The sequence below is a fragment of the Vitis riparia genome, chromosome 14 (genome assembly GCF_004353265.1).
Source record: "Vitis riparia cultivar Riparia Gloire de Montpellier isolate 1030 chromosome 14, EGFV_Vit.rip_1.0, whole genome shotgun sequence".
NCBI classification, from domain to species: Eukaryota; Viridiplantae; Streptophyta; class Magnoliopsida; order Vitales; family Vitaceae; genus Vitis; species Vitis riparia.
This window is the reverse complement of record NC_048444.1, coordinates 21,323,885-21,468,063: the sequence shown is the minus strand read 5'-3', so window position 1 is coordinate 21,468,063 and position 144,179 is coordinate 21,323,885. Positions and strand designations below refer to the sequence as shown.

General features: G+C 35.2%; 8 protein-coding genes across 16 annotated transcripts in view; 5 read left to right on the top strand and 3 right to left on the bottom strand.

Moving 5' to 3' along the window:
* Positions 1–21,149, top strand: part of LOC117930730 (multisubstrate pseudouridine synthase 7) — a 23,130-nt gene extending 1,981 nt beyond the window's left edge. The window contains exons 4-21 of one of the 6 annotated variants that reach the window (XR_004653940.1): positions 336–550; positions 5,388–5,460; positions 5,661–5,717; positions 9,216–9,295; positions 9,383–9,445; positions 9,569–9,656; positions 10,942–11,044; positions 11,186–11,289; positions 13,151–13,224; positions 14,642–14,706; positions 14,849–15,027; positions 17,094–17,161; positions 17,251–17,311; positions 19,043–19,080; positions 19,165–19,233; positions 19,322–19,673; positions 20,269–20,398; positions 20,860–21,149. Coding sequence is in view for 4 of the 6 variants with exons in the window: in XM_034851393.1 (XP_034707284.1) it covers positions 336–550; positions 5,388–5,460; positions 5,661–5,717; positions 9,216–9,295; positions 9,383–9,445; positions 9,569–9,656; positions 10,942–11,044; positions 11,186–11,289; positions 13,151–13,224; positions 14,642–14,706; positions 14,849–15,027; positions 17,094–17,161; positions 17,251–17,311; positions 19,043–19,080; positions 19,165–19,233; positions 19,322–19,673; positions 20,269–20,304 (1,725 nt within the window). In the remaining 2 variants the exon portion in view is untranslated. Of the gene's footprint in view, positions 1–335; positions 551–5,387; positions 5,461–5,660; positions 5,718–9,215; positions 9,296–9,382; positions 9,446–9,568; positions 9,657–10,941; positions 11,045–11,185; positions 11,290–13,150; positions 13,225–14,641; positions 14,707–14,848; positions 15,028–17,093; positions 17,162–17,250; positions 17,312–19,042; positions 19,081–19,164; positions 19,234–19,321; positions 19,674–20,268; positions 20,775–20,842 lie in introns of those variants that run through there. The other 5 variants (XR_004653939.1, XM_034851393.1, XM_034851395.1 and 2 more) reach the window with 5 other exon arrangements.
* A 3,047-nt stretch (positions 21,150–24,196) lies between these two features.
* Positions 24,197–26,791, top strand: LOC117931106 (trihelix transcription factor GTL2). Of its 2 annotated transcripts, none has more exons than XM_034851979.1 (2): positions 24,197–24,640; positions 25,131–26,791. In XM_034851979.1, the coding sequence occupies exons 1-2, from the start codon at positions 24,228–24,230 to the stop codon at positions 26,533–26,535; spliced, it is 1,818 nt and encodes a 605-aa protein (XP_034707870.1). In that variant the 5' UTR covers positions 24,197–24,227; the 3' UTR covers positions 26,536–26,791. The 2 variants fall into 2 exon arrangements, with proteins under 2 accessions (XP_034707870.1, XP_034707869.1); XM_034851978.1 differs by having other exon boundaries at positions 24,198–24,673.
* A 12,781-nt stretch (positions 26,792–39,572) lies between these two features.
* LOC117931411 (serine/threonine-protein kinase Nek2) lies at positions 39,573–53,568 on the top strand. Of its 2 annotated transcripts, none has more exons than XM_034852401.1 (15): positions 39,573–39,718; positions 40,685–40,822; positions 40,952–41,018; positions 41,169–41,234; positions 48,214–48,260; positions 48,374–48,419; positions 48,570–48,650; positions 48,750–48,792; positions 48,878–48,927; positions 49,022–49,103; positions 49,239–49,288; positions 50,556–50,629; positions 50,939–50,990; positions 51,711–52,157; positions 52,618–53,568. In XM_034852401.1, the coding sequence occupies exons 2-15, from the start codon at positions 40,737–40,739 to the stop codon at positions 53,293–53,295; spliced, it is 1,869 nt and encodes a 622-aa protein (XP_034708292.1). In that variant the 5' UTR covers positions 39,573–39,718; positions 40,685–40,736; the 3' UTR covers positions 53,296–53,568. The 2 variants fall into 2 exon arrangements, with proteins under 2 accessions (XP_034708292.1, XP_034708291.1); XM_034852400.1 differs by having other exon boundaries at positions 40,662–40,822.
* Positions 53,569–54,141: 573 nt separating this feature from the next.
* On the bottom strand, positions 54,142–56,380 carry LOC117930017 (protein IQ-DOMAIN 14-like). Its single transcript, XM_034850465.1, has 4 exons — positions 55,760–56,380; positions 55,354–55,593; positions 54,445–54,984; positions 54,142–54,368 (listed from the first exon to the last, which is right to left on the bottom strand). Exons 1-4 carry the CDS (start codon positions 56,132–56,134, stop codon positions 54,348–54,350), a joined length of 1,176 nt encoding a protein of 391 aa, XP_034706356.1. The 5' UTR covers positions 56,135–56,380; the 3' UTR covers positions 54,142–54,347.
* A 6,016-nt stretch (positions 56,381–62,396) lies between these two features.
* On the top strand, positions 62,397–64,371 carry LOC117930925 (slit homolog 2 protein-like). 2 transcript variants are annotated; one of them, XM_034851733.1, is made up of 6 exons: positions 62,397–62,576; positions 62,688–62,843; positions 62,940–63,014; positions 63,112–63,237; positions 63,328–63,396; positions 64,069–64,371. In XM_034851733.1, exons 1-6 carry the CDS (start codon positions 62,474–62,476, stop codon positions 64,143–64,145), a joined length of 606 nt encoding a protein of 201 aa, XP_034707624.1. In that variant the 5' UTR covers positions 62,397–62,473; the 3' UTR covers positions 64,146–64,371. The 2 variants fall into 2 exon arrangements, with proteins under 2 accessions (XP_034707624.1, XP_034707623.1); XM_034851732.1 differs by having other exon boundaries at positions 62,401–62,576; positions 63,328–63,411.
* A 3,507-nt stretch (positions 64,372–67,878) lies between these two features.
* On the bottom strand, positions 67,879–69,173 carry LOC117930924 (probable ribose-5-phosphate isomerase 3, chloroplastic). Its single transcript, XM_034851731.1, has one exon. The coding sequence runs from the start codon at positions 69,008–69,010 to the stop codon at positions 68,159–68,161; it is 852 nt and encodes a 283-aa protein (XP_034707622.1). The 5' UTR covers positions 69,011–69,173; the 3' UTR covers positions 67,879–68,158.
* Positions 69,174–77,575: 8,402 nt separating this feature from the next.
* LOC117930910 (PITH domain-containing protein At3g04780) lies at positions 77,576–87,293 on the top strand. Its single transcript, XM_034851697.1, has 8 exons — positions 77,576–77,699; positions 77,941–78,027; positions 78,746–78,869; positions 83,943–83,991; positions 84,104–84,161; positions 84,296–84,342; positions 84,428–84,505; positions 86,913–87,293. The coding sequence occupies exons 1-8, from the start codon at positions 77,661–77,663 to the stop codon at positions 86,959–86,961; spliced, it is 531 nt and encodes a 176-aa protein (XP_034707588.1). The 5' UTR covers positions 77,576–77,660; the 3' UTR covers positions 86,962–87,293.
* Positions 87,294–87,791: 498 nt separating this feature from the next.
* Positions 87,792–136,650, bottom strand: LOC117930909 (peptide-N(4)-(N-acetyl-beta-glucosaminyl)asparagine amidase). Its single transcript, XM_034851696.1, is given in 18 exon segments — positions 87,792–88,495; positions 88,578–88,712; positions 92,029–92,128; positions 96,873–96,933; positions 97,054–97,505; positions 97,508–97,814; positions 97,950–98,037; positions 98,168–98,227; positions 98,360–98,415; positions 101,976–102,062; positions 102,133–102,187; positions 104,749–104,862; positions 117,813–117,895; positions 135,297–135,383; positions 135,906–136,004; positions 136,094–136,270; positions 136,358–136,411; positions 136,488–136,650. Coding segments are annotated over 18 exon segments (2,178 nt in total). The 5' UTR covers positions 136,566–136,650; the 3' UTR covers positions 87,792–88,410.
* Between the last annotated feature and the right edge of the window lie 7,529 nt (positions 136,651–144,179).

The following is a 144,179-nucleotide window of genomic DNA, read 5'->3' as shown; positions in this document are numbered from 1 at the left end:
ATTCTCTTGTATGGTAAGGCACCATATTTGGGTGGGTTGGTGCCAGATGGTGTCAAATTGTTCTACAACGTAGCCCAACTTAGCCCTACTTAAAAAATAAGAACTAGAATTACTAATTTAGCTTGGAACTAGAAGTGGAGAACTAATCGATCGCATAGTTGGTTGTTTTGTTTGCTTTGTGTCTGTGCTTTGTTAGACTAAACTTGAGATGTTGTACCAAGTTTTGCCCCCTAATTTATGTCAATCATAAAAAAAGAGAGAAAAAAAGAAAAAGAAGTTTTTCTCTTAATATCTCTACAATTGATTATAAATTGTTTATTGTTCTATGCTTTCAGGCAGTGCATAATTTTTTCAAGGAGAATTTGAAATTCCTTGTTACCGATACAATAGATGGACCAGACACCTCATCAAAATGCATTCGTGTGAGGTTAAATTCGGGGGGGTCTCACAACAATGGTAGAAACTCCAGGAAACGGAAAGATAGACGTGATAAGCCCTTTGATAGTAGAGGTTCAGACAATTGGTCAGAGCATGTTGGCAAATTCCTTAGGTAAAAGATCAATCATGTTGCTATTGCATTCTTTGTATATGTACAAAAGTTATTTCTACAATATAGAAGGATAACCATTGAATTACAAGCTGAGAACTTGAGTTTCCTCATTAGTCCTCTCAGTTTTTGAAGAATTTGGATTCATATCAAATCGTTTGGAGTGGATTGCATGGAAAAACTATTAAAAAAATGAGGTATACAACTTAAATTATAATTATATCTCTTTTCTCTCCAAAATATGCACACTTCCATAGTACCATTTTTCAACTTGTATATATAGTAGATAGGTAAAACCTATAATTATAATCTTACAAAATATGAGAATCCATGATAATATTTTACCTCGTATGAAAATTTAATGGTTGATTTATACTTAGGCTAGGATTAAAACAAGCTTAATTTGAGAGACTGTTATTTTCTTAGTATTGGTTCCTTCCTCCCTATCTATGTCTTGGAATTTTAACTTTCATCTTAGAGCAAGAAATTAAGGAACTGGCTCTTCTTATGTTTGCTTAAGCCTATGTGTATCTATCTCCCACTTTTTATGAAGTGAGATTTTGGTCCCTGTCATCCTTAGGATTAATCTCATTTAGTTCCTTCTTTAGTGCTCTCTTTGCTTCAATTAACTCGGTTCCTTTTATTCATTCAAACTTCATTTGGAAATCCCAAACCTCACCAAAAGTAAAGGCATTTATATGGTTTGATGCAAATAAGAATGTCGATACTAATAACTTGTTTCAACATAAAGGACCCATATAAAGCTCTTTGCTCGGAATGGTTTGAGAGTAGGGGGGTAGTCTAGATCATGTATTTTTACATTGCCCCATAGCCTTGGCATTGTGGTGTAGATCAAACTTGCAAGGATTGATTAGGTTCCACCTATAGGGTGGAAGAGATAGTAATTATATCCTTTATAGGTTTTTGGGGTTGTCCTTAAGGTAAGACTCTTTGGTGCATTGCTAACCTCACTTTGATTTGGACTATTTAACAAGAAAGAAACACTATAATTTTTTAGGGTAAGTGAAAAGGTCTTTGGAAGCAGTTTGAGACTTGTTTTATTTCTCTACTTCTCTTTGGGATTCTTTTAATGAAGCTTTTGCAAGCATCCCTTTGAGTGTCATTATGCTGGATTGGAACCTAGTTTGCAAAACCACGAGGTTGAGTAAGAATAGTTTCTGAATGTCTAGTGGCTCTAATGGGTTTTGTTGAGCTAAATTTTGGTAGGTGTTCTCTGGCATAGCAGTAAAAGCATTCTCTAAGTTTGGAAGTTAGGTTTAATCATTGATGTAGAGATTCTAGCCATTTTGGAAGGGTTGATGTAGGCAAAAGCTTTAAGCCTCTATAATTTTTTAGATTTTGCAATTGTCATGTCATGGGCAACTAAGAAAGAAAAAGGACCATGGAAGTTAACGGGTGGTCGCGCCAAATATTGATATTTCTTTAGAGTTCAGATGTTCCTTCTCTTAGGCCCCTTGCTTAAACGATAATGTGGTAGATGCATTAACAAAGCATGGAACTAGATATTTGGTTTCGTTTATAGGAGATTTTATTCTGAATTATAGCTAGCATTGCCCTAATCATTTTGATGTGTACAGGAGGGAAAATATGATTTTTTGTATATTGAATAATCTGTACAAGGGGAATATATATTTATATATACCTGCAAATCAGGGGACAACCAAACTAATTACATAAAAATTAGGAAACTGCTTTAATTTATACAAAATCTCTATAGTTGTACATTGATTCCTGAAAGTCGGAGAATCACATGGAATCTCCAACACCCCCTCTCACTAGTGAATGGAAATTATCTATTCCTAGCTTGCTTATAATCTTTTTTTTTTTTTGATAGATTAGCTTGCTTATAATCTTTTGAAATGAAGATCTTACCAATCCCTTTGTTAAAATATTTGCCAATTGTCCATGTGTTGGGACATACGGTGTACATATCAACTTACTCTTAAGCTTCTCTTTGATGAAGTGTCTATCTACTTCAACATGTTTGGTTTGGTCATGTTGAGTTGGATTATGCGCAATGGTGATGGTCGACTTCTTGTCACAGTACAACTTCATTAGTTCTTGCCACTTAATTTTAAGATCATTAAGAATAATTTTAACCACAAAAGTTCATCGATACCATGAGCCATGGCTTTAAACTTTGCCTCAACACTTGACCTTGCCACCACAATTTGCTTCTTACTTCTCTAAGTTACTAAATTTCCTCCAAGTGGTGTGCAATACTTTGAGGTTGACTTTTTGTCCATAACTGACCTAGCCTAATTAGCATCTGTTTATGAGTCAAGGCTTAGCTTTGCACCTTTTTTAAACAAAATTCCTCTCCCTCGGGTACTCAAGATATCATAAAACTCTATAGGCTTCTTGAAAATGAACATCTTTTGGATTGTGCATGAATTGGCTTATCTCATTCATGACATCTGCTTATCTGGCCATAAGCATGAAAGGTAAACTAACTTACCAACCAAGTTCTGATATCTTCCTCAATCCACTAGTGTATCATCATTGGCCTCACTTAGCTTTTAATTTGGTTCAATAGGTGTATCAATAGGCTTGTTCCTATCATTCTAGCTTCCTTGTGGAGATCAAGTACTTACTTTTGTTGTAACACGAATATTCCTTCCTTTGATCAAGCTTCTTCAATTCCTAGGGAACATTTGAGCTTTCCAAGTTTTTTATTTCAAATTCCTTGGCCAATCGGTTTCTAAGTAGTTGCATTTCCATTTACCCATCAAAAAGAGTAGTTGCATTTCCATTAGATTATTACCCTTTACAATTATATTATCAATGCACACAATCAATGCTATAACTCTCCTTGAAGTTGAGTGTTCAATGAACAACGTGTGATCTCTTTGACTTTATGTGTACTTCTTGAACATCTCCTTTGCAAATCTTCCAAACCATGCTCTTGGATACTTCAACCCATACAAAGTTTTCTTCAAACTACACACTTTATTCTTGTCTAAACCCGACAATGCTTTCGTATACACATCTTCCAAAATCACGACATAAAAATGCATTTTTCACATCAAATTGTTGCAAACACAAGTCAAGGTTACTTGCCAAAGATAAGAGCACATGGATGGTATTCAATTCTTGCCACAAGTGCAAAAGTTTATTGATAATCAAATCCATAAGTTTGAGTATAGCCCTTGGATATCGATCTTGCTTTATATTTTTCTAAAGACCCATCAACTTTATATTTGATCGTAAACACTTAGTTACAACCTACAAGATTCTTTCCTTTTGGAAAGTCCACTATTTCCTAAGTTTGATTTTTATTTAATGTCTTCATTTCGTCATTCATGGCATTTTCCCAATTCTTATTCGTAAGTACCTCATAATGAGTTTGAGGAATTTGAACAAAACTCACTTGGGTGAAAATTTTTTTTGTGTTGAGGAGATAGTTTGTCTAAAGAAACAAAATGGGATATTGGATGTTGAGTGCAATTTCCAATTCCCTTCCTAAGTGTTTTGGGAACACTAGATTATTTATGGTAAGAGAAGTTGTTTCCATACCTTCTCACAAATTGGATTCTTGAACTTCCATAGGTAGAAGACATCTTTCTCCTAGAGTACACTTGGAGTGGCTGGAAACTTGCAGGAACGGAGGTTGGAATTTCTGTTTCAGGCTCTATTTCAGGCTGAATGTTGATTGAATTTTAGGAAATGGTAACTCGGGTGACATAGGAGAAGATAGTCGTTGCTAAGGTGAAGTAGAACCTAATGTACCTGATGGAAGAGGAAGATCAAACAGAAACAAATCCTTATCTTCCGTAGTGACTGTCTCTCCCTGAAGGTAAGGATTAAAGAAAAAAATATTGTCTTTCAACGAAGGTAACATCCATAGAGATAAAAAAAATTTCTTGAAGGTGGGTGGTAGCACTTACATATATATATATATATATATATATATATATATATATATTGGCAAAATAACCTACAAAGATGTACTTTAGGGCACATGGATCAAGTTTTCCCCGATTATGGAATGAATATCGATGAAGCTAACACACACAAAAACTTTAGAAGCAAGCTTGCAAGTGATGAGAATTTGGAAAATGGTTGGAAAAAGCACTCATAGGACTTTTGAACCCCAAAACCCTTGAGGGTGTTCAATTTATCAAGTGTACATTAGTCAACACGGCTTCTCCCTAAAGATTTAGGAACATGTGTTTGAAACAAAAGGGCTCATGTATCCTCAAGTAGGTGTCTATTTTTTTGTTTAGTGACTTCATTTTGTTGTGGAGTATCCACATAGGATGAATAATGAACAATATATTCTCTTTGAAGAAAATGTGATAAAGTTTGATTGAAAAAGTCCCTCACATTATCACTTCTTAAATTCTTGATGTAGACGTCAAATTGGTTTTTGATCATTTTGAAAAAACTTGGAAAAACTTCACTCATTTCGGATTTTTGTTTTAGATAAAAACCCTCGTACACTCATCAATAAATGAGACAAACCACTTTGCACCTGAAATATTAGGAATTTTAGATGTTCCCCAAGTGTTAGAGTGAATCAAGGAACATGGAGAAGATGACCTTGTATTACTCAAGGGAAAGAAAACATGATGATGTTTAGCAAATTCACAAATATCAAAATGTAAATTGTTAACATCAACATTTTTGAACAATAAAGGGAACATATCTTTGAGTAAACTAAATGGTGGATGTCCAAAACAAAAGTGTTGAATCCAGAATGGAAGAATAATTTGTCAGTGCTTCTGAAAACATTTTTTTTCAACTTCCATTGATCTTTCATTGCATCAACTTTGCACTTGAACACTATCTGATTAGTACAGTCAGTATAAATTTTCAGGTTTCATCTTTACAAGGAGAACAAGGATACCCAGGAGGCCATAGGATTGATTGGAAAGATGCTGGGCATCCAGGTAATTCATGGGAAATTATAGCCATTCGTTTCCAAATATTTGTGATCCTTTGTAGGTAATAATGGGGATGGCAGGTGGCTGTCTTAGTCATATAGCTGTTGTTGGATGTTCTATCATATTTTGAACAGTTTGTATCAGTTGTATATGTAGAAGTGTTAAATATCTTTTATTTACATTGATTGATGTTTCTGTTTTGACAGCCAAGATCATTTGGATTTGCAGGCACAAAAGACAAACGCTCTGTATCTACACAAAGGGTAAATCATTCTCAGCCTTTATGTAGTGGTTTTTTGCTTATTTGTTAATGATAGATTATTTTCTCAAACCTGGACCACACTTAACATCTTGGAGGTGAGTCATATGATTGTTGGTTTCCTCTTTATCACTACTTGTAGCCATGGAAAATGAGTGTATTTTCTGAATTGGATTAAAACCCAACGGTACAACAAATTATATTTCAACCACATACAGAGCATGACAAAATAAATATCAAACGATGCTTGTGAAGACTGATTTCCATAAATGGCCTTTTTCAACTGACATACTGCACGTGACTACATACCCAGGATCTTGCTCAATATACATGTCTCTTAAGTATCAGCATACAAAAATCCAATTTTTGGGTATCAAGTTTGAAGAGTGGCCAAGTTTTGTTAAACTATGAACATGGGGCTCGGAATTATGCCAGGCTACTAGGGAAGGAGTCCCAAAATAATCAGCCACTGAGGCTTTGGCTAAGGTGCTGAGGGGTTGGATGGGGAGATCCCAGGTTTGACATGCACCAAAAATAAATTAATAAATAAAATTACCTATGCTGAAAAAGAAAGGGTCTCAAAGTGATAATCCCCAATAGCTTGACCTTAATCGTTTTGTTCAGTAAATGAGCTTTCAACTGCTCAGTAGAGCCATCCAGTAGATGTTCAATGGCATAAGCCCCACACACTGGGCAGCTTGCGTTCTTTTTTTTTTTTTCTTTTCTTTTTTTGATGGGCAAAAGAACATTTTATTTAAAAAAATGTGAATACAAAAGGCGTGAAACCCAAGAACATAGGAGGTGTGCAAAGGGTGCTTTTTATTATTATGAAGAGAAACGCTACCTATAAAAAAAAAATTATTATGAAGAGAAAAACCAAAAGAGGACTCCAAAGTACACAAAAAGTATACAAAGAATGCCTAAAAACACAAAAAAAAAAAAAAAAAAAAAAAAAAATGGGTGAGGGACAACAAAAAGTAGCACCTCCTGTTCTCCAATTGTTTGGGGATGCTAGTTTTGGGCTTCAAAAAGGAAATCAACTCTCTTCTAAGAAAACTGGAAGCAAAGAAAGGTTGTGGGATTAAGGTGTTTGGGGGAAGGCGAAAATCCTTGTCCTCTTCGCAACTTGAGAAGGAAATCCAAAGGCTCGAGTGCTCAATCAATTATAATAGTGTTCCATTCACAGTAAAAAGAAAGGGGAGGGGGTGGGGAATTAGTGGCAGGGGTCTTTGCTGGCCACTGGTGGTTTTGCTAGGGGTTCTTTGTTCTTTCTAGGTAGGGTGTTTTTTTGTTTTTCTCTTTTTTGGTTTTACACTAGGGGGTTTCCAGCCCTTGTGGGAGTTGGGTGTTGGTGGGAAGGTGGGCTTTAATCTTTCTCTCATCTTTTCTTGCTTGCCTATGGGCCATATCTGTATACTCCGTGTGTACTTTGTTGTGCCTTTTTGCAAGCGCTTTTAATATATTCTGCTTATCTACCTATTAAAAAAAAAAACAAAAAACAGCACCCCCTCAACCAGAGCCTATCCAGTCACAAAATATACAATGAAGGTAATGGAGTTAATTTCCAGTTGTTGTTGGTAGTATTTCATACATCATGTTGCTAAGATGCCCAACGACCTAATCATAAAGCCTTTTTTCTTCTTTAATGGAATCATCATCTATTATTCTCAGTGTGATTATTGGTGCAACATTGCTAACCATGGTTCAAAGTATCAGCCAAGTTTGGTAAGACTCGGTCAAGTAGCATTCGCCTCGGCCCTTTCCGCGTCATGTTTGATACCTAGTACCATCTCAAAAATAGACTTAGTGGAGAATTGGTTAAACTCACTTGAATCGATCGAGATTCTGAGTTGACTTGGCTGAATTGTTCAAGTTACTGAAAGAAATCATTTTTTCCCTTTCAAGTCATAGCAAATAACAACAAATGGGATCCAAACCTAAGAAATCTCTGAAAAATCAAAGATTATCTTCAAAAGTAAAAGATTTTCAAGTATCAAGGCCCATGATCCATGATGAAGAGAAAGAAAGTGACATCAGTTAACCTATCACCAAGTCTTGGACTGTATCTGTGTACAAGAAGAGGAGGTTGAGGCATTTTATCACTAACTTCAGAATGATCATGGATGTGGAGCACCTCCGTGTTGGCAGTTTCGCTGTGGTCTCCTCTCTCTGCTTATGGTCTCTGTGGTGTGTGGGAATGCAGCAACAGTTACCCTTCTCTCTCTCTCTCGCTCTGTGGTTTGGGTGAGTAGGTGTGCACTGTATGTGAATTGGGGATTTGAAGAAAGGGTGGTCATATGTTATTTTATATAATTGCTGTTTATCATTTGATATGTTAATGTGTAATATGAATCATTAAATGTAGTATGAATTGCATATTACCAGATTTTATAATCTATTATTTTATATGATAATAGTTTATTATTCATATGTTAATAGGTTATTATTTTACATGTTAATAGTGTGATATAAATTGTATTAGTTAAGGTAATCTATTACTTTATATGATAATGGTAGCATATATGGTGTATTATTTGTAATTAACAATAATTGAAATCATTTAATTTATTATTATATTAACATATTAAAATAATTTAATTAACAATATATTTCACTTTGTTTGATAAATATATATTTTATATTTATATTTAATTATAAAGTGTTGTAATCATTTAATTAAAACTAAAAATGGAATTAATGATTGAATTGTATGTCTTTTAGTAAAAATATCATTGCATTTGAAATAAAATAATTTTTAGTTCTTAATATTATCATAAATTACTTTCTAAAGAGACTTTTATAACTATTGAAATAATGTTGAATGTAAAAAAATCTTATATAATTAGTTTTTTAAGCTTATTTAATCATATCTATTTTTTTTTTTTAGAATTTTCACAATATTTTTATGATTTTTTGAACTTTTTAATTATTTTATTTTGCGTATTGTCTGATGCCGAGCCAAGATGCTGAGAGTAATGTGCCTTGAGATCCTCCAAGTCAATGGCGATACCGTGACTTTGAACCATGTTGCTAACTGCTAAATATTTTTTATGAGTTGAATGTTAGACAATCTCAACTTTAATCAGCAGTACTTTAGAAATATACACCCCCCAAGAACATGCTCTCATCTGCTTAGATGCTTATATATATGTTCTTTCCCTCTGGATTTTACCCCTTGGGAAGAATGGTGGGCAAGCAAGTCTGTCCCTTTTTTGTAATTCTGATAACTTTTTAAAGAGTTCTGATTGTGGAAATGGACACAGATCATTGAGAAAACATACTATATCGTGGACAGGCAAATAAATTTGCAGTGATCCTGTCAGCTCTGTGAGAAGGAATTTCAAGTTTTTATGATGATGATTTGATTTTTAATATACTTTTAGACTGTGGAACTAGCATAAATGGTCGCTTGATGAAATTGTAAACTAGTTGATTAAGTTTAAATTCCTCAATTCAATTGGAAACAGATGTCTCAGTAGAGTATTTCTGTTTTTGCTTCTAGGTAACTGTTTTCAAGCAGTATGCAAATAGACTAGCTGCTCTAAATGAAAGGTTGATTGGTATCAAAGTTGGTGACTTTTGGTAAGATCAATGGGTTTCAAGTTCTTGGTTTTCCCGGTGATTCATTTAATGATACACACAGATGTTATACCTGCATTTTTTGTGCAGCCATGTCAGGGAAGGGCTTGTTCTTGGACAGCTCCTAGGTAATCGATTCACAATTACACTGCGGTAATAATACTTCCCTATGTACTAATTAACTTTTCATATCACATATTTCTTTATTAAATCATATGTCATGTTTTCTTTCATTTAATTTCTTGTGACACATACCACATGCATATATCTTCTCAGTGGAGTTGTTGCAGATTCTGAAGAGACCATAAAAGCATCTGCTGATGCATTGGGAAGGCTTGGATTTATTAACTACTTTGGTTTGCAAGTACGTTCTTATTCTTTTCTCTTTACTTCTTGAACTTCATTCTGCCAATTAGTTTCTCTATTTGCTATGATGAATACACAACCTAGAATTATTCCATGTAATGTGCAAATATATAGTGACAAGCACCTAATGAGTGTTGAGGCTACAAATTGGCATTTACCTATTTGTATCTCCTTTCAGAAGGAGAACGATGCCTTTAGTTCTCCAAATTGAAGGAGAAGATGTTTCATTTCAGCAATGCCTGCCTTGCAAGTTCTTCCAATTGTGAGAAGTCAAGGCTAGATTTTAAATTTTGTTTCAGGGTTGTGTCTATTGGCCTAGAAACTGAAACATTTTGGAAATGCAACAAAAAATTCATAAAAACTGTGAAACACCTGGAAACTTGAAACATTATCCATTCATGTCCAAGAATTAAGTCTTCTAAATAATTAGTTATGTTGGAGCCCTGTACTAGATTTTCTTACGCTTATATCCATTGGAATGGCTTTTCCGTCAAAACACAGTGCTACTCATTAGTATGCATTTCCTTGATAATTTCACTTCTATTGCTCCTTGTTGGCGTCTTGTACTAATGCCTTTAGAGGCGTTCCACTCAATGTTATTGAACTTAGTTGACATTTGGTTTGTAAATCAAATGGGTTGGATAATCATGAGAGGAGCTGAGTCCAGTTTTGAGGAGATCACCTTTGTTTATCCTTAAGTAGACTAAACCTTTGTGTAGATTTCTCCTTGTATAATGGAGTTTAGTCATACTTTGAACAGTTTCTTGTATTTTTTAGGGAGGACCCCTCATCCTTCTCATGTACTTTTTTCCCCCCATAGTTAATACATCTTTTGTTTCTGATAAAAATAACATCTTGAAATGGACTGCGCACTATGTGGCATGTTATTAAGAATCTCATTGCTTAAGGTGATACCTAAATTGCTGTTCTTGCTGTAAATAGGTTCTGAAAGTGCTGTTGACATTATTATTTGGACCAGGATATCTGGTTCATGATGATTAAGTTAGATTTTTTTTGCCTCTCGACAATTTTTAAGGAAGCAAATAGGCTAGCTGCTAATATTGCTCATCTTGACAGTAATATTGATGATATATATATTTCTTTGTTCCAATGAAGACGCTTATATGAAGACACTAGGAATCATACATTGATGTTTTAAATCTCATTATGTTAAGATATATGCTTTCTTCTGTTACCCATCCCACCAAAAAATAAATAATAAAAAAAGAAAGCTTCAAAGTTTATGATTACCAAATTTAACTCATTGGAACAAATTGCTGCAGCGTTTTGGAAGTGGTTCTGTGCCAACTCACCTTATTGGAGCTGCATTACTCAGAGGAGAGTGGGAAACTGCTGTGAGCTTGATTCTGGATCCAAGAGAAGGGGATATCCTTTTATTGTTTCCATATTTGTGAAGATAATCCTTTTCATCATTAAACACATTTTTGGCTCAAATAGTTTGTTGCATGCAGCTCTAGTGCAACATCAACATGATGAAAACTTGTTTTCTTAACATAGTTGACATACAAAGGGATGCGATAAGGAAGGCACGGGAATATTATAAGGAAAGTGATGATATTGAAGGGACCCTAAGGCAATTCCCTCGTCATCTGGTTGCTGAAAAAGCTATAGTAAGTCTCCAACTATGGGTAATGGTGCACAATTTTTTTCCCTTCTGAATTCCTTCTAAGGTTAATGCTTCCTTATATTGTTGGAAGGTAAATTTATAGTTCCCACATAATCATCAAAATGGTTTCTTTTATAAGGAGTTTTTTTTTTTTTTATCTCTGTGACTTCAGTTTTTTGGACTGGAGAGTGTTTTGTAGTCTCTTTTAGATGTACTACTTGTTTTGCTTTTATCTAGATCAATCTTGTTTTATTTCCTTTGGATCATGTTTTGTACATTTTGGAAGGATTCCTTATGCTAATGGAATATCCTTTTTTTTGGAAGTTATGGTCACAAAAATTTTGGTTTTTTTTTTTTTTTCCTTCTTTTTTGCCTTTGAACTTACCAATTTTTTTGTTGCACAGCTAAGGAGGAACAAGAAACTGAAACATACTTTGAGAAGCTTAGGGCCTGTGGGTATGGATTTTTAAAAAATGTTCTCATTTGAGAAATGAAAACAAAAGACATGTTCGCTTTTGGATTATTTTCAAATTTTGAAGTGCTTACATCTCTGAAAACACTAAAATAATATTTTGACCTTTTCTACAAAATGGCCTATTTTCAGAAATGTTTTTGAAACGATTCTTGAAAACATGCCACCCGCATTTTTTCATTAATATTTTCATTTTCTTTATTCTTGAATATGGACAAGAGTTCTCATTTCCATTAGCAAACAGACCCTTAGTATTTAATTAGCTACTGATTTTTTGCTTTCTTTTATATACTCCTTTAGTTTAATTAATGTGAGAGTGGATGACTTTTAACCAAGGATAAAAATATCATAAACTGACAGAACATCAGTGACTAGATTTTATGAAGAATTCAGGAAATATCAGACAGACAGAAATTTGGAAAACAATATTAGTCAGAGTGAAATTGATCAAAACTCGTAAAAGAAAGCAATAATACACATATTAAAGCTGTTCTAAAAAAAAAAAAAATTCTGTAACTTTGGACAATAAAATGCAATACTTGAAAACGCATTTATTACCAAAATGATGATCAATCTAGTTTGGATGTATTAATCACAAGTTTATGTTTCTCTTATATTCATCATTTTGTAGTTTGAACAATCAATTTATTGGAATTTGAAAATAAGATAATTAAAATTAATTAATTTATTAATGTTTAATTTTTATATTGATATAAAATTAATAATTTAGGTTTAAAAAGTTATGGTACATATATTTGTGTATAAATATTTCCTTGAAGGCCAACTTGACCTGATGGCAACAGGCCATCCTCTGCACCTGGAGGTCAGGGAAAGCCCAGCCTCCTCTCCATTTATCTTAAAATGGCTCATGGCATGTGGCTGGCGGTTGTGCAAAAGAAAATCGTAAATTCATGAGAAATCGATAAATTCGTGAAAAATCTCAAGAATTGTCAAACATCGGCTGGTCGATAATCTGTCAGTAATATCATTTTGACAGCCACCAAAATCCAATATTTTGGTCAGAATTTCGCTGATTTTTGGTGATTTTTTAACCCATGCTTTTAACATATGTATTAATAAAAAGAAGGGTGTTTGTTTTCCCTAATTTCCTGTGTGGCTGCATAAATATATTTTCTAGTCACTCCTAGAGGCAAATAGAACCTTTCCATGTGGTATGACCTTTTTGGCTGATTTGTTTCCTTGATAGAATTATCCAGATGTTGTATGGTAATTTAATGGTGAATAGAAATTTCTCCTTTATGTATGCAGTTGGGAAGATCCCCATATTTGTCCTGATGTTCTTTTTTTCCAGTTTAATACTTTAAAATTGAGATTGCTTCTGTTGTTTTTCATGTTTAAACAGTATTATAATTTTTCCCCTAATTTCATCCAGCTGCAGTGTTTGAAGAAATATCCTGGGAATTACTTGCAGGCCCTGAAGGCTATACCTAGGACTTTGAGAATGATGTAAGTGATTGATCCAGTAAATATTGTAATATAATTGCTTTTTCTCTGCTTGTTAGTTTGACATCCTTAAGGGATAAAATTAGTGGGGATGCTCTGATTTGTGTGTTCATATAAATTGCATCTTTGTTGCTTTTGGTATTTTCATTGTCACTGTATATTACTTACTTTAAACTTGCCTATCCCCCCAAAAAAAGAAGAAGAAGAAGCCAATGAATAGATTAACCCTTTTTGGCACCTGAAGTTTCCCTCACTTGGGAGACTTTTTAACATTCTCACAGGCATTAGAATATTATTTTTTATGCCACAAATCCTTGGGTTACTCAATGTAATCTTAAAATGAGATTGAATGTGTGTACAGTAAGATGTTAGAAATAAAATCTTCTGCCAAATGCATGCACCCACTGGTCTATTAAATTTTGAGAGAAAATAAACTACCTAAGAAATATGGGGGGATACTTAACAAAATTCTAAAGCATACCCCACTGGGACTAGAACTTTTTACACTGATGTCAACATAAACTACTCCTCTGGGCTTTGGGCTTCTCAGATCAACCACTTTCTTTACACATGGCTAGATGCTGGTGTGATGATAGCCTATCAAAAGTTCTGATGCATATGTCAATTCACAGAAAATAAAGGAAAAAGTAAAGAAGGGGTGAAGAAAATGCCTCTCCTTGAAGTGAGAAAACTTCTCTTTGTTTGTATGAAAATAAGAACCTGCTTATATTTTGATCTGGAGTATTTCTACTTTCGTTTACATGGAGTACAAGTGTCAATTTCCTTCTGCCAAGGATACAGCATTTTGCATTTGGCTGGAGTATTGTTGGGCTGTGACTCTGTGGGGCTGCCATGTAGCTTCCATGCTGAGGCTAGTTTATTTGGCAAACCTCGTTTGTTAGGTAAGGGGCTCTAATATACTCTCAATGAGGTGTCCCTAAGAGCTTAGGGTTTTTTAAGGTGCAGGACTCTTATCCTTGTGGTACATCTAAATGCATCTAAACAGGTTTATGGAAGAACTAAATGAGCTCTAACTGGTATTCATTGTTCTGAACGAGTTCAGGAAAGAGGATACAATAGTTCAGGGTAAACATTTAGAGCTGTACAGCCCATTTGGTTTTAGAGCTCTGAGCTACCTAGAGGGTGTCATCAATGGGTTTCAAGTTCAGGTCACTAGGTGGAGCTGAGTTAGATTAGCAATGATATGTCTCAGGCCTGGATTTGCCATCATGATCTCTCTCCCCTATTAATCTATATTCTTCCTTTCTCTTATTGTCTGCCACATACACGGACACATTCATTGACACACACAAATATGAGAGAAATGAGAGATGAATACTTCTTTTCAACTCCTGTGGACATGAAACTTTTTGATTTTAGATTTCCAATTTGACCATTTTATTCTGGTTCTACTTTTCAGGTATGTACATAGTTACCAAAGCTATCTGTGGAACCATGCAGCTAGTATGAGAGTGCAAAAATATGGTATGACGTCATTTCAGTTACTGTTAGTACAAGATATATGATAGGTATATTACTGTTGTGGTCTAGTCCAAACTTGATCCCTGCTATTTGAGAATAACCATGTGTGATTTTTCTGTTGTTCAACACTTCAACCCCATGGCAGGAACTAAACAAGTTGTATTGGGAGACTTGGTGTATTGTAAAGGAGATAATGCTGAAAAAGAGACAAGAGTTGTTAATTCTGAATTTGATGATGATGGCTGTAGTGATGCGTTTGATTCTAGCCATTTCGATGAAATCTCTGAAACAGACCTTCCTGAAGAAAGGAAAGATCCAGTGAAGGTCAGTTGCCTCATTATTTCCCACTCCTGAGGATTTCTAATACACAATTTATTCCAATAGTGTCTACCTTCAATGCTAACTCTTCTGGATTAGGTTGTTTTTTCCATGCCTCCTCTTCCCTTCCCATCCTATGCTACATTTTAGTTAGTAAGTCCTCGATAAATAAATTGTTAGATGTTTCTGCTACTTAAAGAGATATTATGTTACATTCACATGAAAAAAATTGGCTCATGTAATATCTTTTTGAAAAACTTAAGCATGTATTTGACAATGTTTCATTTATATCGTACAAGAAAACTAGTTGCTAATCCATTATTGGAAAATAAATGCATTCATATGCTGACATGGTAGTGGGTACTTTTGTTCCCCACAGGTAGCCTCAACTGGCTGGCACTGTTACTCAAGAATGGGAGTTCCTAGGTTTAGCCTACCTGATGCATGAATCTTGAGGGGTTTCATGTGTTTGTGGTTTTCCCCATCCTCTAAGTGGGGCTAGTAGGTTTTCCCATTATTAAAAAAGAAAAAAAGAAAAAAGACATGGTTAGTGGTTACTGGTTAGTTTATTCCTTAGAAGAATAATGAGTGTCAAGTACTTTCATGTGTACTCCCTTGAGCCTCTTTATGCTATATTGGAACCTTGTTTATGGGTCCAAGATGTTTGCTGGAAAAATGCCTTGGTGTGGATTCCACCTTCAGAGGGTGTTCTTGAGGGATGCTTCTTATTATGTTTAACTTTGCTTAGATTTCATTATGTAGTTCATTCATTATGTTTACCATTGCTTAGATTTCTTCTCATCTCTCTTGTTTCAGTTTGGGGTCTTTACTTTTCACTATGTATTCTCTCTTTCTTTGGGAATACCTTATCTTCTTATGCACTCATTCTCCTTTATTAATACAACTTCTTGTTTCTCATTAAAAGAAAAAAAAGGAAAGAAGAAAGAAAGAAAAAATTAAAGGAATTTCTGCACACTCCTTGTCACAGATGTTTGTAAAGACTGCCAACTCCATAGAGATCTCTATCCTAAAAAGTCCTAGTGTCCATTCTGAACTGATTCAGTGTTGGTTGAATTAGGATGCTTGGGTTAGAGCTGTATGTTGTGGATCAAGATAATCAAGCATTAGTTTCTCACTTTTGTGTGGAATTTTCTGGATTGAGAACCTGAGTGGTGGAAGAGCCTCAGACATTTTTTCTGGGGCCATTGGGGCTTGGGACAGTGATGACTGTTAGACAGAAGCTCACCACACCAGGACAGGAGGTTCTCAGGGAAACAACTTTTTCAGGTGCAGCTTGCATGAAAGAAATAAGGAATGAGTCCATCATGTCATCTGTTCTCCAGTGGCCCCTCTCTGCTTAGTGTGGCACCTTTAGGAGAAGCACAGCAGTAGTTTCTTCAGGAAGAATAACACACGATCCTGAGCTAAAGAATATCCTGCATAATTTCTTATCCCTCTGGGCTTTGACCTTACTAACAACTCAAGATGTACCTTCATGGATTTTATTCCTGCTTGAGTTGTGGGTTGGTTTAATCTAGAAGTATTTGATGTTTACTAGATTCCTTGTATTTCCTCTTCCTTTTTCATATATTTTTTTCCTTTTTGTCTTTCTTGAGGATTTCCATGTATTCTTGTTTTTTATGTTTCTAATATGTTTTTCTTGCTTTATAGAGGATTGCTGGGGTTGGGGGTGGTGATGGGTAATTTGATCAACAAAATGGGGCCTATCAGATAGGGGTTTGATCTTCTTCATCATGCTTGGCTGCATGATTTTATTGGGACTTTCATATGCAAATTTAATGTTCTAAGACCCATTTATTACTAGGTTGAACAGAATTTGGAATTTGTCTTAACGGAAATGATCCCTGTATAGCCTGATGTGGTTCTGATTAATATACATGCCTAGTTATCACCTCTCCTTTACTCTACTAAGCAGAAAGTTTGAAAAGATATGTCTGCTGGTAATGCCTCATACTATTCACCTACTGTATATTCCATTGAGAAAAAGGTGGGAAACCCCTGGTCTTTGTCTAATGTCAAGAATCTTGTGATAGCTTCCTTCCTTCTGGCAGGCTCTGGATGCAGAAGATTTACTTACTGGGAATTATACAATTGATGATGTTGTCCTTCCTTTGCCTGGGTAAGGATGACCTACAAAATTTAGTTGCTTTTATTCCATTAAGACCATTTTTTGCTTTTCTCTCTCTTCTAACACTGTTATTTTGACAGTTCAAGAGCAATTTATCCGACAAATGATATTGCCCAAGTTTATCATGATTTCGCAAAAAAGGTTCATTGTTTCTTACTATATCATCAAGCTTTTTTAATCCTGCCATTTGTCTGCTTCTTTTTCTCTTCCTTGACACTTGTTAATAGGAGTAATATCTGCATGACTGGCCAGGCATAATCTCAAACAGATTAAGATTCATCTTTTGGCATGAGCCTTGCTATTTTGCAGTTAGGGTTTACAAGGAAGCCCTGGCTGGGACTTATAATCATATAAATGTTCCAAGCTGCCAGCCTGTCTTTTCTAAAACTAAAGGTCAAAATTAGATAATTTTATTACTTTAGGCAGCTAGAATCTAAATTCTCCAAGATGTTAATGTAACTTTACCTGTTTGGCTGGATTCTTTGGCCCATCTGTTGCTGTAGTTAACATGTGTTCAACATGGGAAACATAAATTATGATTTCTGTATTGACTCTAAGGCCAAGCCAGTCTTAAATAGGTCTTAAGTTTTCAAGTTATTGTCCAGTCTGTTATTGTGCCTGAATTTAGGCTTGGTTCTGCCTGTCATTATGGGCTCGTCCAAACTAGGATTGAACCTTAATAGAAACTAGAGAAACCATGTAGGACATACATACCATGTGTTTGCTAGAAAGGGCTTTGCAAAAAACCACCTTCAAAGGAGCTGAAATTACTGTACTGCTGAATTGATAAACTATATAACAGTTACAACTTGTGGGGCCCATATAAGAGTGCCCTTTGCCTATCCTTTTTCACACTTTGTTTCTCTGTAAATACTCCTATAGTACAACTTTTCAAGAAAATCCATGAAAAATAAAGCTTGGAGCATTTGCTAGCCCACATCCTTGTGTAAGCTTCAGTTGAATACTTGTCTGCCAATTTTTATTCAATTGGTCATACTTTAATTTCTAAATTTGATAACTGAAACAAAAAATAAATTGTTTGTTCATAAAAGAATGATTGAAATGGAGGACATATTACAGTGTTCAGATAAATTAAGGTGCTGCCCTGTTTCCTGGAGGAAAGGCAAATTACATTATTTGCCATGTTTTCTAGATGAAACAATGGCTTCAACCATCTGTCAGGATGATGCAAACTTTAACTTTCTGAGATGCTTAAACAAATGTGATGGAGAAGTCAACAGCATTGCTAATGTGGTCACTAAACATAGCCTGATATTTATGGACTTATGGTTGAAGATGCTCATGGTGTACGGTCTCCAATTGTATTTGTGACACTGGGAACTCCAAAGAATGAATATTAATATTCCCAAGAAAAGAAAGATAGAAAGCCGAAAAAGCTTACTTCTAGTAGTTAGGTAACGTTGGGGTCCTGGCAAGGGGCAATGGTTTGAACCTAACTGCATAAGTCATTTATTGGGAGTTTAGAGACCCTAGTTATTTCAATTATTTCTTAACCAGTGAAAGAAAAATGACAAATCAGCCCACTTTGTTCTTAAGTTTTCACAAACTGGGAGAAGGGAGAAAAATGACACTTTGGGGTTGACCTGGTTTGTCGTCTGGACTGCTGCCTTATGTCACTGCTTTCAAGTTTCACCCAGCTTGTTCACCAAAGTTGAATATGGATCATTTTCCTGTTATTTGATGTTTGTTGGAAAGAAAAAATGAGCGAATGAATGAGCAAGAGAGCCTAGTAAAAATAGCGGCAAGTTTGATCAGTAAACAAAATAGACACTCTTAAAGTATGTTTATTTTCCCTATAATTTTATTCTAACTTCATTTTTGTTTTCCTGGTGGGTGGTTGACATTAATCAGGATGCTATCAGCTTGACAGAGAGTGTACATAGTGTCAAGTATATTACTCAACTTTTCCTCAAAATCCTACGTCACTCCCCCGTCCTGTTCACTATAGTTTTTCATATGACTGTTTTTCTTAGGGAATTCTCAATAACCAACATGACTGGAGGTTTTAGGAGGGTTTTCCAAAAGCCAATCGACTTTGAATGGTATTGCATTCCTTTATGTTGGCAACTTTTATGTCAGAGATATTCATATAATATTGTTGACTAATTATTTTGTTTTCTATTATTGCAGGGAACTACTCACATATACTGAGGGAAACATACCATTGGCAGAAACAGATTGGGACAAAATCACCAAATCAAAACCATTGAACATAATTGGAGGAGAGGATTTGAGGAATGGAAATGAAAAAGAAAATTCTTTTCAATGCATGAAGCAATCTGAAAGCTTTGAACATAATGTGAATCTTTCAACGGATAACAATGAGCCAAATGGTGTGACTGAAATAGGCCTGCCACAAGTTGAACCTCAGTTCGAGTCTGGTGCTCCAGAAGCCCAGAGGGCTCTAAAATTAAGCTTTACACTCCCAGCTTCCTGCTATGCAACAATGGCAATTAGGGAGCTTCTGAAAACATCAACCTCGGTATGTACTAAGGTTAAAAATGAAAGTTCTCATCTGTCAATCCACTAGCTGAAAAGTAATATCTTACTGCTTACAGTGAAGGTTAATCTGGCCTACTAGTGGGCTTGAAATTAGGAATTAAAATTCAAGCTGATCCAAACCCACATATATGCCTGTATCAAACTCACCCCAAAATGGGCAGGGCAGGGACGGTTACTCCAGAAAAGATTTTTATTATATATGCATAAAGTAGATGGTAAAAGAACATGCATATATTGCCCTTGAGGTCTGGCTCAAGTGGTAAAAGGTTGGGAAAGGTTTGTGAGAGGTCTCAAGTTCAAGTCCCAATTGGGATGGAAATTTACCGATCAAAAAAGGAAAAAAGAAACAAGAACATGCATATTCAAAACTTCATTTGCAGAATAGGGTGCTCTGACCAGAAAATGATTTGAAATCCTAAACTTGTCCATTGGGGTGGGTCCGGTTAAATGATGCATTTAACTAACCTGATTATCATACCCTAGCTGTTATTCTACAAGTGAATTGTCAGAAATTGAGCTTTATTATAAGACCATGTATAGGTATTCATCTATTTATTATTTCCTTGCATGTGCAGGTTGCATTTCAGAAAACCTTAAACACATTGAGCTAATTTCTAGACGTAGAGATATGCGAAACCTGTGACATGCCAACAGTTTTCTTTGAGGAAGTCCTGAAAATCATCAAGAAATACATGAGCAAATGAGGTAGAGTCTTCTCCCCTGCATTGAGGAACTTAATGTATCTGCAATTGATTGGATGATTTTTTAGCTTTGTCGATACAAATTGACGCTTATATTTAAACGTTCATGGCCCTGTTCTACATTCCCCACTTTTTAGTTGATGATTTAATCTAACCACCGAGCTAATCCAGTCAACTGTATCCTGGACCAGCTTTAGATCTGGGGACCAACATGCAAGCCTACTTGAACCTTGATTAGACATAACCTCCAATCTGGAATGGGCCTTTTAGGGATGGTTACTTAATCAAATTGGTGTATTTTTAATTTTACCTGTGTATGACTAATATGTTAGTCAGAGAATATGTTTATACATAAACGATCCAGAAGAGTTTCTAACCCAGGCCATTACCGATCCAAAACTATTAAATCTCAAACCTGCTACACAATTTTTTTCTCATGAACTTTCAGATTTCATGCATATGCAGCTCGTTACTAAAGTGCTACTTGTAGCAATTTACTGACTATGGGGTATGCTGCTTTTGGGAGGAAGATGTTGTACGGATAAAGACATACAGTTTGAGTGATTGAGGTTCCCTCTTGTATACTATACATTTAGAACTTTACCGTATTCAAATATATAAGCAAACAGGAGCAGAAGATGGAGGTAAGCTATCATATTTCTGACTCAGTACAATATTTTTTACTTGTTGAGAAAGATCAACTTTGGCCATTTTGATGTTTTTAATGCAAGAAAATGTAAGGAAAGTTGTCTGTGTACCTGGATTTGAAATTTTTTGCTTGCATTTGGATGATGGTAGGAAGCTAGATATCATGAGGAGCACCAAATTTTCACCTTAAGAACTTAAATGCTTGAGTAATGAATTTTAAGAGTTTTTGGGGAATTAATAGGCCATCAGGGTGTTAAAGGTGTTCAGTTGGTTAGGATGAATACTAAGATATGTGGAAGAAGCACATGGTCCTAGGTTTGATTTCTGCCGCTGATTTAGAGTTCCTTAACTTACCTGGTGTTGGTTGCCATAGGCACAGACAATATCCTGAGGTTTGGTCTTTGGTCCCTATGGAGAGTCCAAAGGGTTCGGTCATGGAAGGTTTCTCGGTTATATATATATAAGAGTGTATATTTAGAGAAACATTAGATGGATTGCACAATTCTTTATCAGAGGTAGGAGATGAGATGGGTATGGAGTCCGCTTGGCACATTTCAAGAACCAGAGTGCAGCTGGGAAGAGGAATTTCCTTTACAATAGTTATAGCATATTGGGTTTGCGTCCTAGTTGGAGATGATTATTTTCTAGGCAGTGTTTGGGTGTTTGGAGATTTAAAAACAGAGACAAATTTAAGCTAATATGAGGCTCTCTAGGATATGATATTTTTCTTAAATGAAGGGAATTTAGGTTTGTTTGATGAGGTTTTAAAAAACAATCCTTGAAAAAAAAAACAAAAAAAAAGTTTTGAGAAATTTTCTTTTATTTTTTTAAGGAAATTTACGTATAAAAATTGACTATTTTCGACTTGTTTTTTGTAAAAACATATTCTTACTTACCATGCAAAGACTTTGGACCTATTCTTCAAAAAAATTTAAATTTTTTAATACTTCAAATTTTTTTTGAATAGTTTTTAGAATTATAAAATTTTTAATATAATTTTTTAAGAGTTCTTATATTTTATATAAAAGTTAATTCTATTTTTTATTTTAAAAATAGAAAAAAAAAAAAAAGAATTGCATCCAATCAGAGACTTAGTGGGGGCTTAGTAAACCAATTTAATAATTTAAAGTGATTTAATAACTTAATTTAAGTTAGTGGATAAATTGAGTTTGTTTGGTAAAATAATTTAATGATATTATTTAAAGTAATAAATAATTGTAAGTAATAAGTAAAAATAATTAATCTATTCTTAAGCTCATATTTTTATTTTTACTTTTTTACACTTATTTGTGTTAGCTATTGGTATTATTATTTTTTTATTACTCCATAATTTTCATTATTATTTGCATTTTTTATCTTAATTATAATTTATAAGGATAAATATGTCAATTTGATGATTTAAAATAAATTTTAATTTAATTTTATCAAATAATTTTAATATTTAATGTAAAAATTAAGCAATAAATTTTAAGTTAATAAGTCAATTTAAATCATTAAGTAATAAGTATTAAATTTTACTAAACACTTTAATATAACGTTTCGAATTTGTATGATTTTTTACTTATATGTTCAAAGAAAAAAGATATTACATAATCATATGCTCGACATTATTTTGATAACCCAATTTTTACCCTAACACCCAAACTCATAAATTTGTATCAAGAGTAGTCTTCCATGAAAGACACCATGTAGGTTATGGACAACAAACGGGTTGGGCCTGTTGGGCCTCCAACTCAAGCCCAACTCACAGTCGACCCCATCTACTGAATTGCAAACCTAATTTGGTGTATCATGTATGTACCCACTGCATACGTAAAGAGTGCACACATGAAACACAACGCTAAATTTTTCAAACTTGTAATTTAAAACGTTTTATAAAAAGACATGATACACATCCCTTCATCTTTCTTCCAATCCAACTCCATCTTGAAAGTTGTAGGGAGGAGGGTGTACGTTGCCGTGTCCAAATTATCATCTCTTAAATCACTATTTTTCTCTGTTTTGTACCGCCAAACACGGTGGCAAGTGACCCCAAGCATTAAAACCCTCAAAATATAATATTCCAAAAGATCTCCTTACATTATTGAAATATACTATTTTTGAAATTTATTGAAAAATACACCATTAATTCAATAATGTCATATCCACGACTCGGGTTGCTAATATCATATATGAGATTTCATTTGCTTGTATCTTGATTTTTGTTATGTTTACTGGAAATTGTTATATATCTTCGATGATCCGAATTCGAAGTTTGAAAATGAATTGATTTGAGTCTTGAAATTTTTCGTAAAATGTTAATGGTTGAAATTTGAAGTCGGAGTAGTATCGATTTGGTACGTGAATATTTTCTTATTCCAAAAACATTGAGGCATTGAAAAACAAGCTCAAATCTCAAAAATTCCTGACAAAACCTGAGGATGATAGAGAGAGAGAGCACAAAATCTGGAAAGAAGAGGGGGCAGAATACAAATACCAGAAAATAGCCACCAAAAGAGAAAGATGATAGGCAAAGGCTCAAAGGGAAATATTCCCTTTGTTGAGAAAGTGGCGTGGGGCCAGAGAGGATTTCAAATTTACAATTGACTTTGAGTGTGATGAAAAATGAAAAATGATCCGAAAATGGAAGGGCCCCCATTGGGGTGGAGGAAAAGGGGGAAACCAACTCGGGGGTGGTATGGGAAAGTTGCCATCGCAATCCCTTAAATAATTGGTCCCCAGTGTCTGCATGTTTTCACGTGTCCTGCTATCTGTTGCCGTTAATTGCACCATCATGAGCAGCAGCTACTGCATAGGATTCTAAGGACCATGATACCATAAATATAAAACTTCTTTTTTATTTTTATTTTTTTCTTTGATCAGTATCATTTTCTTGTGTCCAATCCTGGATGCAAGACAATTTGGGCACGTGCAACTCACGGCCCAATGAAGAGAGGAACAGTACCCTTCACTTGTCTGTTTGGCTGGAGGGTACCCTACACTCCCTCACTTCCTTTTCAGGTTTGAAAAGGGTCATTGCTAGAATACAAAATCCTTGATGAATGAGAGAGAGAGAAGCTGTTATTTTTATTTATTTTTTGGGTTTTTTTAATTCTTTTTTTTTTTGCCATTTTACAGTGAACTAACTAAGGGAGGAAAGAGAGAGGGGGTAAAGAAAATTAAGAGAAAGAAAGACACAAACAAAGATGTTTGATGGAGGAGTCCCCTCAGACCAGTTCCACCAATTCGTAGCTGCAGCAGCAGCAGCTGCGGCTTCTTCAACAACTTCACAGTTGCAGCCTCCTCCTCCTTCTCTCTCTTTTCCTCTCCATGTATCCTCCTCCACCTTCCCTAGCTTTGATCTTTACCCTTCCTGTAGTGGTGGTGGTGGTGGTGGTGCTGCGGCTGCTCACCAACCCCTCCAAGTCCCCCACCTTCTTCATCCATTGCACCACCACTCTTCTGCACCCCACAAAGATGATCAAGACAAGGAAGAAAACGCCTTGGTTTCTATAAATTTGGAGCCGCAGAGGGAGAGATCCATGCTTGACCTCATCAATCCCTGGTCCAATGATGAAGTGCTGGCGCTGTTGAGGATCAGATCTAGCATGGAGAATTGGTATACAGACTTCACTTGGGAACATGTGTCAAGGTCACTTCACTCTATATTCCATTCCGCGTTTCACTATATCTATATACATATGTATACATACACCTTCCATATATCAGGAGCTCCCTCTTTCTCTCTTGTTATCAATTGAACATGAGGTGAAAGCTGTAGCTAGGGTTTTTGCATCCCTATCTATCTATCTCTCTATATATTAGTGTGTTTCAAATACATATGTGGGAGCTCTAAATCTTGGAGGTCTGAGATGCATATGATTGAGGAGGAGTTTCTGTTTGATTAATTAATGGATCTTCAGCAATAGTTTCTTCATGAGCTTAACCCCAGCTTCCTTTGTAGGCCAGCAGGATCTTCAATTATATTTGTTTACTCTCTCTCTCTTTCTTCTCCTCTCACTGTATATTTTATTTGTGTAGAGTAAAATGGAAGCCGATAATGAGGTGGAGTTGGTTTTTTTTTGTTTGTTTGTTTATGGTGGGAACAGGAAGCTAGCAGAGCAAGGGTTCAAAAGGAGTGCTGAGAAGTGCAAGGAGAAATTTGAACAAGAAAGTAGGTACTTCAACACTACTATGAATTACAGTAAGAACTACAGGTTTTTCAGTGAGCTTGAAGAACTGTATCATGGTGAGAGCCCTCATCAGCAGGATGTGGCTGAAAAGAATCAGAAGGTGGTCGAGAAACCAAATGAAGAAGACAGGAGTTTGGAAGAGGATTCAAGAAATGAAACAGTGGTGGGAAACCCATGTTTGGAAACTGAGAAAGTGGAGGATAAATCCAAGGGCAAGAAGAGAAAAAGGCACACCCAGAACAAGTCGTTTGAAATGTTCAAGGGCTTTTGTGAGGCTGTTGTGAGCAAGATGATGGCCCAACAAGAGGAAATGCACAACAAGCTTCTTGAAGATATGGTGAAGAGAGATGAAGAGAAGACGGCGAGAGAAGAAGCTTGGAAGAAGCAAGAGATGGATAGGATTAACAAAGAGATTGAGATTAGGGAGCATGAACAAGCCATTGCAGGTGATAGGCAGGCTACAATCATTGGATTCTTGAAGAAATTCACATCGAGTAATCCTGTGGAAACCCCATGCTTTGGCAATAATGAAGGTGAACTTTCTAAGGTACCAAGCAGGTCCAACCCACCATCTTCACCTTCCTCAATTCTCCCACAAAACCCTAATCCCACATCCCATCTCAGTCCCCAAAACAAACAGCTGGAAGCACCTACTTCATCCAGGAAGGTTATAGTACCCCATCAAAACCCTTGCTCTTTGACCACCCCAACCAACCCAAATGCTCCCATTGATGAAGCCCAACCATCCCAAAACCCTACTTCCATGGTCCTAGAGTCCCAAAACCCCAATTCCCTCAACACCCAAAAGAGCCCATCAGCACCCACTTCATTTCCATCCATTACTGATCACAGAGATCAAGAACTTGGGAAGAGATGGCCAAGAGACGAAGTGCTGGCACTGATAAACCTAAGATGCAGTCTAAATGTAGAAGACAAGGAAGGCGCAAAGGGGCCTCTATGGGAGAGAATATCACAAGGGATGCTAGCTCTGGGGTACAAGAGGAGTGCAAAGAGATGCAAAGAAAAATGGGAGAACATAAACAAGTACTTCAGGAAAACCAAAGATGTTAGCAAGAAGAGATCACTCGACTCTAGGACATGTCCCTACTTTCACCAATTAAGCACTTTGTACAGCCAAGGAACCCTGGTAGTACCCTCCTCCGAAGCCCCAGCCCCGGAAAACTGCTTGAATTCATCGGAAAACCACTCAGCATTACCGGAAAACCAAGTGGGGGGATCATCCAGTAATACCAATATGCATGCTGCAGATGAAGGTGAGGAGAATGCGGCTCAACTACCAGCTTATGATTTCAAATTTTAGTGTTGGTTTTGGTGTGTTATGCTTCCTTATAAGTTCATATAAGCAACTTTTTTTTCTTCTTCTTTTTGGGTTAAAAACATTGAGCACTAGAACCCTATATTTGCCATTATTTTCCTCTACATATATTTCACGGAAGACATAAATACATACATGGGCATATAATTGAATTTGTCCTGGTGCACCGACAAGTATGTATGAGAAATAGAACCAGCAATAATAAGAGGCATGGTTGGCACATATACCATTGTTATTTTTACTCTTATTTGTGCTACTTCAGGAGAAATTGTTTGCCATATATGGAAGAGACACTATTTGGAACTCTTCACTGTTCTTTACCATATAAAATAAAACAATGTGGGGAGATGATCCTCTTTCAGCTAAAACAAAAACTTAAAGAAAAAGGGGGGTTTGTACTCTAGCTACCACCATACACCTGCTTGGAATTTATATAAAAATATTGCTTCTCACAAAATTTCTTTTTTCAAATCAAATCTTCACTACCCATAAGACAAAAAAAAAAAAAAAAAGAATTATATAAACCCCATTAATGGGGATTCAAATCAAACCCTAATCATGTTTTATTATTTAATTTTTTTTTTCACTAGAGATGGCTAGATATTTTGAGGGCGGTTTTAATTTTCACAAAATAATAATACTTTCAATTGGTGTTTATTTTTTAGTTGAATAGAAAAAATTAAATATTTTAATTTTTTTCATTCAAGTAAAAGTAACGTGTTAATATCAAATAAGATAATAAAATGAACTTGTTATCAATAGATTCGATTTAGTTGTATTAATTGATATCTAACATATTACATTTAAGTAAATAAAAAAAACTAAATATTTTAATTTTTTCTATGTCAGTCAAAAAGTAGTATGAAAAAATTAATGAAAAATGAATCCAAATTTGGATATAAACGGATTTTAACTAGTTTTAATGGGAATAAGTATTTATATTTATTCTCTTTTTTTTTTTATAAGTAATTTAAACAATAATTAGAATAATAAATAAAAAAAGATAAATATTTCATTGTTATTTTTATTCAAGTATTTCAAACATGCCCTAAAAGTTAAACACCCCCAATCACCCCAACCATGTCTAGTTTAAAAAATAATATACCTCAATCTTAAAAAGTGTGATATGGTTGTATATATTTTTATTTCTTTTTTTTTTTAACTAAATATAAAATAAATAAATATTTACTATGCATGCATGTTTGTTAAATAATAATATTGTAATATAAAATTGGGATATCGTAGGGCCTTCATAGATTCCTAAAGATTAAAAAGTACAAGAGACAAACATAGTTAAGAGAGAAAGCAAGAAAGAAGGGTTTTTAGTTTTTAGTTATAATTAATGTGGCATGGTAAGTTTAAGTGATTAATTATTGAATTATGTCAAGGAGAAAAATGTAAATGAAATAAAGAAAAAGTAAAAAAAAAAAATATATATATCCACCGAATTAATGCCTTTGGCCATGATTCATGAGGGGGAAGAGGTGAAAAGGGGAAGTGGAAATAGCAAATTAAGAAGAAAAAGAAACTAAATAAATAAATAAAATAAAATAAAATAAATGAGGATGGGGTAAGAAGGGACCCACTCACATGAGGGAGGGTGCATGGGGGAGATGAATGACTCCAAAACTGGGAAAGGGCGTTATCTGAGGAGGTGGGGGTGGGACCCCCACATGGCTAGCAGATTCACATTGATAGACTGCCACACATCAACGTCACATGCGATGGCCCATTGCCTCTCTCACTTATTCCTCTCTCTCTCTCTCTCTCTCTCTCTCTCTCTCTCTCTCTCTCCCTCTCTCTCTCTCTCTCTCTCTCTCCCCCTCTCTCTCTCTCTCTCCTTTCTAATTCATCTTCCTTTTGGTTTTCACTTCACGCCCCCACTCCTCAATATTCACTCACCCATCAACTTATCACCCATCATGTCCTTTTGATTTTCCCATTTTAAATTGGGTCCCGCTAATGTAGGAGGTTCCTCTTGATCTCTCTCCCCTTTCTAATTCATCTCCTTTCAGTTTTCACTTCACGCCCCCATTCCACAAGATTCAATCATCCATCAACTTATCACCCATCATTTCCTCTTGATTTGCCATTTGTAATTGGGTCCCGCTAATGTTGGTTCCCATTGAAAATAAACACCTATCCTATATATACTATATTATCAAATGTATACCTTTAGACTTTATTGTTTCATATTTTATATCTTTATCCTACTCTTTTGTTATTTAATTTCGTACCTTCTTTCATTCTTTTATACTTCTATCTTATTATTTTTATCTTTATTCAACTTTTTACGTACCTTTGATAGTGAAATTAAGAATTCGATCTAAGTGACAATTATAAGTAATAATAAAAATAATGGAGGAAGGAAGGGAGAATATAAACATCGATTTCAGTGATTGTACTTAATCTCGATCTACATCTACTCTGCTCAAACTTTAATTAGAAGTCGAGGTTCCACTTATTAAGACTTCAAATCAAATCCTTTGATTTTGTATACTTTCATTATTAGTTCTAAGACTTTAAAAAATCCTTAAAAAATGTCACATTCTTAAGTTCCTCAATTAATACCTCTCTCGTAACAAAACCTCAAGTAACGCCTTACACTTGAATTTTTCCCTTGTACGATACTTCACACTTAAAGCTTACCTTCACAAGGTTCAGAAGATTAAGTTTACAAAAATAAAAATTTATGGTTTACAATTTTTTTCAATGGATATGACATAAATTAAGTGGGTATTTGATAAAACTTAATCTTATTGTTTGATGACTCAATTTGACGTTAAGTTAAATTGTTCTCGAGTTGTTGACTTAAAATTCATTATTTCTATTTAATTTTAAGTATTAATGTTGTTTGATAAAATTTATTCTAAATTATTAAATTGATATATTCACTATCATTAATTTTAATTAATATTTATACTTTCACTAATATTAAAATATAAACTTATTTTTTAAACATTCAAATGTTACAGATATATAAAATAGTTACAAAAATATTAACTATAAAAGATGAGTTGTGAATGCCGGTTATAATTGTAAAATATACTCTCACTAAACATGAGTACATGAAAAAAAAATTAATTATTTTAACTTAATACTTAAAGTTATTTTTCTACTTTAAATTATAATATTAAATTATTTTATCGAATATACTTAATATACGTAATGACTTAAATTAAGTTATTAAATTAATTTACCAGAAATGAAAATTTGAGCTCAATGGATAATTCAACAATGTTCTCTATATGTACAATACATAAAGTATAGAACTTTCATATAAGAACAAGGATGTCAAATCATCCATTAGACACAAATAAGTTTGATTAGTTAACCTTTTGATTGAACAGACTCACTAGTCATTAGGCGATAGAAGGCACACAGCACAAGAGGTGACCGTGAGTCACTGAGCTTGACCAATTGAGTCACCAGTTCTATTGATGGAGTTAATAATTCAACCTATGATCATTGATGAAGGATTTTGGCAAACCACCCCAACCAATTGACCAGGCAGTTGACTGGCCTCCCCCTTTGTTTTTGATATCTTCAAAAATATGTAAGTTTTAGTGCAAAAAGAAAAAAAAAAATTAAGAACAAACTTGTTTTGAAAAAGCTTAGGTTTTTTCTATAAAAAAAAAAGATCAAAATTGTAAAAGTATAAAACCATAAATTTAATTATACAATTCATCTTTCACTTTTCAAGTCGACATTTTTCTCTACGTTATTTGATTAAAAGAGCTTAAATAATTCATAATTTGTAAATCTAGAGCTCTAATTTTTTTTTTAACCTATAAAATATTCATTTTTGACAAAAAATATCTTCTTCTTTTTTTGTAAAAAAAAATATTTTCCTTTAAATTTTACATGTAAATAATCAAAATATTGAAGGACGTTTTTATTTACTTGTTTTAATGGAATAATTTTTGAAAAAGTCTCATTCAAATAATTAAACTATTTCATAATGTATAATTAGATGCTTGTATAGAATAGATCATATGATGAGAAATATTATAAAATATAAATATATAAGGTTAATTACATTTTACCCCCTCAAATTTTTATGGGTTTTATATTTTGTCACCTCATATCCAAAACTTAACACTTTGCTCTTCAAATTTATTAAAATACAGTACTTTGCCCCCTAAAATTATTAAAAAAATCAATAAATAGTTTGTTATGTAAAGAAAATATGCTAAAATGTAAAGAAAAATGGTTGAAATACAAAAAAAGAAAAAGAAAAAAAAGACATTTATTACCTAATTTTCTAAGCTGTCATAAAATCACAAATAGTCATGTGAACATATCTTTGAAATAAAAAAATAAAATTGATAATTATTATATTTTGAACGCATTTAAGAAATTTTACTTCATGGCTATTAATTCAAAGTTGCTTTTGCTCAATTTCAAAATAGTGTTGGAATCAAATTAAGAAAAAAAAGATCAATCACTTTTATAATTTTATGAAGTGTTTATAATTTAGGGTAAAGTGTTAGTATTTAATAAGTTTAGATGACAAAATATCGGTTTCAAATGTGAACGGATAAATCGTAAAACATACTAAAATTGAGGAGTAAAGTATACTTAACCCAATATATATTAAATAATAATCTCTTAATTGAAAATTTCTTTTCAAATTGGACACACCCGTGATCCACAAAAGAAAATAATATAAAGTCAAAACCTTGATTTGATTAAGACACCAATCATATTCAAAGTCTGGAAGAAAATTCAAAATTTTTTAGTCAAAGTACAAACTCTCTAACTTTGAAGATGATGCAAGTGATAAAGAGATAAAAGCAGGAATTCAAAATTTTAATCAATTTTAGTCTTAATGAAGGTGGATGATGATAAGATCAATGGAAAATGTAACATCAAAAGCTTTGAAATAGCAATGGAAACTTTGACAAATAAGACATTTAAAGAAAAATAATAATAATTGAGGAGAGATGTTATCAAACTACTTTCTAAGGGTTTGGAATATTTTGATATATTTTCTCAAGATTTTTCAAAATGTTTTGTTTTGGGTGCTTTTTCTAAAAGGGCTTCTTTCTTTAAGCAATTTTATTAATAGCTTTTATATCAAAAATATTTTTATAAGGAATAAGTGTAAAAAAGGAAAAATTGTCAAAGATGTCCTATAACAAAAAAGAATTTAAAAATAAATATTTACGCCTACCAGTTGTGACTAAAAACATCACTTCAATTCTCTAAATTTGTGAAAAACAATTTTTAAAATTTCTAATTCTATATGTTTGGAAGACACTTCTTTTTCTCTAAGTATGAAAGTTATTACAAATTTTAAAAAGACAAGTATTTTTCATTCAAAGTGAATTTTGGAAATAACTAAAAGTAAGGGTATATTTAGCAATTATTTTCGAAAACTATTTTCTATTCTCTTAAAAAAAATCAGTTTTAAAATCAAAATTTATTTTTTTAGGGTGTTTTTAAAGGACATTTTTTATATTATTTTTTGTTGTTTTCATTTGTTTTCTTAGGGCTATTTTAGAAAATAATTATATATATATATATATATATATAGAAGGATTAAAAATAAAGTACTAAATATTAAATTTATTTTTAAAAATATAAAAAAACAAGTTAAAAATATTTTATATTCTCAAATAGACTTTCATTTTATAAAATATTATAGAACAGTTTTTAAAAACCATTACCAAATAGGGTTTAAGGCTTTCGGATTACCTTTTAAAATTTTCAAAAATCTCCATTAGTTGTTTTTTTCTCACTTCAAATTATAAATAAAACTATGAATATGTGCACCATTCTATTTTTATAGTACAAACGTTTTGACCTTCGTTTTTACGAAGAAAAAAAAGGAACAAAGATATAAGAAATAACTTTATTCTAAAATAAAAAACCATGTTCTTTATGATTGTTTTAGAAAGAAATAGAAACTAGAAATATATTCTTTTTATTATTATTATTATTTACCTTTTTTTAGGAGAGAAATGCTCATAAAGAGAAAATGAATTCTCAAAAAGAGATTTTTTTTTTTAATTTTAATAGTAGCAATTTTTGGGTAATTTTAAAACTCTTAAAAATTATTTCCCTATTTTCTCATGTATTTGGTCGGATTAGCTCACTTGATCACCCAAACCTGACCTAGCTTGTATAATTTCTCACGCAAGAATTGGGGCGAAAGAAAAGAAAAAGAGAAGGACAGAAGGGCAAAAATAATACATTTTTCTGTCTTTTGTCTTGGAGCAAAAATGTTCAATGATTTTACTTTGGATAAGGATAAATTTACAACTTCTATGATTCTATCATTAAATATAAAAAATAGAATCCATATCCATAATGGGTTGGTTCAATTATTAAACAATAATTGAACCAAACAGGGCTTGATGGTGCTCCATAGTGGGCTGGGCCAACCTTTGGCCAACCCAGACCCAGACCCAGTCCAAGAAGTTGAGAAAACGCTTTCCATTGAAACTAAAATTGTAAAAACACAATGACAAGACTTTCCATTTCGAAGAAAAACACTGTGACCAAACCTTTGACAACTCTCCCAAATTCAACGACACTAAAAAGTAAGAATAGACCACAGCATTTTCCATTCTTCTCACTTCATTTTCATTGTGGCCCCCACCTTCCTTACAAAATTTTGGTCCGGGCTTAGGCCCAATTTGAGTCCAACGAAAATGGGCAAGCCCAAACCCAGCCCATATTGGGAATAGTGGGTTGGGGCCCAGCTTGAGTTAGTGTAGCACTGTGAAGTCATAAGTGTGAAGTTTAAGCCAAACTCAACTTCAAACCTTAAAAAGGTTGGGCCCAAACCCAGGCTGGCCCAGTAACATTAATTTGGTAGGCCTGAAAATTGACAATTTGACACTCACTCCTCCCACTTCTCTTAATTGAAGTTAATTCTTTGAGGACATGTACCCACAAAGCCATCACTAGGCTTTGAGTGCTTACTATCACTTTCATCTCCAATTTGAAAAAGGTGGCACTCCCTTTTATGTCTATAGGTTTAATATTTGCCCAAATTTGGGTCTAAAATCTCACTAAACTTAGACAATGAAGATTTTTCAATGAAAAAAGTATCCATTTTGAAAGGTATTATATAGTAACAAAGCAATAAATTTGTTGAACAATTTGTCCACTTGTGAAGGGGTAAAATTTATGTTCATTATCATTTAAGCGAGCTTTTATAGTATAAATCATCTATTTGCATGTGCCCGTTAGCATCTTATATTTGTTTCTCAATTATTTTGGCAATATCTTGAGTTAATAATGTGATGGTTCAACCATGATATCGAGATCGTTGATATAGGTCATATCTAGCATCTCCAATTCTAGGATGTAGTCTTTTTATCCTTTTAGGGAAAGTTGTAACTTTTAACCATAATTTACTCTACTCAAAGATGACTTATACATCTACATGGTTCATGAGTGATGATGACGATGTTCTTTTGTTGATAGAGATTGACTTTGTGCTCTTTGTGCAATTGTGCAAAGATTGAATAAGGGCTCGGGGGATGTATTTGATTTTTCTTTATCATTTTGTTGAGTACTTTAACCTTTTTCTATCATTACAATGTGTAGCTGTACTAAATGAGGTGCTTTTCGGCTCTATATACTAATGACCAATAATGATAATTTACTCAATACGATTGTACATCGATTTAAAACTTACGCATAGAACTAGCAAGCAAAACTCTTATGAGAACTTGGGTGTAAATATGTAAACATCAAGAAATGGTCAGATGTTAAGGTGCGATGTTTGTTTATGAATTTTCCTATTTTGAATATATCGATGATATGTTGTATGAAAGACAACTCTCAAATTATTACGCTAATAGTATATGTTATATAAATTTTCACAAAATTTAAAATATTTATATATTATACTTATTAATTAGCACAATTTAATAAAATCTAAATAAGTCATAATCTAAGGAATTTAACCTCATGATCATTAGTTATACAAATAATAATTATCCAACCAAGAATGTATATGGGATATGCCTCTTGGGATGTTCCAATCATCATGTGCCCAAAAAGGTAAATAGACAAAGTAGCCCCACCCCACAATCATGTGCTCTTTATCATCAAGGAAACACTTCTTCTCAAAAGTAGCCCATTATTTCTTGTCTTCTAGTTCCCTTGTGTCAAACCATACCAAAATTGACACCTACCTTTATAGGAAATAAATAATTATATGGCTTCTATGCTTTCCACAATAAATAAATAAATAAATAAAATTCAAACTCAAGCTATGCCATTTTAGATTAATTTTAAGGCATGTTTGGCTTTTGAGAATTAAATTTCTTTTTTTCACTTTAAATTTTTTTTATTAAAAGAGCTTTTTATTTAACAAAAAGTCATGAAAGACAGGCATATCTTATTATATATTAAAATTTTAAATAATTATTTTAAGTTTTTGGATGTTTTTATAATGGCTTGAAATTTGGATTTTTTTTTTGTTTTTTTATTAAATTTTAAATAAATATTTTAAAAAATGACATGCACCTCACCTAGTTTAAGTGGACTCCCTCAATTGTTTGTGCTTAATAGTGTATTTAATAATATTTTTATTTGAATTGTTTTTAAAAAAATAGTCCATCAAGTGTTTTTCCTTTTTCGAAACAACACTAGTAATTTTTTAATATAACAAATAATTTTTCAAAATTTTAAAAGTATTTCTTAAATTTTGTCAAATACTTAGAATTCGTTTGACTATATTTTCTGAAACTTGTTTTTAAAAACTATTTTAATTTCTCATGTTTTCTTTTTATTTTTAAAAACCAATTAAACCAATTTCTATTTGTTCTTTAAAAATTGTTTTTTATTTTACTTTATTTAAAAAAAATATTTTCAGATGACAACAACCAAAGAATATAAGAAATTTTTTAAAAATAAGTTTTAAATCACACGATCAAATAGACTCTTAAGACGCATTTGGTAGTGATTCTAAAAAGTATTTTTTGATTTTTTTAACACTTAAAATTTTTTTATCTTTCAAGTATTATAAATTTTAGAAATACTTCTTAAAATAACCGACAAACACATTTTTAAATATTTTAAAAAATATATTTTTTAAGTTAAAAACGTTTCCAATAATCATTGTCAAAGAGACTCTAATAAGTCTTATAAGGTGTAAAACATTGTAACACTTTTATATCTTTACATGCATATATATATATATAAACATATTACCTTTATCCTATATTTGATTATTAAAATTTTGAAAAAAAATAGCAAGAAAAGTTAATAAATTATTTTTATATATTTTTTCAAATTTATTTCACTCATTTTTTTATTTCTTTATATAAAAAATTAAATAATTTTAAAATAAATACATTTCCAATTAATATTAATTATATTTAATTTTTTTATGATAAATTAAGCATGAGAAAATTCTTCTTCCTTTTTAACATTTTCTTTTTCCTTTTTCAACTTGGACTTTTTTATTTCCCAAAAAATCCTTGTCCTTGAGCACAACAAAAAAATCATCAAAATTATTGGATTATGCAAATGTCGATAAACAAAAAGTGGGAATCCCTATGATTTTTTTTGGATTATGAGTTGAAACTTGTTGCCTTCTCTTCTTAGACTTTAGTGTCTATGCACGAGCATGGATATTCGGAACACGTTCACATTTTTTAGAAAAATATTATTAAAATAAATTATTTAAAAAATAAATATAAAATACAATGATTTTAAAATACAAAAATACAGAAAGTAAATACAAAAATATAATACTATTGGCTCACTCTTTTTATGCCAAACTTGTATTTTAAAAAATGAGAGTTTAGCTTTATTTCATAAATATAAATTTTTTGGGAAATTCAACTGGACATAAATTAAGATATTATTAGAATTATTTTTGATAGAATGGTTTTTTAAAAAAAAAATAATAATTAAAGATTTGTTTGATAAATGTTTTCCTAAATAGTTTTTTAATTATTTATAACAAAAAATTAGGAAAATACTTTTTACATCAAGAAAATAGAAAATTAAAGTTTGTTTAATAACTATTTTCGATAATAATTTTCTGTTTTTCAAAAATTATTTTTTAGTTATTTTAAGTTGTTTTCATTTGTTTTTTGAGAACCGTTTTCAGGTGTTCAAATAGACTTTTATTTTACAAAATATTAAAAAACAATATTCAAAAACGGTTTTCAAAAACTATTTTTCAGAATTAAAAAACAATTATCAAATATAGTATTATTTTTTATTCTTGAAAACAAAAAATATGATATTTTCACAAAACAGTTTTTTAAAAAATTATTTTCACTTTTTTTTAAGAGTGTTTTAAAAAATAATAGTACAAATATATAGAATGATTGAAAATAAAATATTACTTATAAAAATTATTTTTAAAAACATAAAATAAATAAATAAATAAAAACATTTCAAGTATCCAAATAAATATTTATTCAATAAAATATATAAACAACACGTCTAAAACACTACTGAAATCAATTACCAAACATGTTTAAATTGTTGTACTAGTCCAAAAGGGGCCTATATTAGTGGGTTGAATGAACAGTGACCCACCAAACCTAAACCAATTTGTTTATTAATCCTTTTGCCCTAAAATTTCGGTGGATGTCTTAACTAAAATTTAATAATTTGACATCAATTTCATCATAACACCCTAACAACTTTTATCTGACTACCCCCGCCTTTAAGAACCACAACGTTGTGTTACAAATATTTTCAAATCCATTTCATTGATCGGAAAATGGTACTACTGGTGTCACCTGTCTCAAAATGAATGCATAATTCCTGTTTGGAATTGGGAGAACCACCTTAGTTGGTGTATGTAATAATAATATGACTTAACTTGTATACTTTTTTAAGACCTATTATTTGGGTGATCCATCATCGGGTTTAAAAAACGACATTGTTGCACTCCATCAATCCCTTCCCCAATACGAGGCTCTCACAAATTGAATCTATGATATTGACTTTAATATCAATTCTTAGATCGAACTTTAATCATCTTATCAAAAAATCAATTGGTGATCAATAAAAATAAACTAAACCTTTTATGACATTCGATATCACACTTTACGGGCTTATTCTAAGAATTATCATTTAAGTGATTCATTATTGAACTTAAAAGTGTTAAGTCTCAAAAAATTTGTCTTTGCAAAATTTGCAAAACTTTAATGAAAATTACCAAAATTATTTACCACCAATTTAACTTGTAGCTTTTTTTTTATTATTATTTAATGATTATTTTTAAAAGTAAATTTTTAAAGCTTTAGCAAAAATTAATTCATAAAATTTTCAAATGTCACATTTAATTTTTTATTTTAAAATAAATAAATAAATGGAGGCAAAGTTCAACTTGACCTGTCAAATACATCTCTAGGACATGCTAGTTGCTATCAAGTCTATAATAAAATTATATATCCAAAATAATAAACAAATAAATGAAAAAGTTAATAATAATTATTATAATTAATAAAAAAAGATATAGGGATGGAAGATGAAATGTAGACCAACCAAAGCGCGTCCACAAGACTCTGTCCGGTCAAACTTCTTTATTTCTTTCTTTATTCATCACTATTAAAAGAATAATAGAGGGCATTTTAGTCATTAAAATAATGAGTACGCTCGTGAAACAGTAGTCCGTTGCAGACGGCGTGGGATCCACGATGCTTCTTTTGGTCGGCCCCTCTCATTCGTCGCTGCCACATTCATCCCATTATTACGAAAAGGACCCTCTAAAGCCGCCTTATTTACCTCCCCCCGCTCCCTCCTTTTGTCTTTTGCAGTCTTTTTCACTGCCGTTCTCTTTTTCCTCCTCTCACAAGACTCTCAACACAAAGTAGATATCATCCTTTAATAACCCCATCAATCTCTCCTTTTCTCACAGGACTTTCAAGGTGGGCTTCATAAATATTTTTCTTTATTCTCATTTATTTACATATCCAAAATTTGGTGGGTTGCCTTTAATTATTAATTAATTAATTATTATAAATTTATTTAAATATAAAAATTATTTATCGATCTTTAAAAGTAATTATCATTTATATTTTCTTCATTAATTCTTTTAATGACTCGCCATAAAAATGGATTTTGACATTCTTTTTTATGTTAATTTTTTCTTTGGACCACAAGATTACCTGACAAAATGAAACTTAATTGTATCTTTAAAACTTTATTAAGAGTTTATTTAATAGTAATTTTTGGAAGCGGGTTTCTAATTTTTCTAATATTTAAAAGTATAAAAAATATCGAAAGTGCTTTCAAAAATCATTGTCAAATACGCTTTAAATTTGTTATTCATTTTTTTCTCAAATATTTTCATAATTTTTTTAAATGTATAATTTTATTTTCAATTTTAACATTTTTTTCTTTTAATTTTTGTTTTTTTTTTCAAAATGATCATATGTTTCTTAAATATTGATATTGATTTAGAACATTTTTTTTAATTTTTTTATAAATAAATGCATTTAGAAATTTTTGAACTGGATGATTTTATTATTTTATTGTAAAAAGGTTACCAAAAAATTTAAGGTAAAATGCAAAGAAAAAAATGTAAAAAACAAATAAAAAGAAAGGGTGAAAAAAATAAAAAATAAGTTTTAAATTTAATAAATTATTTAATGCATTTCTTTAAATTCACTTTACTTATTATTATAACAAAATTAAATAATTTAAAAATATATAAATTTTAAATTAATTTTAATTATATTTTATTTTATTTTATATAGTAAAATTAAACCTGAGAAAATATTTTTTTTTTAACATTTTTTTTATCTTAATACTTTTCAAAACTAGACATTGTTATAGTATTACCTTGTATATATTTACAAATACGATAAATCACATCATATCTTTTATATGGACTTATTATTTATGCAAGGTCTGAGTTTTTTTTAAATTTAAATTTTATCATATATTTTTAATTATTTGTAGGGATTATTTCTAATTTATATATAAATAAATAAATATATATATTTTTTAAATAAGAAGGAAAAAGGGAAATTGGTAATGGTAATTATGAATAGGAGTAGAAATGGACAGCGGGTGTTGGAGTATCTCTCACATGTCAGAACTGAGAGGAACAGGAGATGCATCTCCATCTTCCACTTCTACTACTTCTGCTTCTGCTACCTCTTCCTTCTTCACTTTCTCTGCAAATGTAGTCGTCTCTCTCTCCCTCTCCTCTTTCTCCTTCTGCATTCAGGTACTTTCTTTTTCTCTTCTTCTATTTTCTTGCATTTTCCTTCTCAATCCCGCATTTCCCCCCTCTTCATTCACTCCAGTTTCGCACTACTTTTCAAGCCATTTTACTTCAAATAAAACGGAATTACGTGTTTTTTTGGAGAAGGCACTTTAACTGGAGCCAAACAGTTCTCCCTCTGAGGCTCCCGTGAGTGACGCTTTCGTTTTCTCATGTCCTGAACAGTGAAATTTTTTTGAGATTGAAGATTTCCTTTCGTTTTCTCGGCATCCAAACGGAGCATTGCTTTTTTTATGGAGTTTGAGGGTGCATTTGCCGTTTTCAGTGTCTATTCAGTGATTTACTTCTCTATTATCTTTTTTCCTTTTCCTTTTTCTAATTTTTCTCTTGTTAGAAGTGATGAATCTGCGTCTCGGTTGGGTTGTTTGTGATACATGTTGTGGATTTTCTCTGTGATTTCATTTTACACAAACGCTCGATTTGAATATGAGAAATCTGTAGTCTGAAACGGCTTCATTAGTTTGACATCTTTTGCTTATGCTGTTTTCTATTTGCTGAGAGAATGTGGGATAAGAAAGAAAAATGATGACTTGGAAGATTGGATTTTTTCTTTTCTACTTTGCTCTGTTTCCCGGGCATGAAACTTATCCATTTCTTTCATTCTTTTGTTAAAATTTGTGTTTATGTATACAATGTGGCATCATAGACTTGTACTTTTGTTTGATATTTGGGGAACTTTTATATCCTTATGCCATATAGATTCCATTTTCAGTTGTTTTGTTTGCATTTAATAGTTTTTAATGAAATATATTCCAATTTATTCTACTGTGAATATGCATTTCTTGGGTAGCTTCATTTATGATTCGCTTGCTTTCTTTTTCGTTGTTCCTCTCAAAATTTTCTCATGTTTATACACATTTGAGTATTTTCCTTTTTGGTATAACAGATGATTTTGTGAATGTGTGATAGGACTAGATCCTTTTGGTCTATATCTGAGAAAGGGGAAGTAATCATACACCACATGGAGCAATACGAAATACTTGAGCAAATTGGGAAAGGGGCTTTTGGTTCTGCTCTTCTTGTGAGGCATAAGCATGAGAAGAAGAAGTGAGGATGAAACTAACACATTCTTATTTTTTCTATTTTTGTATATTTGCTTGATGTTACTGAGTGATGGTAACATTAAATCATATTTGCAATTGGTTTATTATGTTTTACTTCTTTTTTAATTTTAAGGTATGTCCTGAAGAAGATTCGTCTTGCTCGCCAGACTGATAGGACCCGCAGATCTGCGCATCAGGAGGTTCTTAGTCTTTAAATTGATTCCTCTTAATGAACTAATTAGATTAATATGTGCCAGTTAAGTTTTGAAAATTGAACACCAGACCCTGTACCAGTTCTTGAACCTCTGAGGTGGTATTTTATAGACTAACCTTTTTCCTGCTCTCTGTAGATGGAGCTTATTTCTAAAATGCGGAATCCATTCATTGTTGAGTACAAAGATTCCTGGGTGGAAAAGGTCAGAAAATATTATGTATTCTTCTCTCCTATTCTGGACTGTGTTCATCTAATACCGGTTTCTGTTTCCATCCTTTTCTTTCTTTATTTATTTTTTTTTCATTTGTTTTTTAAATGATCTGCATGCACATCTGTTTCTGGTCGTGCTTTTGGTTCTTCTTCCTTTTTGTATTCTTTCCTTGAAGTGCTGATGGTTACTGTAAGTCTTCCTTGTTTACCCTAGTTAAGTTGTTGCTCTTGACATAATGAAACTGAATGGAATATTGTTAACTACATTGATAAGATATATATATATTTTGATTATAATACTGTTGAACTAATCTCTCCCCCCAACCTAGTTCTTTTCAAAGCTTAGCAAACTAATCAACCTCCAATAGGCTAAGAACGCACCTCTTTTTTCACAATTTTTTTCATTGTAGGAGTACAAAGCTTAAAGGTATTCTTTTTCTAAATTGTCCATGTAACGGGGGTCCATCGATGACTCCCAACCAATCAAGGCTTAGGGCATCAAGCTTTAAGGATCTTTCAACCACTAGCTCCTCGGATTTTACCCCGGACTTTTGAGAATGAATTTTAATACCCAAGCACCTACAGTATGTTAAACTCCACCTATCCACCCTTGTAACGAGCATTGAGGTCGGTGACTCCCAACCAATGAAGGTTTAGGGCACCAGGTTTTAAAGATTTTCACCATATACCCCTCAGACCTTGCTCGGGTTTCAAGGCAAGTAAACATTTTTCTTTCTTTCTTTCTTTCTTTTTCAAAGGCTCATTGGCCTTTTATAAGGTGTCCCAACACTATTAAATGAGGTCAAAGGTACCAAGTCTAAAATTTTCCTAAGTCAAGAGGGAAATAGTTTTTCATCTTATAATCGGAACCTAGTGTGCACAGTGTGTGATAAGCTTAAAGTGGAAGAAATAAGGTTGAAATCAATAGGAGTTTCAACAATTCATCAACTTTAGTAAGCATAATACAAACTCTAAGTCAAGTAAAAAGACAAAAATTCAATTTTTCCCTTTTCATTTTGAAAATTTTTCCTTAATAACCATGGAGAGTAGAATAAAAAACTTAAAAATTTTAAAAATTAAGCAAAAAACAACTAAATTACCAAAATAACTTAGCATTAATAGCAATACTTACTTCCTCAACTCTCCCCCCAACCAAGCTGAACATTGTCCTCAATGTGACAAAAGCGATTAAAAAATAAGGAGGAAGTGGTACCTCCTGAGTGACATGAAGTTTGAGTCGTATAGGAGAAACCACATGTTTCAAAGAAAACATAAGAGTTAGTGAGTAGAGGAAATAGAAAAATGCCAAGCTTAAACAAAAAATGATGTCTATGTATGATTCTGAGAAAGTAAAACATAAGATATGATCAATGGATACCTCCAATCCCAGAATATAAAGCATCATAACATGGAGCTATGTATACTAATATAATATGTAAAGACATAAATAAAGAGATGATCAAGTAATGGAAGGGTCCTGTGGAGCTGATGCATCTGTGGTGGCCTCTTGAGTGGATTGGATCAGGACTTTGGCCTCTGTTCTGGTAGACTCCTTAGATGGCATAGTCTCCTCAACTGGAGCTCTCAGTTGGCAGCTATGGGATTTGATGGTTTAAGGAGGTAAGAAATGGAATGAGAGGCTTCATGTGTGATCTCAGGGTGCGCGGGGCTTTCCTCTAGTCTTGGTCATGGCTGAAATGGAGAAAGGTGGCTGTTCATGAGTTCCAGAGGGTACTCAGCTGGTGCGTGGGGCTCTGTTGGCATTTTAGCAATTTCCTTTAGCTTTGCAAGGTGTTTTTGCAAACCTCCCTCCATTTTGCAAGTCAATTTCACAATTTGAAGGCCATTTCGAAGCTTTGAGATGATTTGGCAGCCATTTCGAAGCTTGGAGATCATTTCATAACCATTTCGAAGCTTGGAGGTGATTTTGCAGCCCAAAAGTGCCCTGCAAAATGGAGCTTTGGCTGCGAAATTGGGAGTTTTTATGCTTCGCAGTCATTTTGCAGCTGCAGAACACCCTGCGAAATTGGGACTTGGCTGCGAAATTGGGAGTTTTTATGCTTCACAGCCGTTTCGCAGCTGTGAAATAAGGGTCACCGTACTGCAAAAATGGCACTCGTGTGCCAAAAGTTGGTTTTGCAGATTTGAAATCCTCTGCGAAATGGAGCTTTCCCTGCGGAAATGAGATATTTCATGCTTTGGTGGTTCGCAGCCGTTTCGCAGCTGCGAAATTGGGGTCACTGTACCGCGGAATGGCACTCGTGTGCCAAAAGTTGGTTTCGCAGCTGCGAAACACCCCGCGGAATGGAGAAATCGCTGAGGAATCGCTGCGGAATTGGGGCTTTTTACGCCTTAGTGGTTCGCAGAGCACTTCGCAGCTGCGAAATTGGGATTCCTGTGCTGCGAAGTGGCACTCGTGTGCCAAACACCGGTTTCGCAGTTGCGAAACACCCTTCCAAATGAAGCTTTCCCTGCGAAATGGAGGATTTCATGCTTTGGAGCTTCGCAGCCGCTTTCGCAGCTGCGAAATGGGGGCTCCTGTGCTGCGAGTGGCACTCGTGTGCCAAACATCGGTTTCGCAGCTGCGAAATCGTTCGCAGAGGGCTTAAAAGTATTGCGAACTGATTTCGCAACAAAAGGCCGTTTTCGCAGAGGCTGCGAAATCTCGCAGACCCCTGTTTTTCCCCTGTTTTTGCTCTGTTTTCGCTCCGATTTCTTCCCGATTTCTTCCTTTGCATTTCCTCTTGATTTTGATCATCCAAAAACCTATATTACAACAAAACAAACTAGAATTAAAGCATTAAAATCAAAATTAAAGCATTGAAATCAAAATTAAAACATTGAAATCAAAATTAAAACAAGTAATAAATAAAACAAAAAGCTATGGACTAGTTAGTCTTAAGAAAGACTAAGTCCATCAAAAAATTTGATCCTGATTCAGCTTGCCCGGATCCCATATGAAGTTTGCATCTCTCACTAGAGATTTGCTATGTATGATGGCAATGGAAACAATTCCCTTTCTCTTTCCTTTAATTTCCTCCCTCTTCTTTTTCTCTGTTTCATTCTCTGTTTCATGCTCTAGCTTGAATGTGGCCATATCAACCTCTTTACCACTCAAAGTGATAACCATTTTAACTTCCTTCACCATTGAAAATTCTCTCTTTTGAGCCTCCATTTCATGGATACTCATGGAATTTTGATAAGGTTGAGAAGGAAAGTTTTCTTTCTCTTGCACTTTGTTGAGGTTGGCAAACCTTGAGATTGAATCTTGGAGATTATCTATCTTCTGAGATAGATCATTTTGCACTTCATCCATCTTTTTCTCTACACAGTCATTTCTTTGACTGAGCTGAGCATTGATGGATTTGTTAGCTTCAACAAAGTCTTTCATGACCTTGTTAAGATTCATCATAGCTTGTTCAAGGTTTGAGGCTTGCTGTGGTGCTTGAGCAGGTTGCTGATACTGAGGTGGCTGTGATTTCCAAGAGAAATTTAGATGGTCCCTCCAATTGGAATTGTAGGTGTTGCAATCACCAAACATTTCCCTCTCCGTTGGAATGATAGGACACTCTTCCACCAAATGCTCATAAGATAGACAAATGGCACAAGGCATAGCTTGCAATGGTGTCTGAGAGATGGCTTGCACTTCTTGCATGTTCTTCATTTCTAGCACATCCAATCTCCTTTCCATAGCTGCAATCTCTGCCTTCATGTCCATGCCATCATTCAAAATATACATCTCACCCTTAGCTTTAGGTTGAGACATCATTCTTCCCATATTTCTAGCATTTGGTTCACCCCATTCTCTTGAAAATTCAGCCACATAACTGATGAAGTTCATGGCTTCCTCTGCTATGGTATTCAATATGGCATGCACAACTAGCAATTTGTGAATTAAGAACAGAGAACACAAAAGAAAACAAAAGAAAAACAATTCTAAGAAAAAGATTAAGGTAAACTAAAAACTAAATAAAAAGTATACTAACATATGAACAAAGAAAGAAACAAAAACAAATAAAAAGAGTTAGTAAAAAGAAAAGAAAAGTCACCAAACTTGTGATGAAGATCACAAGTGTTCTCAAAAGATCATATCACTGCAAAGTGGCACCATCCCCGGCAACGGCGCCATTTGATTCATGCCTAATTGGTGTCTCAGCTGATTCGTGTCCAGCTGGTGCTCCTTGATTGAGGGATTAATCAACAAAATTTATAACCTATTACACCATATACTAGGGTAGCAAAGACAAAGCTACTATAGCATAGTGGCTCTAGGATCGTTCACTGGGATGGGTTTTCACTTCACAAATGATATCAATTGAAAGCTGAATTGGTGTCTTTTCATTTCAAGATTAGCTTAAGAAATAAAACACAAACTTTGGTTTGAAAAAGGTATGGACTTAGTTTAACAACACAACAAGTGATGAAAATTACTTAAGAAGAAAAACATTCCTTGGAGATTCAGGTATACAGGGGAGGTTTCTCATGCAAAAGCATAGCTCCGGTCACTTGTTTCTTTTCCTCGCATTAGAGAATTAACATATAGTTCCTTCTCCAACCGGTGTTGTACAGATGCTTCCCATTAATGGGTTCAAACACTAAATCCCTCTCACTGATGCAACTTGCAATGGCTCGTGCCTCTCACCTAGCACTTGCCATTCAAGGTGATCTTTAACCTTGGATTTCCCTTCACAAGCTCGCAAGAGATAACTAATGGATGTCTCCTTGGAGTCCAAAAGCTTACCAAGTGTTGGCAATTCTAGAAAATCCTACCTTCAAGCCACCTCCTAAAGGCTCACAAGGGGTAAACTAGTGCATCTCCATGGATGGAGATCACTTGCCTTACCAAGTGTTGGCCCAGGTGATTAAAAGGAGTTTTAAGTTAACTAAAAAGATAAAAACCATTAACAGGTCACACTTTCTCTTCATTACAAACTAAAACAACAAAACTTCCAATTTATGCATGAGGAAACTCACCCGGTTACCTTAGCTCCAAGAGACAAAGAGCCTAGCCTCTCATCCTCTGAGAAAACATCTCAGAGAATGTTTGGCTAGCAAGAAAATGAAAATGAAAGAGAAGACAAGAATATATAGGAAAAACAGAGCAAGTGCTCTGTATTTTTCTTCCTTCCCAAAACTGTACAAAGGATCCCCTCTAACCCAAAACTCTAACACTCCCCTGAACAGGCTCCTCGGGCTCCCTTAATACCACAATTACACTTACAGCTATTACATAGATATTTTGCCAAATTCCTAACTTAAAAACTAAGGAATTCTATCACTGGTGGCTTACAAGGAGAATTTGGGCATTTAGACAACAAAAATCTAATCAAAAAAATATCTCCAAGTGTCGGTTACAAATATCAGGAAGCACTCAGGACCACTTCGCAAGTGAAGAGTGAGGTCTGCGAAATTTCGCAGGTGCACAAGAGGAGCTGCGAAATTTCTTCATAGCAGGCAGCTGCTTCAACACCCTAGCAAAGTGGACTTCCATCATGTGGTGTTTGGCTTCCATCGCAGCGTGAAGCTTCAGGGGAACTCCATAGCACTGTGCAAAAGTGTTGCGAAACCATTCCGCAACAAAAGGCTGATTCCGCAGCACTTTTCTGAAGCCTTCCTTCAGCTTGGAGCAGTTGTCTTCCAAAGGCTGTAACTTCCTCATTTCAGCTCCAAATCGTACACGGTTTGAAGCATTGGATTCTTGACTTCCTGAGCTTTGAAATGATATATAGCATGTAGAAAATGGACTTCGGGAAGTGCTCCAAAAATGCGAAGGAAGACTGCAGCTGTTGTCCTCTATTTTCTTCACTCTGTTTTCCTCTTTGCTTTTCTCCTCTTTGCTTCTCTCTTTGCATTCCGGATTTGATTATGGCAAAGGACTTCAAAGCTTTGGTTCTTCATGTTTCTGAGCTCTTCATTGCTTTGCCATGGATTCCGAATAAAACTCTCCTCAATCTCATATTGCTTTGGTGATCAAAATACTAACAAAAACACCAAAACTTACACAATTTGATTAGAATTGATTGAAAGGGGCCTTAACATGCTAATTGGGTTAAAAGGCACTAACTACTACTCAAAAGTGTTTAAAAGGATTAATTACAAGCTATCAAATAGCACTTTTTGAGTAGTAATCAAATACATATAAAGAAATTATAGAAAGAGCTAACTAAGCCACACCAGAGTACACAGATGGTTTACAAAGGACATCAAGCAGAAAGATTAGAAAAAAAAAAAAAAAAATTAGAACAAGTAGGGCACGAAACCTTCTCACTCCTGTCTTGAACCTAACCAATCAATAAATTCCGTCATAGACATAGATATCTGTTCTATACAATGCATAACACATTCCAAAAAATTATGCATGAAAAAAGAATTTGATAGATTGTTCCAAATTTTCCAAATTTTTAAATGCCCTCTGAATTTTTTCAGGCCAAATTGTCCAAAAAAGACACAAGGAGCCATCAGCCATGCTCTTTTTCACCCCTTCCTGACATAGAACCCATTCGAACTTGCAACATTGGTCTCACTGAAAAGTGGATCACCGATTTATCCCAAACATAGGGAAAACCAACTACCACAAAATTCTTGTTGATGTGCAATGTAAAAACATGTGATCAACGGATTCTTCTTCCTTGTGTACCCCTGTGTTGTTAAGATATATGCCCAAATTCTTTGGGTTAGATTATTTTCCTTTTTGTTATTCTTCTCAATTCTCTTATGGGAAAGATATTTGGGTATTCGATACCATCTTTTTGAAGATGAGAGAGTTCAGTGGTAATCCATGATAACCATAGGACCTTTGATGGATTACCCAAAATATGCTAAATGTTTTATTATCATTCTATTGCAGGATTTGCGTTTTGACTTTGTGTTTAATGCCAGTTTTGGGCTTTATTAGTTATGACACTAAAGAATTTCATATGGCAAATTATTGTTTGGATTTGCATATGATGACATAAATCTTTTCCGTTCAGGGTTGCTATGTGTGCATTATTATAGGTTATTGTGAAGGAGGAGACATGTAAGTTCCCTTTCTTGCTGAAATTAATATTTATGGAATGGTGGATTCATCTGCTTTAACTTAAAGCCTGTTGGAACCTCAGCCATTTTTGTCAATTCTTTCATGTCATACAGGGCTGAAGCTATAAAGAAAGCCAATGGCGTTCTTTTCTCTGAAGAGGTTTCTATATCTTGTCTTTTCATTTTCCCTTCTGTAGCAACGTTGATTTTATTTTTCACCCTTTTTGCACAGTTTTTGCTTTTATGCATTACACACCTATTAACCTGCTAGTCCTTTACACCTGATTCTTAAACATTGAACTGTATGTAGAAACTCTGTAAGTGGCTTGTTCAACTTTTAATGGCACTTGAGTATTTGCACATGAATCATATCCTTCATCGCGATGTTAAGGTTAGCAACATCTTTGTGTGTACTTGGTGGAGATATTAATTATCACTGTCCAAAATCTCTGGAGCTCTTTGTACTGATAGTGTTTCATGATTCCTCCAGTGTTCAAACATATTCTTGACAAAAGATCAAAATATTCGTCTTGGTAAATGATACTGTCCTCCTTTTTTCTGATTCTCTTCTAGCATATAAAAACTTTTACTAAACATGAGTGGTCAATGCTGGTGCAGGTGATTTTGGACTTGCCAAAATGTTGAGCTCGGATGATCTTGCCTCCTCTGTAAGTAATGTGGTTGAAAAATTTAATTTGTTTTCCAAGTTCCAGGCTTTGTATAATCTGTCTCATCAGCAAGGAGTATTGTCTTTTTGTCCAGATTGTGGGAACACCCAGCTATATGTGCCCTGAGCTTCTTGCTGATATACCTTATGGCTCAAAGTCAGATATTTGGTCATTAGGTAAATATGCATAATTATGTAGACATAGTGCATATATGTTGTGTGATTATGTGTTTTAGTTATTTGGCTTTGATTTATTTTGTAATTCCTTATCTGAATATGAAAATTTACAGATCCTAAAAATCTGTGTTCCAGGATGTTGTATATACGAAATGACTTCTCATAAGCCTGCATTTAAAGCATTTGTAAGTTCCCAACCTGAATTTCTGTAGGCATTAAGTAATATATTGCTTTATAATGACTGTTCTTCACTATCTTCTGATGCACTAATCTGTTACTATCTATATGATGGTGACACTGCTATTTTCCTAATTTTCCATATTTCACTTTCATATTGGTGTTGCATATTGATTACAATGTTTGTGTTATTAGAATTATTTTTTTTTGATTGGAATGTTATTAGAATTATTCTACTTTGTTCTTTCCGTACCCAATGGTGACATGGCTTTTCCTTGCCTGGTTGGACCAAGTATTGACTAGGCAAAATGCCTTACGGACATGTATACTGCAGTTTGATTTGCTCTTGCTGGTTGCTCATATGTATTCTTTAGGCACATGAGTTCTTCAGCACCTGATTAGATTAATGTTATCAAACATAGACTAGCGATGCCTGTTCTAAAGGCCAGGTCACAGGCTAGACCAGTTGACTTGCGGCGGCTTCTTGTTTACTGGACAGACTGGCTAGTCCAACCTGGGTTTGGTAACACTGCATTTGACACATTTAAACTTTCATGAGCTCATGGTCTCCATGGTCATTAATGGGGTAATCATATAGGTCAAAATCAAGGTGATCCGAAGTTCATTGAAATTGCCAACATTAAGAAAAATTCATAGTCCAAAATAACCTAATTATCCTCTGTTCTGTACACTCTTTCTGACATTTATCACTAATGTGCTATTATGTTGATTCTTTTAAAGATGTTTCCTTTCTATAGATGTTTGCTAGTCTATGCTTTGCCTAGGGAGGAACTATAGTCTAGATGCTGTGACTGAACAGCAAACATCTTGCATTCTTCTTGGACACTGATTTTCTTGTTTATGCTCCTTTCCATTACATACACATGACTTGCATATATCTGCTTAAATGCTTTCAGTTTCATTTAAGTATCAGTGACTTATAACTATGGCAGTTCCATTAATAAAAATAGTTGTGGTATTGATTTGTCATTGAGTTATGTTGAGCTTTGGGTAAATGCTTGATTAACAATTTGATATAATATGACAGTTCATGTCATAATAAACTATCACATGGATATTTTCTCTCAGAACTGCAAAATTTTCACAAACCCTTGCTTTCATGAATGCCATTGCCATGGAATCTTATGATAAATAATTGTCACACTTCCTACATTTCTCTTGTGCCTTTAAAGTTTCAACTATATTTTTTATTGTGTTACAATGACTTAACTGATACATATATTTTTTTTCTTAAACTCTCTGTTTTCTGAGCAGGATATGCAAGCGCTGATCAACAAAATAAATAAGTCTATAGTGGCTCCACTTCCAACTAAGTACTCTGGTGCATTGTGAGTCCTATTGCCACATAATTTTTGTCACTACACTCTGCCAGTTAGTAAGCTAGAACTTGCATAACAAGTATATTAATCAATCAAGGGACTTGTTCTCAAATCAAGTATGTTAAATGATTCAAGATTGATTATGAGAAAAAGGTCATGCAAGGTTAAGTGTTGCAACAACATAATGTGAGATAACCTATTTTTAAGGCTTGTGACATTTTCATGTTTTGTTTTTAAGAAAACTTTTCCTTTTCTATGCAGGCTAGCTTATCTAGTGTTATTTTCTTATCTGATCTTTTTTCTCACTTCTGTTTTCAGTCGGGGTCTTGTTAAAAGCATGTTGCGGAAGAACCCAGAACTGCGGCCAAGTGTATGTGCTATTTTTATTCTACATTTCAAACATGAAATCCATCTATAGGGATCGAGTGATCTGCCAAAAAATTTATAACCTAAAATCTCATAACATAATATTCATTCTATCCATCATTTTTTTTTGTTCTCTAGTTATAGCTACACCTAACCCATTGATAATAACTATGTGCTGGATCTTGCTGTAGGAGTGCCGTGGTTGCTATCACTTAATTAAAAAATTACAAACATTTTGTAATTACGACTTCTTTACCTCAGTCACTATTTCCCATGGTTATAGTCAGTTTACCTACCATTCTGCTGTGACGAATGTTATTTTTTAAATTGCCAGTCTCCATGGTTATTCCCATGCCTATAAACGATGTTATACCAACACATGCCTTTTTGTTATCTTAAATTTTCATAATAGCTCGCCAAATATTATTGTTTTACTTCTTTTTTGCATCAAGGCAAAAAAGGAAAGAAATCAATTATTTTTCTTGCTTCTTAAAATTATTTCTGGAGATCAGAACCAAATGCTGCCTAATACAACTGGCATTTGTTTGGTAAAATGATTACAATACCTTTTCTATTGTGCTGTGGCATTTCTGATTCTCAATTGACTGTCAATTGCAACATTTAGAGGGAAGCCTTTGGTTTGTGTTTATTTGCATTTATGCTCCTATGTTTATGCATTTTTGAGAGATTTATGCATTTTCTTATTTGAAATTTGTCATGACAGGCTGCAGAGCTGCTCAGGCACCCGCACCTTCAGGCTTATGTCCTTAAAATTCATCTTAAATCTAATAGCCCTAGGTATAATACTTTACCTATTTGCTGGTCTGAACCCAATCACTCAAAAAAATTTAGATTTCCAGAGCCAGAGGATGCCCCTATTTCAACATACAGAGAGAAGAGGCAGTCTTTTTGCAATGACAGGAATTTGAATCCAAGTATATCTGGAGCTGAGCAAGACTTTTTGAGTTCTGCCCAAAGAAAACATAGTACCCCAGTTTGCCTGAACCAAAGGTTGGTAGAAATATCTTTTGGAAGCACCCATGAAGAGACAACCATTATTAGGTCTGTAGCTTCAAAAAGTACAAATATCACAAAGACTCCAAGACTGACTCCAGCTAAAGCTTCAGCCACACCTAAGAGATGGACGGAGCCATCAAAAGATCGTGAACTGGTAAGCTCATGTTGAAATTTAATATCTAGAACTCAAGCAGTTAGTTTTCTAAAAATTGATTGAAGTGAACCCTGGCAGGATATATATAGTAAAGATGGTTATCATGGGAAAAGTTCAAAGATTAAGCTTTTGAAATGTAGATGATATTTCATCTTTTAACTATTTTATGGAAGCTCTCTCTCACTCTCTCTCTCTCTCTCACACACACACACACACACACTCGATTCACACAAATAATAACTGATTGAAATGCACAAACTAATTCATTAAGCTCTCAGAACCAACTCTCTCTCTCTCTCTCTCTCGCACGCATACACACAGACATGCGCTAACTAATTCATTAGACAAGCTTAAGCTCCCGGAATTATCACTCACTTGGTAAATCCTGCTGTTTTACAATCTCTATTTTCACCAGATGTTATGGTTAAAGTTTCTACATCTTGTATGCCTTTGTTTGCAGTTTCGAGCTTCACAAACTCCTGTGAAAAAATCTGCCCCAGCAGCTCGCAGAGCATCTCTACCATTGCCAAGGAGATCTACAGTTAAAGAATCTGCTTGCAGGTCCAAGATTGGTCTCCTTCACCACATAAATTCCCCAGATGTTTCTGTCAATGCCCCTCGAATTGACAGGATAGCTGAATTCCCATTGGCTTCATACGATAGTCCCTTCTTTCCTGTTCCAAAAACTTCATCAACCTCAGCACAAGGCTCCTCTAACTCCATAATTGGTGATCATTCAATCACGAAGGATAAATGCACAATTCAGGTTTGTGAAAGAGCCCTTGCCAGGCTGAGTTTCACTAATGCTTGGCCAGTAACTCAAGGCACCATGTTTGAGGTGGATGGGGAGGATGCAGGTAACTGCTCTGATCAAAATGCCACAGCTGGTGCATCAAGCCAGGCCTCATCAGACTTACGCCGCCGTCGATTTGATACCTCATCGCACCGGCAGCGTGCTGAGGCTTTGGAAGGGTTGCTAGAATTTAGTGCAAGATTGATGCATGAGGAAAGGTATGAAGAGCTTGGGGTTTTACTGAAGCCATTTGGGCCTGGAAAGGTTTCTCCTAGGGAAACTGCTATCTGGTTAACTAAGAGCTTCAAGGAAAATACAGGCAAGCAGGAAGATCAGTGTCCATGAACAGCTGACATCAGTACTCTAATTGTTTCTGTAACAAATTTTAGAGTTGGGTCTATAAATTTTCATTATGTGAAGGCACCAGGCAGAGGCTAATGTCTAGGTTATAATTAGATTTTCTTGTTTTTTCTTAATGAAGTTTCCCTTGTAGCAATTTTATCATTTTCATTGAAGTAGACATTCTGTATCTGAATTCTTAGTTTGGAGAATGAGATGGGGGTTACTAGTTGTCAGGAAATTGCATTTGAAAAATTATGACTTTAAGTTAAATGGCAACACAGGCCTGTTGTAGGGTTATCAGTGATTGCCATGGCAACCCAGTTGTGCCATTTCTCGTTTCTCTGTTTTCAATTTCTTAGGGAAACCTTTGAAAACAATATCCTTGTTCTGAAAATTTTATTTTTCTTTTGAAGTGTTTCTGCAGAAAAAGTAGGGGTCCTACCAAAATGTCACCTACTCCTGCAGCTCATCAATGGGGAGAACATTTTGTAAGTCCGAATTTTCTGATTGATATGCTTGCAAGTTTGCACCCTCTTTGGCAATACTATTTAAAAACAGTTTTTGGAAACCGTTTTCCGTTCTTTAGAACAAAAGAAAAAAGGAAAAAAAAATGAAACTAGTTTTGTAACTTTAAAAATATATTTGATAAATTTTTTACTTAAAATTATTTTTTGAAAATCTATTCTGAAAATACATTTCTTTTGAGTGTTTATATGATCTTTCATTTTTCTACAATATTGTCTGATCAATCCCATTACTGTTGCTGAAGTTGGTTGGTCTTTGCTGAAGCATATCTTTACATATTTATTCAGTTTGAAAATAGATTGGTACCAGCACTAAATGTCTCAGTTATTACAATGTCATGAAATTTGTATTAATTTTTAAGAGCTCTGTTTACAGATTCATGAATGGAGTCCAGTTAGTAATCTTTATCACTCTTTTCCATCACTGCATCATATATGTAGCCTTCTTGTTCTTCTGTTACTCAGATCAACTGTGTGGTATTCCAAGTATTCCTTCCAAAATTCTTTGACTTTATGGCAAGTGATGAGCAATTAGAACATGGTCACATGGGGCTGCATTCATAGTTGAAACACATTAGCCATCCAAAGATTGAAAAAGGAGTGAGTAAAGCATTCATCAGTGACTTACCTCATATGCAACTGCAGGTGTGCAGTAGTTGGAAGTGCTGGTTACCGTGCTATTTGAATCGCACTCACTGTCTTTGAGAGCCATTGTTGATTGATAGAGCTTGATTAACCAGGGCTCTGGGTTTTCAATAGAAATACTTCCTGCATGTGAGGTTGGATGTTGTCTCTGAACATGTTGTGAGCCACTTGCTTCTCCCACTAATGTTGTTTGTCTGCTCTTTTGCTTGTTGCCCCATTTGGGTCGTTGTTTTGGTTCACTTTGGGACCTGGCCTTTGCCTTTGAACATTCAGTGTTGGCCATGTAGTTAGGTAAGAAAGGGTAGTGAGGAGATGAGTCTGCATGGCAGTCTGCTTGAGGAAAGCAGAAAGATTTTCTTGGTGAGTTTGATCTGTACATGGGAGAATAGTGATGGGGAGTAAGCTCTCCAGAATAATATTTGATGATCCCTTGCTCTATTCTTTGTATTTGTGAGTAATTCAGAAAGCCATGTCTATTATTGGAATCTCCCTGTGTTCCATCCTGATTCACTTCCATTTTCTCCTGCAGACACAAGACCAGATGGCATATGAGATGATGAATTCAGATCTTCTTCTTTTAATTCCATATTCAGGCTACAAGGCAGCAGGTAAGCAAGTTTTCTTTCTGGCACCCTTAGCCTCTTTTCATTTTCTGAGAGAACAATGTGAAAAGAAAGAAAACAAGTTTTGATTTTTGAAAATGATGTTCATAGAAATAGTTTCAAGGCACAGTAGTTAAGTGGAGCTTTTTTTTTCTTCTCTAGGTTCTAAAATGGCAGAAAATCTTTAAGTACCTTTTTTCTACTTCTATATTTCATCAGTAACCAAGTTGAATAAATTGAAAAGAAAATTCTGAAATTGGAAAATGTTGTATATGATGACTAAGACATACCCCAAGTCCTATCCTAAGCCAGTTGTCCTGATGGAAATTTCTGTGAACCGATGATTGCCTATTCACAACAATCTGTGCTTCCTCAGCCACCTGAATTCTCTGAACCCGTGCCCTAACTTGAATCGCCATCAGTGCATGCATGCGCCGCAGGGTCGTAGTGGCTTGTTTTCTCACCAGATGACCCCTCACAAGTGCTTGTAACTTCACTAGTCCCCTTAAAGCACACAATGCTTTCCTGGCCTGTTAAAGCATACATTCAACCCATCATTTCATTTACATACAATGAACTCTCAGCAAACTGGTTTTTTTTCCCATGGAAAATCATGTAGGTGAGTATACATACTGCATATTCAAAACCTGTGGTTTGACATGAGAAATGAGATTCAATCCAAGTTTGAATTAGTACCAAATAAGAACGAAAAATGGCTTGAATCTTCGTGGCAGCAGCGTGTTCAACCGCGCTGTGTTTTCCTGCTCCATTTGTTTCTGCCATAGTTGTTTGAGCGGTTGCAGTGGCTGCAACTGCCACAGCCATGCCAAAGCTCTGCTCATTCTTCTGCTTCGGACTGCCCTCGTTTACAAGTGGGGGAAAGACAATTGAGCCCAAGGCTCTTGAACTCTTATGTCCGAAGCTCCATCTCCGCTTCTCCTTAGGAGTTACTGGCACAATTGCAGTCGAGATCTCCACATTCTCCCCAGAAAATGAGCCATATTTCTTCTTGTATTTCTCCTCCTTTTTCCCTCCCAAGAGGCTCCTAATCCACCTACCGGCCTTTCCCATCTTAGTCAAGCAATCTAAGCTCTCATTCTACAAAACCACATCCAATCTCATTTATAAACAACTCAAAACTCCCATTGACTTATCCCACGTATACTACTACCTTATTTATTTTTGGTTCACCACTGACCCTCACCTGCAATGAAGCTTTCTGGCCTTTTGTGTGATTGTTTAATGGGCAAGGCCTGCAAAAACCCCCCAAATTAAGCCATTTGCCACTCTCACAGATACCTCTCCTTTTTGTAGCTTTCTCAACGACCCATGTCCTTTTGTTTCTTTGTAGTGTCCTTTTCTACATTTTGAGGTGTAGTGGTCTCATAGATTGCTGTTTTCAAGGTGTCTTGTGTATCATGCAATCACTTTTTTTGTGTGTTACTTGTGATTGGTGATCAACTAACTCTGGTTTGGACTTGATCAGCATTGGGTTTTGAGTGATTCCATAGACTTCTCAGTTTTGTTTTTGTGTTTTTGTTTTGAAAATGCAAGTGTGGGTGGTATGTGACTTTATGATGGTTGTGGAAATTTAGGTTGGAATTCAAGGGATGTTGAGGTGATGGGATTATTTTGGCTTTATAACCACTCCAATGTCATCCATCTTGGGTAGGTACTTTTTGACTTGTGGATTTGTTCAATCATGCCACTCCCTTTAAAATTCATGTGTAAATTCATCACTCCCAATAAATAAAATATATAGCATAGGTTGATTGTGGCTATAATAAAATATGAAATCATTTTTTAATGCTTTCATCAATCAACTCGCTTCTAAAGTCTATCTTGTGTAGCTATAATAATGTCGGATGAAATGTTGCTTTAAAATGAAAAGAGACTTTTTATTTAATATGGAAAATAAAAAATTATATAAGGTTTTTTTTTTTTGGGATTTGGGACGTTTGACGAAAAAGACAAAAACACAGTGGAAAGAAAGTTAAAATCTTACAAAATTCTTCATTCTAAACAAAAAGACAAATCAATTTTAAAAAGTGTTAACAATTTTAGGGTTGTTTGAAAACTATTTTAAAAAGTGTTAACAATTTTAGGGTTGTTTGAAAACTATTTTTTAAAATAGTTTTGAGAAATAATTTTTAAATGTGATTTAAATAGCTTTTATAAGTAGTTTTTTTTTTTAATCAATTTTTATATTTATATAATATTTTTTAAACAGTATTAAAAAAAAAACAACTCAAGAATATTATCTAAAAATATTATATTTTTTGTTTCTAAGAATAAAAAATTGTTTTTTGTTTTCTAGTTATTAAACTTGTTTTCTTATTTTTCTATTTTAGAGAATAAAAAATTGTTTTTGAAAATAGTTACCAAATAAGACATTAATTAAGTATAAAATTATTTTTTATTTTTTTATTATTTTTCCCATCCTTTTAATTTGCATTTTATTTTCTTTCTTTGATACTTTTTCTCAAACATTTCAATCCAATTAAATGTAAAACTTCTTTATTCAAAATTCTTATTAAAAAAATTTCACTTTTAACTTATTTGAATTTCATGTTACTAGTTAAGAATTATTTTTTTTTCTCTTTTTTTTGGAAAGTCAATCAAAATCCTTGAATTAATTCTAACTTATTGTTGGTGTACGAAGTCTTAGACCAGGTGACTAGTTAGTGAGCGAGCAAGCAAGTAAGCAAACCTAACAACAATCTTGTCGTACTTTTGGGCGATCGAGCTAAGTTGATCAATTTGGATGAAAACAATCCTTAGTTATACCATTTTGATGGTCAAGTTAGTAGGGTGAGGAGCAAAGAAATAGATGTGAAGGATTGACTAAGACTAAAGGATTATCCATTGTGATACAAACTTTTGTGATGAGCTATTGGAATAATGTTGGTTTGTTATTGGTTGGTTAACCTTGCTCTCACTGTAGAATCATGGTAACCATACTTAGTTTATTATTAACTAATTAAGATTGCCCAAGCGGTGGTTGGTAGATGATTGGGAATGTCTCATACCAATAGAATGTATCAAAGTCTTTATAGGTGTCCATCGTGGCGACCCATGTGATGCCAACTTGGCTAGTAGGGTGGGATAGATCTTAATTTCTTGTTAGGTGAATGCATGTTCCTTCTTGTGAATGCTCTAGCCACTATCCTAGGTGCCCTCTTTTGGCTTGGGCCCTCATGTGTATTAGGTATTTTGAATGTTGTTGGTCAAGGGCTCACCTTGAGTGCCCTCTTAATTGGGTTCGCTTTAGTTGGACCTATACCCAATTAGGCTAGGCCCCTTTAAGCTACTATCCTAGGTGGCCTTGTTTCGACTCGGGCCCTCATGTGCAATAGGTGCTTCGAGTGTTGTTAATTGTTGCCTCAAGGTTATCGAGTGGTATTGCATGGCCATGCCCACTTAAGCAAATACAATTTCACTTAATGAAAAAGTTGCTTAGTCATTCTTCATATCTCATTTATTTGGAGTGAGTGTTATGCTTATTATGTTTCTATCATCTCCTAATTGCAATAAAACCCTCCTCAAGAATGGGAGTTTAAGTCTAATTATCTTTCATGGCACTTGTAGCCTATGTGGTCACCATGACTTCCTATTCATTCTTACAGGTGACACTTGTTATTAGTACATAAAGTCTTCGATTGAGTAAGTGAGTCTAAAAACAATCTTATTCCACTTTCAAGTGATTAAGCTAAGTTAAACTATCCGGATAAACCTCTATAAATGAGGATAATTAAACAACTTTCAACTAAGTCACTCTAGTAGTCAAGTTAGTAGGACGAAGAGCAAAAAAGTAGACGTAAATGATTCATTCAAAGTTATAGGGTTATTTGCCCTAATATATGCATTTAAGCTTCAAGGAATATGAATACGATAATCTTGTAAGCTATTAAAGCCACTATATGCCCTAATCTAGGCCTTGGTGAGCTATGACAACAATACTAAGTCATTATTGGTTGGTTAACTCTAACCTTGCTCCACGGCAACGTGATGCTAGCCATGCTTAAGTTGTTATGAACTCATTAGGACTACCTAAGTGATGCTAAACACATGATCAACAATGCCTTGAATTGATGGAACACACCATCCCAACAAGTGTCCATCATGGTGACCCACATGATACTAGCCTAGCACCTAAGGGATGAACTCATGCCAGTCTAGCAAATGCTCCAATAATTATCTTGGGCTCACACTTGGATGGTACTTCCCTAATTGCGCTTGTCTCCAATTTGGGATTATACCCAATTGGAGTTGACCCTTTCACCTACAAAAGATTTACCAGTATTAGTAAAGTTGGGTTCTAAATCAATTAAGAATTTCAACTCACTCTTACCCAAGTCATCACCCATTGTATCAATAATTGAATACTTCCTCCACATTAAAAAACACATCATTTAAAAGATAGTTAATAATTCAATACTTCACAAGACACGTTCATGACAGCACCTTTGAACGTGTGACACGTGTACTAATTGAACTATTAGAAGTAATAAATCTCTCCTAAAATTGATTCAAGTATGTGAATCCAGCTTCTTTTCTTGAATAGCATTGTTGTTCTTGACTATGGATTTTGTCTTTTTGCAACTGTTCTCTTCTTGCATGATTCTTGTCTGTTAATGTGGAAGAAAATCTTGCCAATTCAGAATACCTCTTCTCAACATTGACCAAACCAACTTCCAGTAAAAGAAACCCAAGTGTTGAATCATGAAATGGTGTATCCCATAAATTAAATATTTGGTGGATTAGGGTTGTGGGTTTTTATAATGATAAGGGTTGGTTTCATTTCTCATGATGACTACCACTAGATTGGGATTTGGGCCCTCTTGCTTTTTCAATGGATTAAGTATATGATAAGGAGTTTTAGACCAAAATATTTTTTTTGTAGAAAAAGCTCACTTGTTGATTCAAATATGAAATAATCATAATTTAATTTTTTTTTTATATTATTATTTATATGAAATTTGGATGTGTTGCAGCAAAATCTCCCCCATTTCTTCCTTCAAAGACAATGTTTTCTCCCTTGTAAGGGAGAAATAAAATATTGCTTTCAAATTGCTTCCCTCAAAGTCTTATGCAAATCTCAAACTTAACTTGTAAGCAAGCTATGAAAACCCTTCTTCTTTTCCCCTCAATTTTTTAATCTTTGTTTGGCCCTTGCAACCAAAGACACCTCAACTAGATATTTAGATTATAATACTACTAAAATTAAAATTTGATGACTTGTTGTTTATGTGAAAGTCTTAAATTTCGAGTTAAATTTACTAAATGAAAAATATAATGTTAATGAAATCATGATAAGTAAATATGATAATAGCAAAGTTTATTAGAGATGATAAAGTTTAATACAATTCGCCACTATAACTCAAATTTAATATAATTTTTATGACTTTAAATGGAGTATTTAGATTAAACTTATATCGATATAAAAAATCTATTTAATAAACGGGTTTTTTTGGGCTAATATTTATAATACGAATTTGATTGAATTTAACTATTTTACCTCATTTAAATTTAAATTTTAAATAAATAGATCAATCAAGTTATAATCATATTATTTACCCGATTATTATTCAGATCATGTTTGAATTAATCAATTTAATCGAATGTTTGAGTTTTAGGGATTATCTTGTACTACTTTCAAGATTTATTATAAAAAAATATATGAAATAAATAAGATATAATGTACAAAGGAACTCAAACAACAACTCATAGTCAACAAACAAACTCTTAACAAGATTGTCTTAAAATAAAATCTCCCCAAAAAAAGGGGTTAATCCCAAAAAAAAAAAAATGAAAGAATTTTGGACAAGTTACTAGTATAATGTCAAAATAGAAGCTTCCATGTGAGTCAACATCAATCTTTATAACTCCTCATATTTCGTTTTGGTCAGGAGAGGTGAAGTTGGGCCATCATGCACTTAATTTTTCTTAGAATGCCATTCATCTTATCTGCAACTTTTTCTAGAAAATTGTTGGGTCAAGTTTGTATGATGTTGAGCACCGAAGATTTTGAGGCATTTGCTCTCTCTCTCCATCATTTTCATGGGAGGAATTTCTCATATCAAGGAGAGTTTTCATATTGAATGTCTCATACTTGGTTTGTGGGTTTGTAGGATTATGTGGGTCTTATTGTTAAAATTTGTATATGTTTAAAATATGATTAATTATTCTTTGATTATAATTTTAATGAGATAATTTTTGTATAATTAAATAAGAAACAATATTATGCATTAATTTTTTTTGAAAAGAAAAGAAAAGAAAAGGCATTCAAATGATATTGTATTGACTTTTATACTATTTTTTATATATATTTTAATTTTTTATATTAAATTACTTAAAATATATTAAAAACTTCTATTGAGTTTAAAAAATTCTTCATTTTCCTCCCTTTTATTACACTAAGTAAGAGTATTTACTTTTAAAAAAAAATTAATTGATTGGTCAAATTTAGTATAAATGCTTATTAGGACACCTTTTTTTTCTATGCTTTACAATAGAAAATAAATATAAATTGATCAAATTTATTAGACATGCCCCTTTGGATTTCTAAAAATGCTATAACTTTCTTGAGTCTTAGAGTCTATTTGCTCGTGTAATTTAAAATTAATTTTTTGTTTTTCAAATTTTTTAATATTGTTTATCTGTAGTTCTCGAGAAACATTTTTTTAAAATAAAGTGAAATATAAAATAATTTTTTTTTAAAAAAAAAAAATTGTTTTCGCCGGTTTTTACAAACAAAATAAAAATAATGATTCATTTAATCATATTTTCTTAAACATGTTTTTAAGTTAAAAAATAAAAAATAGCTTTTAAAAACAAGATTTAAAAAACATGGCCAAACAGGTTGTTCAAAGGATAATGACTTTTAATTATTTTTATTTAAATTGAGATACTAAAAAATTTTATTCCCTTAAATTTTAAAAATTTATATATCTATATATATATATATATATATAAGAAGCTTCTGATGACATGGATTTTGTTGACTTTTTTCACCACTCAAGTACCCAAAAATCTAGATGAAAAGAGTAAACTTATCTAGATTAAAACCTGGGAAATGCGAAAGGTGGACTTAGCCTCCATGCTTCTCAGTCATTTGCAGGCCACTTCTTTCAAAACTAAACCCAAAAGAAAATACAGAAAATCCATGATCGATCAATTCAACCCACATAAAATAATATAGCATTGACAAGTGAGCAGGGTTCAGTGAATTAATGGACAAGAAAAAAAAAATCATAGAGTGGTGGGCCAATTGACCAGCCATGTAGAGAATTAGATGATATAGTAGAAGCTTCCACTGAGAAAACTTAAATCCCACATTCTTATAGATGGCAAGCAATTCAATACAACACCATCTCCTTCACCTCTGCTCTCCCTCCTTTTCTTTCTCCCATGGCTTCCACTAACCTCATGGCTTCTATGGCTTTGCTTCTGCTTCTGCTACCTTTGAGTGCCATGGGAGATGACTGGTCTCCAGCTCTCTCCCCCTTTTTAGGTACTTGCAATCAACTATATAGATATATAAATTGAGAGAGAGAGAGAGAGAGAGTTCTGACATATCTGTTTATGCATGTATGTGTAATATAAGTGTGTTTTGTGTGTGCAGACAATCTATGTGATGAAGTGGAATGCGGGAAAGGAACATGCAAAGCCAGTCTTGAGTATAAATTCAACTTCATCTGTGAGTGTGATTCTGGTTGGAAGCGAACCCGTGGTGATAATGAAGATGGTCTGAAGTATCTCCCTTGTGTCATTCCAAACTGTAAGCACTTCTGCCTCAGCTTTCAAATGGAATTCAGTCCCCTGGGCAGCACTGCTGACCATGATCGTCTCTTATCTATTTGCCTTGTCTTTTCAGGCACACTGGACTACTCCTGCATGACAGCCCCGTCTCCTGCTCCAGCCATTCCACATAATGAATCGGCCTTTGATCGTAATCACTGTTACACTACCATCATCTTCAAAATAACGGAAGCACCAGCTAGAATTCCTTCTAACATATCGTTTATTTGGTTCTGTGATTTTTGTAGCTTGCTATTGGATGTATTGTGGAGAAGGTAAATGCACAAGGTCATCAGCATATGGTTACAAATGTGAATGCAATTCTGGTTACCAGAATCTTCTTAATATCTCAGTCTATCCCTGCTACAGTGAATGTAAGAAAATATTAATCCTTAAAATTCGTAAGGTAATCAATTAGAAGTTTGAAGTATGACAATCTGACTTTTGGGCTTCTGATGTTTAAGGTGCACTTGGAAGCGACTGTGAGAAGCTGGGGATCAAGGTTTCGAATTCGACGTCCTCGTCAAATTCAGGTGATGGGAGTGGAGGTGAGATTAGCCATGCAAATAACACTTCATATCTTCTCTCTCCGTGTTCTTTCTACCAAAACCTATGGGGTGTATCATAAACAAAGTGACCCTAATCATAAGACCAAAGTGCCATATATAGACATCATAAGACTTGGAGATAATTAGTCCTGTCTTCTAAACCCTAATCAGAATAGAGATCAATCCTATATATTCTAAGCAAAGACTTCAGTTGTGTGCTCTAAATTCTAGTGAAAATAAGACTGCATATGCCCACGTAGATGGACACTGAATTCAATGTGTCCTCATCTATTTTGACAACTAGTTTTCTAAATAAATGGTTTAGATAGGTACAACCCATTACCCTTTTGGAAACTAACACAAGACTCCATACCTAAAGCCAAGTGGCTGGTATTGCTTGAAGAAAAAGGACTAATTAATGAATTTGTATTCAAAGTTTAAATCTCTACGCAGTTGACTCAAGGCCTGTGTTCTCCTTTTTCTAAAGCTGCCAAATACACATTTCACCTACTATTAGTATTAGTATTATTTCTTATTTGTTTTGGGAAGACTGGTATGAGTACTGATTGAGGCATTGAAAAGTCAAATTACTTTCAGATAAATGACTTAAGCTTCAAGCAAATCTGATGTTCTTCCCTTTTGCTCTTGTTCTTCCAGGTAGCTCGTTTCTACAAGGCAAGGCTCATTGGATGGCTCTAGTGCTGATCTCCATGGGTTTACTTCTGTGGAAGTAGGACTAGGATTATTAATTGGACCCAAATCCTAGGACACTGGAATTTAGTTATGTCATATGCGATTTCATTATATTGTCTGATTCATGTGTTTGGTTTATTGCTCTTTTGATTCCATCTGATTCTTGTGTAGAATCCAGTTTGTAAAAATATTATAGACAGTCATAGGTGATGCATAGGACCACTATTGAATAAATATCATGAGTCTGTTGTTTTGTTGTTTAGTAGATGTAACAGTGTCACTCTCTACTCGTTTGCAGTCTACCTATGATCAACATATGTCTCGTATGATTAACCAACTGTAAATCTTTTGGCAGCTAAATAGCGTGTTCCTCTAAAGGATGCTATATCCCTCCCCAAAAGTTCAAGCCATTAAACAAGATTTGTCCTAAGAACAGGCAAGGCAAATGCTGGTAAAGAAGTCTACTGTGATACCGTCCAACTAACAATTCCATCCCAATATATTCCAATCCCCAACTAAAAGGAATTAGGTTCTAGATCTATTTCTTAGGAACTCCATCCATGCCAGGCCACTGTAGAAATTCACTAACTGATGATCTCTTTGCTAGTGGCATTACTTCAATAAAATTCCAGAAATCTCAAATATAAAAGCATTCAATGATGCTGCTTATTCTTTAAGGAGAATTGCATAAATGCCAATGAGAATTAATGCAAGGCCATATATTTCAACCAAATAGGGGCACAAACACAGTAGTAGTTCCTTGTTTTAATAAAATATCCAGACATTGTCATGCCATACTTTGATCAGCCCTCCAATGTGGATATGATTATGCTTGTGTCCTTGGGTGGTGATTCAACTAGGGGTTCAATAAAACAGAAGGCAAGCCTAAGCAGAGATAGCTGTGGAAATATACAATTACAAAATATACTTTTCAAGAGGTAGGGGGGTTGAGCTCTAAGCATTGCATCAATTATCCCAAAACAACCAATTGGCATCAATTGCCATGGTTTTTTAGTCCAAGTTGATGATCCTAAGGTTCACATCTGTAACTAACAACCACAATCAGCCTCTTTTGGGCTTAATAAATTGGAGAAATAAATATGCGGTGATGCTCAAGCACATGACCTCCCAAACGAGGCTTTGATAACATGCTAAACTACCAATTTTCCTAAAAACTTATGCTTGTACGATTTGGGTTCATAATGTATATCATGTTCTTTAACAGAGCTCAATCACATTACTTAAAACAGCTAAACCAGCAGCTCATATGCATGTTTATAGGTCTTCCCAACATGCCATCGCTTTCATAGCTGGATCTGGTGTATCAGGACCATGGTTATTGCAGTGTTTTCTTACAATGCTAAGTTGTCTAAAGTCATATGCACTATATAGAATATATGAGATGTCGAACCACTACTGCATAAAAAATCCAGAGATTAGGACCATGGTTAATCAGTATTTCCTTAACACTCAAACCAGAAACATGTCACAGGCCTTTTGAATTAAGTAATATAAATGAAACTTACAGCTGCTAGATCATGATGGATCGTCATTCTTGAATGTGTCCATTTGAGTCATGTCACTCATTCATTATTGCTAATTTGCCACTACTTAAGAACTTCAATATAGAAAATAAAAGATGCTCCAATTTTCTAAACATCTATTCCTAAGCTAGTGAATTCCCAGAATAGCACAAGCCCCTTTCAAGTTTTTCATCCCAAATTGCTTTGATAACCAAAAGTCAGTAGATTTTTAAATAAGAAATCTGAAAGTATGTCAGAAAATGCCTACAAAGGGGCTCCTAGTACTCAGGAAGTACACAAGCAACATGCAAAAAGGAAGAAGCATAAAGTAACAATTACAAAGAAAAAATATAAAGGGCTCTAAGAAGTCCTCAGCATACTAATGAACTCTATAAAGGATAAGCTTCCTAGAGAGTCCATAGACCAAATGAAAATCATACAAAGATTTAAGATAGACTTCTTTCAATTTGAACTCCAAAAGTTCCTTCTGTGTGTGTGAGAGAGAGTTTTTTCTTTTTAATTCTCAAAAACAAAATATATTCATTTGATTGAATGGTAAAAATAAAGAAAGATGAACAATTCTTTGAAGATGTGCAATTGTTAATCAAAAAGTAGAAACCTGTACTGCTCCACAAAAACTACAATTATATGCACAAACTATAAGCAGACAAAGCAATATATTTACATTGCAAAAGCTTTGTATACTTGGGGGAGAAAAAAGGCCTCCAAAAAATGAAGCTAATTGTTTTACTTCTTGCTTACCTATCTGGTCTGAAGCTTGTTTAGCTGAGTAAGGAACTTAAGAGAAGGAGAATCCCACCTTAATAGCAACATCTAGAATTTTGCAGAGCCCAATGTCAAAATTCCATGAGCCTCTAGCCCTAGAGAAACCAAGAGATAACAACTGCAAAATCTCCTTCTACATTTGGGTTGGAAAAACACCTTTAGCTTACAACAAACCGTCAATTTAAGCTACTATCTCTGCCTCAACAGTTGAACCAACTCCAACCGGTTCAGGGTAAGCCCTCATTATGGTGCCTGAATGATCTTTTATCATGACTCCCATACCCAATTGTTTTGGCTTACCCAAAGAACATCCATCAAATTTCAACTTTACCGAACCTACAGGAAGAGGTAACCATATCCTGTGTTTTGTAGATGATACATATATGATCACCAAAGAATGAGATACTAATAAAATGAAGAACTACATAAAGGACTTCCCTGCTACTCATCTTGATCTATGACATTCCTTTAGGCCCTTCATTAGGCTCTCAAAGAGGTGAAAGAGGGATTGTTTGACCAAATTAGTAACCTACTTGCATGTTCCATGCACATATGGGTCACCAGTCACTGTAATGCAAGTTGTCAATTTCAAGGATTGTTTCCCATACAAGTACAGGTGTGTAAAGGTAACCACTGACTGGACTTCTGAAGATCATTTCCAAAAAATACTGTATACGCAAGTAATTAAAATCTGTTTTCGATAATGTTGTGACCTAGTGTGTTCATGAACTAAGGATATTCAGGTACTATAGAGTACATGGATTATATTAAAGAAAACTTATGTAAACCTGAACCAATCTAGGCAAAATGGGTACCTAAGCTACTACAGAAACCAGCAACCACTAAAGATTTTCCCATATTCAACCTACCAGTACAAGGACCCAGATTGAGTTTTTAACTATCTCACCACATTGGCACCTAATAGTTCCCATGAACAGAAAACAGGGTGCAGACAAAAAAAATGGTTAATAAGCACCCAAATTTTCTACAAGAAAATTCTGTTATATTTTCCTCAACTGCATTTACTAATTACACAAGATTCTTAAAACTAAATACATAATTGAATAAAAAATAAAAAGCATTGCTCGGAAATAAAAAAGACAAAAAAAGAAAGAAAAAATAAATGATTATAGTGATAAACTGATAATGGCCGCAATCACAACTCAATTCTAGGTCTAGTGAAGCCAGAGAGTGGAACAATTTATTCTAATTCCTACCTCAGTTAAGAGAAACTCCTACCATCAAAACCCCAAAGCGGAATTCCAAGACCATATGAGCATAGAAACAACACATTTTCAATGATTTCACATGCCACTGATTTTATTTATCTTTCTATGCTAGCACACAAGTACAGCCTACTCAATAAACCAGATACACTGATGGCGCACAATTTCTTAAAAAAAAATCTAAAATTACTCATCTAAGAATCAAAACCAAAGGAAAAATTATCAGGACAAACTATTGGTTATGGACATCAAAATCAAAACATTTTATTTTGATTATTTCACATTTCTCCAATCCCACCTACACTGTTCTTGTACTTTATCAAATTCAAGATGCCCAATTCACCATTGAGAACTGCAAAGTTACAAAAACTCCCTCTGATAGATACCCACCATCTAAGAGTTACACCAAATGAAACTCAAAATCACCAAGAAATAATGAACAACAAGTATATAGAACCCGAAAAACAAAAAACCCAAAGTAGGGGGGCAAATCAATTCTCACCACCACCAAAAGATCTCTCACTTTGTCTTCACTGTCACTCCATCCTTCCCAGCAATAATCACTGCAGTGGCCATGTCCAGAAACAACCCGTGCTCCACCACCCCTTCAAAGGATGAAATCTCCTTCCCTGCCGCAATTGAATCTTTTATCGGCGTCTTGAAATACAAATCCACTATGTAATTTGAATTATCGGTCACATAGGGCTTCCCATCCGGGTTCAATCTCAGCTTCGCTTCACACCCCTCTTCCTTAAACAGCTCCTGCAACCTAACCAAATTGTATTTCCAGCAAAACTGCACAACTTCAACCGGCATTGCTAAGCCGCTCCCACCAAGGCCATTAACCAATTTGGTGTCATCCACTACCACAACAAACTTATCCGAGGCGGCCTCCACCATTTTCTCGCGGAGGAGGGCGCCGCCGCGTCCCTTGACGAGGTTGAGATCCGGGTCCACCTCGTCAGCGCCGTCGATGGCGAGGTCAATGCTGGGGTGGTGGTCGAGCACGGAGAGAGGGATGCCGAGAGAGAGGGCTTGCTCTTCGGTGCGCTTGGAAGTGGGAACGCCGACGATGTCAGAGAGTTGGCCGGTTTTGAGGAGGTGGCCGAGCTTGGCGACGACAAAGGCGGCGGTGGAGCCGGTGCCGAGGCCGAGGACCATGCCGCTTTTGACGTAGTCTACGGCCTTATCAGCGGCGAGCTTCTTGAGGTCGTCTTGGGTGAGGGCAGGTGCAGAGAAGGCTCTGATAGAGAGAAGGGGGCGGGTGCGGGGGGTAAGGGTGGAGGAGGTGCGGAGGGAAAGGGCATTACGGTGGTGGAGGGAGGAGAGGGAGTGGGAGTTGGGTGGAGAGAGGAGGGATAGGGTGGCCATTGGTGGGTGGTGGGTGGCGGTGGTGAAATGGGAGGTGGTTGTGCTGCTGTGTATACTATGATTTGATCTATCTTTCTATCTCCTTTGGCTTTGCCTTTTGAGGGATGGGGTTGTTGGAAGCTTTCAGGAGTGAAAATAAAGTTTGTCTGTTATTCAACCTTTGGACATGCCTCAGCCGCTGACCCACAGCTCTCATCAGTCATCACCCCCAACAATCAGATCTTCTCCACCATGTCAATATGAAGGATCCCCATTGGGTATGCTAGGGAAGTGGTGGCCCCTTTTTCCATGTTTTGAAACTTGTTTTTAAAAATTATTTTTAAGTTAAAAAAAATAATTTTTAAGTTTAAGAAAATATGATTAACGGGTTTATTTATTTATTTAATTTTATAAAATTGATGAAAATAATTCTAACTTGTCCTTTAAAAATTGTTCTCCATTTCACTTTGTTTTTAAAAATTATTTTTAGATAACAACAATCAAACAAATTAGGAATTTTTAAAAATAGTTCTCTATTTTTTAAAACAAAAAACCTTTTTTAAATCATAAGCTCAAACATACTAATACTTTTTTGATAATTAAAAAATAAAAATAATAAATGATATCACATACATATTTGTTACAAAAAAAGGGAGAATAGACATTAAAAAAATAGAATAAAAGCACATAGATTTTCGTGAAAAATTCTAAACAAAAAAAAACTAGAGTAGAAAAGAGGAAGATTCATAATGTCAAAAATTGATACAAGATTTAAGAGCTGTGAGAGGTTATCACTTAAATAAAGTAGGTCCATCTGCACGGGCAAGACTCAATCCGCTAGTCTACCACTTACCCCCTAATTTTTTTTTTATAATTTTAACTTCATCACAAATGTCGTACCATAGACTTTTTGGGTCGGATCCAAAAAAATTCGAGTCATCAAACTCTAACAATATTTTTAACCTTAATACCATTTATTTATATTCTTATATTTTAAATCCATTTATTTGTAATCTTATGAAGGATATATTTAATTCTCTAAATCTTTTATTCGCGTGGTATCATTCATTTTTCTTTTAATTTATCCCTTGGAATAAAACAAAGTTGAAAGTCAATAAGACAAGTGGGCATCCTTAGAATGTATCCCCTGAATATGTACTTTTTTAAGTATCCCCATTATATGGATATTCGTCTAATTATTTTTGTATTTATTTTTTCAAACAATTATTTTTAATACTAATGTTAAAATATATATATATTTGCCGCTAAAAGTGTGTAATTGGAATGACTTTTCTTTTTTAGTTGAAAGGTTGATTTATTTTGAAATAACACCTCAAATTTGAACCGACCTGAACGTAATGGGTTGAAAAAAAAAATCTTAAAAATTGGTAGTTACAAAAATATTGACAAATTTACGATATTTTTTACCAAGGTGTCTCTTTAATAACACAATTTTCATATCAATAATACACATTAAAAAAAATTGAATTTATAAAGAGATATCTTTCTATAGTGTTTTTTTTAATCAATTATACATATTTCACGAAATTGAATTTATACTAAATGTGTCTCTTAAAGAGATATCTTCCCCAGTTCCACAAAATCGAATTCATACTAAAAATGTCTTTTTAAAATACACATTTTATAATTTTCATATCAGTCATATAATGAAAATTTTTAATTTATATTGAAAGTGTATTTTGAAGAGGCATCTTTCACAATTTTATAAAATTAAATTTATTCTAAAAGTGTTTATTTGAGAGACACCTTCCACAATTTTTTTTATTAGTTATACATGTTAAAAAAAAAAAAATCAAGTTATTTGATTAAAATGGTTTTTGAAAACCCAAATTTCAAAATTTGACCTCCAAACTTTTTTGGCTTCATTTGGACAAAAATACCATCGTTATTTTCTTGTAAAAATAACTCTATTTTAAAACCCTACATGTAAATACTTGAAATGGTAAGTGACATTTGTGTAAAAAACAATAGCTTACTTTTCAAGGAAAAAATATGTGAATGGTTAGATTCACATTTTGAGCATTATTTTATTCCTTTTAACTAAATATTTCTTGAATTTATACTTAAGGTGTCTCTTAGATACATTTTTTATAATTTCATAAAATAAAAAAATAAAAAAAATCATACTAAAGGTATTTATTTAAAAGACACCTTCCATAATTCCACAAAATTGAATTTATTCTAATGGTGTCAAGACACCTTCAACAATTTTCATATTACCCACATCAATAAAAAAAAAAATTGAATTTATACTAGAGGTGTCTCGTCAAGAGACACCTTCCATAATTTTCATATTAGTTACTTATAAAAAAAAATTGAATTTATACTAAAAATGTGTCTTGAACAGACACCTTTCACAATTCCATAAAATTTGGTTTCATAAAATTGAATTTATACGAAAGATGTTCATAATTTTTTTTTATTAGTCATACATGTTAAAAAAAATTGAATTTATATTTAAGGTGTCTCTTGAAGAGATTCTTTCCATAATTAAAAAAAAAAAAAAATTATACTAATGGTGCCTCCTAAAGAAACAACTTTTTTTTAAAAAAAAAAAAAAATTAAAATCTATCTCTTGATTAGTTTTATTACAACTAGATGTTTAACTTTTATTACATGTATATCATAATCAATATTTTGACTTTTCAATCTAATATCAATTAAAAGGAGTAAACCAAATAGTCAACACCTTCCAAAATAGTAGCAATACTATTTTGTCTAAAATAATTTCAAAATAGGTACATTACTATAGAACTTATGGTAATCAATAATTACTAAATCCAAAATATAACGAGTAATAAATACATATCAAGAATATTTGTCTAAAATAATAATATAAAAAATACTAACAACCAGTCATATATAATAACATCCTCAATGTGTATTGCATGAAATAGTCTTCCTCTTTCTCGACGTTGATATTCTGCATTATCCACTATTGACTCTATGAGACTAACATGTGCTCAACAATCATGTCTCCTACCATGTCCTCATTCACAATAATCCTACTGTCATTTTTTTTTATCATCATTTTGTTGTAGGAATCAACTCCTCATTAACCGATGTAATCTCTAATGATTATGGTGATGATGCAACAAATGGTATCACAGGTGAGGTGGATGACACCTCACAGGTGTAATAGGAGTCACCTCGTGTTAAAAATTATAAAACAATAAATAAAATGCAATTTAAAAAAATTCTTATAATAATGACAAGAATAAAGAGATTGGCTTCAAATTGGATACTTTTCTCATTAACAGAATGTAGTATATATATACATATATTTGATCTGATCTTCTCCTAAATTATAGCTATAGAATCAGAAATATAAGGTAAATTATGCTCCTATACAATCAGCTAATTATGTCAAGATAATCATACAATAACTAAAATATAATTTCCTTAATACTCCCCTCAAGTTGGAGAGTGCAAATCAAGAACTCCCAACTTGGTGCACAAAAATTCGAACTGCTCCTTGCCAAGTGCCTTTGTAAAAACGTCCGCCAACTGCATCTTTGTAGAAACATAACACGGACGAATTACCCCAGCTTGAAGTTTTTCTCGAACTATATGACAATCAATCTCAATGTGTTTAGTACGTTCGTGAAAAACTGGATTAGCCGCAATATATAAAGCTGCTTGATTATCACAAAACAATGGTGCTGGTTTGTCCAATTCAACCTTCAAATCTTTAAGTATGTACCTCAACCAAGTCAATTCCAGGCAAGTATTCGCCATTGCTCTGTACTCTGCTTCTGCTGACGAACGTGAAACATTCGTTTGTTTTTTTGATTTCCAAGAGATGAGTGATGATCCGAGGAAAACACAATAACCAGAAACGGAACGTCTTGACATACGACATCCTCCCCAATCTGAATCGCAAAATGCGCTGAGTGTTAAATTATTTTCAGATGGAAGAAAAAGACCTTGACCTGGTGATCCTTTAATATATCGGAGGACCCGTAATGCTGCTTCCCAGTGCGGCTTCCGAGGTGTGTTCATGAATTGACTTAGTGTACGTACTGAATACACTATGTCAGGCCTGGTTACAGTCAAGTATATTAATCTGCCAACCAGTCTCCGATACCTACTTGGATCATGAAGTAACTCGCCATCTTCATCAGTCAATTTCAAGTTTTGCTCCATTGGAAATTTTTCGGGCTTCACTCCTGTCAATCCTGTGTCTTGCAAAATATCTAATGCATATTTTCTTTGAGACATAAAGATTCCCTTTTTAGAGCGAGAGAATTCTATACCCAAAAAATATTTCAATTCACCGAGGTCTTTAATAAAAAAACGCTTGAGCAGATGAGTCTTGAGCATCTTGATTTCATGCAAATCATTACCAGTCAACAGGATATCATCAACATAAATGAGAATAGCAGTGAACTTGTTACCTTGGGATTTAGTAAAAAGTGAATAATCTGCTTTGGACTGTATGTAACCCGCAGACTTAACAGTAGCTGTAAAAGTTGAGAACCAATTGCGTGATGCCTGTTTCAAACCGTAAATAGATTTGCGAAGCCGACATACCAGATTCTCCCCCTGTCGGCGAAGACCAGGAGGTGGAGTCATATAAACCTCTTCTTGTAAATTGCCATGAAGGAATGCGTTGTGCACATCAAGCTGATGGATGTACCAATTTCTGGAAGCTGCGACAGTCAGCAAACAGCGAAGAGTGGTGAGTTTGGCAGTTGGAGAAAAGGTTTCCTGATAGTCGATACCGGCGACTTGTGTGTAGCCCTTGGCAACCAAACGTGCTTTATAGCGTTCAATGGTTCCATCAGAATGATATTTGATCTTGTACACCCAGCGGCAGCCAATGGGTTTGTGTCCCGGAGGAAGAGGGACCATCTCCCAAGTGTTGTTTCGTTCTAGAGCCTGAAGTTCAGTGGACATGGCTTGGCGCCAACGTGGATCACAGTCAGCTTGTTCAAAGGATGAAGGTTCGGTTTGGGCTGTCAAAAGAGCTAAAAAAGCACGGTGATGGGGTGAAAAACGAAAAAAAGAAAGGTGAGAAGAGAGGGGATACCTTGTACCTTGACGAGAACTTGATTGCGTGGAAGAAGGATTAAGCTGGGCAGACATGGCATAGTCGTGGTGCCAGGCAGGAGGCTGAATATGGCGAGTGGAACGTCGAAGAGGGGGTTCATGGGTGGGGGAAGGGGCTGACGTGTTGGAGGGTACTGAGGGCACGGAAGGCGGGGAAGAAAGCGAAGAAGGAGATGGAGAAGAAGGTAAGGGTGACGCAACTGATTCTGGGGATAAAGGTTCGGGAACATCAGTATTAGAGGAAGGTGGAGATAATACAGGATTGTGATGCGACAAGGGAGGAGTGGAACTTGGAGAAAAACGAGGAAGAGATATCGGCTGAGGTGTGGAATCGAAAGAAATGGGAAGCGGTAAAGGAAGAGAAGGTGAATGTTGTTGAGATTGAGAAGAACTATGATGGAAAGGAAAAATATTTTCCCGAAAGAATACATCTCGGCTGACTGATATTTTTTGTGTTCGCAAATCGAGTACTTTATAACCTTTTTTTCCATGTGGATACCCCAAAAAAACACAAATAGATGCCCGAGGGTCAAATTTCTGTTTGGGGTGAACATTGGTTACATAGCATTCACAACCAAAAACTCGCAAATGTGTGAGTGAAGGAGGCCGATTATATAAGACCTCGAATGGTGATTTGTTTGAGAGCAATGGAGTCGGAATGCGGTTTATCAGATAAACGGCTGTTAAAACACATTCCCCCCAAAACTCAAGTGGGACATTTGATTGAAACATGAGAGAACGGGCAACATTTAAAATGTGTCGATGTTTGCGTTCTACAACTCCGTTTTGTTGCGGAGTATAAATGCAAGAGGTTTGAAGTTCAATTCCTTTATTTTGAAGAAAGATGCGAAGAGGAATAAATTCTGTGCCATTATCCATTCTTACCGTTTGAACATCTGTGTGGAATTGAGTTTTGACGAATTGCACAAAATTAGTTAACAAAGATTGTGTTTCTGATTTATGATGCATAAGGAAAATCCATGTGCAACGAGAAAAATCGTCAACAATTGTAAGGAAATAACGTGAACCAGTATGTGCAGGAATTTTGTGAGGACCCCAGACATCACAATGTAAAAGAGAAAAAGGAAATTTTGTAGTTATTGAACTTTTGGGAAAGGGCAAGCGTGTCTGCTTAGCCTGTGGGCAAATTGAACAATGATTTCCTAATTCTTTATGAACATCTGGAAGCAAATGTGATAATAATTTAAAACGAGAAAAAGAGGGATGACCCAGGCGTAAATGCCATAAGTCAGACGGTTGAGAAACATGAAAGACAACCGATTTATTTGTTGATGGATGCATGTAGTATAGACCACCACGCTGTTTACTCGAGCCAATCATCTTCCCCGAAACCAAGTCCTGCAAAATACAATAGTCAGGAAAGAATATGATGCAGCAATTCTGATCTTTTGTGAGTTTGTTAGCCGAAATTAAATTCAAGTTAAAGGATGGGACACATAAAACATCTTTAAGGGTCAATTGGGAATCAAAATAACGGTGCCAGTGTGTGTTATTGGTGATGCTGCACCATTTGGTAAATTAACAGTTGTGACATTAGAAGGTTTGAGATCAGTGAGAAGAGACATGTGGGAAACAATGTGATCCGTGGCACCTGTATCCAAAATCCAAGAACTTGTACTACTAGAATTAACAGACACAAGAGTTGATGGAATCAAACCTGCAGCATTTGCATATGCGTCAATATTACCGGAATTACTGTGATTTAATGCACGAATTGCTTGAGCCAACTGTTGTATTTGTTCTGTAGTGAACCCCTGGACTGTACTAGAAGAAGTCGAATCAGACATTTCCTGGGATTCTGTCGCGTTTGCTGAGGGCTGATTCCCACGACCAAAAGGACGTTGTCCTCGGAATTGTCCCGCTTTGTTATTGCTCCCATTTTTCAGTCGGCATCTATCCTCCGTGTGACCTCTTTTATCACAGAACTTACAATGAAATTTAAGAGTCCGACATTCATCTATGGTATGTCCGGATCTGTTACAATGGTCACATATTTTCTGTCTTGGATTACCTCCTTTTCCCGGGACTGCGGCAGCTATTGAGAAATTCTCGGTTGGCTCAGAAGAAACTTGTCGTTGCATCTCTTCCTGGACAATTAAAGAGTATGCTTGACGGACATTGGGCAATGGCGACATCATCAAAATATTGGATCTCACTGCCTTATATGACTCATTCAAACCCATTAGAAATTGCATAAGACGGTCTTCCTCCCTTTGCTCGAGATGTGTTTGTCGTTGGTTGCAGGTCAGCGGGGAACGGTATGTCTCAAGCTCGTCCCATAAGGCTTTGATCTTTGTAAAATATGCAGCTACTGTCATCGTTCCTTGCGACATGGTGGCGATTGATTTCTGTATTTGAAAAACCGCTGGAGCATTCTTTTGAGAAAACTGGTCGCGTAAATCAACCCACACTTCGCGTGCTGTTTTAGCATGGATAATTCCTTCAGCAATGTCCGATTCAACAGCATGAGTTAGCCAAGAAAGTATCATGCTGTTGCATTGATTCCACTGTTCAAACAGAAAGGGTTCATCTTCCTGCGATGGTTCTTCAACTGTCCCGTTGACGAAGCCGATCTTCTTCTTGGCAGTAAGGGCATGAATAACTGCTTTGCTCCATGATTGATAGTTGACCCCATTTAATTTGATGGGCACCAAAAGATGGCCTGGTTGATCTGAATGATGAATATAGAGGGGATGTGAAGGATCGATGGTCTTGTTTTCTGATCCAGAAGCCTTCTGATTGCCAGCCATGGTGGTTTGTTGTTCTGGCTCTGATACCATGACAAGAATAAAGAGATTGGCTTCAAATTGGATACTTTTCTCATTAACAGAATGTAGTATATATATACATATATTTGATCTGATCTTCTCCTAAATTATAGCTATAGAATCAGAAATATAAGGTAAATTATGCTCCTATACAATCAGCTAATTATGTCAAGATAATCATACAATAACTAAAATATAATTTCCTTAATAAATAATAAATATGTAAATAATATAAAAATAATATAATATTTTTAAAATTTATAAAATAATAAGATATATAACTTTTTATATATAGGTAAAATTACATGGAATTATTTTTTCATTTTTAAAAAGTACTTTCATATTTAAATATTATATATATATTTTATTTAATAAAATTTAAAATATTATTCATTTAATTTTTTTTTTATCAATTTTAAATTTATATATTATTTTAATTTTAATAGAAAATAAATTATATATATAAGTATATAACTTATCCGACTCAATTATCGCTTTGATTCTAAAATCATTGCTCGTAAGTCGTAACGTGTCCGAGAAAATGGAGTCTGTAGACGCCATACGTACGAATTGCAACGAGGACTCGAATTAGACGTGGATGGCTTCCTCTGAAACGACGCCGTTTTAAAAGAGATCGTTCCAACTTCCAACCAAACGATGTCGTTTACATGAGATCTTACCGAACCATTTTAAGTGTTAACTTTTAACCACTGTCTGCTCCGTCGCCCTCCCTGCTACTCTCTCGCTCTCTCTCTCTCTCTCTCTCTCTCTCTCTCAAGTTCTCTCTGGAAAATTCTACTTCATCCAGCATGTCTGCCGAATCTGCCACTGCAATTCAAAGAAACCAAGCAAGTCACTTCATTCTTTTTTTCTTTTTCTTTTTTAACAAATTTCTTTCCTTTGTTTGGTTGCCAAGAAAACGTAAAGTAAACCAAAGAAAAATCCGACCCTTTGTTTGAGTTTGGAATACTTGTTGTCTCAAAGATTCCAAATTCTGTCTTCTTTTCTTTCATTTTCCCACGGTTTCTGAGCAATCAAGCAGAACTTTATATTATAGAACTGTATTCTGATTATATGACTTCCGATCAGGCTGACCTACTCGACTTCATCGACTGGACTGGAGTCGAGTGCCTCAACCAAAGCACCAGTCAATCTCTTGCCAATGCTCTCAAGCAGGTACCTTTTCCAATTTGTTTTTTTCTCGTTTCATTTGCACTCATCTCTTTGATGATATGCCACTCGAAGATTCATTTGACAAGGATTTCGCCTTTTTATGTGGAATTAATTGAGATTTACATATAAACAAGCCTGGGATTAATATTCTTTTGTTTCTTTTTTCTTCCTTCTTTCCGTTGTCTTACAATTGCAATACGAAATTAGGGTTTTTTCTTTTTCCTTCTTTCCATTTTTTTAAAGATCTAATCTGGTTTCTTGTTCCAATATTATTCTTGAATACTTCACTATTTTTTTCTTTTTATGTGGAAATATTCATGATTTCTCCCAAAAGCAAGCCTAAGTTTTGTTTATTTTTCCTCCTTCCTGCTTGTATTTTTCTCTCGTTACTATTACAAGGAAAACTAAGGAATTTGATTTAAAAAATTAGGGTTTTCTTTTTCTTTTTTTTTTTCCTTTGGATAAAATTATACAATATTTCCTTTGATTCTTGTTTTTGTTTTTGGGTTGTATCGCTCTCCTCATGTTTGATTGTATTACTATATTATCCTATGGATTCCTTAATCTATATATAACTTTTATTAGGAGGTTTTTGTTATCTTGGTTACTAAATAATAAGAAATAAAAATTCAAAAATCATTATTTCTTCTTTTCCTGTACTTCCTCGGAAACCAATTGGAGAACAAAGGATTTGTTTAATTAATTTGTTTGTTTGAGTTAGGGTTACAGAGAAGATGATGGTTTGCATCTGGAGAGTGATGCAGATGAGCAGCTTTTGATCTATATACCGTTTACACAAGTTATTAAACTGCATTCTATTGCCATCAAAGGACCTGAAGAAGAAGGTGAACATAAGCCTGTTTGTGCTACATTTTATTCTTATTTAATTGCTTCTTGTTATCTCCAATCTTCTTTAATGATAGTATGCAGGCAATCAATGATGAATAAGCCTTTGAACATTTATTTTTTTTGCTGTACTTGTTCAGAGTGCATCCCTCTGCATAAAGTCCTAGATTGTAACTGACTTTATGTCTTCTATAAAGATATTTTTTGCAGCATTATTTTATAATTAAATAACTCTTATCCTCTAAAATTCTGCTTGCTTAATTTCCTTCCCATGGATAGGTTGAAGTTTGACTTTCATTCTTCCATTATGATGATTTTTTAGTGATCTTTACCATGATCCATGTTCTCCAAGGCCCAAGTGACTTTTTTAGGACTTTTAAGACACTCTGATAACCTTTGACTTCCTACTTCCCTTACAAGCATCAATTCTTTATGCTCTTGGCTCGAGCTTTCTCTTATCTTTTTTTTGCTGCCATTGCTTTTGCTGTTAAGGCTGGATGGACTGGCCTGAATCAAGTAACATGCATTACAATAGGTTTACCTTGTAACTTTCATATTTCTGAATGGAGCTGCACTAGGCAGCATTAAATCTGGCAAGGCACAATCTGAGATTTCAACTTGGCTACTCCTTTTGCATTTGACTCTCCTGCCAGTGTTCTTCTCAATTTTGTCATATTGAGAATGGTACAAACAATCTGGTGGTTTTCTCCATAATAGAATGGGGTTTTGTTTGCTATGTCTGGAACTAACTTCATGTTCATAGCATCATAAATGCCATGGTATAGAAAGCTATTAGATGTGTGTAAAATGAGAGTTGGCCCAGGACTAGTATCTCTTTTGGGAATGAGCTAAAACCAAGTTCTGGTTAGATAGGTGGAGTGGTGATTCTAAGTTGAAAGATCACTTCCCTTGTTCCTAGTTGCTTTTAATAGAAATATTAAAAGTAAATGATCTGTGTGTGGAGGATAAGAGAGGTTGTTGGAACTCTTGCTTTTGTATGGATTCTCTTCTTTGGGGGGATGGGGAAAGTGAAGATTTTTTAAGCACATTCATGCAGTGTCTATCCAGGGTTTAGCAGAGGATAGATTGGTATGGAAGGGCTAAAGAATTGAGAGTTTTGTTATTATTAGTATTAGTATTAGTATTATTATTATTATTAGTATTACTACTACTTAGGTTTTGAAATCTATAAGAAGTTTATAGCAAAGAAAATATGGAATTCTAGCCCTTTTAAGGGTATGTTTCTTTCTTGGGAAGTTGTTTGGAAGAAGATTTTGATTGCCTATGAAGAGGGGTTAAATGTGGACTTTGTTTTTATAGGTCAAGGAAGTGTTGACATGTCATATTTTAGTCCATTGTGTCAAAACTGGAAATCTTTGGGATTTGGGTGGCAAGGGTTTGTTGGCGAGGTCTGCTGATACAGGTTTTCCTTCTAGGAGCATTTGGGTGGCAAGGGTGCCAACTAAAGTTGCTTTTTTTGCGTGGGAGGCGACATGGGGGAAGGTGCTCACTTTGGATAGACTTCAAAGAAGAGGGCTTCAACTTCCAAATCGCTGCTTCCTGTGTGGTTGTGAGGAAGAAAGTGTAAATCATATCCTTATACATTGTACAGTGGTTAGAGCTCTATGGGATATTGTTTTTGGTTTAGTTGATGTGAAATGGGTTTTTCCAGAAAGTGTAAAGGAGGTCTTAGCTAGCTGGAGGGGCTCGTTTGTGGGAAAGAAAAGGAAAAAGATTTGGGATGCCATTCCGTTGTGTATCTTTTGGACGGTGTGGAAGGAAAAGAATAGATTAGCTTTTAGGGGAGGTGTGTTGAATGTGCAGAAGTTAAAGAATTTTTTTGTTTGTAATCTGTGGAGTTGGGCCAAATTGTATGTAGGTGAGGAGGCGTTCTCCCTTATAGGTTTCCTAGAGTGGATAATTTCCATTTAAAGGGAGGTGATTCTTTTGTTGTTGTTTTTTGAGGCCTTAGCTGCCTTGTATACTCCCTGTATACCTTGTGGCGTTGTGCCTTTTGAATGAATATCCTTTACTTATCAAAAAAAAAAAAACTGGAAATCTTTGGGGCCTTGTTTGTCTTGCAGTGGCATTTCCAAAGTTTGTTAGCATGCTTCTCTTAGATTAGAATACGACAAGAATGCAAAAAAGATGAAAGAGAACGTGGAACTTGGCCCCTTTATGCTTCTTTTGGTGCATATGGAAGGAGGCTAGGAACAAACAGCAGAATTTTCAGGGGAGAGGAGCATCCAAATTAAGTATTAGAAGACTTTTTCTTGAAAACTTTTGGGATAAGAAATCCCTTGTGGGGCAAACCTTCCTATAATGGATATCATTGAGGGCTTGGATCAAGATTAGGTCGTATCTGTTTTTTTTTCAGTTTTTTCTATACTTCCAATGTGTTGGGGTTGCACCTTTTTTTTGGTTAAAGGCATCTTAATCTATGCGACCTTAAAGTATGATAATCTAATTTAGGATATCACATACATAATAATCCAACATAAGATGATACATACTTGCATGATAATGTAAATCTTTTATGCAGACAATAAACAAATCACATGATAATCTAATCTAGAACATCACATGATCGCATGATGATACAAATCACAATAAGTAATAAACAATAGAAACCAAGGTCCAAGATGAATAGGAGGAGAGTTGCTCCTTTATGCCTTTTTTGGTCCATTTGGAAGGAGAGAAATAGGAGAGCCTTTGAGAATTGTGAAAGTTTGGACCAAATAATTAAAAGTTCTTTTTTGTATCTTTTTTGGGATTGGGTTAGATTGTACATTGGAGAATGAAATATGAAATTTTGAAAAAGCTGACTTGACTAAGTTCAGTTTGGTGCAGTTGTTGTTTTTTTCCTTTCTGAATTCATTAGTTTATTAGATTTTTTGTTCACCTACTTGATTAGCTAAGAGAGGCACCAAATGAATATAGCATCCCAACTTTGTAACGATTTCAAATATTTGGGGGAGCCACCCATGGACCTATTTCCTTTTTAGCCACCTATGAAATAACAACAAAATCTCCTACACTACAAGATTGGACAAGCCCAAAGCTTTAGCCTACACGAGGCCTTGCAACATAGCTAGGATCTTAGCCTCCATGGTAAAACCCTTACACAAGTCTAAAGTAACCTTTTATCACTTTACCTCGATGATATTTAATCACTCCACTAATTCTAATTTGCTCTAAGGTAACTAAAGAATATCTATCAAAGTTCAACTTGACAAACCCTTCAGCTGTGGTGACCATACAAAGATCTTCTCAATCAATCTCTTCAACTTGCATATAAGGTGCCAATCTAATAAAATAAGGCTAAAAGGAGTGCTTGTGGTTACTCCACTAGCAGGGGCCCAATGGAGGGAGAAGAGTAAAACATGTCCTAATTGTATTTGATGTCCTCAAAACATCCTTAAAAATCCTTATTTTTTTGTTCCTCCATATTTTCCAAGTCAAATTGAATTTAGCAATATTGTACCTTACTTTTAGAATGATCGTTAAAGCCTTTGAAAGACCATTGTACAAGGTGGGACCCAGTCAATCCAAATTAGGATGAATAATCTATGCTACAAATTCAAATCGATTGGCAATGAAGGAAAAGATGATAAGTTGATTCTCCACTCTCTTTTCCCATGGCGCACCACTTCAAATTAAGAGTTCTGAAGGATCTCAGTTTTTAGAGGAGATGATTGGTACTAACACTTTTACTAGCTAAAAATCACATGAAAGTCATTATACTTGGAGGGGGTTTAGACTTCCAAATAAAATTAGCTAGAGCAAAAGAGATAGAGGTGGATGAATGATAAAGGACTTTAGATGATAAAGAGCTTTAAAGAATGAACTAACTGATGACATTATTGAAGAGCTCAAGGACCGAACTCTCACATCAGGGTGAAAAGGTGATAGACACACATGGGGCTTAGAAAACATCAAGAGATCTAATTCCTCAATTTCCTTTATTAAGAGGTTCAGAAAAATTTAAAACTCCAAGACAAGAAAGGGAAGGAATGTACGAAAATAATAGATTGGGGAATCTCTCTATCCCTACAACTTCAAGGAGTTGGGGGTATTGAAGATGAAAGAGTAAATCACCACACCAATTGTCCTCCAAAATGTGCATCTTTTTACCATCACTGGTAAAAAAGCAAGTGAAACGAGGAAAATTATAGAAGATTTGAGCAATAGCCTTCCAGGGATAATGGTGTGTGTGACCACTTAACAATAGTGTTGGCATCCCAACCATTAAAATGTGGACTGGCCATAGATACTCAAAATGACATTGTGCTAACTAACGTTGCTCTCCCTTGGAAACTTGCACAACCACTTTGCTATGAAGGCTCTATTTTGCAGGGAAATCATACATACACCTAGAACCCTACACACTAGGTTGCATCCAACGAGGTGATCTCTTTTTACTTTCCCCACTCCTAATAAAAGAAAAACATCTCTCTATTAACACTCAATCCTTGAAGCCACTTTAATTGGAACTTTGGGAACAAATAGGAAAGAAGTGATAAACACGAGTTCATAGGAGTGATTCTACCACCGAAAGATGAATAGACTCTTTTCAATGATCCAAATGTTTATAAATCCTTCCTAAAATTGGATACTAAAAGGAAATAACTCTTGGATTCCCCTTCACATGGCATGCCCCGCAATCGAACAGGGAAGCTAAAGCCTGAACTTGGTCCTGCTTCACAGTGATCCCAGCAATCATCTATTATCCAAATTTATCTAGAGCCAGATGCACACCCAAACATCATAGGAATTAGTTTAAGGTTTTGCAAGTCAAGTGGCAGAATATAAAGTGGCTAATTAAACTACATGGAATCTTCCCTTCAAACTTGGGATGGTGGAATATTTTTAGGATGTAAGGATGTAATCTTCTAATGGTTAATCCCTTTGACATTGTCTTCATTAGTTCAGTGTTCCTAATAAGACATTTTCTTAAGGTTTTGTTGTAACTTCTTTTCCCAGTTTTCTTTTAATTTGCTTTTTAAGTCTCTTTACATTGTCTCATCTTAAGTTGATTATATTCATGAGTCTAATGCAGAGTTAATTTACAGGTCCCAAGACTGTGAAACTTTTCTCAAATAAGGAGCACATGGGATTTAGGTATTGTTTGACAGATGTTCAGTTTCATTTTAAAGATTTGATGAAAACTGTACAATGTTTTATTTCATTGTGATTTTATTCAGATGTTCTTATTTGTAATGTTGATATCCAGTAATGTCAATGACTTTCCTCCAAGTGATACAGTTGCTTTATCCTCAGATAACCTTAAGGTAGGGTTTGGTACATACATGAGGGTTCCATTGCTATATTGTTTCTTCTTAATGAAAGAGAACTTGTTTAGTATGTCATGGCTTCAATATTATTTTATTGAGTGCATTATGCTACAATTATTTTTCTTTTGTAGGGGAAGCCAATAGTTTTGAAGTATGTCAAGTTTCAAAATGTTCGCAGGTATGTTGGATCTGTTTGTGTTCATATATTTTGTTGTGGTATCTTGGAGAACTGTTGGTTGATCTTACTTGTTCAATTGGATCAGCTTAACAATTTTTATTGAGGACAATCAATCTGGTTCTGAAATCACAAAAGTTCAAAAGATTGTCCTATATGGATCCACGTAAGTTTCTCTTTTCTAAAACATATCCTTTCTTTCTCCTCCTTTTTCTTAGTGTTTTTTTTTCATGCATTGCCTTCTGTTCTTTCAGTTTTTGTTTTAATTTGGTATGTTTGCATTTCAACTAGTTCACTGTCTTATAATGCTTCTTACTTAATGTTTTCCCTTGTATATATATTTTGTTGGGGTGCAACAATGCCCCTTTTAAGCCTAGGGATGACTCACCCAAATGATGACTTTTAGAATAGGCTTGAGAGGTGTGATGTCAAATGCCGTAAATGGTTTTCATTGAGCATCAATTGGTTTTCAGACGAGATGGTCAAAACTCGATCCAACATGGTATTGGAGCCAAAGGTCATGGGTTTGATTCATGAGTGTGTCATGTTGGGGGAGGGATACTTAGGATACAACAATGCCACTCTTAAGCCTAGGGATGGGTCTCTTAAATGATGACTTTTAGAACAAACCCGCAGGGTATGAGGTCAAATGCCATAAAAGGTTTGGTTTATCCTCGTTAGACACCAATTGGTTTTTTGATAAATGGAATTTGTTTAACAGTTTAATGTACTATGACTTTGAACTTACTATTATTTTTAATAATATAAAACAGAAATATATTAATAAAATGCTTAAAAAGGGCATCACCTTAGTATAGAAGTATACAAGCAAAACTTCAAGGAACAAAGGAAGAAATATGCAATACAAAAGACCTAGGCCTCCACCAACCTATTATGAATAAAATCTATAAAAGGTGAAGTATACAAGCAAAACTTCATGGGACAGAAATTACACAATACAAAAGACCTAGGCCCTCACCAATCTGTTAATGAATAAATTCTATAAAAGGGCAATTTCCCTCTCCAAAAGAGTCCCTTTTCCAATAAAACAAGGATTTAGGAAAGATCATAGGTTATTCTATAAAAGATCATAGTTTTTCCAAAAGAGTCCTTTTATGAATAAATTCTATAAAAGACCATAGGTTGCAAGCCATTGAATGATGGATATAAAGGTGGTTGGCTGATTCCTCACTCTGCTTACACATGTTGCACCAGTCCAGAGGGTGCTTTTCCCTTCTCATCATTTGGTTGATGATTAGGTTATTCTCCCATGTTTCTGAACAAAGAATTATCTCAAAAAGAGCACTAAAAACTCACACCATCATTTTTTTTTATCAGAAACAAAGATTAGTTTTTACAGATAAAAAAAAGAAGGATGAGGGGTCCTTCTCACAGAATACAAAACCTGATCAAAGAGTTTACTCCTCTACCATGAATCACAAACCAAAAGCCAATTTAGTTGAATTACAAAATTCACACCATCATTGCTGCAAGTAATTATCATAATTGCCCTCATTTTGTGACAGAACCAAGGGATGCTCCTGGGAGTTGATGAATTTTATGTGGTATGAGATGTAATTTATGAATGGTAGTGAAAAATGCATTTTATCTTTTGGGATGAATTTTCATGTCGTGTGAGATATGTTGGCCTTAGCCATTCCGGTAAAAAAAAAATGTTGGCCTTGACCAACCAATGGGCCTATCAACTAGGTTGAGCAGTAATTGCCTTCTGAAAGGAGGTCATCTATACCAGATATATAAGGCTGCCTAAAGTTCCAAGTATGGAGTTATCTTGCGACTAGTCCTAATTTCTGATTTGTAGTGGTTTTTGTATTAGTTATTTTATGAATAGGATGTATAGGAGTTTTCCATACTGCAATATCTTTCCCGTATGTATGCAGGCTTTTATGAGGAGGGGCTAGTTCTTGTAGTTCTAGTTTTGGATCACTTTCTACCATATTTTGTACATTTTTGAAAGATAACCAATCCTTCTTGTATTTATCAATTGATCATTGAATGCAAATGTTTGTTTCTGATTGTTTGCACCTCAGGAAACTGCTATAGAACAAGAATTGCATCTTCTAGTTCTGATTTTAGATCAATATGGGTGCAATTTAAGCCCAATAACTACATTTTGTAGTTTGTATATTATTAGATGACGGTAAATCGTAAAAGCTTAAAAGGTAAATTGAAATGGATTCATTAAGTTGACAATCTGATCATGCTATTATTTCTTGGAGATATCACAAGTTGTTGTGTTAAGACAATGCACATGCTCTTTATGATACAGTATAGCTCGTTGTTCTCTAAGCCAGTGGACAATGTCAATTTCCATTTACGGTGCTTAATATAATGAGGGATGCAGCTAAGACTGGATATTATTCTTCCTTTCACGTTTCTGGTGGAATTACACTGCATCGTTACATGTCCTATTTTCTTTCCAAAATCAGTAAATACATGTCATAAATATACATTGCTAGTTTGATTGACTTCTTGTTTGATGTAATTCCATTCAGAGCTTCGGTTGTCTACAATGTATATACCTTAGTAATATGGGATGGTTTGTAATGCAGGGTGGAAACCACTGATATGAAGGGATTGAAGAAGATCGAGGACCATTGAACCACTGACTCAAAAGGAGCAAAGAAAAGAAGAAAGATGGTGATTACATTTGAGTAATTTGGAATTATCATTAACCTGTCAATTTTAATCTTTCAGAATTTTGATTGAATATGCAGTTCACAATTCTATGCATGAATTATGGGGGTTCTATGTCAACACCTTTCTCAGAATTCCTATGGGACACGCCTTGTATTCAAATGTTCAAATCATGAAGTTCCTTTGAAATCTCTTGTTTGGCCGACTCAGGTTGCAAATGCTAGTACCTTGTGGAAATAAAAAAATGGCTCTATTTTTCCGTCTGTAATGGAAAAGGGGCCTTGGAATGATTAAAAGGATCACTGTTGGGATCAACCTTAATATCCTGGTTTTCGCTTTATAGTTCAGACCAATTATTGGACATTGAGATTGACAGTGAACTTGATGGTTGGGAGGAATTGGGAACCATAACTTAGAAAGTGTCTTTTCAAAACAGAAAAGTCACGACAATTCTGAGTTGTGGACTTGATTTTCACATGGCCGAAGTGGTCTTGTGTTGGAACTCTCCATATTAGAAGGAATGCTCGAGTTAAGATGCATGTTTCGGTTTGGTTTATTTTCATGCTGAAAGGGTTCTTGTTTTATTTGGCATTCTAGGTTGAGGCTTGGCATATTTTCAGATGAATATTAGGTTGGCTGGCAGTGAAAACCAGGTTAACTTCAAGTTCCAGGCTACAACTCGTTGTTTATAAAGGTATAATGCCTTTGCCAATGGTAGCATCCCAGGACCTGTGGCTAGAACCTGATTTGTGACTCAGCTGAATCTATAACAAGTCACTGGCCATACATGAACATAAAATAGACTTGAAAATATTGCTCCCCAAATGAAGAATATGGGTTGACAATCACGTGTTGCACAGGCACAAAGAGGTTTGGAACATAAAGGGTAAAAGGCTTTTCCTTGCACCGTACGCTAGTAGTCCAGTTGTTCACTTCAGAAGCTGCAACCTGCATATCGAAGCTTACGTCATTGCAGAAGCGGTATTGCATAGAAATGACAACTCAATTTACACTCTCGGGACGCTATTTTTGAGGCACATTCCAGGTCCCACATCGAACATGATACAGCTTTGAAAATCTGAACGAATGATCGTGACGATCAACAACCAAAGTAGTTTGAGATATTGAGATATCAATTGAAAATTAAGTATGACTAATTATTCTTCCAGTTCTCTTTTGCTTTTGCTTTCTGAACCTTTCAAGAAATATGATCAAGAAGCAACATGGCCTCTACTGAGAAACTCCAGATTGTGGGACCAGACCCTTTTCCTTTGGCCGCACAAATATAATTAATGCAGGCAGATGAATTATAATAACCATTCATAACTTTTTCTTTAGTCGCTCTATGGAACATTTATGACTTTCCCAACGAAATGACAAAGCACCCTGGCTCACAATCTCAACTGCAGACTCTTAACTGCTTCTTGCATAGAGGTCAATGCTACCTAGTTGCAGACGAGAAGTTGCTTCAACATCTCGTACCTTCAGAAACCTGAACCTGCTATGCTTATCCACAATTAATGCCCATGAAAAATTAGATCCTGTATGCACATTCAAATGAATTCTGTGAAAATGTTTACCTGAATGCATTGGATGAAAGACCCACTGAATTAATCTTAAATGTTTTACGCTGGAAACGGGTTTCAAACCTCTGAGAGAACTGCTCATCTAAAACACGCCAGCTGGATCCCCCATCATTGCTTCCCTCGACAACCCTGAAAAGCAAAACGCTAATGGCTCAAGAAGACTGAGTATACAGTATGCAAGACCTTAAAGAAAAATAATTTCTAACAGAAATGCACACTAGCATTAAGGGGTAACTGCCATAGAAAAAACATGCAACATGCAAAAAATAAAATAAGTGGTGACCCCAAATCAAAACAACTAAAATAAACTTTCCAAAAAATAGATAAATAATTGTTTTCAAATAAATAAAAACCAAAACCAAAGGGCGTGCAACACCTGTTGTGTGGCAAGATCCACACATAGGTATTGAGCCTTAGGTCTAGGGCTTCGGTTAAATCATTTATAAAACAAAGGTTATAATTTTATACAGCACAAGAAGCACCTAAGAAGCAAAGATCTCATAGGGCCAGGCACAGTTCCAACCCAAAGCACTCACTTGAGTGAAGTAAGCTGCAATGCACATCAATTTATAAAATACTCTTGATTTGGACATCCAAGCATTAGCATACACTCATATCATCAAATATGATCTAAATTTTAATCTAAGCAACCAAAAAATAAAAAATAAAAAATATCAAGACAAGTATCCAACAAAAAACTAATGTGATTATATAACATTTCAATATACGGTCATACATTTCACGAATTAAAGTGTAAAGAAAATAGAAAATAGGCAAAAGTGTGTGTATTAGTAGTTAAGGCACCATAGCTAGGGAGTTGCTAGGCCTAGGGCTTAGGCGCACTTGAGGTGTGCCTTTAACAACTATGGTAAGGGTTTTCTTAGCTTTCGCTAAATCTTTTAAAAGAAAAGAAAAATGGGGAGAGATTGAGGAGAAATAGAAGGGTTAATGACTGTTGTAATGGTTGGGCTCATAGTTATTATTTAATTATTGATAGATAATGAAAAGAAAATATTGCAATTGTCAGATAAAGAAGAATGAGTGGACATCGACACTAATAGGGAGGAGGATGGAACAATTAGATGTGATACAATTCTTTGGATGATCCAAATACTGATAGTGATGATAGGGTTGAAGATTATTTCATAGCAATGAGAGTTAAATTTTGCAAGAGAGAAAAATGAACTAAATTAGAAACTATTAAGAATAATCTCAATTTGGCAAAACACCTCAAGACTGCCTTTAGGTTTGTAAATGTTGGTACCTATAGCTAATACTAAATAAATAGGGAACGGCATCTAGAGGGTACATTCTGACACCAGATACCGTGTTCAGCAACTTCATCCTCATCCTCATCCCAAATCCAGGTTCCCTTAATCAAAGAAGAGATCATTTTTGGAAATGCTCTTCCCTGAACTGTATAAAGACCTGAAACTTGCGGGAAGGCCCAACCATCCCAGTTTTCACCATACTTTTTTGATGTTGCCTTCATCCACAATCTTCATCCGATCACCCAAAATCTTGGGAGTAAGTTCCGGAATAGGGACTTAAGTTTAAAATAGGCTGAATATCCAATCATCTTATTGCAAAGTTCTCTCCATCATCTTTAACTGTCTAAAGAAAGAACCTTTGACTTATAATCTTTGAACAGGTAAAGTTGGAAGCAGAAGATGAGAAATCAGCATGCAAATTTGCAAGCAAGCTTTTAAAAATAAAGCTTATAACCCTTCAAGACTAATGAGAATTTCACTGAGGTCATTTTTAGAATGCTAGAATAGAGAATGAGAATGAGAAATCAGTTCCATCTCCTATTCACTAATGTGTTTGGATTGTTTTTGAGAATGAGAATAGGAATAAAAAATTCATTGTTATGGAGACCAAATCTCACTTCTCCTAGGATTTTGATTCCTCTCTTCTGCATGAGATTATGATACACCTCCATTCTCATCATATTTCCAGTCCCATGCCCATATACTAAACGCATCCTGAATCTAATCATTTCTGACAATTTTTAACAATTGCTCTTGAATGACCCTAGTTCAAGATAGGGCTCCCAGAAGAATACCAAAGATAGGAAGAAGGAAACAACCCTTCTGGGAGAAACTGCCCTGTTTGCTCTGCTAAACTAGGAACCTCATCCATTGCAATCAATTAAGAGTTACCTGGAATGATTTGTAACCAAGACGGCACCTAAAATATCTAGACATCCATCTAATAGTTATTAGAGGAACAACATAATAGAAAGATAAATTGGATTCGTATAGATCCATCAAAAGCTTTCCTCAAAATAAGAACTTACCAGGAGATAACAGATCACCTGTCCTAATCACACGAGTTCCAGAAGATTCCAACGCAATTTAAAAGTTTAACTTTGGACTGAGTTCGTGGGCCATAGCTGTTGCTCTTGTTGGCTTCTCTCTTTTGTATGTTTCCTTGTTTACTTTCCATGTATAAGGTTTGCCCATACTGGTTGTCTTCCTTTGATAATATCATTTTGCCAATGGACTTATCTGTTGAGCTAATTTCCTTCTCCTTTTTGGGTGTTTTCCTTGTTTATCTTGCATGTATGAGGGTTTGCCCCAGTTGGATCTCTTCTTTTGGGCAAAAAAGAGTAACAATGAGATACCTTTCCATCTGATTTAGCCTAAACCTATCTACCTCAAGATATATAGCAAACCCTCCAAATTTACATGGTCATTTTGCTGTTGGTTTTACTAAAAGAAAGCACTCCTCGACCTGACTCCAATGCGCTCATTAACAACAATCTAGAATCTTCTACCTAGAACAAAACTCACAAGAGGACCTGAGATAAACAGAAACAGGACCACTCCTAATTTAGCCACACAATGTTACTGCAGAATTAATTTGCCACTCCATTTTATTCAAAGTTCTATTATCTTGTCCCCTGCTTAGATACATTCTTGTGTGGGTATATATATAAATCATATTTCCAGAGATTTGGCTCCAAAACCACCTCAGAGATGAGTGGCATTAAGTTGATAATCATCTTAAAAGAAAGACTGATGAGCATGACGCTTGAAACAATGAAATACTCTGGATCTATACCTTTTAAATTCTGGCAGTTAATTAAATATCTATATTTTAAAATTTTAAAACATAGTTAACTTCCCAGTCCTGTCTGCATCTGTAATTACTCTTCTTGAGTAATCTGCTAATCTTTCTTATTCCTGTCATTTGGCTACTGCAAGATTCTAACTTTCATTTCTTAAAACTCCATTTGAATCTTAGAAAGTATCAAGAAGAGGGGAAAAACAGGATGAACATCAAAATTCTTGTTTGTTTTAGAAAAAAAAGGATAGAAGGTAAAATATAGCTAAATTATTTTAAAACTTCTACATTTTCGAGTTCTTTGTTAAAGGAAATAAAATTGAAGTAACATTGGAGAAAAAGATAAACCATAGCATTATGTTTCAGAAAAGCGTACCAATCCATTGGATCTCTCTCTGGAGCATCATTAGCTGACATCAACTCATATGCCACAAGTTCTTGCATCTTATTGTTTACTTTGTATATAATCCAACAACCTACAAGACCAAATTCAATTATTAAAACACATAATATAATAAAAGTGAGTTAAAACTTGAGGCTGTGCGGAAGATAAAGAGAGAAAAACTCTCATATAAAATTTCAGTTCACTTGAGTGTGATCATTTTCATCTCCTTTTTCTTCTTCTCTTCTTCCTCGTCTCTTCTTTTTTGTTTATATACACACAAACACACACACACACACACACACACACACACATACATATTATTATTGTTGTTGTTGTTTGATAGGCAATAATAAAATTTTATAAAGAAGCATCTCTCCCTTGATGAAAACCCAATCAATCAACAAAACCAATTAAAGGCATTAAGCCTTCACCTATGTACACCTTTACCCACAAAAAGAAATTACCAAGGAATAGGCTCTTTAGAACATAGATCACTCCTTGCTCTCAAATGACCATTAATTTCTCTCTTTCCAAATTGTCCAAAAAAGAAACTCTCTGAATACATGAACAATACCTAAGGAACACCAAACCAAAAGAAAAACAACTGCCAAAGAACCCTAGTCTTGGTACAGTGAAAAATATGATCAATTTATTCTTCTTTAACTTTACATAGCATGCATCTATTAACCAATGTCCATCCTCTTCTATGAAACTAATCAAGAGTCAAAACCTTACCCCAACAAGCTTCCCACACGAAGGAACTTGCTTTAGATGGAAGCCATGGATTCAAAATGACTCTCACCAAACAAGGAATTGACCTCCTTGACTCTAAGACAACATAAAGAGACTTCATGGAAAATTTATTTATCCTTGCATCCATCCACACTACCCTGTCCTCCTCTCTATTCACCACCTTACCTAGCAATCTAGAGAAGAAAAACTCTACATGATCCAGTTCCCAATCATTTAAATGTCTAGTTCCAATGACACCTCTCACCTGTCCGGTCCCAGGAATCTACGACGTAAACCTCTTTTGATAAGGTTAAAGCATACAAAGATGTTAAAGAAATGTACAAGGGCACATTCCCACATCACCTATCTTTCCAAAACTTCAACTTTCTCCCATTTTCCATAAAAAGAGGGAAATTCTACAATTAAAGATATTTGTATTCTTCTTGATTGATTTCCATAACCAAACACCATGCCCATTTCTCACATCATAAGACCCTCTTTGCCTTCTTCCTGCCCATATTTTCCACTTATAAACCATCTCCAAAGAAAACTCCCCTTTCATATGCATATCACTATCTCCACTTACACAAAAGAGCCTTATTAAGTAAAGAAAGACTTCTAACACCAAAAGCCCCCTTCTTTTCTTTGTGTAGACAATTGACCACTTCACTATTCTCCAAAGCCCCTCCTCCCCAAAGAAAGTCTCCTTGAATCTTCTCAAACCTCATTCTCACTTTTACCAAAATGGAAAACAATGACATAAAATAGATGCACAAGTTAGATACTGTGCTCCAGATGAAAGTAAGCCTCCCCTTTTAGAAACATAGTCTTTGCCACATCGATAGCTTTTTGCAAAACCGCTCTCCCACTCCATCCCAAGCCATCATTGATTTAAAAGAAGTGCCTAGTGGAAGCCCCATATAAGAAGACGGAAGTTCACCTACCTTACACCTTAATTCATAGGGCAACTTCTTTGCATTATCCACCCTTCCAACTAGAATTAACTAGATCTTTTCTACCCTTCGCATAGTTATCATTATGATATAACTTGTTCACTACTATCAACCTTTGGATTCGGGTTGGGGGTGGTTGGGTTTGGTTGTGTTAGTGTTGTGCAATGCTCAATTTTGTTTTGAGAAAATGGAAAAAAATGGATGTTCTGAAAACATCTTTGAGAGGCAGAAGTAAGGACATCCTTGTACCATAAATCCTAATAATCAAATGCAAGGTGTATATTTGGACTCCCAAGAACAAAGATCAATAGATTTGTATTTCATAGAGATTTAGCAATATAAATTCCAAAAAGGAAGCTAAAGGTACATGGCAAAAGAAGCATTCTAAGTCAATGAATCAAAATAATTGCAGGGGTTTTCCGTCCAGATGCTACATGAGCTAGTTGCACCTTTACCGACACATTATTTCTTCTAGTACATTAATGATTCTTGAATAAAAAAACAAGTTTTGTTTATAAAAATAGTAATTTTGCAACTGTCACCTTTTGCATCCTTAATGTCATCAGAGCCAGTTTTTCTTCATGAAGTCATTGAAAGGGATTGAACTTAGCTTAAGAAACATGATGCTTGCTGAGAGCACAAGTTACATCATCTGGATCATTTGTTTTGTTTTCTGTTAAGGCTTTAACCTAAATTGACTTGATATACGCTATTAGCCTATTACCTAACAACTTAAACTTTTAAGTCAAATTGGTAGCTAACATGGCATCAAAGCCTTGTTGCTTGACACACATTGTTGGCCAATTATCAAACAACTTAAGTTTTTTGGGTCAAATTGGTAGCTTAACATTTTCAATTTAAAGCTCCTGAGATTCTACCACATATCAATCTGCAAATGACCCAGGATATAATAGCTTCATCAAAGTTGTTGATTGATTGAGAGAGAGAGAGAGAGAGAGAGAGAGAGAGAGTTGTTTTTTGTGTTCTCTTATGTAGCCTTGCCTTTTTGTGCCCGTTGAATACCTTCTATGTGCTAAACATGATTGTATTAGAGTTAATCTTTTAAGAGAGAATATGGTAAGAACGCTGAAGGTCTCCGTGGAGAGGAAGAGTAATATTTACGGCATCAATCTTGAATAGAATCATCTTTCTAGGTTGACCGAGTTGCTTGTTTGCAAGACTTCTGTTTGGCCTATACTCTACCTGGGTCTTCCTTTGGGAGGGAATCCCAAGGCTTGTGGCTTTTGGGATCCAGTGATTGAGAGGATCTCGAGGAGATTAGATGGGTGACAAAAGGCTTATTTATCTTTTGGAGGTAGGATAACTCTTATCCAATCTTGCCTCACCCACATGCCTAGCTACTTCCTTTCCTTGTTTAAGATACCCGCTTCAATGGCTGCAAAAATTGAGAGATTGCAAAGGGATTTTTTATGGTCAGGGGTTGGAGAAGGTAAAAGAGATCATCTTGTTAGTTGGGATGTAGTGTGTAATTCGAAGGCAAAAGGGGGATTGGGATTTGGGAAGATTTCTCTAAGGAATCTCGCTCTCTTAGGGAAATGGTTATGGAGGTACCCTAGGGAGGGTTTAGCTCTGTGGCATCAGGTTATTTTAAGCATTTATGGATCACACTCCAATGGTTGGGATGCCAACACTATAGTCAGATGATCACATCGTTGTCCTTGGAAGGCTATCGCACAAGTCTTTTAGGAGTTTTCCAAGTTTACTCAGTTTGTGGTAGGATATAGGGAAAGAATTCGGTTCTGGGAAGACTTTTGGTGGGGGGACCAACCTTTGGGATCCTAATATCCAAGACTATTTAGAGTAGTCACGGATAAAAATATTCCTATATCTTCAATTCTCGGTTCTACTCGTCCCTTCTCTTGGAACTTTAATTTCCGCCGTAACCTTTACGATTTCGAGATAGAAGATTTAGAAGACCTCATGCGGTCACTTGATTGTTTGCATTTATCACATTCGGTTTTAGATGCGAGATCCTGGTCTTTATCTTCTTCAGGGCTTTTTACGGTCAAATTTTTCTTTCTTGCCTTATCCCAATTTTCTAGTTCTCCTCTAATTTTCCCTACTAAGTTCATTCGGAATTCTCAAGTCCTTTTCAAAGTCAAGTCCTTTGTCTGGTTAGTGGCACACAAGAAGGTAAATACTAATGACTTGCTACAATTGAAAAGACCCTACAAAGCTCTTAGTCCTAATATTTGTAAGTTGTGCATGAATCATGGAGAATCAACAGATCATCTTTTCCTACATTACTCTTTGACGATGGGGTTGTGGCACAGATTATTTCAGTTAGCCAACACGGATTGGGTTCCCCCGAGGAGCATTTCTGACATGATGTCCATAAATTATAATGGTTTTGGTTTATCTAAGAAAGGGATAGTTTTGTGGCAAGCTGCATGCATTGCTTTAATTTGGGTTGTGTGGCGAGAAAGAAATGTGAGGATTTTTTAGGATAAAGTAAGGAATTCAGAGAATCTTTGGGATTCTATTCATTTCCTCACTTCTCTTTGGACTTTTTGTTCCAAGGTTTTTAAGGGGATTCCCCTTAATGTGTTACAACTTGATTGGCTAGCAGTGTGTAATTCCAATGGTTTGGTATAATCTGGAGAGATTGAATGTTTTTACATTGTATTTTCTTGTTTTCGTATTCTTGTAGTTTAGTTTTTCTTTGGTGGGAGGATTCCTCATCCTTCTCTTGTATTTTTTTTTTCTATCAATATATCCCTTTTTCATTTCCTATATAAAAAAAATAATAACTTCAAAGCTCCTGAGATTCTACCACATATCAATCTACAAATAACCCAGAATAGTAACTTAACATAGAAATTAGATTTGTACAACAACCTCTGATTGTTCGAGCAGGTGTGAGATCAAAACTCAGTTGTCAATGCTATCAAGAGGATGGCTTGGGTTGGAAATTGGATATGTTAGAGAATGTCTATTGAGAAAAGGTAGAAAGAAATGGAAGGGAAATAAAAAATAAACAAAGCATTTGACTTTAAATTCCTAAAAATCATCATATATCAAACTTCTCATGTTCATTTTTATTTTATTTTTAGTTTTCTTTTTCTCTGTTTGGTTGTCTCATGATTATGATGACAAAAGGAGTTTCATCATTAATTTGGTCAAGAGTACCTCTTGCACCATTTGGTTCTTCCCATTTAGACTTTTGAATTCCATCAAATGCGGATGTGGCCTGAAAAAGAGGAAAAAAAAATCATTTTCAAGATTGGATTAATAAATAAACATTTAAGGATACACTCCATATAACTCAAACGATACAGTGAAAAAAGACACCAGCAAAAATTTTACTTACAATTCCAAAAGGAAGCTCCTCGCCACTTGCAAGGACAAAACCAGAACATATTCTGTTTAACTTCACAAGTGGCAATGAGAGGGAATCTTTACCAAAGTTCTCACAGTTGCTAAAATTGTGGATCGCATCATCTAACCCATCCAACACAACAGGCAACGCTAACGAGGTTTTAACAGGATCACCAGCCAAACAAATTTCAACCCTCCCATCTGTTCCCAACTCACTCTTCAGGCTAAGAGCTTCAAGCAACTCACCAAAAGAGGGCAGCATCTGATCCACGAAAAATTTTCCACTACTAGAATCTGACTTTATGGAAGTTTTCCTCATTCGAAAAGGGGAATCCCTGAGCTCCACAACAATCCTTTTGAACATCTTGAGGATTTCAACAGCTCTAGATTTAGAAAGAGAGTTCAAAATGAATGAATAAAGGACAGGATAAAGTGCATTGTAACTCTTGTCACATGCTCATCAATGCACATACGAACTGGGCAAGAAGAACTACTCAAAGAGGAATTCTCATCAGAACCAAATTCTGATCTTGAAATCCTCCACTCTTTGTCCCCACTCTGTCTTCCAGGTAACAAGGTTGAAGCATAATCTTTAGAATGGTACTCTCTCTCAATTGCTTCCATTTCATTCCTATCACGCTCCTCAAGTGTAGAAAGCACTTGAGATGTAAAACCTTTTCTACAGTCCTTTGTTATAATAGCAAGAACAGCAGAGAGTTCAGCCTCTGTAGTAATATTTCGCCTGGACAAAACCTGTAACATGAAAATATTCGTGCCCCATCAAAAACTGAACAAAACAGCAAGCATGCACGTATGCGAAGGGCAGAATAAATAATTGCCCTTGACTGAAAAACTGATGATGAATGAATGTTACAATAATCTTATTACCTCATGCCACTTTCTTGTGTAGCGTTTAGTGACATCATAAACTCCATCTTTTGCCATAGCAATTATATAATTCAATTTCTTGTTCCAGCTTTAAGAAAAAGTATGAGGTTAAACATTTAATACTGAGAAAGCTCAGAGCTAAAAGATTTGTCCAAGATTAAGAAAAACAATGAAGAGATAATTCAAGAAATATATCCATATCTGTGACAGAGAAGTACCCCTTTTCATATAACAATGGATTGTCAAATATTGCTTCACAAGGATCAAGATGCATCCATCTGTAAAATGATAAAAGCTCAACACATTTTTTACTGTGTAGTTTACATCGGCCAAAGAATCACAAGAATTATAGCATGGTTCAACATAAATAAATAAATAAATAAAGATCTCCATCAGGAAATGAAGTTTACCTTCCAAAACAATGTGAGAAGCATTCCGTCCAAACGTGATCTGTGAAATCCAGAATCTGGAATTGAAACACAAGAAAGGAAGCAGAGATATGACTTCCCTTGAACTTCAGGTTCTTAAAATTCCCTTTATATTTCTTTCTATTGTATATGACTAGAAGTCCCATTAAAATTCCCTTTCCATTGGTCGATACAATAGAAAGAAATATAAATGCAAAAAGCTAGAATTTCTACATTAAAGTTGACATTCCTACACGTATATTTAATTTTAGCTCACATCTTTCTTGCAATTAATCAATTTTTAACAATATATCCCAGAACTATCATATAAAACTAGAAATATGAATTTCCAAAATTGAGAAGGCATTATGAAACATGCCAATTCGCCACCGCTGGGGAAATTTCAGTGATTAGAATTAATGAGTACTCACATTATAGAAACTTGTCACGGTGAAAACCAAACATGATGCCATGGTCTTTAAATTCTAGTAGATAAAATGTATAAAATTCAAATAGAAAAACTAATATGCCTTTAGATTTATATTAATCCTGTTTATCATACAGAAAAACTATTAACCTCCTTTTGATAAATTGTCATTAATGTTACAAATATATCAATGAAACTTTATTTAGGATCAAATTCTTAATATGTATGCATCAAAACCAATGGAATTTTTTATCCATGGAGAAGGTTTTGTTGGAGAGAGCATGATATGTATTGTGGACCCAAATCCTACAAGCTTAAGCTTTTAGGAAAATTGGTTGTTCAATATTGTAGTAGAGCTGCATTTGGCGGGAGGTCAAGTGTTTGAATCTTATCACTATATGTTTATTTCCCTGATTTATAAAGCCCAAGTGTATGCTAAAAAATGGAGGCTACATTTGAGGGAGGTTGTTGGAAAGCAAGCTATATAATGTGGACTGAAATCCTACAAGCTTAAGCTTTTAGAGAATTGGTTGTTCAACAGGTTTTTTTATGGTTGAAATGCCTAACAAATTGTGTTACAGAGGCTAGGGTACGCATCTCAGGTGCTAGCTTGTCTAACTCTCAGATTTATGTCAGATTTGTTTAATCCCCACATCTTAGGACATGGGAATATGGATAAATAATCTAATTGCCCTTTCTACTCATTCTATTCATCAAAGAAAATTAAATATGTACAACTAAGATAAACTATCCAAACAAATCTGAAGTTACTTATAATAAAATATGAAGTCATTCATTATTGTCCTTGTTAGACAATACCAATGAGTACAAATATGATCAATAAGCATGTTGCACACATGCCTTACCCGAACCCTTCCTGATGTCATGTCCAACATGGATACTTCACATATTGTGAAGTTTCCATGTAATTTAGCTGACAAATACAACAAAAGGAAACACCATATTTACATATTATTTCAATGTAACAGCTTTCAAAAGTCAGTTTGTTGGAAGATTTGACAAATTATGTCTAGAATTGAATGACTATAACTTGTTTGTAAATATTGTAATTGATTTGTATGGTTGTATATTTTTTATTACTTTCCTTATTTCTTCACTAAAAATCTGCCTAGGATCCCTGATTTAGTCCTAAATTAGCTATAGCCTCGTTTCTATATAAGTTGTACACATCCTTTTTGAGAATCAAGAGCGAGAATTTATCCATTCCTTCAAGGTAGAGCAGGTAACAATTATGCAATCTGTATCATCTTCTTCTAGGCCTTCATTGCCATTTTTTCTTTGGCCCTTTTGGCCAACTGTTGTGCTTAGCCTTCATTGCTGAGCCTTATATCAGCCCCGTTTTCATCCAGTTTAAATCTGTCATCTCCTCTTCTTATATCTTAGAAATTCCCAAGAATGTCAGAAATCTCCGAAACCATATGTTAAAACTTCTTGGAAAGCCCCAATATGGGATCAAAGGAACCAGTACAAGAGGAGGAAATCAAGAAACCAAAATGGATGTGAATACGATTGTCAAATATTGATATGGAAATTCATGTGAAATGCTTGTGTTGAACAAAATAGATTGAATGTGGATTATCTTGTAAATAAAATGTGATACTTGTGATGTAGCATCCTATTTAGTGTACTAAAGCATGGTGCACACCTGCACATAAAAGTAGGAATACATATATTTTGTCATCATAATGAACAAGGAAAAACATGATACAATTGCTAGATTGTTTTCTTGGAGCCTAGCTTTAAAATGCACAAGGCATAACACAAGGCGCACGCTGAAGCAAAGTGAAACACAACTTAGGATGCATATCAATTTTATACAATATGATCAAAATCCTATCCAAGCAACAAAAAGTTTAAGAGCCCAAATATTTAAAAAAAACATTCAATTAAAAAGTAATGAAATTATATAAATTTCAATATATAGTTAGAAAATTTTAAAATAAATGTATTGAAAAAGAAAAATAAAGTAGACAAGGCATGCTTCTCCAACAAGGCACACAACTTGTCAAGCAAGGCACTATAACAAGGAAGTGGTTGAGCCTTGGGCCTAGGCATGCTGTAAGCACGCCTTTAACAACTATGTCTTAGAGATTGTTGCATTCTCTTGGATTTGTGGTCGGTATAAGAGATAATACTCCCCAAGTTGATATGTTGATTTTATTTTAGATGGTAATTTCCATATATTATTTATATGCAGGACCATTCATTATTGGGTGAAAATCCCTAAATCCCTTCGGGAAGACACTTTGATGTGAGTGTGAAAATGGTCTTGCCCCTAGATTATAGTCTCTAAACGTAAGAGGTTGGTCTTGCTCTTGGGTTATAAGTTCTAAAAGATATGATATAGGTCTAGCCCTTGAGTTATAAGTCCCAAGATACACAGGGTATAGTCTTAGGTTGGAATCCTAAAAATATAATTCATTGATATGGGGGTCACCTCTTATATGGCCTTCTATCGAGTACTTGTTAAGATTGGTCATCCCCGAATTGCCATGTCCTAAAGGCATGGGAGCTTTCATCTTTGGGTTGAGAGTTAAAAAAGATATGGATTATTCGCATGAGCTTCTACTAGTAGTGAGCAGTTTATGGGAGGTAACACACATGAAACACTATATGCATGAACATTGTTGAGTTATATTATTCATTTTTACATGAATTGGAGAGCATGATGTGCATGGATATTGTTGATTTGTATTATTTATTGTTACATGTATGATACTTATTGATTGGTACACTATCATTTTGTTGTGTGAATCATAAGAATATAAATCCTTTTCACTCTCCCATAGTTAAATGTTTTGTAATTATTGCTAAGAAGAGGTGGGAACTAAAAAGATCGACACATCCTATGTTGCAAAGCTTTCCTCTGAACAATAATATCAAAATTTTAAATGGACATAGGAAATTATACACTTGCCTTCCTTTGAGTCCATCTTGGGTTTCAAAAGTGTGATTTAAATCCCTATCATTTTGGATTAAGTCATGAATTCAAAAGTCAGGTGTAATAATTCAATTATTAAACCATTTCTTGGAAAAAGAAAAAAGAAAAAAGAAGACTAGACTCTTTTGGAGCATTATGCCTCAAGAGGTTCAAACTTGAATATTAAATTCTCCAACACCAGTATAAAAGCCAAGTAAAAAACAACAAATAATTTTCACAGGATTACTAACCAGGCGAGATTCATAACCAAAAGCTCGACAATAGAGTGTAAAGCAATTTGCCCACTCCCCACAGCGCCCCTTTCTTGTTTCCACAAGCTGCACAGAAAAGGATATGGGGAAGTATATGAAGTAAAAACTTCTTAATCAGATAATGAAACTTCAATACCTTTAATGGATCATTGTAGCGTGGGAACCGAGTGATTGTTGAGCAGGAGTTGCACCTGATGTTAAAAAAGTGAATTAATCTAGTAAGAGCAATGAAAGAGAAAACAAGAACATCACATGCAAACAGAGGAAATGCGAAGTGCAGATTATTTTTAACAAATTGTCTGTGAATCAACTAAGGATGCAAGTATTTTTGGACTCAACCAAAACTATAACCTTATTTGTCAATCTTTATAAATTTCAAAATCTGGATCACCCACATTTAAAAATACTTGTCACAACATTTCAAGATGTAAACCGCTAAGCAAACAGCTTAAGGAATTAAAAATTAGAACAGGATGAAGGTTCATAAAAAGGTTCTCTAATTTTCAAACTTTAGGTGAATATTAAATCATATTTATTGGTCAAAAAATGAATAACAAAATTTAAAAAATTTTGAGAATGAAGTCTAACATTATAAAAATTCACATAAATTTTAATTCAATTAAAAATAAATCTTGAATTATTCAAAATAAATGCAAATTGAATGGATAATAATTTTTTGAATAAATAATGTAATAATAAATTTCATAAATAGTAACATGAATAAGAAAAACAGAAATCATGTTTAGAAAGGTAAAAGGGACAAAAGAAGAAAAAAAAAAATTAAAAAGGGATGCATTTAGTAATATGGATGGATTTGTAAAGTAGGTGAGAAGGACGCTTTTGGTGTAAAGAGTAAGTTAATCATTTTTTAAATAGGATAAATAGCAAGCAAGGGTGAGAAGTGGGAGTTGTATTTGTTCAATATTTTCAAAAAAGGGCCTGAAAGCATAATTTTCCCAAATAAAAATCTAGCCACTGAAAAGTCCATCCAGAACTTTAATTTAGAGAAGGTTAAAGCTGTAACTTCTTTTTCTGTGACAATTACCACCATACAAGTGACATAGGAAAATAGGATAAATGTATCAATAAAAGTGCCTAAAAACAAGGGGTGGGTGCAACCCATGTACACCTGATGTATACAAGCAAAAAGGAGAGGGGAACCAATCAACTAATTCTTTCACCTAGCTAGCCAACAACCATACCACTAACAAAACCCAAAAAGGAAAAATTAGCTACATCAATCCCTCACCTGACCACAATAACAAGATCTTTAAAAACACATCTTCTACCACCAAGCTGGACCACTCCACAATTTCAGAGGTTCTACCATTGTGATCTTTCCAAATGACCTAGAAAAGATACCAAGTAATTGACCTCAAAACCACCTTGAACCTGATTTCCACAAAAGCAACTTGCCAGCTAAGCAGATAGCTCTAACTAAGTGGGGGAAATCTCAAGAAACACCAAACATAGAGAATACAAGGGACCATAACCCAAAAGTCCAGTTACAGTGCATGAGGATGTGTTATGCAACCTTGCATTTGAAGTTCAATGGAACCTTTCTAGGTAGAAAAATATTACTGAACAAAGATAAAGAGAAGAATGAGAAGAAGGAAACAGAAAAAAATGAGAGCCTAACAACAAAAACTGAGACTACAATCATGCAAGAATCATGGGGATAAAAATTCCCCATAACAGACTCAAGGATGTGGCTCTTGCAAACAAATTTAAAGGGACTTTTGATACAAGGAAATTTCAAGGGGAATGGGCTGCTAAAAATGTCTTTATGGTCAAATTCTCTACAATTTGGAAGTTTCTTTTAGCACTGCAAATTAACATCCAAATAATATTCAGTCAAGTTAGGCTAGAAGAAAATGGATGCACAAATATGATTTCTGCTCAAATATCACATGTTATTTACTAGAAACATGTACTTGATATTTGTTGCATGTACGAACAAACTTTAAGGTTTTTATGAAGAATTCAAATTCTAGAGTGTTTGAATCCCTGGAAGTGCAATTATCGGGATTGAAATATCAGCAAATAAACAGGGCCCTCAACCAACGCAATTGATGCTGAATTCCAAAAAAGAGTTTTCTCCAACACAATGCAATTCCTAAGGGAATTATCATTATTATTGGATTCTAGCTAGAGACATCTGGGCATGAAAAGAAAATCTAAGAAGTACCACTGGATAAACATTCAAAAGAGACATTTGAGCCTAGGGAAGTGTAGCCCTGTAAAATTCTAAAATCACTGCAATGACAGTATATGGGAAGCAGAATAAATTTCAATGAAGAAACTTCTGAAAATTACACCATCTTACACATTCACCTAAAAAGATAAGTTAATTAATGCCATTCATATACTTGTTCTTGGAGCTGCCAGGAGATTTCAAAACAGATGTTGAGCAAGAGAAATCTTTAAAATTGTTCATGTGTCAACAAATAGTTAAGTGATAGATGTGTCTTTGTTCCTACAAGAATCATCCTGATGAATTTAATTGAAAAAAGGAACCAAAAGTGCTAAGTTTTTTTATCACACCTAATTCCACAATGCATGCCATAATGGAAGCTCAACAGCCAAATATTGGTAAAATTTTTGGTGTATGTTTAGAGAAGGGAGGGGATAGGACCATAGAAATCAAAAGTAAACAAGGAATCCCAGAGAAACCATAAGATAGCTGAAATTAAAAGAGAAAACATTGACACAAGAGAACAACTTAAGAATGGAAACATTCTCACTGCCATACCGATAAAGTTCAACTCGAGAACCTCCAAAAAGAGCTTCTGAAGGAAGTGGGCTACCCATGCCATAACTTATGGTTTGGTTGCCGCAACTATCACAAGGAGATGCATCGACCCACCTACAATATCACAAGATGAATAGACATACCCATGATATTCAGTCTATCAGCAATTAATGGTAAAATGGAACACAAATTCTTTTACAACAAAATGCATTGAAACTCTGCAACAATAGATACAAGTTCAACCCAAGGAAAAGTTATTTGGAATAAAATGTGATAATACATAGTATGTTCTATATTGTCCTTGAAGACAATTATAAGCGTATCATTCAAATTCTTAATCAATTTCCTAGTGGGCATTCAAGTCTAGACAACCAAAACTTAGTTTTCTACTCCCTGAACCTCTCTAAGTTTTCATGTCATTTCTATAATGACTGAAGCTTTACCCAACATCACTGTCATATGGATCAAAATATTTTTGGGTTCAAACTTCCAAGAATTGATTCCATTTCTGAACTGACCAAAGTTTAAAGGAAACTTAAATTTCAACTTAACCATTTCAAGGGGTCATTTGTCAATATTTTACTAAATCATTCCAATAGAAATCACCTAAAACTAAAAACATCCCTAACACAACCCCTTCTTGGGAAGCTAATTTATGTAGAATGCTCACAAGCATATCTGCAAAAATGACCACTAAAAACTTCATAAATGGGGGGTGTTCTAGAGGAACAAAAACCAATAACTTAAAATAAATAAACATTTCTGTCACCTTTGGAAAGGTTTTTCAAGAATGTCACCATTTGTACAAGTATGCATGTAGACATGATAAGAACAAGGTGACTGAGTGAGATGTAAAAGAAAAAACATTAAAATAGAGGATTGGGTACACCTAGTATCTTCAATTTACACATGAATATTAAATTATAAAAAAAGTAAAGAAACACTCAATGATGAAAACACAATTCTAGTGAATAGGGTTGCTAAAGATTGGATTAAAGTGTCTAGAGGCTTAAGACAAGGCAACCCTCTCTCCCCCTTTCGCTTCATTATTGTTGTGGATGTTTTGAGTATGATGGTTGTAAGAGCTGAAGATAGAGGCTCTTTAGAAGGCTTTTTGGTAGGGAAGGATAGATAAGGGTTTCCCTCTTTCAATTTGCAGATGATACAATTTTTTTTTTCAAGTGCTAGCCATGAGGAGTGGCAGAACAGTAAGTTCAGCTTAATGGTTTTTGGTTGCATGTCATGCTTAAAGATCAATCTAGGAAAAAACTCCTTAGCAGGTATTAATGGAAGTGAGAACTCTGTTCAATAATTAGCTTCATTGTTGGATTGTAGTGTCTTTGCTTAGCCCCTACCTTTTTAGGTCTCCTTGTAGGTGGAAATTTTGGAGCTGCTTCTTCCTGAGATCTAGTGTTAGATAGGATCTCTTGTCATTTGGATGGTTGAAAGAAAGTGTTTTTATCTTTGGGAGGTAGAATAACCCTTTTGCAACCCTATTTATCTCTTATCCCACTTATTCCCTTTCGATCTTTTAGATCCCAACTAAAATGGCCTATAGGATTGAGAAATTACAAAGAGACTTCCTTCAGTCAAGGTTTAGGGAAAGTAAAAGACATCACCTTGTTGAGTGCGATCTCATGTGTAAACCCAAGACGAATAGAGGATTGGGTTTAGGGAGATGTGAAGAAATCAGAATATTTTTTCTCCTTATGAAGTGTTACAACCCTAGGCAATATATAATACATTTAGTAGTTTACAGGTGCACGATTTTAGGCTAGAAAATAAGAGCAGATTCTACCCTATCTAGAATATTAAATCCCTATAATTCAGGGACTGATTCTATCCTAATTTGAATCCCTAAAAATTAGGGATTACTTCACCATTGAAATAGCCTAATCTAGGTTAACAATATATACAATTGCACACAATCTACTATCATGTGTAATAAGGTTTTCTCACAGGAGAATCTCTTGGAGGAATAAAAGCTCTTCTTGGAAAGTGGGTATGGAGACTTCCTAGAGAAAGCAATGCTTTTTGGCATAGGGTCATCCTAAGAATTTGTGGTTTGCATGCCAATGATTGGGACACCAATACTATTGTTAGGTGGTCACATAGTTGCCATTGGAAAGCCATTTCTTATGTTTCCAATGATCAAAATTTGCTCAATACTTGGTGAGAGATGAAAAAAAAAAACTCACCTATAAAAGGATACTTGGCTGGGCGAGAATCCTCTCACACTTCAATTTCCAAATCTGTTCCTAGTCATAAGGACAAGAAATATGCTTATCTTCTCTACCATAGATCAATCCTTTATCAATCCACCTTGGAATTTCAATTTTCATCGAAAGCTTTTTGATTCGGAGAGTAAGGAACTAACTAACCTCCTCTCTTCTCTAGGTCATGTGTACATATCTTTTTCCTTCACAAATGAAAGGGTTTGTTCATTGACATCCTCAAGACTTTTCACTGTCATCTTTTTTACAAAGCTCTCTCAATTGCTCCTCCTTCTCCTATCTTGACTTCTTTTGCTCTTGCTATGTTAATCCAAAACTCAAAAGCTTCACCAAAGGTTAAGGTCTTCACTTGACTTGTGGCTAATAAGAGGGTTAATGCTAATGACATGCTTCAATTGAGGAGGCCTTACAAAGCTCTCAATCTAAATCATTGTATTATGTGTACGAAGAGGAGTGAATTGGTCGATCATCTCTTTCTTGATGTACCACTGCAACAATTCTTCAGTAAAGATTGTTTTGTTTAACCAATCTTGAATGGTTCCCCTCTAGAGGCATAGTAGAAATGATGGGAATCTCTTTTAAGGGCTTTAGAAGTCTTCCAAAAGGGAAGATTCTTTGGTAGGGATTATTTTATCCTTGATATGGTTTATCTGGTTAGAGAGGAACACAAGGATTTTCGAGGATAGATGAAGATTTATGGATGCCATTTAGGACTTGATTTACTTTACTATTCCCTTTAAGCCTTAGTCACTAAGCCTTTTACAAATATTCCTTCGCTTCTTTTAATGTTGGTGATGTAGGACAACCCTAGGATGGTTGCCTACACTCAAGGGTAGATGGGCTAGGGTTTTATTTTTAGGGTGTAAGGAGAGGAACAAGGAATAAACTTTATGGTAGAGAAAATTATAAGATAAGAAATAGAGAGAAAGAAGAAAGAATGAAGAAAAGATGGAAAACCTTAGAGTCTCACTAAGGCCTTCTAGGAGTCTCACCTAGAAGAAAATCAATGGAGTCTCACCATTGAGGATTGCAATCTTGCAATGAAAGAAAGTATAATATTATTCATCAAAATTCATCCCTTTGATTTACATTGATTAGCCTATTTATAGGCTTCTCTAAGAAATCCAAAGTGTACTAGGACTCTAATAACCTATTATGATTCTAATTCTAATTATAACATCCAAAGTCTACTAGGACTCTAATAACCTATCATGACTCAAATTCTAATTATATTATAACTCAACTAGCTAATCCTAATTAGACTCCAACAAATACCAATCATAATTTAATTCCAAGTAATATTAATCCTACTTTAATTACAACTAATACAAATTCCCTTTCTTGATATATATCTTGAAGATTCATCCTCATCAGTTGGACTAGAAGAGTGTTTGTTTCTCAAATAGGTTTATGAAGATAGTGTTGATTGGTTGGTCTTCCTTTCCTGCAAGATTGGTATAGTTAAAGTTTGATGCATGATCCTTGGTAATCCTAGTCAACTAGGTATAAGAGGAATGATTAGAGATCTCTCTAGTGCAGTGTTGAGAGTCTTCTCTAAACAGGCAAGGGTGGGGTTGGTAATTGAGGCAAAGATATTGCCATTGTTAGAGGGCTTGCTACAAGCTAAAGCTTTAGGCTTTCCTACCCTAACTGTTTCAACTATTGTCATATCTTAGGTGATTAATAAAGAAAGACTCAAAGAGGTTCATGGAAGTTTCACAATTGGATGAAGAAAATCATAGATGTTGTCAATGAGCTACATTGCACCCTCACTTGGGTTCCCTGTTCAACCAACCAACTCGCAGATCAGTCAGTTAAACAAAGAGCTAAGCATTTGGCCTCCTTTGTAGGAGACTTTCTTCCTCCTTGAGTGTGCTATGTTTCTGTTCTTTGTACCTTGGTTTTTATTTGTAAAGTTAGGTTAGTTCTTATGGGGGCTTGAAACTCGGTCATTTTAAAACCTTTTTTGTACATCCTTGAAGGATTGCTCATCCTTCTTATATTTATCTTTTAAGATAAATGAAGTTGTTTTTGTTAAAAAAAGAACGAAAACACAAGATCTCATAGCCACATGGCATTCAACATCAATTAGTACTCACAAGGTTTGGAACTTCTAAGTTATACCTAAAAGAAGTTGAAAACCATCTTCTAAGTTATAATAAACCTAGGGAATGGGGAGTTTTCAAATCACCTCTTTCTTTGTTGTCCCCTTGCTCTTGAATTATGGCAAAGATCTGTCTCAAAAGCAAGGTAGCATGGGAGCTCTCAAATATCCCTGATTTGATGGTTATTTCTTTTCAAGTCTTGGTAGGAGCCGTAGACCCATGGCCAAGAGGCTCTTTCTTAGCAACATTGTGGATTATTTAGCTGGAAAGGAAAGCTAGGATCTTTGACAATAGTAGAGATAAGTACCTAAATTATGGGAAAATATTTGCTACTTCATATCTTATGGATGGCACTAACCAAGGAATTCTCCAGAGTCTCCTTTTTTAGCAACAATTGGTAGGATTAGAGCTTAGTGTGATTATTAATCAAGAGAGCAGTGGACAGATGAGTTGAGTGCCCCCTTACCTTTTTTTTGTTTTTTTTTATTGGTAAATAAAGAGAGTATTATATAAAAAGAACCCTAAAACAAGCGCATCAAAGTATGTAGGATGTATACTATGGCAGCTAAAATGCATAAGCAAAAAGCAAGGACAAAAAAAAAACTACTCCCTCCCTCAACAAAAACCCAACCAATTAATGAAGTCAATTAAGGACATTGAACCTTTATTTATATACAACCTTCTCCAAGACAACAACTTACAAAGAAAAACACTTTTCAGTTTTCTGTTAGAAAGCTCCTTTTTTCCAAATGATCTTGTATTCCTCTTCTTACACGCTGTCCAAAAAAATGCATAAAGGAGTTACTCCCCACACCTTTTTCCATTTCTTCCCAACAAAGCAGTCACACCAACCTAAGAGGAACTCTCTAACCGAGGAAGATAACACCCAAGACACTACAAAAAAAGAAAACAATAGCTACTACAAGACCCTCATCTTGCCACAACACAAAAGGATGTGATCAATTGATTCCTCCAAGATGTAGAAAATGAAACATCTATTAGTCAATTTCCAACCTCTCCTTTGAAGTTGATCCAAGGTAAAAAAATTTCCCCCAAGTGGCCTCCCAATCAAAGAAACTCACCTTAGGTGGAACCAAGGAATTTCAAACGACACCCACAAGGAAAGACATCGATCTTCCTGGCTCTAGGATAAAGCAAAGAGATTAAATGGAAAAAGTTTTGCTCTTTATTTCCAACCAAATCACCTTATCTTCTCCTTCCCTATTGATCACCTTTTGTTGAAGCCTCGAAAAGAATCACTCCACATTCTCGATCTTCTAATTGTTCAAATGCTTAGAGAAGCAAGGATTCCAAAAACCCCCATTTATTAGACCGATTCCACAATTCCGCCATCCATGCCTCTTTCAATGCAGCTATGACAAATAAGGAGAGGGAGGATAACACAAAAGCTCATCACCGAATCCCCTATCCTTTCAAAACTTTACCCTTCTCCCATTGTCCATTGAAAAGGAGACTATTGTTGACAATCTCCCAATCCTTCTTGATAGCTTCCATAACCTAACCCATACTTGTTTCTCACTTCCTGATAATGCCACCCCCATTCATCTTCTCCATATTTTCCAATTATGATTTGTTTCCAAGAAGCCCCCATTTCTGACACAAACTGCCATCTCTACTTGCAAAGGCCTTATTGAGTGAAGAAAGACATCTAATTCTCAAGCTCCCTTTTCTCTAGTCTAAACAAACAATAGCTCGCTTTACTAAATGCGACTTTCTTTCTAAAGCCCCAATGCCCCAAAGAAATCCCTTTGAATATGCTCCAATCTCAATTCCAAAACATCTAAAGCAAAGACATAAAGTAGATGGGTGAGCTAAATAAAATCCTCTGGATCATACTGAGTCTCCCCCTCTTGGAAATATATTGCTTTTTCCACATTGCCAATCTTTTATGAAACATCTCTTCCACCCTATTTCAAGCTGCCATTGATTTATAAGGAGCACCCAAAGGAAGACCCAAGGAAGCGAATGAAAAATTTCCCACCTTAGCGCCTAATTCAGAAGCCAAATCTTCCATATTTTCTACCCTCTTAATTGGAATCAGCTCACTCTTGATTTCATTTATTCTGAAGCCTGAAATAGCCTCAAACTACATAATAAACCAACTTAAATAGGATATTTGAACTTGAGAGGCCTCACAAAAAACCAAAGTATCATCAACAAACAATAGATGGGGAACTTTCACTCCATCTCCGCCTCTACCCTTTACCTTAAAGCTCAACAAATAACCACCCCCCTAGACCTCTTAGGAAGGTAACCAAGTGCCTCCGTGGGGAGCACAAACAAATGGGCAAGAGTGGGTCACCCTACCTCAAGCCCTTAGAGCTTTGAAGAAAGTTAGACAAGGTGCCATTAACAAGGACCGAGAATCTAGTTGTTGATATGCACCACTTAATCCAAATGATCTGCCATTGCCCAAACCCCATCTTATCTAATACCGAAATCAAAAAGTCCCAATTAACATTATCATAAATCTTCTCAATGTCAAGCTTACACAACACACCATAATCATTGCTTTTCAACTTAGAGTTACTTGCCTCATTAGCTATACGCACAACATCTAGAATTTAGGCTAGCTATGAAGATTAATTTTGATGGGTGGACCTTCGTCAATCCTAGTGAAATGCATATCAAGGAACTCACGTGAGATCATATATGTAAGATTATTCAAAGTTTAAAAAGAGGGCAAAGTTTGGGTTAGCCATTAAGGCAATACTTGCATTACTTGAGTGTCTCAAGGTTGCAACAGTTTTAGGTATCACCAATCTACTAATGGAGGGGATTTAACAACAATTTTATCTTGGGTGACTAACCAGCATAGAGAGTCTTGGAGATATATTCAGTAGATGAGGAGGATAATGGATTACTTTACAGAACTATTTTGCTCTTCCTCGTGGGAGCTTATATTGACTAACTGAAAAGCTGATAGATTGGCTAAAAGAGAAACATCTCCACTAGTTCATTTTGTTGGGTATCTCTTAAGCCTTTTGAATTTTGATACTTCATTTTCATAGGGTTAGGAGGCCAAAGGCGTGCAAGGACTTTTGTCCATCTTTTTATAGCCATGTACATTTTTCTTTTTAGAAGGATTTCTCACCCTCCTTTATTTGATATATATTTACCTTTATCTAATATAGTACAAGTATAGTTTTTTGAGTGAGTGAGAGAGAGAAATAGAGAGAATTGTAAAAAATAAAAAAATAAAAAAGAAAAATGATTAGAAGAAAAAGGGAAATTATAAGATTAACAACACAGGAGATGCAGTGTGGATCAAGTTTGCCAGGTCTACTTTCATTTTGAAAAACAAAAATCTTCAAGAGTCTCTCTTTCTACTGTTGGTGTACGGTTCATAGAACAACAAGGAAAAACATGGAAACTTTAAAAAAGAAAGCCTGCATTGAGGAACAACAGATTACTAATTTAAAACTCAGTTAAAGACAAGACATCCTATTTGAAGTGCATCCAAAAATGTTTGGAAGAGGAACCAGGTTTAGAATTAGTCTAGGCCAGCATCCAAGTTAAGAGGATCAAGCTAGGATCTTTCTCACTTCCTTGAGATTCTGCTAATGCTATGTATTGGGTGATAAAGATTTAAAGCAGAATGGAAGTCCAGACCCTAAACTGCCACAAAATGCTACAACCACAAATACAAGAAAAGCAATTATTTTAAAACAAAGTTTGATATTTTGTATGATCCTGATCAAAGATTTTTAAAAGGTGGATGTTAATAATCTGGCCGATCATTCACAATAGGGTTGAGAAGAAAAATACACACACGCATATATATAAAACTTTGATTAAAGGCGCATACAAAAATAAATGCACCCTATGCACACAAGGGTTTAATGAAATTCTAGATCATTTCTATGGAACATTTACAGAAGGGTTTAATGAAAATCTCCTTTAGCTTTTGATCTCAATGCTCTTCTCCATGAAAAACCTGATCCTCACGCTCTCTCTCCAAATGTACCAAAACAAGTAAAGAAGAGCCAATCTTCACACCATTTATGCTACAGTAAATTAGAATGTGATTTGCGTCTTTTTTTTTTAATAAAAAACAAAAGATGATTAATTATGGATAAAAAGTACACGGGAAGGATGAGAAATCTTCCCCACAATTACAAAAACTGATCAAAACATAACTGAACTCCACTATACAAGGAGATTTATAAAAATGGATTAGACCATGTAAGAAAATACATAGATATCATCTCCTCAAACCCGGATTAAGCTCCTCTCATTGCTGACCAAACCCTTTGCTTATTTTTTTATTTTTTATTTTTGATAGGAAACAACAAATATATATATTGAAAGAATAAGAAGTACAAAAGAAGGATGAGGAATCCTCCCACCAAAGATAAAACTAAACAACACAATAAAAGAACAAGAAACTACACTATGAAAACTACGAACAAGCTCTCTTGGCTAGACCATCCCATTGGAACTACACACTGCTAGCCAATCTATTTGTAACACGTTAAGGGGAATGCCCTTAAAAACCACGGAACAATAAGCCCAAAGAGAAGCTAGGAAGTGAATGGAATCCCATAGATTCTTTGAATTCCTAGCTTTGTCCTCAAATATCCTAACATTTCTTTCCTGCCACACAACCCAAATTAAAGCAATGCACGCATTTTGCCACAAAACTATCCCTCTTTTGGAAGTCCCAAAACCTTTATAATTGATAGACATCATGTCTGAAATGCTTCTCAGAGGAACCCAATCCATCTTGGCTAACTGAAATAATTTGTGCCACAACCCCATGGACAAGGAACAATGTAGGAAAAGATGATCTGCTGATTCTCCTTGCATCATACACAACTTACAAATGTCAGGACTAAGAACTTTGTAGGGTCTTCTCAATTGTAGCAAGTCATTAGTATTTACCTTCTTGTGTGCCACTAACCAGACAAAGGACTTGACTTTGAAAGGCACTTGAGAATTCCATATAAACTTAGTAGGAAAACAAGGAGATAAATCGGGCACTTGGGACAAGGCTATAAACCCTTTGCTTATTCATTACTAGCTTTACAAAGTTTGCATTTGTTCACTAGAGTCTACCCCACCCCCACATAAGAAAACTTATGGTGAGATTTTCCCCAAGCTGGCTCCCATGCCCAAAGAAAAAAAAAACAGATTCTTATTCTTGTATTAGTACCCTAAACTTTCTGAACAACAAACTCCTCCCCATCCCTCAAACATGCGTAAGGACAATCCTTGTGGAAACAAGTCCTCGTAGGAAAGTTTGGAGAAGAGGAAGGAGGATGGTGTTCAAGGGATGTGTGGGATGGTTATGAGGTAGGCGCATGCAAGGCAATTAGAAACAGGTGAAATGATGTTAAAAGTAGGTCTTGCTTTATTGTCGGGAATAGCAAAAAGGTAAAATTTTGGGAAAATAGATGGTGTTGTGATATGACATAGGAAGAGGCTTTTCTAGTGTTATTTTCTATAACCATCACCAAGGATAATTGAGTAGCAGAGGTGTGGGAGCAGGCTGGGGATGGGGGCCAATAGAGTCCCCACTTTTCAAGACAATTCAATGAATAGAAACTTGAGGGATTGGAAGCCTTTTGAAGAAATTTGCACACGATCTCAATTAGAAACGATGAGGAGGATAGGATGGGTTGGAAAGAAACCAAGAGTTGTTAACTTCTCAATCAAATCTCTTTATGCTTCCTTAGCCTACGGTACGAGGGGATTCTTTTCCTGCAGATATAGTTTGAAATCTTTGGATCCCTTGAAAGTAGTTTTTTTTGCATGAGAAGTTGTCTAGGCAAAGATTCTGATGATTAATCAACTTAAAAAAAGGGAATGGCTTATGCCAAATAGATGCTACATCTGTAAATGTGATGAAGAATCAATTGATCATTTACTCCAATGTGCCAAAGTAAGAATGTCATAGTAGCTGATTTATTCTCTATTTCATGTGACATGGGTGATGCACTTTACAGTTAAAGCGAATCTTCTAAGCTAGCATGGTTCTTTTGTGGGGAAGAAATGGAAGAAAGCTTGGAGGATTATTCCCCTGTACATATCTTAAACTCTATGGAAGGAAAGAAATAGGAGGCCATTTAAGATGTTGAACAGTGAGATCATGCAATTAAATATTTTTTTATGAGTATCTTTTTGGAATGGGTTAGAGCATACATAGATCATCACTCAATGTCCATGGTAGGCTTCATTGATTAGTTAAGCTCCAAGTAAGGAGAGAGAGTTTGGCTTTTGTTTTCTCTTTCGTTTGACAACCTTTTCACGCATATTGTATACATCGTGCATCTTGGGGTGCCCTTTCTAAGGCACTACTAATATATTCTCTTTTATTGCCTATTCAAAAAAAAAAATGCACAAGGAGGTTTAAGGATTTACCTTAAATCTCTCTTTATTACCCTCCCTCCCAAACAAGCTACCCTCTCCCCTACTGTTTGTAAGCTCACACATTAGCAAACTTTAAAAACTAGTCTAACTCTTCTATTTCCGATCCTAAAAGTGCATTTGAACATGCAAGGACTAGTGACCTCCATCCACCTCTATCTCTCACAAAATTGCCACTCTTAACATTTCTCGAAGAGGCTAGAATGAACAACATAGGAAAATCTCTTTCAAAGGTCATTCCCCCACCAAGTTATCCAAACAAAAAACAATCTTTCTATTATTCCAAATAAAAATGGAAATGTTATGTCTGAACTTTTTTTTTTCACAACCAGGAAATGTTTTGTCTGAACTCTTCCCACCCCCTCCTAACGAATTTCCACATGCCCACACCAAAAGCTTCTCTCTTGTTTAGTGCACTATCCTCCATCCACTTCACCATATGTTACACTTACAATCCTTCACCACAAGCTATCATGCTCATAAGCTTTTTTCAACAATCATTTGTTAGGTAGCATCTTATTCGAAGTATCAAAATTCCTAATTCCTATCCTCGCCATACTTTTAATCTTTGCAAACCGTCCTCCAATTCACAGGATGTACCTTTCCCCTCCAAGCGATTCCCCCACAAACAATCTCTCTAGATCTTTTCTAGTCTAATCTTCACTTTTCCAAGGAATTACAAATCAAGACAATAAATAAATTGGAAATTCAAAAGGGTGCTTTAATAAGGGTTAATCTCCCTTCCTTCGACGAATTACTACTTTCAAGAGGCTAATCTTCTTTTAAATCTTACCTCACTACTAGAGCTATGAGACCCTTGTAGAGGCAAACCAAAGTATGTAGAAGGAAGACAACTAACCTTATAGCCAAACAAGCAAACAAATCTCTCATCTCCAACACCTTGCCAACAAGAATGATTTTACTCTTTCTATAGATAGATCTTGGGATGCTCCACATTGGCATCACAGAACAGTCCTGCAACATTTGCAAATACTAGGTGAGAGATTTCCATCCCCTCTTCCCACCTCCCATCTGCTTTAAAACCACTTCTATAACCCCTTTCTATTGCTTTTAATGTGAAAACAACTCTACTTCCACAACCAACACAAAAAGGTAGGTGAAAAGAGGTTACCAGAGGCCTCCAAAACTCGAGAAAAACTCCTATAAGTATCATGACCAATATCAAAATCTCATGGCGGAAGTACAGAGGGCATCCATCTCAACTAATTTTGCACAGTGTCCATTTTTCCCTAAATTGCAAGGAAAAAATCCAATTCATAGAACCATAGTTTTTTTTCTAATGTCTACTTTGCACACTAATCCCCCTCTTGAGATGTTTTTTCCTAGAGTCCATAGCCTCATTAGGTGCAAGGATCAAGAATACCTATAATGTGAGAGGCGAAACTCAAGGCATGAGGGTTCAGCAATGAGCCTGGAAAATTCTTACATGGAGCCACATACACGTCAAAACTGTGTCAGATACAACAGTCCTCTAACATGCATGGACACATACTGACATGCCCAGAATTTTAAAATAATTCTTTTTGATGCTGCATACATTTTTAAACATAAAAAATGCAGTGTACATGTCAAGGCACAACATTTTTTTCTACTATGGATCAGTTGTGAGGAAATATAATATGTCTATTTCCATTTTAATTTGATAACCATGCAATTCTACTTAGCTTTGGTCGATCTTAAGAAAAATAATTATTCTGAGACTCAAGCTCTATGCAGCAGGTACAAAATGACAGGATACACGACCATGGACATTTTTGAAAAGACAACTATCTAGAAGGAGATATTTATACAGTTATAGTATATGAGATAAATACATAGTATAGACAAATTTATTTACTTTTGATACTAACAATTTCCTGAGTGTCGAAAAATGAAGCTCAACAAATATAATAGATGCATCAAATATTTGTTGAAAAGACACAGCATTTCTGCACTGATTGGGTGAGTCTTATCATAAGCCAAAGACATCTCATCTCCACCTACACTCAACATCAGACCTAAACTTGAGCTGAAGCTTGGATATGCCAAAATACTGGTGTGCATAATCCTTGTTTGGGAAAGTTACTAAAAGCAGTCTGCATTGTGAGGTACACCAGTGTAAATATTGCTTCCCTTTCTTGTTCCTTGTCTTATACAAAATAGCATACTATGATATCACTGGAGGTAGAATGACTATTTTTAAGGAACTAACGTTGTCACTCACTGTTTCTGTAGTGAAACCCAGGCAACTGTAACTACAGCAGTATTCTACCAAAATTTTGGGCAGACCCATGGTAAAAAATAGCAAAGTTATGAAAAAAAAGAGAAAGAAAACCTGAAAGATTGTTTGAACCAGAAAAGCAGCTGCAGCAGGAAAGCATGATCTTGTTCTGTTTTTGATGGTTTGAAGTTCCCCTCCTAAAACATATTTGTCAGAAACACTAATTACCAAGGCATCATTGCAGAATAAATATCAGAGCTTACAGGTTTCCTTAATACTACTATTTCAAGTCCTGTGACATAAACTAACGTAATAATAGTACAGTAACCATATAATAATCAAAAGAAAAACACTGGGGAACATAGAACAAGAAGTGGGCCACTTTCATGGCGAGTAAAAACCAAGAGTTGGAAAGCAAGTTTCTGTTGAAAAGGAAACTCTTTGCAGAAGAGAACAAAACAAGAACATGAATTAGCATTGTCAAATAATCACACTAAGCTCAGAGAGATCTGCAAAAAATTTTATAACAAAAGAATTGTAATAACAATGTTAACAAGTACCAAGGACATTTGAGAAACCAAGACTTGAAAAGAAGTTTTAGTTGAGAAGGAAGCTATACATAGAGTGATAAAACAAGAAAATTAATTATCATTGTCCCATAATTATATCAAGCATAGCGGGAATGCAAAATTTTATAAGAACAGAGCTGCAATAACAATATTAACAAGTACCTAGTACAGAGCAAACTGCAGCAGGATTTTTTTCCTTTCTTTTCGTTCATATATAGGACAAATGGCATCAATTCAGGACCAGTTATGTATATAGGTAGGATACACAAAACAACACAACCAAAACACCAGAAGGCATAAACAGGAACAGCCTATAAAAAACCAAATTATCCAAAGAAAAGGGTATCTAAGAGATCCATCATTGAGAAGCTCTCCATTTTCAAAGGAGCATGAGACCACTCCAAAAGGGATTTAATGAAGACCTCCTTCAACCTTTGATTTGAGAACACTTCTTCATTGAAAATCCTTCAGTTCGCTCTTTACATAAATCAAAACAAACAAAGGGAGTCATATGCCAAACAGTTCTTCTCTTCTTATCCAATGCTGTGAATTTCCACTCGAAGAGGAGATTTCTCACTAAAGCTTGAAACACCATATTCAAGCCAACAATTGCTAAAAGAAACTTCTGTAGCACTCTTGTCTTTTCACAAGATATGTTCAGTTGATTCCTTGTTGTCTTTACAAAGACTGCAGCAGTTAACCATTGTCCAACCCCTCTTCATTTAAATATCCACAGTTAAGATCTTTCCTCAAATGGCTTCCCATGCAAAAGAAAAAAAGCATTCTTAGAGGAGCTCAAGACCCCCAAATCTCTTTGGCTAGGAAGACTATATTAGTCTCATGACTCTCATCACATAAGGAGTTGTGGTACAACTTAATACTAAAGTTGCCCCTCTTATCCTCTCTCTAGAGTAAAGTATCCTCGTCTACTTTTTGCACTCTCAAAGGGTAAATAAGATCCGAAAACTCTATTACCTCCCCTAACTCCTAATCTTGGAAGGGCCTTCAAAATTGCACCCTTCAATGGCCTCCACTTATTTCTCCCTCCCATAAGTCTGCGACTATGGCATTCTTGGAAGAAGCTATTCTGAAAAGCATATAGAAAAGATCTTTTAACCAATTCTCCCCTACCCATATGTCCCACCAAAATTTTGTTCATCTACCATTTATAATTCAGACAGCTAGCTTGAGACTAAAGTATTCCCAACCTTTTCTAAATGTCTTTCCACAAGCTCATACCAAAAGACTCCCTCACCTACTCCACCCCACTCTTCAACTCCCCAATTTTACCAAGGATTACCTTTCTCCACAAACTCTCCTGCTCAATACTAAACCTCTACAACCATTTTTGCTTAGTAAGGCTTGGTTAACCTCTAATCTTCTAATCCCAATCCTCCAAACTTCTTATCCTTGCACACATTTGACCAACAAATAAGATGCATCTCTTTTCTTTCCCCAAGATCTCCCCATAAAAAGTCTCTTTGATTTTTCTCTAATCTAATGCTCACTTTTCTGAGGATTGCAAAGAGAGACATAAAATAGATTGGGAGACTCATGAGAGTGCTCTTTAAAACGACTAACCTTCCTTCTTTGAAAAGGTAATATTTTGTCCAATACACTAATCTCCTTATAAATCTCTCCTTTATTGCCTCCCAAACAGCACAATGCTAATGAGGTGCCCTAAGAGGTAAACCAAGGTAAGAAGTAGGGAAAGCTTCCCACTTTGCATCCAAATAAAGAAGCCACTCTATCCGATTTCTCTACCTCCCTCACTAGAATAATTTCAATTTTTTTAATGTTTTTTTTAAACTTGGCACAAGCTCAAAGCAAGTTACAAACCATTTCTAGTATCATAACTGATTTGTGTTAACCTCATAGGAGAGAAGAACATCGTCTCCAAACAAAATATAAGCATTCCTTCTTGCCCTCTACCCTCAACCTTAAGCCATTAATGAAGCTACCAATGAAGCCACCCTGCTCAGGCTGGAATATTAGACAATTAAGCGCTTCCATGACTTAGCACAAAAAGATAAGGTGAGAGAGGTTCCTCCTGCCACAAGCCTCTAAAGGTCGAGAAAAGTTTGTGGGAGTACCATTGACAAGGACTGACATTCACACGGAGGATATGCAAAAGTTTATCTACTCTATCCATTTAAGACCAAAACCCATCTTTTCCAACATCAAAAGGAGAAACTTCCAGTTCACATGGTAACATGCTCTTTCTATATCCAATTTACATACTAAGCCCACACTTTAATCTTCTCTTCCTGGAATCAATGGTCTCATTTGCGATCAGAGCAGCATCAAGAATCTGTCTGCCCCCCACAAAAGCATTTTGGTTATCTGGCACCACCTTTCCAGCCACCTTTTTCAGCTTATTAGACAAAACTTTTGTTAGAAGTTTATACAGACTACCACAAAACTGATTGTGCTAAATCCTTCATGTCTTCCGCACCTCCCTTTTTAGGAATGAGAACCAGAAATGTAGCATTAAGGCTATAGACAAAGGACTCCTTTGGATGAAATTCCTTGAACAGCTGCATCATCACCCCCCACCCTCTCCCCTTTTCTACTATCAACCAACAAAACTTCCAAAATGCCATTAAAAAACCATTCAACCTTGATGCTTTATCTCCCCTAACTCTATAAAAGCTTATAGCACCACCTCCTCCAAGAAGGGACTCTCTAAACTTTCTCTATCTTACGTTTCAATAAATTTAAACAGCTCAGCTGTCGTGTCAAGTCTCCTCACTTGGGAACTTTCAAACACGGAATTAAAGTAGGAAAAAAAAAGTCATCCTTGAGCTCCTCTTCCTCCAACCGAACACCATTAATTTTAAGACTGCCAATGAAATTGCCATTAATTTAGGAAATTCAATAACTTTATAAAAGCATCAGTTTAGGAACCACTTTACTGCTAACCAATGATATCAATTCATTATTAACATAAATTCAGCTTAAAAAAAAATGTCTATGACTATTGTTCATGTTAACATATGGAATTATGGAAGTTTTAACAGCATAAACCATGCTGGTAAGACAGTATTTGATGGATGTGCCTCTTCTCCAAAGAGGTACATCTTATGTGGCCTAGTTTGCACACTACTAGACCAGAATAAAAGATGAAGGGTGACCCCTTTGATTTTCAGAAAATTATCTGCTCCACAAAATGGGGGGGAAAAGCATCACGATTTGACTATTTAACCGGTGAGTTTCAATAAAATACTTTTGGACCAAACAAGTTTTGACAATGCTTCAAAAAGTTATGCAAGTCAGGCAATGCTCGTGTAATCAGATTAAGATCCACAAAACAGCATTATCAATTAACATATGCTACATATCCTGAAATTTTTTTATGTTTACATGGTCAAACATGAAATGGTACCATGTTGGATATCTGGATGTAACTCTTGGCAATAGCCAAACTGATAATCGATACATACAGAATAGATTTAAGTTGCCACTGGGAGAAGAAAGGGGTGCTGCAATTAATTCCAAGAAATTGGATGAGTTGAAATTATGGTTCTACCTAGTGTATTTAAGAAATAAAAGCATTAGTTCCATAGAAGGGACATTACTTTTGCAGTTTATCTTGATTTTCTTTGGAGTATTCTGGTCTTGTTTGTTCATTTTTTTTAATCATTTTTTTAATATATTTTGGACAGATATTTCATCCTTCATTATACTTACTAATTCATTTCAATGAGTTATTGTTTCTAAGGTATATTACAAAAATCACCCATCTTTCCCTCATGTCTCAATTTAACCCTAAAACTGTTTTTTTTCCCCTTTGGAAGTAACATCAACCCTAAACTATGCCCAATATCCAATAGGCCCTTTTGTTAGGATTTTCCATCAAAGATGGATGCAGAAATCCATGAGACAAGAAAGCGGACAAATTAGACATATCTAAATATATCATATAAAAACTTATCTCAATATCCACATGTTTGTCACATGGGAATCTCCATCAATTTTTGATGGAAAATCCTAATAGAAGAGTCTATTAATCATGCACAGTTTAGAGAAGACATTGCTTCAAAAAAAAAAAGAAGTTCAATATGTATGTGTGTATTGGATTACCCACTATGGAGACTTTTCGCCTTGGAACTTTTGTGAATCAATGGAAATTTATGATACTCGTTTTTATTTTGTGGTGATTTGAGAATTTTATGTATTTGTTTATTGTTAGAGTCAAATCATATATATTGTGGGCCCAAATCCTACAAGCTTAAGTTTTTAAGAAAATTGGTAGTTTAACATAGTATTAGAGCCTCGTTTGGTGGCAATCATATTTACAAACCTTAGTACTATATATTTATATTCACAATTTATTAAGTAAGCCCAAAAGAGGCTGGTTGTGGTTGTTTGCCTGTGGGTCTGTGTGTCTCTCCATATGCAAGTATGGGGCTGCATGTGAGGGGAGGTGTTAAGAGTGCATAAATACATTGTGGGTCAAAATCCTACAAGCTTAAGCTGTTAGAAAAATTAGTACGTTCGACAATTATAATGTGAAGTATACATTGCAATGGTCTTTTCAATTCTAGATCATTGCTTATATGTTGTGATGTTTTTACCATTGGTAAATCAACTTATTAATATGTTTAATAACTTAATATAAGTCATGAAATAGATTAAATATTAACAAACAAATTTATTGTTTAAGATTAATGAAGGTAAATAGTAGTTAAAAATAATAAAGGTAAATATTAGTTAAAATTAATAAGGGTAAATGTGTCAATTTGATGATTTAAAATAAAAAAAATATAAGTGAACTTTGCCAAATAATCTTAATACTTGAAGTATTTATTTACTTTAAGTATATATTAATCTTAATACTTAAAGTAAAAATCAAGTAATAAGTTTTAAGTCAATATCTTATGAATGATTTAGCATAAAGTCATTAAAAAATAAGTATTAAATTTTATCAATCACCCTCTTAAATTGCAACATGGGTGAAAATACAAGGCTGATTTCGTAATTTACCCTTTTTATTAAAGAACGATACCACAAGAAAAATACTTTGAGAGACTCCATACCTTTCTCCTTTCATGTAACAATACACGCATGTCTAGTCATTATTTTTTTGAACTGTGGTTAATTAAATTTAGCACTTATGATTTAACAGTAAAGTTTTTGGTACTTTATTTTCAGTTTTATCAGGTGCCACTTAAGTTTTTGTGCTTAGCAAAGCTTGGCTTGGGAAGCTTGTTTAGCGATTCTTCATTTTATTACTCATTAGACACATTTTTTTAGCACTAAAGCAAGAAAATAAAGATTGGAAATATACCTCCATATTTAAAAGCATTGCATGTTTTGCATATGAATCCGGTTAGTTAATTATTAGTGGAGTCAATAGCATGAATTTTGTGTTTGAAGAAACCATTGCAAGGCTAAGGTTGCCCTTAAAGCCACATCCTTAACCTTAGCATCGTTCAACAATATTCTAGTTTAATAATAAAACAATGTTTGGTTTCTATTTCTTAAATGGTCATTATAACGATTCCATTTGATATGATATTGTCCGAATGACTTTAATACATATATTACTTGGCTGGCTGGTTGTATAATTGAAATGTGCGTCATCATGGAGGAGCAATCAAATGTTTTTTTTCACATTCAATAAAAAGAACATTGTTTTTTGAAGCCTGTGAATATGAAAAAATGAAGGAACATCAAGAAGAAAATCCAAAGAATATCACTAGAACTTAAAAGAAGTCTTCATCCATTCTTACAAAGGAGTTTGAAAGAGAAAGTAAGAAAAATGAGACCATGTATGTGGCCCTAGCCAAAGAAACAAAAAAGGATCCAACCTTGTGTATCACCTCAAGAAGCACATCTTTACTTGTCCAAATTGCTATATGATATTTTAGATGTTGCATCAAATGGTTTAACCAAGGAATTGCCACCGATATAGAGTGTTCAACATCTCATTCATTTGATACCAAGTTCTCAATTACCTAACCTCCAGCATGTTAGATGAATCTATAAAAGCATGTAAATCCAAAAAGGAAAGTTAAGGAGTAGCTTTCAAAGGGGTTTCTGCATGGAAGTCTTATGCCATGTGCTATACCTGCTTTGCTCATGCCTAAAAAGGATAGTAGTTGGTGTATATTTGTTGATAGTCATGCAATAAACAAGATAACAATTAAATACAAGCTTCTAATATCTTGACTTTATGATATATTAGACATGATGGTGAGTTCTACCATCATTTTGAAGATTGATTTGAAATATATGCATACATACATGCATACATATATGTGTACACACACTCACGCATCTATATATCATATTGCATCCATTGAACTTCAATGTATCAGAAATATCATTTATTTTACTTGCCATAGTCAAGTTTTTCCAAGTCAGGGAGAGATCATGAACAACAATATTGAAGCAACTTTTGAAGACTTGTGAAAAAAAAAAAAAGGAACAAATATTTTCAGGGACAGTTTAGTAATTTTTTATTGTTAGTATGCATTAGATTAGGAGCCCATTGTATTTAAATCTTTTATTTCATTAGGATTAGTTTTTTCTATCAGATTATTTCATTAGGATTATTTCTTGTTTTGATGTCAAATTTCTATTTATTTTAGCTTTTGAGTTGATTAGAAAAGAAAGTCATTCCTACTAGGAAATCGATTCTTTAATCTTATTAGAAAATCGAAGTCTATGACTTTATAATAAGCTTCTGTAGTCTTCAAATTTATTTATGAAGAATTTTTTATAGCTATCAAGTTTCTACAAAAAATGCGTTTGACTTTTCCTCAATGAAATTGCTTAGAAACCCTAAGTGTTCTAGCATAGGAATCTTGATGTGATTGTCACTGAATTTTTTTTTTTTTTTCATTTTTAAACTTCTTGGACTCAGCATCCTATTTTACAAGAAACTTTTATAGTGATGGAAATTTAATAATCTTGCATCATATTAAAACTCTCATTCTTTTTCTAAAATTTCTAAGCCTTCTAAATAATAGAATTAGATGAAAATATAATTTTTTTAAAAATAGAACTAGAGAACAAGGGGTTTAAAAGTATTAGAACAACTTATGCATGGACAAGTGGAAAGGGAGTTGAGCATAAAAAACTTAGCCATCCTTAACAAGACTCTTCTCAGAAAATGGTGTTCTAGATTTGTGTGTGAAAGAAATGCTCTTTGGAAACAAGTGAATGTGGGGAAGTACATGCAAGAAGAAGAGGATCGATGTACTAGAGAAGACGGAGACTTATGGAGTGGGTGTGTGGAAGGCAATCAAGGGTGGTTGGGAGGTCTTCAAGGGCAGAACAAGTTTTAAGGTGGGTTTTGGAAGCAGGGTGAAGTTCTAGAAGGATAAGTGTTGTGTGGACACTCCTTTGATGGATACTTACCAAGAGCTCTCTCTATAGCCTCTACTCAAAACGCATGGCTAGCTAATGTATGGGATGAGGGTAGCTAAAGCCCTAGGTTTATAAGACAATTGCATGATTGGGAATTAGAGGTAAAAGTCATTTTCAGGAGGTTGCATGAGCATTCCATTAGTATGAACACCAAAGATAATTTAGTATGTTTAATTACGAAGAATGACATTTTTTAGTTAAGTCCTTCTATTCCTCTAAAGATAATTTAGTGTGGTTGACTGCAAAGAATGACATCTTTCCATTTAAATCCTTTGATTCCTCTTTATCATATAGGAAGGTGAAGGCATTCCATTTGGCACAATTTGGAATTCTTAGGTGCCATTGAGGGTTAACTTTTTTGCTTGGGAAGCTACTTGGGGTAGGATTCTAACTTTGAATCAGCTCAAAAGGAAGGTGATGTAGGACTTGCCTACAATCAAATAAGTGGGCTAAGTTTTTTATCTTTAAGGGTTTAAGGAGAGGAACAAGGGATAAAGCTTGTGGCAACATAATAAAATAAAATAAAAAGCTAAAAAGAAGGATAGAAACCTTAGAGTTGCACTAAGGCCTTCTAGAATTTTGACCTAGAAAAAAATCGATGGAGTCTCGCCATTGAGAATCACAAAGCATGCAAAAAAATGTAATATCATTAACCATCAATCAATACTTTCGTTTACATCAATTAGAATTATACGCTTCTCTAAGAAATTCAAATTCTACTAGGATTCTAATAACTTATTATGACTCAAATTCTAATTCTTCTATAACCTAGTTATGATTCTAATAATTGACTACTCTTAATTTAACTCCAACACATACTAATCCTAATTTAATTTCAACTAATATTAAGAGGGCATTAAGTAGATTGAGCATGTTTAGTAAAATAACTTAATATCACAACTTAAAGTTAAAAATAACTTCAAGTGCTAAGTCAAAATAGTTAATTTTAATCACAAATCTTTTGTGTCACATTTTGCCCACACTAATGAGAGTATATTTTACAATCGTGGCTCCACATCCATGATTCATTCTTCATTATAAAAATTTCGTAATTATCTTATGTATCTACAATACTTGAAATATGAATATTAAACAAAAAAATTAATTATTTAATATTAATGAAAATTAATAAGGGTAAATATGTCAATTTGATGATGTGGGATAAATTTTAAGTTAACTTTACCAAATAACTTTAATATTTAAAATAAAAATTAAGCAATAAATTTTAAGTTAATAACTTAAAAATAATTTAACTTAAAGTCAACTTAAGTTATTAAGTAGTAAGTTTTAAGTCTTACCAAACACCCCCTTATTCTCCTTGATATAAATCTTGGAGATACATCCTCATCAAAAGGGTTCAAAGATCCCAAATAGATGTTACATGTGCAAAGAAGAAGAAACAATTGACCATATTCTCCTTCATTGCTCAAAAGCAAGCTTTTTATGTTAGTTAATTTATACTCTTTTTAGTGTGCAGTGGGTGATGCAATCTTCAATTAAAGATGCTCTTTTAAGCTAGCACGGGTTCTTCATAGGAAAGAAAATAAAAAAAAAAGGCTTGGAAGGATGCTCCATTATGTTTGTTTTAAGCTATTTGGAGGGAGAAAAATAGGATAGCTATTGGACAAAGCAAATAAACATTGTTTTTTGTATATCTTTTTGGAATGAGTTAAAGTATTTATAAGGGATTGTTCCTCATCTATGGTGGACTCTGTGAATTGGTTAGGCTCTAAGTAAGGTGCAGTTCCTTTCTTTGTGTCTTCGCGCCCTTTTTGAGCCTTTTGGCTTCTTTGTATATATATTTTTTTTTATAGACAAAGAGAAAAATAAATTAAAACATGCCAAAACAGGGGGCGCTCCCTACGTACACAGGCAGTATACAAAGAAAGCCAAAACAAGGAAACAAAAGAAAGAAAAAAACCTAGAGAGGAAAAAGTTAACCAACAAGCCAATCACCTAAAAAATTCAGAAAAGAGAGAGAGTCCAAGTCCAAAAACTGTTGAGACCACTCAAGAAGAGACCGAAAAAAGAGGTTCCTTAAGCAAGTATCTGACATCTCTTCCTCTTGGAACGTTCTTCGGTTTCGCTCTCCCCAAATACACCAAAAAAGACAAATAGGCCCCAATCTCCAAACTGCTCTCGTTTTCTTCCCTAGCCCCTTAACTTTCCATTCTAGAAGCAGATTTCTCACTGAAGCCGGGAACACCCACACCACCCCAAAAGAAGAAAGCAACAACGTCCAAAGCTCCCTTTTCTTACCACAATGAATTAGGATGTGGTCCGCCGATTCCTCATGCTCTTTACAAAGACTGCACCTATTAACCATAGAACAACCCCTCCTCATTAACATATCTACAGTAGAAATTTTACCCCAAACTGCTTCCCATGCAAAAAAACGAGTTCTAAAAGGGCATACGAACCCCAAACCTCTTTGGCTGGAAATAAGGGGTTATTCTCATCCTTTAAAGACCTATAATAAGATTTAACATTAAACTTTCCCCTCCTCTCTATCTTCCAAAATAAAGAATCATCCCCTTCTTGAACCTTTACTGCAGAAATATGATCCAAAAAACGAGTCACCTCCTCCAATTCCCAATCTTGGAAGGATCTTCTAAAGTGCACCTTCCAACCCCCGCTTCCACCTCCTTGTCTCCCCCAAAGATGTTGCCACTACAACAGAATTATGGGTTGCAATTCTAAACAGCAAAGGGAAAATATCCTTCAGCTTAGAATCTCCTACCCAAATGTCCCATCAAAATCTTGTGCGTCTACCCTTTCCAATACGAATACTAGTTCTAAGAAGGAACTCCTCCCAACCCTTTCTAATGTCTTTCCAAAGGCCCATCCCATAAGACACCCTCACCTCTCTAGTGGTTCAACCCCCTTCCTCCTCTCCAAATTTACCAACAATGACTTTCCTCCAAAAACTCTCCCTCTCTAGAGGAAATCTCCCAAGCCATTTTCCTAGCAAAACATGACTGAAAACCTTCAAGTGCCTTAACCCCAACCCTCCATGCCTCTTATCTTTGCAAATAACCGCCCATCTTACCAAGTGGATCTTCCTTCTCTCCTCAAAATCTCCCCACAAAAACTCCCTTTGAATTTTCTCCAATCTAAGTCTCACTTTCCTTGGGATTACAAAAAGCGACATAAAATAGATGGGGAGATTTGAGAGAGTGCTCTTAATGAAGGTAAGTCGACCTCCCTTAGAAAGATATTGTTTTTTCCACGTAGCCAATTTCCTCTTGAATCTTTCCTCTACAACATCCCAAACTCTACATGAATTATGAGGAGCTCCAAGAGGTAAACCTAGATAAGTAGTAAGGAGATTCCCTACTTTACACCCAAAAACCGTAGCTACTCTGTCCACATCCTCCACTCCCCCAACTAGAATAATTTCACTTTTTTGCATGTTTATTTTTAGGCCTAATACCACTTCAAAACAACTAACAACCCATTTCCAAAAATCCAACTGGTCCTTGTTATCCTCGCAAAAAAGAAGAGTGTCATCTGCAAACAACAAATGGGAAATTGAAACCCCTTCTCCACGTCTCCCCATTACCTTGAAACCCTTAATGAAACCTTTCTCCTCAGCTCTTGATATTAAACTGCTAAAAGCTTCCATAATTAGCACAAACAGATAAGGTGAGAGTGGGTCTCCCTGCCTTAGGCCTCTAAACGTTGAGAAGAACTCTATGGGAGTGCCATTCACTAAAACTGCCATTCTCACTATTGAAATGCAGAATAAAATCCAATTCGCCACTTGGGTCCAAAACCCATTTTCTCTAAAACTAACAGAAGGAACCTCCAATTTACGTGATCGTAAGCCTTTTCAATGTCCAATTTACACACTAAACTTGCACCGGCGCTTCATTTCCTTTAGTCAATCGCTTCATTAGCTACCAAAACTGCATCCAAAATCTGCCTACCTCCCACAAACGCATTCTGACTGTTCAAAACCACTTTTCCCATCACTTTTTTCAGCTTATTTGCTAGGATTTTAGTAATAATTTTATAAAGACTCCCCACAAGATTGATGGGCCTAAAATCCTGCACGTCACTAGCCCCTCTTTCTTCGGGATAAGCACTAAGAAGGTTGCATTAAGGCTTCGAAAAATAGCGTTCTGCGAATGGAGGTCCTCAAACATCTGCATCACTTCCCCCCCAACTATAGGCCAAAAAAAATTCCAGAACGCCAGCGTAAAACCATCCGGCCCTGGTGCCTTATCTCCCCCCAAATCTAAGAGAGCTTTGGAAACCTCCTCCTCCGAAAATGGCCCCTCCAAAGTCTCATTATCCAATGAGTCAAGAGTTCTAAAAAGACCTAACTCCACAACAGGTCTTCTCACTAGAGATTCTTCAAACAAGGATTTAAAGTAGGATCCAATCCCTTCTTTAAGCTCCTCCTCTTTATCCAGCCGAACACCCCTAACTGTCAAGCTATTGATAAAATTTCCCCTTCTCCTTGCATTAGCCATACGATGAAAGAACTTGGTATTGCTATCTCCCTCCTTCAACCAAAGAGTCATTGACTTTTGCCTCCAAGATATTTCTTCAATGATGGCACAATGACTAAATTCATCTCTGGCTATCCACTGACTACTCCTATCTTCCTCAGATAGAGGTCCAAGCCTTTCTAAGCTATCCCAATAGTTTAACTTCTCCAAGGCTGCATCCTTCCTAGTTGACACATTGCCAAGGGTCCCTTTATTCCACATCTTCAAGTCGTATTTCAAAGCCTGTAGCTTCTTCACAAGCACAAAACTGGGTTTCCCCCTAAAATTGTAAGACTGCCACCATTCTTTAATCTTATCCATAAAACCATCCACCCTTAGCCACATGTTTTCAAATCTAAACGGGTTTTTACCTGTTCTTATCCCACCGTAGTCTAACAAAATCGGGTAATGGTCAGAAACAGGTCTTGGAAGAAGAATTTGCATTGCCCCCGACACAAGGTCCTCCCAGTCTCCTGAAAACAAAAAGCAGTCTAACCGAGCCTTTAAGGAACCTCCCTCCCCTCCACTCCAAGTGAATGCTCCATCTCCCAATGGTGGGTCTACTAATTCAAACTCGTCAATAAAGCCTGAAAACTCTCTCATCGTGGTTGACATCTGCCTGCGATTGCTCGTTTCAACTGGAAACCGCACCACGTTAAAGTCCTCTGCTATACACCAAGGTTCATTCCAAAGCCCCTTAACAGCGGCTAGCTCCTCCCACAACTCCCTTCTCTTCCTTCCTTTGAGCGGGCCATATAACCTAGAGAAAACCCAAACAAAACCCTTCTCGCAATTTCTAAGCGGCATGAAATAGAAAAAGAACCCACTTCGACCTCCAACCCTTCCAAAACTCTCTTATCCCACAGAATTAGCACCCCACCCGTCGTACCCCTTGCATCTAAAGACACCCAACCCAAGTTCCTACCAATCCCTAAACTTCTAACAATCCTATCAAACATTTCCTTCATTTTTGTCTCTTGAAAACAAACCAAATCTGGCTTATGTTTTCTCACCATCAACTTAATGACCATCATTTTATCTGGGTTATGCATGCCTCTAACATTCCAGGACAATATCCTAAGCTTCATAAGGGACCACAACAATTTGCCTTCCCAACTCCCCTTCCTCTGCCACTCTTCCAGCCAATCCATCATAATTAATAGTGTTGACGAGCTTCTTCAACTCTCTATCCTTCCTTGAAGCCGACAAAGTTCCCCTTTTGCTCTCATTAGGCTTACTGATAAAACATCTCCTATTCTCAATCTTCTTGAGGATTCTCAAAATATCCTCTTCGAAACCTTCAATCGAAACCCTCATAGACTTACAGAACCAAAGGAATTTCTTGTTCACCCAAGGGGATTTGTCTTTTTCCACTTCTCCTGCTACAGTGATATGAAGATGTGGCGTATCCTCCTTTGATGAAACAGGAAAATCGTGCAACATGGGAACCTCATTATCTCGAGACTTAAGGGTTACCGCCTCATCCCCTCCCTCTAGGCGGCTAGCCCCATCATTACCTGGCAGGGTGAAGGAGCATCCATCCTTGAGAACCATACAAAGCGGCAACTCAGGCTCCAAAGGGTTTTTCAGATGTCCCCTCAGACTTCCTTGTCCGCAAGTACCCCACAAAATCCCCCAGCCCCGAAAGAGAAGGAGAAGAAAGGCCAGAAGATTCCCCGGATACCCCCCCAAGAGCAAGAGAACACGAGATGGGGAACATACCTAAGAGATAACTCTTTAAAAGCGAATGGCTAAGGCCTTGGTCCAACGGGGACGCCTCCTACTCTGAAATCTCCCCAACAGAAACTGGCTTCGGGATCTCCGACTTGAACTCCCCAGACTCAGAAAAATGGAGCCCTAGGAGAGAAGCTTGCGCCAACCCCTTTTTAAGCCCTTTTTTTCTATTGGGCCTAATAGAAACAACCCAACACCCCACCTTATTAGAGAAGCCCAACCCCACTTTCTTAAATGAAAACTTGGCCCGATGGAGACTGGGCTTCTGAGTGCTAGTAGGCCCTCCCAACGGGTCCTTAGACACCGGCTCGACCCACTTGGAAATTTGGCCACCCTATCCACCCTCAGGATCCCTTCCACCACCAAAAAACTTCTTTCCATCCAACCTTACAAATTCAGACATCCCACTTTTTGTCACGTCAGAAGTCTCTTTCACCAAACTGGCTTCCTCTTGCAAAGAAACAAGACCTTCATAGTCTTTTTGCCTAGCTTTTTCCTCGGGAATCCGTAACTCCAAACCATTAACCCTAACACCTACGCTTGCAGCAAGAGTTCCTTCTCCACAGAGCTCCCTTTCCACGCGCACCATAGCACGTGATGCGCACCACAGTACGTGATGCGCACCCCCCTTCTTCCTGCTAGAAGGGAACCTTGCTCACTGGTTTAACTCCCCTTTGAGGCTTTAGATCAGTCGCCACCTGAAGGGCCGAGAACCACACCGAATCCTCCCACCACAACGGGATAGAGAACGAAGCAAACTCAGCTATCCCCTCTAACCTTCCAGGCACCTCCTTTCCATTATTTTTAACTAGGATTCTAGCCCCCTTCCTGTAACAGGGCTCTTTGGTCTCCTCATCCACAACTACAAAACCCCCACAAGCATCCCCCACCTTTTTAAAGAACTCCATACTCCAGAACTGTAAAGGCAATCCTGGGATTCTCACCCAGGATACATTCCTCTGGAACTCCATCCTAGAACACCCCACAGTTGGAGCCCACCAGTCTAGGGATAATTGGACACCATTGAGAAAGCGAATCCCCTCCTCCAACACTTTTTGAGCAACACTTGCAGTAGAAAATTCAAACAGAAACAAAGAACCTCTTAAAGCAACAACGCTCACTTGACCACAGACACTCCAATGGGAGTTTGCCCAAATCTCCACCACCCTTAAGTCAGGAGCTACCTTGTCCTCAATATCCCACTGCCCACCAAAAATTGGCTAAGATCTTTCAACTTCGAAGTATAAGCCTCATTCCCAACTTCAACCCAAACTTCCTCACTCCTCTTTTTGGCCTTGCTCTTGGTTGCATCTACAAAGCTTAAGTTGGGTTAACAAGAGAAGGTCCATGCCCTTTACCATAGGTATAAGAGACCTCTGCTCCAATCTTAGAGTCACCTCCAATTTTAGCTAACTCCCTTAACTTTCGTCTCATGAAGTCCAAACCCAAAAGGTCAAAACCCTTTGGGATAATAATGAAATATCTCCTATCATCCTCTGAGAGGACAGAAATCAAAAGGTAACGTCCAGCTTCATTTTGACGCATTTCTATCCTGAACCTCCTACCTCGATCATTCACGTCTCCCTTGAACAGCTTCTTCCCTCTCCATTTGCAGCAAACTTCCAACGACTTCAGAATCCAACCCACTACCCCTCTACTCGCTTTGATCCACCTTCGGAAACCTTTGCCTTTCTCCACTATCTGCACCTCACCCCTACTCTTTGTCCAATCAATCCACAACTCAAAGGATTTGGAGTCAATGAGGAAGAAGCATGAGCTTTACCCCATTTGTGATAAGAAGATGATGACTCTCTTAAAGATGATGACAACTCTTCCAATCAAAAAGATGATGACAACTCAAAAGCCCATTTCAGTCATCTTGGGTAATGACACCTCTTTGTCTTGGCTTCTTTGTATATATAGTGTATACTTACCCGTGTTTTCTTCTATTGATAATGCAATCATTATTTACCTACAAAAAAAAGCCTAGGACTTACAACTAGACAATGGCACATGACTAAATATCTACATGTCATGCGCATGGACTAACAATGATTAAAACTTTTTTTGCCCTTTGGGATAGGTTAATAAAATATTATAGAAGAGCACCTAACAAAGAAGGGGCGTCCAAATACACAAGAAGCATAAAAAGTGCACTACAAGGTTGCACAAAAAAGAAAAATGCAATGGGCTAGAAGGCAAACTATCTCATACCAAAACAGTCAATCAAATCTAAGAAAGACGACTTAGACCCCTCCCTCCCAACTCTCTTTCCCCAAAAGAAAAAAGTTTTATGGAAGTTATCTCGAATACTAATTCCAACTGCTCCACACCTTGGAATATCCATCTATTTCTCTCCTAAAAAAATCAAAGTAAGCATGAAAAAGTGCTAGTCACCACATCTTTCTTGCATCTCTTTCCCACAAACAGGAGAACCCACCTCACGCCAAAGAAAGAGAGTAATAAAACCATAGTCTACAATCTACTCATAATGATTGAGGATGTGATTGGTTGTCTCCTCCTCCTTTTTACACATAAAACATCCATTCACTGGAGGTTACCTTGTAGTTATAAGTTGATCAATGACAAGAATCATTCCCCATGTAGCCTCCCACACAAAGAAGCACAATTTTAAAGTAGCAATTGAAGCCCAAATCTCTAGAAAGGAAAGAGCATAGTGAAACATAAAAGAACATCACAAAGAAAATACCCTTCTTAGTTGCCCACCATGCCCACCTATTTTCATAATTATGCCTAGTAATATAAGGAAGAATAAGGTACAAAAAGGACTCCACAAATGTCAACTCCCAATCCTGAAAGTTATTTCTAAATCTAGGCAACCAATGACCAAGGTTCTTTTATTATATTGCTCTTTATTCATAAAAAAAAATGACCAAGGTTCCCTTCTTCCACCTATAAATCCTCAACCCAAGCATACAAAGATCAAAATCTTCTTTAAAAGAGAATTGCCTTAAAAATTAGTGAAATGTTTGAAATTGATCACATTTAATAACAATGACCATTCATCAAATGGCCCAATTGGACTGGATTTGACACACTAAGTTTAGAAACTAAAAAAAAAAATGAAGAACAAAGTGCAACTAAAGAACTTCTCAAAGTAAGGATAACTTGAATGGCGAAATTGAGCAAGGGATTACATAAAAATAGATACCCAAAAGAAAGAGCCATTTTTTAGAATTGCAATATAAAGAAAAAAAAAACTACATTTGTTTCTAGCATATACTTCAGCTTGACCTCATGTTTGCTTTTAGATCACAGCCAATCAAATGTATTTTTCTTTGTGTATAAAACTACACCAATACTTATCCTTAAATTATGCATAATTATATTGTCCAATGAATATTTATATGAATAAAATATTAAAAAACACGAGAGAAAAAAAAAAAAAAAATAGTTCCAACCTTAGCTAAAGAAACCAATGCTTTCTCCTCAAGCTCAAGCACAGGAACTGTTTTCCTAGCTGCCTCCTGGCGCTTTGGATCTTCATACTAGACCAAGAGAATGTCAAGTTAACATGTTTATTTATTTTCTAAAATAAAAACATAGTGCTCCATTTTTTTTACTAAGGAAACATGAAAATAAGTAACTACTTTGAATATTAACAAAGAAAATCAAAAGTTCCCACTCAATTTAGGTAAAACAAAATGGCAGAAAACATGAACAATAAAAAACTCAATTTTAGCGCATCCTCAAAAAACAAAAAAACAAAAAAAAAAACCAAAATAAAATAGAAGAAAAGAAAAAATGATTTCAATATGTCAAATGGCAGTGCATTTCCAAAACCATTCTTGCAATAATCACCTCAGCTTTATAGTGCGTAAAGTATTAAAAAGGTATTAAAATTGCCACCAATTTGTTTCCGAAAGATAGGCAAAACACGTTACAAATGTTTGATTTTCCTTTTTCCTGTTTTCTCGGGAACCAAACAGAGAGCAAAGAAAATTTTAATCAAAAAAAGAAAAAAGAAAAAAAAATGAACGAAAAGGAGCAGATAATCATATTAGAATTACCATGAGAACCTGCTCCACATAAGGCCGTATTTTCCTCTTCATTTCGGCCCCATTATCAGAGGCAATATATTGCTGAAACATCAGTGCCTCCTCTTCTGCCTAACAATAAAAAACACTCCCAAAAGTCAAAATCAAAACAAAAACATAATCAACCAATTACTCAAAATTCATAAAATTGCACAAGAGACCTGTAACATCCGAGCCAATTCCTCATCGGATTGCGCTATACCAGAGCTGCAAGTCGCACCAGAATTCCCCAATTTCTCCTCCCCCTCTTCGCTGAGAGATACCAAAAGAAGCTTCTCCGAAATTGTGATGAGATCGGAGTCATCCGACACCGCCCGATCACCATCTCCTCCGATGATCTTCACACCACCAAAAATGTCAAAAATAAAAAATTGGATCATCAAATTCATAAAATGTAATAGTTACAGGAAGAGATTGTGGAATGCCTTCTGTTCATCGGGAGGAATATTGGTGAGAGAGAAGAGCTGGAATTTGAAAACCTGGAAACGGGAAGGTGTTAGAGAGATTTGGTGGGTGCGGGTGTTTTAGAGAAAGGAGAGAGTTTGAGAGAGGAACTTCGAAGCCGTCGTCGGTGTCGTAGTCAACGTGGAAGTCGGAGTCGTTGTGGCTAACGATGAACTTCCGAGCCACCATGTCGGTGTGTCTCGCCGGCGGGACCGTGGCGCGGACCACACTACACGTTGAGAGAATGTCTGAAAAAAGTACGGTTAGCTGGATTAGAAAGGAACGAATACAGCATCGAGTCTTGACTTCCTGTCACCGTAAGTCGTTCGGTCCTAATCGGGTCGGGTCTATTATTGATTCAAATGGACCCGAATTTGGCCAAGTAAAATTTAAAAAACAGTTTTCTTTTGGGAGTATTGTGTTTTGGGTCCAACTGAGCCCAAAAATTAACATTTGGTCCATAAATGTTACAAAATTAATAGAAAAGCTATGAGATATTAACTGACCAATATACCCTTCAATATTTCCAAGTCAGATGGTTGTAAATTAAAATGAATTTCATAGGTGTTAAACTTGAAATGTCATGTCATCTGATTGAAAAATTTGAAATAAAGGGCAAAAAGGGTCACCACCCTCCTCCCCCTTTCTCTCCCTCCGTAAACACCATGGTCAAAGACGAAGCCAATTGTGAATGTCCCCCAATCGGTTTCTTCAGCAACCGAGGATTATGAGCAACTCAGAAAAGCCTTTGCATGTATTTTATCATCATCATTCCCAAATTGAAATGAGGGTGGGTGTGAATTATTTGTTCTCACATTTTGATTTGATCATGTTGGTTCCTTTGATGATGTGGTGGATGTTTGTTTATTTGATTAGTACAAGGTTTGAGGAAAGACATTCGTTTTGATCTCGTGTTGGGGTGTTCTTAAAAAATTTTGAACTTAATAACAGAGTGTTTTTGGGTGCAGGGTGGGGTATAAATGAAGCACAACCTAAGTAAATTGAAGAAAATTACAATTAATCTTTTGGAAAAGATCTCCTAAAAAATGGCATTTCACCTGTTTGACAATTCTTCACTTTATAATCTGGTTGTTGGGTTTATAATCCAGAGAATAAATGGGTATGGTGCAGACAGTGAGCTATGGGGATTAGTTAGTGCACTTATGATGAATAGGAAACTAAATTGGGTTTTATTTTCCCCATTTTCACTAAGTTATGACATTGAGAAGTGGTTAAGCGGCCCATATGCACTCGTTAAGTTGTACCTAGGTCGAATTCCTGCAACTGTACAAGGCATTTACACCAAGTGTACAAGACCAATGTACTAAATGTACAAGGGTGTACAAGGGTGTGTATCTTAAGGGATTTCAAGTGATTTTGAAGAACTTACTCATTTACTTTTTCCAATCGTGGGGGACATTCCTCACACATATTGCTTGACAACACACTCATTGCATGCATTTTATTTGATGTCTACCATATTAATTTATTCTATTAGCTCCCCTACTAATGATGCATATGAACCGAAACGAGGGTTAACTTTTTCCTCATTTTCCCTTATCCATGAGAATGACACCATTGTTTACCCATCCATATGCACTTGTTGGGTCGTCCCTATGTTGGATTTCATTATTGTACAAGGCATTTACATTAAGTGTACAATGCAAATGTGCTAATTGTACAAGTGTGTACAAGGCTACCTATCTAGAAGGATTTCAAATTTTTTCAAAAAATTCTTTGCTCATTTCTTTTTTCATAGGGGGACATTCCTCGTAGTCATTCCTCATTTCCCTTCGTACACATTCATTGGAATGTGCTAGCACACTTATGATGAATGAGAACCTAAATTGGGTTTCATTTTCCCCCTTTTCACTAAGCCATGACATTGGGAAGTGGTTAACCCACCCATTTACACTCATTCAGTTGTAGCTATGTCGAATTTCTCCAACTGTACAAGGCATTTACACCAAGTGTACAAGACCAATGTACTAAATGTACAAGGGTGTGTATCTTAAGGGATTTCAAGTGATTTTGAAGAACTTTTTCATTTACTTTTTCCAATCGTGGGGGATATTCCTCACATATATTGCTTGACAACACACTCATTGCACGCATTTTATTTGATGTCCACCATGTTAATTCATTCTATTAGCTCCTATACTAATGATGCATATGAACCGAAACGAATGTTAACTTTTTCCTCATTTTCCCTTATCCATGAGAATGGAACCATTGTTTACCCACCCATATGCACTTGTTGGGTCGTCCTTATGTTGGATTTCGTTACTGTACAAGGCATTTACACTAAGTGTACAATGCAAATGTGCTAACTGTACAAGTGTGTACAAGGCTACCTATCTAGAAGGATTTCAAATTTGTTTTAAAAAATTCCTTACTCATTTCTTTTTTTATAGGGGGACATTCCTCGTAGTCATTCCTCATTTCCCTTCGTACACATTCATTGGAATGTGCTAGCACACTTATGATGAATGAGAACTTAAATTAGGTTTCATTTCCCCCTTTTTCACTGAGCCATGACATTGGGAAGTGGTTAACCCGTCCATTTACAGTCATTCACTTGTAGCTATATTGGATTTCTCCAACTGTACAAGGCATTTATACCAAGTATACAAGGCTACTGTACTAAATGTATAAGGGTGTACAAGAGTGTGTATCTTAAGGGATTTCAAGTGATTTTGAAGAACTTATTTACTTTTTCCAATCATGGGGGACATTCCTCACACATATTGCTTGACAACACATTCATTGCACGCATTTTATTTGATGTCTACCATGTTAATTCATTCTATTAGCTCCCTTACTAATGATGCATATGAACCGAAATAAGGGTTAACTTTTTCATCATTTTCCCTTATCCATGAGAATGGAACCATTGTTTACTCGCCCATATGCACTTGTTGGGTCGTCCCTATGTTGGATTTCGTTAATGTACAAGGCATTTACACTAAGTGTACAATGCAAATGTGCTAATTGTACAAGTGTGTACAAGGCTACCTATCTAGAAGGATTTCAGTTTTTTTTTTTCAAAAAATTCCTTGTTCATTTCTTTTTTCATAAGGGGACATTCCTTGTAGTCATTCCTTATTTCCATTTGTACACATTCATTGGAATGTGCTAGCACACTTATGATGAATGAGAACCTAAATTGGGTTTCATTTTCCCCCTTATGATGAATAGAAAGCTATGTCATATGCTTATTGGAAATTCAATAATGGAGCAATGATGTCATGTTTTATCATGCCTCATTGAGCGTTGAATTTTACATAGCCTCCAAAATTAAGTTCTTGTAGTTGTAAAGTTTCCATTAGTGTCTACATAACCATGCATGCCTTCATGAAGTTCCTAGAGTTTACACCTGCAAAGGCAATGGTCTGTGTGTAACTTAGTGTGCTGTTGTTCAACCTGTGCCTAGGATCATGTATTTTAAAATAGGTTGTTTGTAGGTTTAGCATATCACCTTGATGCTTTGGTTGGTTATTTCTAGATTGATGGTTGGACCAAGCTTGGTTTACAAGCTAGACCAGATTGTACCATCGCACCATGCCCAAATTGTCCTAATTGAGCTTATTTAAGGGTGGTATAAAGTACTGAAAACTTCCAAAACATTGTAATGTACCTTTGATTAATTAAAACTATATTCTTTCAAACCTCTCTTCTTCCTATGTTCATCCTTCTTAGCTTCCATGTTATATAATCTTGCCTAGCATGACAAACTAATTTCGAGTGATATAGTAACCTCAAAATGCCTTGATTTATCTAAGTGTTGTATGTGTGCTTAAAAAAGGGCAAGAAAACACCCAAGTTGTGACAGTAGGCCATATTAATTTATTATGACTAAGTTATTCCTACAGTTTCAAGGCACCTTAGAGGATGCGAGACTAACATTACCCTCTTTGTTTTGTTCCCTTTCAGATTGAAATTTTGCTTGGAAAGACGCGAAACTTTGATGAGTTAATGGCTGCTGCAGCTAAGGAAAGGGAAATTGGAGACTACAAGAAACAAAACTAAATTAAGATGTTCTGATCATACTTGTTTTAGGAGTTTTTAATTAAAGATGAAAAAAACACTATCAATTGATATAAAAAAAGTATGTTTTTTTCATTATTACCATTACTTAAGTCTTCACATTTGCATTATTAATAAAGCTTCAGTCCCACATAATGGACATGTTGATTGATTACTTGCTGTATTTAGAATCATGAAAATTTATCTGAATGCATTCTATAACCATACTATAATTAGATATAATTGGAATGACTTCTTCCATATACGATTGCATAATTGAAATAACCCATAGCCATCGTGTGAGGGCAATGATAACTTTCGAATGGTGCCTTGTATTATCCCTTTCACCAGCCCTGCGTCAGGCCTTTCTGACATGGATCCAAGGCCAATCACAGTGAAAACTTAAAAAGCCATCTCATTTCAACAGCTAGACCTTCATCACATTCTTCAATTACTAGTTCATAATTTAACCCAATAAAATGCAAAACCAAAGTCATAAAATATTGACTTTCCAACCATGAAAAGGAAGCTACTAGATGAGAGAAATGGATTGCGGCATCCTCGACCGGAACTCGACCGATCAAGGGTAACCGGTCGATTGGTTGCTCATACCCTTGCTCGGAACAGCCTTCCTCCACTAGAGTCCCCCTACCATGAATCATATCCATTTTCATCTATTAACAACAAGAACAAGTTTAAGTCTTGAAATAGAGTTTTATTTTAAAAATTTTATTTTTAAATTTTTTTTAAAATTATTTTCAAAAATATTTATCAAACAAAACTTTACACTTGTAACCTTCTCGTATCCCTCCCATTCTATGGTGCAAGGCCATGCTCTCGAGTGACTCCACTCTGAAATGATCCCTAGAAAAGGGACTTTGGGATCGAATCCTACTTTCTACTAAAGTCAGGCTTTATTGGTACGTCACTACCTCATTTCGTCTGTATCTCTGCATTATGCGCTATCACGGCCCTTGAGTAGGCCAATTGTTAAAAGGCCACTCTCAAGCTGACCGTGGCAGTGGCTTGTGAGATGGGGCTCCTGATGAGCAAAATAAATGCATTGTCTTTTTGGTCAGTTATCAGTTACCCTATTTGGTATGGTCTCTTAAAAAGATTGTTGGCATCAGCCATCAAAATGGAGCATTTGCCCTCTTTTAGTCAAGGATGAAAATGTCGGATAAAATCGACGATTTATCATCGAAATATCGGGTGTTGGCGACGCCAGAAAACTAATAATTGTTGCTGGAAAAGGATTTTTTCAAATAAATTGTTGTCGTTTACACCTATACCTTATAATTGGCATTAAATAATTTGAAATCATATTAGTTTAAATAAATGGAGATTTGGATCAAACCACAATTTGTGTATTAGCAATTATGTATATTCTACACACCTTCCTGCAACTTGGTATTGTTATCATTATTGCTTGTCTCCTGTATTACTTGAAGATTAATTCAGAGGACTTGACGTACAATCAAATATAGATGATGCTTCCCCCCTTTGCCCTAATTTCCGAGAAAGTCTTCTAATTCAATTTCACATACCAAAAGGTAAAAAGAAAACTATCAATTTAGGAAAATTCTATTGGGCATAATGGAATAGAGATGAAGAAAATCACAGGAGGATATAAGGGATAACGACTTTCTGGGCTTTTTTTTTACTTGGTCCCATGAGAATTTTCCTTTTGTTCCCAAGGTAGAATCTTTGTTAAAAGGGTAACTACATAAGCTTTCCATCTTATTGGTGTTATTTATTAGAATTTAATTTTTTTAGGGCTTTTTATGTTATGGCTTATCATGAAAAGTATTTGAAAAATAAATAAAATTAGAAAAAAAATATTTTTTAATTGATTTATATAAAAAATACAAAGATAATTATTTATTTTTGTGAAATAAAATAAATAAATAAATTTGAATAAACACGTATATTTATTAGGAATATTATTTAATTATTAGTTTCACTTTTTTTTTTCATTCTTTTTACTTTTCTTACCCGCTCCAAAAATAAAACCAAATCTTAGAGTTCATTTGATAATGATTTTAAAAAATGTTTTTAACTTAAAAAAATTATTTTTGAAAAGACATTAAAAGTTTGGTACAATTTTAAACACATTTTTAAATTTTTTTAAAATTACTTATTCTATGGAAAAATTATTCATAATGAAAAAACACTTCCATTGAAGTATAGTAGAAATACTCTCAAACACACTTTTAGCTTATTATAACTTTCATTCTACTTTATTTTTCTTAAACGAAGATAAGAAAAGTTGAGAAAAACTGCATTCCTTGACAATTAAATTCTCTTCTCCTTATAGATTTCTCATGTAAATAAGAAAAATTTATAAATTTTTTATTTTCCTTGAAATTTTCAAAGTCAAATATAGCATTTTCATTTAAACTTCCCCCATGTGAATACATTTGTGTCCTATCATAGAATTCAAAGAAAACAAAGGATGAATGAATCACATGTATAAATTTTTAATGTATACTTGTATATATAGTTTTAGTTGATAAAATTAATGTTCATTTAAAGGATTTGTAAAACAACGTAAATCATATAAATAGGATATCATATATATATAGTCAAGTCAAATGTACACGAAACATAGACATATGAAACAAATATGACAATGATCTGCATATACGTCTGCTAATCCTAAATATTTTTCTCTTTTGCAACAGAAAAAATAAACGACGGGGTCTCGATGCTATCAAGGCTGAGAAGGTGGTGGTGGAAACACGGAGCGGAGGTACGCCATCATGTCCTCATGCTAACTCTCCTGGCGATCAAGCCTCCGCAGGATATGCTCAAACGTAGCCTGCTACTGATCCATGCGATCCTCAATAGTCTGAAATCTCTGCTGTAAACACTCGAACTGATCGATGAAGCCAGTCTGATAATGATCCATGCGATCTTCCATGGAGTAGAATCCCGTATCGCTGACAACTGCAAGCTCCTCCATGCGAGTGCCAATTGAGCTGATTTGAGCAGCTAAATCCATCCAAGGCACATGATCAGGAGTGTAAGGAGCCTGATGAGCTGATGTTTGGGCGTGAGGAGGCTCAATGGATGATGGTTGAGAAGATGGTCCCGCTGTGTAAACTGGCTCAGACATCATCGACTCTGATAAAGTCGCCCCCAACTAGCCACCCTTGGAGTGCTACGGAGGGATATCAAACTCAGTCTCTCTATGGTCAAAATCTCTCTAAGGGTCGAACCTACCCTCCATCTCTCAAATCTCAGCCTCCTCCTCTACTGCAGGATGCACCTCTCCCTGTTCCCGAGGCTGAGGTACTGGTCACTCCGCTCTCTTGATCCATGAGCCATCGGGGGCCTTCTCAAACTTCATTCGTCCCAATGACTGCTCATCATAGGTATCATAACTACTCGGGGCCTCGAAGTCCTGCTCCCTGCTCAAATCAACCCTCGCATCCTTGAATACTCATGAGAGAAAGTGGCCATAGGGGAGAACACGAGTGGAGCTCTCGCAGCATGCTATCATGTGCATCATCATGAGATACCCGACGTCAATCTGTCTCCCCGTCATAATCGAATCAATGAGGAATGCCTCAAGATAAGAGACCTCATCTCTATAGCCGCCTCGTGACAGGAGGATGTACAAGATCATGTGGTGAAGGACTCGACATCTCACTGTCAGGCTATGTACTGATGGTTTGCCTATCCCCTAGGCATCTGCAAGGCCGCACATCCTCTGAACAGCCTCTGTAGGCTCGAAACCCGCCAGGGTGGGCCAAGCCTTGGACTCATAAACCC

What these genes read in the sequence shown, in the direction of transcription:
- LOC117931106 (XM_034851978.1), top strand. Translation starts at nt 24,228, where the DNA reads ATGTTTGATGGAGGAGTCCCCTCAGACCAGTTCCACCAATTCGTAGCT. An exon ending in ACTTGGGAACATGTGTCAAG is followed by an intron (nt 24,674 to 25,130) that starts GTCACTTCACTC and finishes TGGTGGGAACAG; the next exon opens with GAAGCTAGCAGAGCAAGGGT.
- LOC117931411 (XM_034852400.1), top strand. Translation starts at nt 40,674, where the DNA reads ATGTGTGATAGGACTAGATCCTTTTGGTCTATATCTGAGAAAGGGGAA. An exon ending in AGATCAAAATATTCGTCTTG is followed by an intron (nt 48,793 to 48,877) that starts GTAAATGATACT and finishes ATGCTGGTGCAG; the next exon opens with GTGATTTTGGACTTGCCAAA. An exon ending in ACTAAGTACTCTGGTGCATT is followed by an intron (nt 50,630 to 50,938) that starts GTGAGTCCTATT and finishes TTCTGTTTTCAG; the next exon opens with TCGGGGTCTTGTTAAAAGCA.
- LOC117930017 (XM_034850465.1), bottom strand. Translation starts at nt 56,134, where the DNA reads ATGGGAAAGGCCGGTAGGTGGATTAGGAGCCTCTTGGGAGGGAAAAAG. An exon ending in CCATTTTTCGTTCTTATTTG is followed by an intron (nt 55,594 to 55,759) that starts GTACTAATTCAA and finishes ATGCTTTAACAG; the next exon opens with GCCAGGAAAGCATTGTGTGC. An exon ending in GGCTTAGGATAGGACTTGGG is followed by an intron (nt 54,985 to 55,353) that starts GTATGTCTTAGT and finishes TTGTGTCTGCAG; the next exon opens with GAGAAAATGGAAGTGAATCA.
- LOC117930925 (XM_034851732.1), top strand. Translation starts at nt 62,474, where the DNA reads ATGGCTTCCACTAACCTCATGGCTTCTATGGCTTTGCTTCTGCTTCTG. An exon ending in AGCTCTCTCCCCCTTTTTAG is followed by an intron (nt 62,577 to 62,687) that starts GTACTTGCAATC and finishes TTGTGTGTGCAG; the next exon opens with ACAATCTATGTGATGAAGTG. An exon ending in CTATCCCTGCTACAGTGAAT is followed by an intron (nt 63,238 to 63,327) that starts GTAAGAAAATAT and finishes CTGATGTTTAAG; the next exon opens with GTGCACTTGGAAGCGACTGT.
- LOC117930924 (XM_034851731.1), bottom strand. Translation starts at nt 69,010, where the DNA reads ATGGCCACCCTATCCCTCCTCTCTCCACCCAACTCCCACTCCCTCTCC.
- LOC117930910 (XM_034851697.1), top strand. Translation starts at nt 77,661, where the DNA reads ATGTCTGCCGAATCTGCCACTGCAATTCAAAGAAACCAA. An exon ending in CAAAGGACCTGAAGAAGAAG is followed by an intron (nt 78,870 to 83,942) that starts GTGAACATAAGC and finishes GTTAATTTACAG; the next exon opens with GTCCCAAGACTGTGAAACTT. An exon ending in TATCCTCAGATAACCTTAAG is followed by an intron (nt 84,162 to 84,295) that starts GTAGGGTTTGGT and finishes TTTCTTTTGTAG; the next exon opens with GGGAAGCCAATAGTTTTGAA.